This window comes from Tauraco erythrolophus, chromosome 5, assembly GCF_009769465.1.
Source record: "Tauraco erythrolophus isolate bTauEry1 chromosome 5, bTauEry1.pri, whole genome shotgun sequence".
In the NCBI taxonomy this organism is placed as follows: Eukaryota; Metazoa; Chordata; class Aves; order Musophagiformes; family Musophagidae; genus Tauraco; species Tauraco erythrolophus.
Window position 1 is genome coordinate 18,794,380 of NC_141469.1, and position 110,213 is coordinate 18,904,592.

Genomic DNA, 110,213 nt, shown 5'->3' on the forward strand with positions numbered 1-110,213 from the left:
CACGTGCGTCAGGCCCTCGGCATCTCTTTTCTCTCCTCAGGTGTGGACAATTCCTGAAGGACTGTTTTCTCGCCAGGGTGGTAGGAACGCACGACACTGAGCACGAGGGAACAACAGCCTGCTGGAGGCACAGTTCTGCGACACACTCATCTTCCCCAAGTGCCACCACAACCAGCACGCTGGGGCTGGTGCAACCAACAGAGTGGTTAGGTGCAATTTCACCACCATGAGTGGCAGCAGCTCTAGGGACTATTGTGTTCACTGGTAGGAAACAGAGGTCTTAAATATTTCTTAGGTGTGCTAATTTTCAAGTATGCAAAGCTTTGGTCTAAAAATTAAAGTAGAGGCAAGACACTTGTAAGATAAAGGACGGCTGGGCTGCAGAGGAGTACAGCTCTGAGCCTAAATTCAGGAGAAGGGAACACATCAGTGAAACACAGCCCACTCAAAGCAGCAGGGAACCTGCTGGGAAACCTGCCACTCAAGTAAAATGTGTGATATTAACATAGTGGTGTTTTAACCGGTACTTTTCTGGGGCATGGATGAAATAATTTGATGTGTGAATGTAGAGCCTTACAGAGGATAGGTCCATCATGTTATTTTCAGGGCTAATGGGACAAACTGAAGGGACTTCTGAGAGATTTGCACCTGATGCCAAGCTCCAAGTACTGTACCAGTACCATGCCAGCCTGATCCGCAGCTCAGGAGCAATCCCTTGTGAGCATTATATTGAGCAACATTAGATTTGGGCTCCACAGCCTTCATCACTTCAAGTCTTTTAATAGCAATTACTCATACAAAAGGTGTTCTCCTCTCCTCTTCCTAAAAAAAAAAAAATATTATGTTTTTTAAACATTGCCTCCAAGTGGTGGGGTGAAGATGCGGACCATTTCACCTCCGAACAAAGAAGGGGCAGACTCAGGGACCTTGCCATGGCTGGCACGGTGGCTGCACAGTTTCCAGCTTCTGTCTCAGTTAATGGAAAGCTGGGGTGGTGACCTATTGCCAAATTTAACATTAAACAGCACATGCAAATGCATAAAAGCTGTTTCGAAGCATTGTCTGATAAGGCTATACCCCACTCGTGATGTGTATAACATCTCCGGGTTTATGTATTGTGAACTGACCGAAGGTCAGTTGTGTGATATGGGTGTACCACACATATGCAGCACAAAATGCAGGTCTGAAAGGTTGAGCTCCACACTCAAGCAGTTACTAATATAAAGCATTTTTGTGATACAGCCACAGGTTTGTCCAGAGATAGATGAGGAAAGCTTGAGGAACGCTTGTCAGGCATTCTCATCACAAATAAGCAGTCAGGGTAGGCATGGCCTTGAGAACAGTAAGACAAAAAAGAATTTGTCAGGATAGAATTTATTCATGAGTTTTGCACTCACTTCTTTGGGCGCAGGTTTCGAGCCTTGCAGCAGTACATGAGGCCTGGGTTCACCTGATCCCCATGTGAGCCCTGCAGTAACAAAGTGGACGAGATGTCAGAGTCTGCACTGTCTCTCTCTGATGAAATCTGTAGTCTTATCACTGTGGAATCATGTTCCTACACTGTCTTTCTTTTATTACTAATTTCAATGTAAATAGCTCTGTACTATCTTTATACAAGACTATTAAGCATCTCAGCAGCTAGCAGAGTTGATAACACAGTCCCAGCAGCCTCACTAGTACACGTGCTCTAAGAGAGAAAACTTTACAGTGAAAATAAGTAACTCCTGGCCACCTCCTGAAATTGCAGAAAGACAGGCTGAATACCTTTCGCTCAATGTTTCAGACTGTAATGCAAGCATGAGCTGTGGCTTTTCTTTAGATAGCCTACTTCATACCTGAAGACAGGAACAACTGCGTATTGTCCCACTCAGAAATGATCTCAAGGATACCTGTGCCCACAACTGAAAAAAAAATAATCATATTGGGTTTTAACAGTAGTGCAAATATCTGTGAGAACAAAATAACTACCCTTTTTAATCTCTATTTTGTTGCTGGTTTGTTTTGTTTCAGCATGAGTTCCAGCCATGCTGAGAGCAATAGTTGCCTCTGCATCCTGCACAAATGCTCTGTTTTTTCCTGACTCGCCTGAGAATAGCCCAGATCTGATACTACAAATGGTCTGCTGAGGTTTCTGGGCCTGACTGCAGATACGCTCCCTCAATGAGGTAACAGAATTTTTGCATCTGTTTGGTCATATGTGCACCTTGTCAAACGCTACTGGGACTATGCAATGGTCTTCACTAGCTGCTAGGATGTAAGTCTTGTATAAATACAGTACAGGGTTAATTACGATAAAATTAATGATAAAGGAAAGAACAAGATCCCAGGAGTGTGATTCCTGAACTATGAGATACTTACCTATCCCAGGTTACAGTCAGCTAAAAAGTCTGGCCTTGTGATGTTGCAACCTGAACAGCTCTTGCAGGCAGCCTTGGTGTTTACTAATGAGTGATGAGTCTTGCTAGGAAAACAAGAGCATAAAGCTCATGCTTTTAACTGGAAACCATCCGTAATATGTGCTCTTCTGCATCCCTCTGCCAAGCAGAACGATCGTGGCTGCATGGGTTAGTGCTCTTGTCAAAATGCTGGCAGAACCCTCCCGTAGGATGGTGCCTGGCCAAACGTGGGCCGGCTGAACTGAAGGAGTTACTATAGCATCCCCTGGAGCCTGGCTGACCTCATCTTCGGGGTTACTGGATTGAGAAGCTACAACTGTCCTGGCAAGCAAAACCACGCAGGGAGCAAATGGGAGAAGCGGTGTGTCCAGCATCAGTGCCGCTCCAGATGTTAGCACAGCTCCTGGAAAGCTGTGGCCTGTGCTGCCCAGTGGGCCCAGTTGGGCAGTCAGCATACACCAGCAATGCCCCTGCCTCATATAATGAAGGGTGCCTCAGCTTTGGTTCCTTCCATAGCATCAATTACATGTCCACATACTATCCTGTGAAACCCCTGCTCTGATGGGCTCAGTACAGCCTTTACATTTTCACAGGTATTTTGAATGGAAGGAAAACATCCCAAGGTAGTACCTGTCTGCAGGTCACCAGGGCAGAAGACTTCACAACCAGCCGTGCCTCGTCTGACATGCCATACTGGCATTCATCAGTCCCTGTCAGCTCTGCCAGACTCAGCCACCGCTGCAAGCCTCTGGCAAGTGGAGATGCTATACTTCATTCCAGTGTCACTGCTACTGACGCGGTTGGTTTGGGGCTGCTCCCAACGAGGTGCTGTGCTGCAGCTCGCTTACAACTTGTTCAGCTAAAAGAAAAAAAGGTGAAAGTCGTAGCTTGTCCTGGCCCTGCCCTCCTCACGAAGCCCTCTGGCTTCCCCAGCGTGCAGGAGAGGGTGGAGACTCCTCGGGGTGACGGCGCATGGGGAACCCAGCTCCCGGCTCGCCGCCGTTCTGCAGCAGATGCGATGACACGGGTGGGACTGCCCTGCCTTGCAAGCTGAGCGAGCCGTCGGGGCTGCGCTGCTACACACCACGCTCTCCTCTTCCTCGGCTCCTGCTTCCCTTCCACCGCCTCTGCCACCACCTCAGCAGCCCTGCAGCGCTGACCCAGACCTGCTGCTGGTAGGTGAGTTGATAGCAGCAGTTCAGCCCTTCTGTTGAGATAGATTTAATTCGGTGTAGTGGCTTGCTTTTTTGTCCATGAATTGCTTACCCTGCCACCGCTGAGGAATTAGATTCAGCAGCTGTTTTCCTCCAGCAGCCAAGGAAAACACAGCAAAACCCTTGCCTACTTTTCCCACCTTTTCAAGCGATTTTATTGAGAAATTGGGCAAGAAATTAATGAAAATATGTTTGATAAACGGGACAAAAGCTTCAAGGCTTAAAGTAAAACCAGAGAAAGGTGAAAAGTTAGAATATTTTGCAGGAGCTGCCATACTCGGAGTTTGTCCGTGCATGTTAACGCTCTGCGGATAACACGCGTGCAAAAGCCTGCACACTCACACGGCGCTGCTTACTCGCTCGCCATGAAACACACAGGGCTCTTTTCACAGAAGGCAGGTTGCAAATCCCCAGCAAATCGGTTCGCAATTAACTTCCAGATTGCCTGAATCGCATTATCCTTATTTACTCAAATGGTTTTAATTTTCTACGCGTGTTCCTGAGAAAGAGGACGGCACGGTCCTGGGCTGGCAGTGCTAGGCTGTACTGCCCTCTCTGCGTGCCCACGTCCATTCTCTGGCCAGTCTACACCCCTGTAAATGCATGCGACTAAAGAGGGGGAAAAAAAAAAGGTATATTTACAATATTCTGTGAATTCGCATGTATCCAAAATGTAAAATGCACACTTGTGGTACGTATTGTACTGTTTCAGCTTGCTGGTTGCAAGACTAAACTTTGTACCCATTAGAAAGAAGAGAAATAATAGCTCACTTAATTGTGAGTTGTCTAACAGGTTCAAGTATTCAGATAAAAAGAAAATAGCCTATTTTTTTAAAGGGTTTGAGCCAGCTTCCTTGAGAAAGCTCTGCTGAAAGCAGCTTGTGTCTCTAAAATTCTTCCTCCTGAAGTAATTTCAGTGCTTATTTTCTATACAGGTAAAATACTTTGAATAACTGCCTGGATTTTAAAAAATCCATTAAAACGCATTTCTGAATTTTGATATTCAAAATGTTACTACCACTCCTACAGTATTGGTTTTTTCTATTGGAACTGCAGATCCCACTGGTACCAAAACCTTTGTAGGAAAGACTGACAGGAATGAATGTTACTTAGCTTTTTATATAGACAATGTATCTTAAGGCATACATACAGGTTTACTGAAATTGCTTGAAAGACTCCAGGTATGGTATTGCTGTGGTTAAAGTAGGTTTAAGTCAATGGAACTTTGTGGTATATTTTGGTGATGTTTTCTATTTTTGTTTAGTGGCCCTGTGTATGAAAGGAAAATGAGACTTTGTACTTTACGAGTCTCAGAAGAATACATAGGAAAGTAACTGTACCGAGAGTTTCATTTTCTGTGCATCAAAACAGTGTGCAAAGAGATTTCACGATAGTTTTTAAGAAAGTAGTTTCATTTTGCTGTTAATAAAAGGTTAAATTTCAAGATCCAGTACTTTGCCTCCTGACAAAACTTTCTGAGACTAAATATCTCTGAAGAAAAGGGGTTTTATCAGGCTTCAACCAAAGTTGATGTTGAAATCAGTGGCAATAATATTTTTTTAAAGATTTGGGAAACATCAGAAATTTGTTAAATTCCAAAAGAGTTCATAAATTTTATATTTAACTGATGCAAAAATAATGTATTATACCCAGAGTTGCTATGACGAGGATATGAAATGCTTTAGAATATTAATTAATATTTCTGAAAACAGCAGGCAGTACATATTGTCATTCAATCTCCTGCTCATTTCTGATCTAAAGTAGGTATTTGTAAGCCACTGGCAATGAATTCTAGGATACTTCATTTAAAAAATTTCAGTTTGCATAGAAATTGATTTGATTAACATTCATCATGGTTGTTTCTTTGTCCTGCACATGGTCTGACTTAAAATGTTTCATGGCTGTATGTCACATTGAATGCAATAAATAGTTTTTTAAGCAAAGCCTAAAGCAATATTAAAAAACCTCACCATTCCTAAGAAGCAATTGCAAACAGCTGACAATCATATTAGCTGTAAAGGAGCATGCCCCCCCTTACTCCGCAGTGAAAACAAGACCTCCAAAACTGAAAAGCAAATCAAAAGCCTAACTCTAGCATACAGGGGTTATTTCCACTGTTAGCACTTCATCTTCTCTCGGCACACTGTTAGCTGAGATCCAAATCACCGCTCTCGGAGGTTTCCACGAGTGACCCAGGCAAAGCCACTGCTGCCCTGATCTTGTGTTGGCAACAATCCTGCTTGGACAGACAAGCTGGGTTATGGGACTTCCCAAGGCCCCTTCCCACCAGCTTGTCCATTTTGTCATCCCAAGTAGCAGCTGTGACAGAGTCCTTGCCAATGGTTACGCTCCTCTGAGAAGAGAGACAGCTAACACAGATTGCGTAGAGCAACTGATAAAGAACCACTCAAGTTTTAAGCAAATCAATATTCCGCAATTTCTTTCTGCAATAAATTCTAGTAGCTCTGAAAGTGTAAAACGCTATTTCAGTACTAACCTAACATCTGAAACAGGATTTTTTTACTTTGATTAATGGCATATGCCCACAAATACACCTTTCCCTGAAGGGGCGGCCATCAGGAGGAACAGCACATGGATAAACCCGTGTCTCCCACCTACAGCATCCCACCCCGTCACTGCAAGTAGCACAAGCGCACTGCAGCCATCAAGGGCCATGTGTGTTTACACCTGAGGTCCAGCTAGACCTGAATCCAGCCTCTACTCATAGCTGCCAGCAACCAACGTCTTCGCAAGGGACGATATCAAAGAGCACTATTTCTCTCTGACAGATTTGAGCAATCAGTGTGCTCAGGCCTTCCCGAACTGGAGGTTTCCTGCTGACAGCTGTATTAAATGGCCATTGAGGGACTGTCTGCTGTGGATATGTCTAATCCTTCTCATAGCTGATTTATTTATCTAGCTTCTACAATGTTTGCAAAGATATGTACCATCTAATCATAACTCAGTTGGTAACATGTTTACCTCCAACGTACTGTCTGTTTTTAAGAATGACTCTGTGAAAGTAGCATGATCCTGTATTCAGGAAAATAGTTTCTGATCCTGTGCTTACTGTCTGCCAGTCAAGTTCAGTCTGGAAGACTGAATCCATTTCATTTTTAAATGAAAAGTTTGTTTTCTAAAGAGCATTTCTGAAATTTCAGTGCAAGTGCTGAGTTAGGTTTTTATGCTGGTCTTTGGAAAAAAAAATCCAACCAAATCAAATGAAACAAAGAAGAATTCAACTATTCTGCTGATAATGCCTGAGGTCAGACTCCACCTCACTCTCCCCCTTTTGCTTATAACATTACATCAGTCATCCTGAAACATCAAGCTGAGAAAAAAATCTGATCATGTAAAATACTGATCTAGATACCTTATAAATGCAGTGATAGGTCAAGGTCAGAGTCACACTGTCTCCTGAAGAATTCTGCACTCACATCAAGCTGCTTGTTATCCAACAGTTCAGGGGATTTTGTAATGTCTATCTATGGTAGTGACTGTGGTTGAGTGTACGGTGCCTTGCTTGACCTGCTTCGTGTGTGGTGAGACTTTAAGTAAAAGTTCCCACTGTGGTTCTGAATGCACATCTCTACTTTACCAAAGCATCCTTTCAAATGGCAATGATTGCTGTCCAGCCAGACTAGCCCAGAAACTACTATATAAATAGCCTTAAAAAATTAGCAGCCTTAGCATAAGTAGAGAAGAGTGTAGGCAGTTTATCAATAAAAGGCCTCCAGACTTTAAATATTGCACATTTAATTGATGTTCAACTCACTCAAAAGCCATTTTAGCTTAAATTAAAGCTAGTTCCATTATAATTATATTTGGAACACAGTTTCTTTTCATCATAGGAAAACTGGGCCAAGATTACTGATTATGAAAAAATTCAGATCTCTTATTTTTGCCAGCACGGAAGACTGCAGTTTTGTCAGAAGAGGCAACCTGGGGCTAGACTTGGCATAGCATCGTTGCGAGACAGATGAACCAGCCTTTACATGCAGATAGGCTTGTTGCTGAAAGTAGGGCTTCCGGCGGTTTCACTGTGCTGATAGTCACAAAGGAGAGTTCAGCTGGCTGTCAAGCAATCTTAGCAAGTCGACAAGATAAGGGCTTGGGTTTTTTTTATGTGAGCATATGACTGCGTTAGATTAAACGGCTTTTTCTCCTGAGGCTCATTTCATTAACTACTCTCAAATTCATTCAGCGTGTCTGAAACAGCCTCATAATTTGCCTTCTTTGTTGCAAACAGTATAACTACACTAAGGCAGGGGACTGATCGTCCCAGAGCTCCGAGCTGCTCATCTCCCCTCACTGTTCCCATGAACATTACTAACATTTCCCCTGGTGACAATTAAAGTAATTAGACTCTGATCGGTCAACATGATATTTAAAGAGAGCTCAGCTCCTGCCGCGTACCTAAATGACCCTGTGCTACTTTGGAAGCACAAAAGGGACAAAGGTCTACACACACAAGGGACACCTGGGAATGCCCCCATGGTGCAGGTGGATGGCTCACCGGCAGGAGCTTGGTTGACAAGGGAGGCAAGATAACTTTAATTATTCCACAACTACCTTCTTGTTTTTACACGGAAAGTGAATCCAAGGAAGAGAATTACTTGGCAGTGGTGTCAGTTTCCATGTTCCTATGTCTTTGGCAAAATTCTTTTGATTAAAAAAGTAAACCAATGACTTTTAGATTTTGTTACTGTTGCAGAGGAGCACTAGAGGTAGGAGGAGTATCTTTACTTTCAAACTGCCCCTTTTAAAGAGTATCTAATGGGCAAACTCTAAGAACATTCAAAACTAGAAAGAAGTCGAGGTCCCGAACACCGCCCGTGGTGTGAAGCAGTATGGCAAGCTCAGCTCCTCGTCAGCTCCATGTCATCTCAGGGTGTGAGCCCACGGAACCCAAACTTCCTATCGGAAAGAGACAGCCTTAGATGGACATCCACAAGGCCCACAGGAGGTCCGGTGCTGAACACTGGACCCAACAGACACATCGTTCCTCTCCATACCTAATCAAATCTTCCCACTTCCCATTTTTTCTTTTACAGAGGAAAAATGGCAGAAGGCCAGCCACACCTAAGTATTCAGATGTCAGACTCGAATACAAATGGCATCCCCAGGAGAAAGCAGTCCTCTCCAGACTTAGCCAGCAAAGGAGGAAGCGTCCTAACTTTCCACAACATCTGCTACCATGTGAAGATGAAGACCGGGTTCCTGTGTTACCAAAAAACATCCCATAAAGAAGTTTTGAGGGATGTCAAGTATGTGTTTAAGCATCTCTTTAGAGTATGTGTGTGTTTTATTTCTGTCTGGACAGTTGAGTTCACTCATGTCACTGAGCCACTAAGCACAGTATACAGAATTTGATCAAGGTTTAGAAAAATTGTATGTATGTATGGCTGCTTTGTGTTTGCTATCAGCTGTACTTAAGCTTCCTGCAAGGCCTCAGTGGTCCTCAGTGGTTAGAGGACCTGTACAACAGAGAGCTCACGCTGCTGGGTGCTGTCTCCCCCGGTCCCAGCGAGGCACAGCCTTCCTTGGCCACTATCAGCATGGGGGCACACGAGCCAACTGTCATGATTCTACACTGCCTGGCAAGGCTCCCACTGTGCCATGGTGTTTAACTGAGATATCAACAGCCTGTTGTCGATGCTTGCATCACCTTCCCTAAGGTGGCCTTTGGGAAGGTTAATTTTGGGGGGTTTTAACTTAAAATGTTTTAAGACAGTAATATAAATGAGGGTTAAGTTAACTCTGAAGAGATGTAAAGTTTTCTCTTTTTTTTTTCCCCCCAACATTGAGTACTACTGCAGTAAAGGAATCACGTCGTTATGGCCTTTGTTCAATAACCTATCCATAAAGTTTGCCCATTCACAGTTCAGTAGTTAAACTAAGTGGCAAGTACTCATACAACATGCCATTCCAAGTCACCCGTGACTTTCAGCTCCCCCACTCCAATTTCTATTATAAATAGTCACCCTTTTGTGTAGCTCTGTCTGTCCTGCTCTTTGTCCAGGAAATTTCTACACCTCCTAAACATGAGCTCTTCAAATCTTTCCTACTCTCCTCAAGAGTCAAATGTTACGGCAATTTAAATGACTAACATTGGTCATTTGCAACAATGTGAGCAGAAGGCTCCTCTTCTGGCTTATTGTAAAAGATCAACATTTAACACACATTACTCTTTCCCTTTTTAGAAAATGCAGGATCTGCATTTGTTATATATTGGGGTTTTGTGTTAAAATCACATATAACATAACAGGGGCCTACAGGAAAGCTGGAGAGGGACTTTTTACAAGGGCATGTAGTGATAGGACAAGGGGAAATGGCTTTAAACTGAAAAAGAGTAGATTTCAATTAGACATAAGGAAGAAATTTTTTATAATAAGGGTGGTGAAGCACTGGAACAGGTTGCCCAGAGGAGGTGTGGATGCCCCATCCCTGGAGCGATCCAACCTCATCAAGGCCAGGTTGGATGAGGCTTTGAGCAACCTGATCTGGTGGAAGGTGTCCCTGTCTGTGGCAGGTGGGGTGGAACTAGATGATCTTTAAGGTTCCTTCCAACTCAAACCATTCTATGATTCTGTAACATATGTATAATGTGTATGCTTCTTAATCTGTGGAACCATAAATTTCTACAATAAGAAACTGAAGGAAACAAATATGGATCAGGAAGAGCAAAACCTCCTAGGTTGCATGCCATTAGACCCTAAGAACAGTTGTACTGGCCAGACCCACAGCCAAGTACTCAGATTGCTGATAACAACCAGTACCAGAGTGCAGTTCGAGGTAAACCTGGTATCACAACATAAAGACAGGCATTTGCATGTGCAGTGTGATTCTTGTGTATATCAAAGCTTGTTGAGAGCAGATTTTCAGGGCTAGTCAGGAAAAATAGCAGTGACGCCTTCATGTGCTCCAGCAAAAACATAAAAAAAAGGCAGCAGTGTTTCCATATACTGCGTCATTTCTGTAGGGTCTTTTCCTCAAATACTTTCCCAAAACCCTTTTCTATCTGGCTTACGAGTTACATGTGGCTTACAACCAGAGAAACTATCAATTGCAGCTTCTGTAAGTACAGACAAATCTCTAGTATGTTCTGTCTATAGGAAATATTATTCTCTCTGCTAAGAGAATAATACCTTTAAAACTGAATGTGGGAAAAGCAAGTGTGTGCTTCACTTCTTGAGATGCACAGGGGAAAGCACGCACACAGGTTTTGCTACGTTTTACTCAAGTTCCTGTGTGTTCTTCTTGAATTAGGTATAAAAATTAAGGTGGAGTTTGACTGATCACAAATATTGTTTGTGACCAGACAGCTTCATTAATTCCAAAATTAATGGGATGCAGAAGGTAGTTCTACAGATAATTTACACTAGCCTACCAGATGAAACAGTGAGAGAGATGAAAACACCCTATCTATTTTGTAAAAACTGTTTTGTCTTACAGTGGCATCATGAGACCAGGACTGAACGCTCTTTTGGGACCCACTGGCAGTGGTAAATCTTCGTAAGTGCCCCTTTTGCCCTACACAGCAAATTACAGCAAGGAGAAAATGAACCTGCACATATTTAGCAGTAACGGACAATACTTTCACGAAAAGATTTTGGTTTAGTTTAGGTCTGTGCAAATCTCACCGGTTCCTGAATTAAAAGAAGGTAATCAGCTTACATGACAAAGATGTAATTCAATTTTAGTCCACGCTTTCCTGATACACGATCTTTATGTACCGTTCTAGGTTAAGCTCATATTATTGAATGAATGGACACAAACACACTATGACATTGCACAGATCTCATTTCCTCAGGGAACCAGGACAAAAGAAACTCAGCCCTCAAAAGTTGCTGGGGGTTTTCTAAATAGTAAATATTTAACATAGGATGCTTTTATGTAGCTGTTTGTTGCATGCACTGAGTTTGTGATTCAGAGAGTTTACCTCCTGCACACTCATCCAACAAAGTAACCAATGTTTCTCCTAGTCTACTCGACATTTTGGCTGCAAGGAAGGATCCCCATGGGCTTTCTGGTGACATTTTGATCAATGGAGCTCCTCAGCCTGCCAACTTTAAATGTACCTCTGGATATGTAGTACAGGTAAATAATTTTTATCACTCTATGGTTTTTATTGTCCCATTCTGACTGCAGTTGTACGAAGTTGGTGCAGTGTTGCGAGTACCTTGCCTTGATCCAAGAATTGAGCCTGGTGCAGTTGCAACTCTCCTCACGTCCACCCTCGCTGGGAAAGACTCTGCTTTGTATTTGAGTCTCTTTTCTTGATGCTCTACAGTCAACAGGAGCTGACGCATTGGATCCCTCCTTGTTCTTCATTTCGGGGAACAGCCACAGGCTACCAATATGCATGGAGTATTTTCCAAGTGTGATGCTTTCCGGTAATATAACAGCTTGTACCTCCACTTGCCCAGGGACAATGTCACTAAGTCTCATTCTGAGAAAACCTTTGTCCTGCCAGGGTGGGCTGGGGAGAAAGACATGTGAAGGACAAAAGGTAGAAAACAGCATCCCTTTTTTAATTCCTTTCCCCTCCCCATGGCCTGTGCTCAGCAGCATGCTTGCAGTTTGTCAAGACCTGAAGAGGCATCTATGAAAACACTTCATAAAAGCACCCTACCCTACATGAGCCCAACCTCTCCTTTCTTTCCTTCTCTTTTCCCTGCTCTTACCTGTAGTGGGCTAAGGCTACATTGACAAATGCACAGTGACAGTGACCTGAGCCATAGCTGCTCCTCAGGTCCCTTTAGCCCTTCAGTATCTCACTCAACACCTCCAAAAAACTGAATAAGGTAAGAATACATGAGGGAGAGTTTTGATTATGCATTTTGATATCATGCATGATGGAGGGTGTTCCTATATTGCTTTGCTTTATGAATAAAGGCAAATATAATTACGTGCATGAAATCAACTCTCTGCTATGACACAGGCATTGAAGATGCACCTTACCACATGTTCTGGCAGTTGCTACTGTCCCTCTGCACGCAAAGACAACATAAAACACAGGCAGATGCAGCAAAATAGAAATTGCTAAGCAGCCACCATGTATCTACTTTTTTTTTTTTTTAATGAAGGATGATGTGGTGATGGGAACCCTGACTGTAAGAGAAAATCTGAAGTTCTCAGCAGCACTCCGTTTGCCAAAGTCAGTGAAGGAACAGGAAAAAAATGAGCGAGTGAATCAAATCATCAAGGAACTGGGTTTGAGCAAAGTGGCAGATTCCAAGGTAAGATGTGTAAATATGGTGCTTAAATCATGAATGAATATTAAGTGGTTTATTTAATTAACCAAATGGCTCAGTATAGCAGATGAAAAAAAAAAGTAAAATCCAACAGACTATTTCAGTAATACAATAATGAATAACATTTCTGTACGGCTATCTGTACAGACTCTGCACTGATACTGCCACATGCTATTACACTGTGGGGAAGGGGAAAGGTAGTCCTTGGCTGGAAAAAAAGAGAACACCTCAAGTAATGCTAACGTTAAGAAATGGCCTATGTGTGAGGTAACATCTGCATCTGTACCTGAGAGTAGGGTCAAAATTCCTTAAAAATCTTCCCAGATACTGCCGTGTCAGTAGGATGCTGTTCACTCAAGTCTTTGTTAGCACACCAAACAAGACAAGTTTCTTGTTTTCTGGCAGGTTGGCACCGAGTTCACTCGTGGGGTGTCCGGAGGAGAGCGGAAAAGGACCAATATTGGGATGGAGCTCATCACGGATCCTGCCATCTTGTTTTTGGATGAGCCAACTACGGGACTTGATGCCAGCACTGCTAACGCTGTCCTACTGCTACTGAAAAGGTGATGGCTTTGGAAACAGCTTCCTGTTTTCACCACTCAAGTCTGCTACGTTTCAGTTGTATTTGACTTAAATTACTGTTAGAATGAGCAAACAGGGAAATCAGAGACATAATTGTTTACCAGCAAGCCAAGGCTGCGAAGGGGGTAGGAAAAGGCTGCATGAACCCTCTCACTCCAAAGCAGCTGCTCACTGCAGCACACAAAGTGCCTTGTGCAAAGTGTGTGCATGCCAGGACTGCAATTTGTTCGTGATAGCTGTCACGGGCAGCGTCATTTATTTTCATGTCTGCCTGGGCCAGAAAAGTGATAAAAACATCTAAGGTACAGCCTGATAAGATGATAGATTTTAATACATATGGTAGTTATAACACAGCTAGATGTTTCCCCATCACAACATTTCAGGCATCTCTGGGAAAACAAGCACAACACACCCTCTATTTGCAAATTTTACATCATTTTGCATTTACTGCAAGCAAAGAGGACTCAAACAGCTCTGTCTGAAGCTTTTTGTTTGCATCAAAATCTTCCCAGGACCTTCCCCTCAAACAACACGCTCTGCGAGTAGGAACTGTTTTTTCTCACACAGACACTATAAATATGACTCAAATATTTTCTTTCTTTTTTTTTTCCTTTCCCCTCCTCTCTCTGGTATGCCAAGTTAATCAAACTTAACAAAGGCTTAACTAAACTTGCAAATTCTCTCATATAAATGCTGAATCAGCTCGCAAAGCTAACGTCTCTGTTGTTCTTCACTTCACATTCAGGATGGCAAAACAAGGAAAAACAATAATCTTCTCCATCCACCAGCCTCGGTACTCCATATTCCGACTGTTTGACAATCTGACACTGCTGGCTGCAGGCAGAGTGCTGTACCACGGGCCCGCTCAGCACGCCATCGAGTACTTCCAGTCTATCGGTGAGCACAACTCACGGCAGGGCCAACTGCAACAACATCTTTAGTTTGCAATAACTTGAATAAAATGCCAAATAGCGCTGGATCAAAACTGGACATAGTATGTATTAGGCAGCCCAGGATTTTACAGGCTAAGCATTCCTCTTGGTGTTCCACCTCTTGACCCATATATGTGTTTGGATGATAGGGCAACTGTTCCTGGGTGCATCCTAGCTAGATGAAGACCAGGCTAGGGTTGAGAAGGGCACATTGCCAGCTGTCACCTTGCTTTCACTGATAGAGCTGTCTGGCAGTGCCTTGGGTTCATCTCTTGGGTGAACATGGACCTTTTGAAGCTGCAATGCTGCTTCAAAGCAGCATTGAAGCGGTGCCAGCTGCTCAACGGGCAGAATGGCATGGCTGTGTTCATGATGGCCATGCACAGCTTTCCGCCAGTCACACAGCCACTGCTTAGGGCTTGTAATGTTGTCACCGCAGGGTACCAGTGCGAGCCGTACAACAACCCTGCTGACTTTTTCCTGGACATCATTAATGGAGACTCCACTGCGGTGGCAATGAGCAAGACTGATGAAACTAACAAAGGTACGAAACCCAGAGCTGAGTGAAATTATTGTATTTTGCCAGAAGTTGTCTAGCACAACACAGAAAAATCACTTATAGGTGTCAAACAACCAATAACTATGTTGTACAAACACATGGTTATTTGTATGCATGAGAGTATTATGTTCCGCTGATCCATGTTGCTTTAAAGGGAAAAAAAAAAAAGAAACCACACTGTTGCTAAATCCTTTTTGTTTATATGTGGAAAATAATTAGCATAACTTGAAATAAGTACCAAATGCACTTACAGCCCTACTATATAAAATACTCCTGTTTATGCAAGAATAGTTTGCCTCTCATAAATAGGTATTTAGTAATTTGTCATTGCTATCCATCTCTTCATAAACTGACCTGTCTACTTTTGTGTCACACTCAAATTACGAGATGTTAAAGGTGAAAGAATATTTTCCTGTGTTGAAGTTATAATGTCTAGGAGTATAAGAAACTGTTTTGTTAACACAGAGAAAGAGCTTTTTTCATCTTCAAGGCAAACCAACTGAAGCCCTGCAGAAGCAGAGATGATAAACCAGGACAATTGTTCCAGTTAGGGATATAATTTGATGCAGTTATGACTTGTAATTTTTACCTAATAGAATGGTTTATCTGTTATGAAATTACTGTTTTCCTTCCTTTGAGTAGGGTGGGAAGAGGGGGTAGAGACAGGGGACCAGGGTTCTCCTGATGCTTCCTTGAAGTTGTGGTAAGGCAGAAATTATCCCCAAACTTACAAAAAATATCTACCTATGTTCAGTACCATGCTTTTCCATCCTGTCTGTTGCTACTCATTATTAGCACACTCTTTTTTCACATGAATGAAAAGGGAAATGAAGGAATGAATATGCTATGTGCCCAAACAGAGTTTCACTATATATTTACCAAAGAAACAACTAGCATTTTACAATAATGTCGTGTTCAGGTACTGACTAATATTATAGCTGGCAACACACATTGTATTTGTCACTGGAAAAGCACACACTGAACTACAGTTGAGAAACAAAAAAGAAGCTCCAGCTGAAATTTCTTTATGACGAACTCAAAGGTTTGACTGAAGTAGACATGAGCAGGATTACCTGGATCTCAAAGTCTAGTAGGTCTAGGATTATCTCATCAGATCGATGTAACAGATCACTTACAGAAACCTCAGGGGGGTGAATCACTTTTTGATTAAAAGTCAGATTGCTGCCAGTTTGAAACTTCATTGGCACACAAGGGTTTACCTGGTCAGTCTGGTCAGTCTGCTGTGACGCTGCTGCCCGTGTGATAGGTTGCACTGACAAAACCAGAGGTTTGGTCTTATTTGGTCTTATTTATACTGACTCTTTTGAATCACATGCTATGAGACTGAGTGCAATGAATCATTGGAACTAAACGTGCATATTAATTCCTCTGGTTGTTAGTAACTCTCCCACTCCAACATAAATCTCCTGGCTTAACTCCTAAACCATCTTCCCATCTCTTACAGAAACAATCATGCTTTTAATCTTTTCAGCAGAGAGCACTGAAGAACGCATTGAATATGGTAAAACCTTGGCTGAGAAGTTAGCAGAAAAATACTCCAACTCTGCCTACTACCAAGAAACAAAAGCACTATTAGAGAATATTTCTTTGGGAAATAAAAAGAAAACAAAAGCAGTTTTCCGACAAATCACATATGCCAATTCCTTCCTTCATCAGCTGAAATGGGTGTCCAAGCGCACATTTAAAAATCTGATAGGAAACCCGCAAGCTTCCATAGTTCAGGTAATGCTATTTGTATCTATCCTTTTGTGGTATACATTGAATTTATTCTGCTCCTATATTACACAAGTCATTGGGATAGTTTTGCCTCTTGATAGTTTGACTGCAGTAAGCCTCTGAAAAAAGCGTTCAAGGTCTAGAAATCTGATTCACTAGAAGGTGTCCTCAACGCTCCCAAATGAGCAGTATGAGGGACCATTTGCTAATTAATTTTGGACTACTGAAAGACTTTGAAGGGGCAAGATCTCTTCCAGCAGGGTATTTGGCTGCTCCTGGCCAGGAGCAGATTATCTCTCAAGTAGTTTCAAACATTTGCTCAAGAACATTCTTCAGACTCGACTCTAATTGTCCAGGCTTGGCGCTGTGGGGTTTGGCCTTAAATCTCCCCACCAGGGAAAGTTAATGGTCTACACTTGCATACTTAATTAAACTCTTAATTAAACTTCAGCACACAATGATGTGATGGTAGTTGGCTCAAATCTAAAAGTATTTTCACAGTTTCATAATGTTTGTGTTGTTTGGTTGTTTGACTGTTCATAATGGCGATGATGTCTTCTGCAGAAGATGTGATTAAGACCACAATAGGGTTTAACACCTGCCACAGAAGATGAGCATGTTCTACATGACTGACCCTGTTAGTGCTGCTTTTTCAGAAGAATTGACACCAAAAGTGTCGATTTCTTCAAAGGTGCACATTGCCTTCAAAAATAAGGAACGCCTGGCTGACCTCTGGAGAATGACTAATCCTCAGGAATCCCCTAGTTCACGAGCCAAACTCTCCAGTCCCAGTACCAGCAAAATTCCCGCTGCAATTCTCAGCAATTCTAGAGGAACCAATAGAAAAATTGGTCCTCAGCCAGGGGTATAAATTATCTTCATCATGGTTTATATAATGAGTGAACAAATGGCTAGTGTGGAGGGGAAATGAGCCCAAAATCCCCAAGGTTAAAAGGCTTTGAGTATGTGTGTGTGTCTGTATGTTGATACTATGGAGATCCTTAATAATTGCTTTGTAAAAGCTTGACCTTGTGACAAGAATTAGACTCTCAAGGATCTCGTAATACCCCAAGGTTAATGGTCCTGACTTGTTTCTCACAATCTTTTTTATCTCCCCACCCTCATTAGGGATGGATTTTACAAGCATTCTTTGAGAGGTACATGGCTCATTAAGCCTTTTTTCATTAATCTGCTCCAAATTGGTCTTGATATGATCCCTGCTTTCCACTACAATTGGCTTAGGAGCTGAATTATCCCTGACATTTGCTCCTTTCGGCAGGATCTTAGCGATAGGGTACCATGGATCAAGGGGTTTATGGTATTATGATTCATGCATTGCTCACGCTTAAAAATGACAGAACTGCCTGATACCATCAGTTTTGCTGAATTTTTTTGTCATTTGCATTTAGCATTAAAAAAGTGTGATGTACACAATTATATCCTTGAGGCAGCTGGTATCTTTGGTATTTAAATTGTGTTACAGTCTGCAAATATCAGTACACCTACAACCCAATCGTAGTATCTTGTCCCGAATTGAATAAGATGTGTGATAAAGTTCAGCAATTATACACTGTGGAGCATGAAAATAAACTGACATCCCCAACTCAGCAATCAGGAAAGCCTGCTTCCCATTATTGGTTGCCAAGCTCAAAGTAAAGCTTGGCAGAAACCTCCGCAGGAGCACTGCACTCAAAAGCCGTGATCAGCCCTAGAGCTGAAGTTACGCTTGTCACTGACAGCAGAAAGCGAGTCCACCAACCGTCCCAAGAAGGATGAGTGGTGGAGGGTATCAGTAGGGAGAGAGGAGCGATGTTGCAATACAGCACCAATTAGCTTAATCACAACATCCAAGAATGGCTGGAACAGTGGTGTGTCTCACAGACATCTCTCGAAGGATGCCCTGGCGCAAGACTCAAAGTACAGCTGTGCTACAGGTCGCTAACCACCCCATTGATGCCCTCTCCAGCTTGGAGAGCTTTTCTCCTTTCTAAAAACACTTCCTGTCCATCTATCTACATGCACTCACTACATATTTCAAACTCCTGAAGCTTTGAAAGTAATGAGAATAATACTTGCCCTCTTTTCTTTTTTACATTTAGCTGTGTGTTACGGCTTTCCTGGGACTGGTTGTAGGTGCCATTTTCTTTGGACTTAAAGAGGACTCTGCTGGACTACAGAACAGGTTAGTCAGTTTAGGTAATGGATATCCAAAAAAATCTCATAAAGCTCTTTCATTGTTAAGATAGGATAACGACCAGCTTGGAGGCTGAGAAGGAACTTGCGAGCTCTTTATGAAATAGATCTACCTCTTTAAAGCAAAAGCTTCCCTGCACATCAGTAGGTAAGGCCAAGCCTACGTTAGTGACTTCAAAGTGAGCGTGTTCTTCTGCCTCTAGGAAGGCCCCTGCAGAACTGAGAGGGGGATGCAGTTCTGCCCTGCCGTGCTGTAACCTGGACAAGCAGTCCAAATGAAGTGAGTAACGCTGCTTCCGTAGGATGACATTTTTCAGTGCCAGTCAGGTTGCTGAAAACGCTGAACAGCAGATACCATATTAAAAAGGCTTAATTCAGCACGGCAGCAGTTTAACTTCCTTTCTGCAAAGATTTCCCCAAGATAAAAAGATTAAAGATTAAAATGTACAGGCTTGGCTACATAAACCTGGGTAACTAAAGCTTTGATCTTGCAACTGCTTCTATATACACGCTTGAGTTTGCCAGCAGTAAGTCAGAAGGTGTACCTAAAGCTAGATTTTAAAATTATTCTGCTCTGTGCATCATTTTGACAGCTGTACGTACATGACCTGACAAATGGGTTTGCAATTAAGAAAGCTCCGGGTTTTTAGTCTCGAAACACTTCATAGCATTTACTTTAAAATGGCCTAGTTTTAAATTGGATATGAAAATGTGAAAGCAAAGCTTTAAATTTTAGTGGAAAAGCCCAAAACAACTTCTCACATTGCTTATTCAATTCCTCACAGTTTACATCAGACAAGTGCCTCGGACTGAGAATTTTTAACGTGTCAGGAAATTGCATAATAAACAAGGAAAATCAGTTCATTTTCTATCCTTTGACCGCATCAGAGAACACACTATCCTTGCGTGTGAATCACAAATGCTGCCTGTACCATGTCTTCTTCAGGCTTGTTCCTAAACCTTCTCCCGTGGAATTTGGGATGGGAGGTCACATACTGCTGAGCTCCAGGCACTACAGTTAGATTTACGTACGCTTTAGTGGAAACACTACATTTACATCACATTCGTAATAACAGCTTGCTGTTTTGGTTTTTGTAGAGTGGGTGCAATGTTCTTTCTGACCACCAACCAGTGTTTCAGCAGCATCTCAGCTATTGAACTCTTTGTTGCGGAAAAAAAGATATTTATGTAAGTAAAACATACAAAAAGGTTAACAGGGGCTACTATTATAGCATTTGTTTGTTCGCCCTGCTGTAGATAATTGTCATTTGAGTACACCTAGTGCACAGTTTTCAAATCATTTCACTGTTAGTCCTCATTGCAAATGTACTCTTTTAGCCTGTTAGTGAGTTTTCTGCGAATCCCCAAAACGCTACCTATGATTGCAAACAGCTCAGAGTTTAAAATTATTAACATATGTATGAAAAAATAACTGAATACTCGATTTAGGTATTGATTAGTAAGTCTGTTACTTGCTAGTAAGGACAGTAAATACTATCTAACCTGATTCTTTAAAGCTATGCACATGACACTGTACAGAAGAGGAAAATTATTTAAGCTTTACCCTCTCGGCTTTGACAACATGACACATACATTTACTAAAAATTACGTGCACAGTATTCATATTCATTTGCATATGAAAATGCCACCATTACTGTAGTGTGTGGCTTACTGGACCTTTGCATTAAAGCCTAACCATGAAAGAATTCTTTTTTTCCAGTATTGGCTAGAATTCATCTCCAAGTGAAAATAACTTTACTGGGTTTTAGTGATTAAATTTGTAATATGCTGTATACATCTCTGTGTTCCAGACATGAATATATCAGTGGGTACTACAGGACATCTACATATTTCATCTCAAAGCTAATGGCTGATATAATACCCATGAGGACTACACCAAGCATCATCTTCACCTGTATAACTTACTTCATGTTAGGCAAGTATGGTCTCCTACAGTCCCATTACAACCCCCTCTATAAATCAAGAAGTCACTTGCATTTTATATATGTGCATGTATACATATATATTTATATAGGCTAAAGCACTATATCGGCATGGCAGTGGTTACTGCGCTTGCTTTTAGCATATCATATATGCTTTTAGCATATCATTTAGCTTTTCTGTTTACAGAAAAGACATGCTTTTGAAGATTTAAGCATTCAGGACAGAATCTGTGACATGTCTCATCTCCACTGTCCCTAGAAGGAAGCGTGCCATAACCACTACTACATAGGTTTGATTTATTCCCCTTCATTTACAGCCATCTTAGCTTCCGGTAACTTTTACAAGATGTTTTTTTCCATCCTTGCAAGAACACTTATCAAAGGAAAAGCTTTAAGAACTTAATATTGTGTGAATTAATATCAGCATGTTCTTTTTGGCAAAATGCCTTCTGGTTAGTGAGCAGACTTTGAAAACTGCTTGCACCAGCTTTTACAACCCTAGAACACTTTCAAATGTCATCCTTAAAACATGTCCCAAGCTGACCATTTTCCTAGGGTAAGGTTTCAGATAACGACATCCTTTTGGGATGTCCCAAAAGCTTGAAAGTACAAGTCAAATTTTAAAATAATCATAGTTTGCTTTTGTTTCCTATTCCTTTTCCCTAAGGAATAGGAAACAAGGCCACATCAGCAAGAGGCTTTCAGACTGCAAAACTAGAATGAGATAGACCTTGCCACTAGGTCCATTGGGAGAGCTCGCTGCTGGAAACAAGTGAAATACAGTACAACTGCTGCTTATGGAGGTGCTCTAGAAACATCTCCTTGGTAGACAACTTGAAGCCACAGTGAAGCCTTCACCTTGGACTGTGTGGAGTGTAGTACTGTAACTTCTACTCGTTCTGCTGTCTCCAGTGTTACTGCAGTTACAGGCATGATTTTTATTCATCCTGTCCTCCATTGACAGGGCATACACACTGGGCTCCACTGCAAGCTCCACTGCAGTCTTGGGTGTCAGTGACATAGCCTATGCTGTCAGACAAAACGTATTCTGTAGGCAGGATACACTACGTAAGCCAGGGTAGTGATCAGGTTATGGTAGAGCTTTTGGCAGAATCATACTGAAACCCTTCTTGTTCTGATCTTTAAGGTTTGAAACCAACAGTAGAAGCCTTCTTTACAATGATGTTTACCCTTATGATGGTGTCCTACACAGCCACTTCTATGGCACTAGCCATTGCAGCAGGACAGAGTGTGGTCGCTGTAGCAAACCTGCTCATGACTATCACATTTGTTTTTATGATTGTGAGTAGCATTATTCAGTTTTGTAGACAGAAACCTGAAATTGTAGAAATGCTGAAATCTAGAAATCCTACTAGCACAGAGTTCAGCTGAATTCTGCAAAAATACTGTGGGGTTGTGCTTGCCAAATATCCTGATCTGAATATTCTGATACTGTGGGATTGAATATTCTGATTTGTCCTTTCAACTGACAATAACCATGGGGGCGGGGGGCTGAGTGTGAAGGGAAGGGAGAGTGGTTCCTCTGCCCTCTTCTCTGTGGCTCTGGCCGTCAGCGTACTGCCTGGAAAGCAGAAAAGGACTTAGAGCTCCATTTCATTCACTCTCCTTTAGCTTTGCCAAAGAGAAATTTGGCTGGCTGAGAACAAGACCCGCAGCCTCCTGCCCTCTGAGATCACTACCTTAGTTGCCCTCCTCAGCTGCAGTGCCAACCATCGGGCATGTTAGAACCGGACAACACACAAACAGCTACAGTTAGAAGACAGACACCATAAACGATGAGGCAGCGCTGAACCAACAGGCAAAAAAGATGTTTCCTCAGCCTCAGGGCACACAAGCAAAACCGAGGGCACGCCTCCGGCAGCTCCACGTGCCCAAGTAACAGCAGCCAGTTCATGTGAACCCATGTGGGACCCACAGATGGGAAACATCCTGGTTTAGTGCATGGGTGGAAGCATTCCCTGCTACTCATTTTGAGAGAAGAACCACATGGGGTTATGACCCAATGCTGGGTAACAGAAATGATTCCTTCCTTCTCCCATGTTCTCCCACTGGAAGAGTTTCTTCCTCTAGAAATGCCTTCCCACTTGTTTTTAATTGAAGCAGAGTCAAGAGCTAGAGAAGAACACATGGGAACAGCATGTAATTTCTAATTTGTTTTATTTTGTTGTTGTTGTTGTTCTTGGGGCTTTTTGGTAATACTTGCCTCTAGATTTTCTCTGGGTTGCTGGTAAATCTCCCAACCATGATGTCCTGGCTCTCCTGGCTCCAATACTTTAGCATCCCTCGATATGGAATGACAGTAAGTGCTATGTTTTCCTGTATACAGACTTGGAAAAGACTTGCTAGAAAGGGATGTCTTTACTCGTGATAAAGAAAACTCCAAACTTTATGGGCTAATGAGCAAAAGGCAAGCTAATTAAATACAGCAACATCAGAATATAGTGCAGTATCTTGAACCAAGAAAGGCTTCTCATCAAGCAGCACCCACTGCAGTTTAGAAGAGCTCATTCCTGTAACTTGGAAACACCTCATATGAGAGAGATGCTAAACAACTACATCCACTGCGATGCAGTCGGACAAAAACAATACAGAGTAAAGAACAATGTTATCCCTAAAAAACAAGCTTTATCTTTTCTATCAATCAAACAAAAACTTGTCAAGCTTAAAGTAATCTCTTAATTTATGATAATTTAAGCCAGGGTGATGTTTCGCAGAGAAATTTGGGTTTTAATATGCCTATACAGAAATAGTCTAGCCTGGGGGAAGTGTTAAAGCCTGGTGACGCACGTGTGGACTGCATACGTTCCTCTCTTAAAAGAAAAAGAACTATGTTCCTTGGTTAAAAATGGGAATTTGGCCAACATAATAAATAATAGTACCATCATGTTTTTAGAATAATTTTGGATTTAATTATATCTCATCTTGTTAATGTATCATTCCTTTACCCACTAATTTCTGTTGTCATTGTTTCTTTTGTTTTGAAAGGCTTTACAAATCAATGAATTGACTGGTCTGAACTTTTGCAGCAGCAGTAACAACACAAATTCAATCAGCAGCAATAACTATCGACAAATGAGCCAGCCGTAAGTACTTTGGTACCTTAAAATGAATCCCATTACCAGTAACTTGCAAAATCCCAAAGCATTAGTCTGTCTGTGAGAAACTCACTGATGGCCAGCAGAATCTGTGAATTTTAATATGGAAAATGAAGTTTGACTGGGTTTTTGCATTCTGTCTGCAGAGAATATTTTGCTTACTGTCATATTTAGTATGTATAACACTAGAAATATCTGGCATTGTGCTTCTCACTTGACTTTGAACGGCGTTTACTGAAACACATACACACAACAATTATACAGCCTCTCAAAACCCATCTCAGTTTCCTACAGGAAACTGACTGTAGCTACAAGAAAAACATATTTACAAATAAAAAATGAAATAGTAACACATAGCTGCTGTTTACCTGGCCTACCACAGACATGAAATCACACTACAACTTCTAGAGATCTTTCTAGATCCTTCTAAGTGACAAAGTTTATAACTGTGCGTGTATTTGTCTGTAGGTGGTGTACTGGAGATGAATATCTGAAAAATCAAGGCATTGACGCGAGTAGCTGGGGCCTGTGGCAGAACCACCTGGCTCTCGCCTGCATGACCATAATACTCCTTACCATTGCATACCTGAAACTGCACTTCATGAAGAAGTTCTCTTAAAACCAGAATGAAAAATGCAATTCCCACTCTTCAGTACTTTGAAAAACTGACTGTGCGGCCGACTTGAATCTTTTTTAAGATACCTTCCTTTGTACTTTTGTTTATGATTACACAAGTCAACAATGTGAATGCCATCCTTGTATACTGCTTAATATCAATGTACGTTGCTGAAATGTCTAGCATGCCTCAGTTCTCTTTGCCATAAAAAGTATACAACTATTCATTTCTTCAGGAGACTACTCAGTCTTTCTGAGCGCTCTAGCTATGAACTTTATGTTAAACAACAAAACTAATATTTAATGGCTTAACATGGAAAAAATTAATGGTTCCATGCTTTAATTAGCACCTGCCTTCACTGCCAAGCAATTCAGTCCAAAGTGATGCTTATCAGGACACCAGTGCAGTCTTGATTGCTAACGTGGTCACGGCCTATGTGACACAGTAACAAAAACATCCTCTTCATCCCAGTGCACTTCTCATGCTCTTTTCTATTTGGGAATCATTACTGCTCTGGAGTGTACTTGATTGATGCCATCAAATTTTTTCTTACCAAGCTCAAGTGGTAGAAACACTATTTTTTTGAACAAAGGTGACTGTACTTTCTTACTCTGCCAGCGTGCATAACCCTTGTTCTGAAACTTGCGTTTTCTCTGCATAACTGCAAGCATCTTCACTGTCCTGCTACTGCTATTGTGAGCTCTCAGTCTTTTTTACGGCACCCAATTTCAAGTGTGCAGCTAATCAGGCTGGTACCACGTTTGTAAGAGTCCGTAGGTTGCAGCAACCCATTCCTGGCAGCCCAGCTTTTCCCGTCCATACACAACAACGGTAGTTCATCTCCTTCCACTTGCTACAGATGCAGCGGCACTTCCAACAAGTATCTCCGCCCTTATCACTCCTCATTATTATTTCGTGCAATAAAATTTGCTCTGTTTTAAAGACCTGCTGCTTAATTTTGGCTGTGTCCTACGGACTCACCACCAGTCATCCCTCCTCTTGAGTTTATTTAGGAGATGCAGGTAACACTCGGGGGGAACCCCTGCCTAGCTGTAGTGCATCACCAGTGTACCTGCCACCTTCCACACACAATCCCCACACACACGGCTTATCCTCTGTCTTGTCGCCGACCTGGTTTTCTCCTCGTACGCAGCCTGTGCGGTGCTGTACAACTACATCAGCGGCCTTGAAGCCGAAGTTTCGCCATATGAGATGAAGGAGAAGGGAAGAAGGAGGCGAAGCGCGGCGTTCTGCCCCGCCGTGCCCCCTCCTCCACCCGCACCTTCCCCTCACTCCTGGATACAACGTGGTACTCAAGGTAGAGTAGAAGGCAGCAGGTACTGTAGGTGCACTGGGACAAGCTGCTGTCACACACCTGGAATAGCTGAGTTCCTTCTGCCTGTACTTAAGTACTCTTTTTCCTCAAGCAGAGTTTCAAGGAACTTGCAAGATTTTTTTTCTCCAAGAGACTTCTACCAGTCCTTGAAGGATGGTTGTAGTTTTATGTGTGTTTTGAAAATTATTCAAGGCAGAGTGAGAGAACTGGAGAAGCAGTATAAGTGCACGCTCTCCTTTTCTGTCAGAAATACTTGGTTTGGAAGCAGTAGTGCAGGCATGGGGCACTGACATGAGGCAGAGGAGTGAGGGGGAAGGCGAATAGGAAAAAACTTACATTGTTCTCCAGCCTCCCTTTGCAAGCCTTGCAATGAGCACCCTGGAACGAGGCTTTCTACAATGGTAAGCTGTAGCTGTGCTCGGAAATTTTTGACTGTGAGTTTTGAAACAAGTGACATGGGTCCTGTGGAATAACATTTTAATCAAACACTATTATTCACGGTTGAACTGCATGAGAGGAAACAGACGGCTGTAAAACAGCATCCTAAACGTAAGCACAAGTTGAGTTTTATCATCTAGACAAACATACGTCCTTGGAGTGAAGTCCTTGCTCTGAGTGAAGCAGTTAACTCAAACTCTTTTGTCGTAGCCAGCAGTGACTGTCCTCAGCTATGACACAGAAGCAGCTCCACCGCAGCGGCCAGTTGTTGGAACCCGGCACAGATGGCTTTCCCACAAGTCTGTTTCCTGTAGTCAGACATGGGTTTTCTGCAGAAGCCACTGTTACGTTCCACATCTGCTACAGACTTATGGAGTGGCGTTCGATGTTGTCAAGAAATAGTTGATATTTTAATAGGTATCAAGTAGGCATTTCTAAAAGCATTGTGTTTCATAGCCTTTTTCATTCAGCTTTGTCACAACTCTGAGAAAGCATCCAGCAAATGAACTGAAAGGATGAAATAGGGTAATATAGATAAAATTACAGATTTGTAGACACAATAACACACACTAAGTTAGATTTTCAATTTCCAGTTTATCTAGAAGGGAATCTTGTACAGAAAGGTGTTGACATAGACCTGAATTTTAGGGAAAGACACATATGACTTCAAGAACACACACACACTAATAGAATAACACACACGAAAGAGATCCTTGACGTTACAAAGAGCCTTGGAAAACTGAGGAAAGTAAAGAACTTGCTCAATCATTAATATTTCTGTATTTAGTTATTTGCACATACTCAGTTTTCAGAAAATAGGTTATGACCCTGTTGAGTTTTAAAATCCGTCTACCTGGCCCTTGCATTACAAAATAGTTCACTATTAATTTATACTTTGATAAAATAACTTAAGTTTCTGCAAATAAAAATTTCTTCTTCTTAGATTATCAGGAAACAGTCACCTTAAAACTATACTAACAGACGCATTCTCTACATTTACACTGATACGGCCGAACTCCAAGTCTGACCTCATCTATTTCTACACATGTAAATCTAACAATTAGAACCAAATACGAATGAAATCATAGTTTTGCAGCACTCAGGCCTTTTATTAGTTCTTGACAGATTTTCACTTTACAATATATCAAAATGGATAGACATTTAAATTAACAAAATGGATATACAAATAGAATAATTTTGATTTTGTTTTGCAATGGGATTATGAGACTCAGTCTTAACGTGATCTTGGGACGCACTGGTGTGGCAAATATTCCTAAGTGTTCAAGCGAAAGATTTGTTCCATATCAGCTGTGTTTACTGTCTATAGACATGTCAGCACGCAGCATATGACTATAGGGTTTTGCCTTGGGTGAATAGATGTAATAAACCTAACCATTCTACATGGCTCCTGTTCAAGTCCAAAATCTGGGACACGTATATTCCATCTTCACGGCACTTCTTTGCTCAGATTGGGCACTTTGATTTTCAGTGACATGATTTGTAGAGCAGAAATTTTATTCGTGGTATAAATTTAAAGTTCAAGACTTTTGCGAGATGGTACAAAGTTAGAAGGGATCGGCAAAATGAAAACCAGGTTTCTCAAAACAGCTGTTCCAGCTGTATGTAGTGACTGAATAAATTTTTTAATGTGGTGAGAATTACACTTTAAACTCCGCACAGAAGCTGCAACTATCTATGTTCATTAGACAGGCAAGCCAATTTTTACTTCGCTCTTACTTTGTTTCATTTACTTCTTCAGATTCCTTTCAGAATGGTTTTGTGTCTTAGGCTATTAGACATTTTGGCTGCAAGGGAGGATGCACCTGAGCTCTCTGGAACCATTTCGATAAACGTACCTCTGGATAAGCAGTAGAGGTAAAGAATTGCCTTTGCTCTTTGTGTCCCCTAAGGGATATATTCTGCATTAAAAGTTTGGAACTAAGTCATTCCATGCAGACTTGCACCAAGATGTCAGGTATCAAGCTCACTCTGATAAAACCTCTGTGTACTAGTTTCCATATATCGGTATCAATATACAAATCTATATTGAATATATTTCCATATATTGATATATGTACATGGAATTGTTGTCCTATCTTCTATCCCATAATTCCACGGAAAGGATTTGGATAAGGCTTAAATAACACATCCTTTCGGACAGCCTCATTGGGTTAGATATATCTTGAAGTTGTTGCTTATTTGCTTTTTCTTCAAAGTGTCTTTTCTGTTTAAGATTTGGGAGAAGAGTCATAGTATTACCTTGTTCTGTGAGATGCAACCCTATCCAGCTTTCCTTCTGCTTTGTTTTTAGGATTTACCCAATCTCTATTTTTACCTGCTTTGTTTGCATCATTGTATTTTGTAAATAATATATGTGATTTTTTACTTCTGGAAAGGAAAACAACCTGAGACTAGGCAGTATTCTCTGCAAGTTTTTCTTGGAGCAATATTTATAATGTTATTTTAGCAATCGAATCATCAACAGGATCAAATTTTATTTAGTTACTTGCCAGGAGAAGAATTTATCCTCAAGAAATAGCATGTAAGCACTAAATTCTAACCTAGTCTTTTGCTGAGATTTTACATAAGCATTTAAAATCTATGGCAATATATTTCATAAAAGTTATTCAAACATGGAAAAGGTCATCAGGATTTATACTGACATGTTTCACACTACTCAGATTTGCACGCATGCACATTATTAGTTACTCACAGCACAATTTCTGACAGAAGGGAGGGGGGGAAGGATAAATGCACAAGTTGAATGCTAGTTCTGTTTTTTCTTTTACATTCAGGATGTCAAAGCAAGGGAGGAGAATCATCTTTTCCATTCATCCGCCTCACTGTTCCATATTCAGAGTGTTTGATAGCAGACCAGGTATACCATGTCCCCACTCATAATGCTTTATAGTACTTAGATAGATTGGTGAGCTTTCGACAACTGGGAGTTCTGGTCACAGTGACAGGCACTGACTAAAACAAATTTAAACCTTTCACCTTGCACTACGTTGATTGTGTTTGTAAAGAAAAAAGCATAAAATTAAATTTTCGTTAGAGCCTATTTGGTTATACAAGATCAACACTACTTAAATGAGCTGTAGCTCCATCCCATGGTAAGGTCTGAGATGTTACACCGTGGTGTAAAATCCCTGTCCCCAAGACGAGAGCTTCCCATACAGCTTATGAGGAGTCGCTGCTTTCATTAAAACATGACAGTACTCTGGATTTAAATGACAACATACTTCTTGTTACTTTATTTCAGATACTCCAGCTCTATTAGGAAATGGTTTGAAGGAATACAATTTACCTAAATGTTCTGGTACTCGCTCACTGATTCCTGGGGTAGGAAAGGTGAATAGAGCTTTGTAGTCAGTATGTCCTGCCTCCGTCTTCAAGGTTTAGTAGGACCCAAGTTAGAACTAACAGCCAAAGCACCCAATGGAGTTGCAGCTATTGGGAACAGATATATACAGGTATATTGTTCATTGTATTTGTAGTTTCTGAGTCAAGGGCCTATTTCAATGTTATTTTTTGAAATACGTGGGGAGCGTGTCATCTCTGTTCATATCTGCACTTGGTAATGACTGAACTGTCATCTTTCTAACTTTCCATCTTTCTAATGGAATGAACCAACATGCTGAAACTATTTATGAACTTTAGGTCCAATCCTGACCTGAATACTTTGACTCTTTGCTATTTCTGGCAGTGCCAGGGCTTTTTTATTTGTTATCAATAGTACCTGTGTTACTGCTCTTTTAAGACTTTTCATAGCATTAGTCGTAGAGCATTCTGCACCCTTTTATTTAATCTTACCTTGGTCATCTCTGATGCCCAGCATTGTTTCAGTTTTTTGCAGGTTAATGAATGTGAGCCATACAACAATCCTGATTTTTTTCTGGGTATTACTACTGAAGACTCAACTGCTGTGGCACTGAAAAACGTACATGTGTCAGTCCTTCCGATATAACAAGATGGTTCCTTTATGACAAAAGAACATTTCACAACTTGAGGATAAGCAACAATAACGTTATATACAAAATAGTAATCTACTTTCAATAGAGTTATAATAATCAGTATTTTGTTTAAAATTGTTGATGCTAGATTAGTTTTAATGCAAATTTAGAGGATGCTTCTAAAAATCTGTGTAAGATTTATATATATAGCTGTAAACAAACTGTCACAGCAGGCAAGTATCATGCATAAAGTGATGAGACCTGCTACAGAATTCTTTTTGAAGATTACTCCTCCTCTCCTCTATGTTTACAAGTGTTTAATACCTTCCAGCATGTCAGCTTCTGTTTTGCTCATGAAAAAAGAAAAAAAATGCATTTGAGATCTGAAATTTTTAACATTTTATATTTGTATTCTTTTCAAAACCCCAACATTTTTATTAAAAAAAATTGAAAAAAAATTCACCTTACCATTCCAGTATTCCACTGAAAAACTGCACACTATTTCAATATATTAAAACACGATGACTAATTCAAGAATTGAGTCAGTCATTATTAAAAGAATTAAACTGAAGCAGATATTCAAGCTTGTATTTCACAGCTTGCATCCATGACTACTTGTGGATACAATTAAGCTTGGCTCAGAGCTGCTAAGACTGTAGCATAATCCTGTATTTTCACCTCCTAAAGGACTCAGGAGAACTTCTTCACATCCTGAACATAAGAAGTCCTTTGTTAAATTTTTGAAAGCTGTGTTCATCCTGTCAACTATGTCCAACATCTTTAGAGACGATATCAAAGAGAAATACATGCTGTATTACTGAAAAACACTTCGTTTCTTACCTGTGCAGCTTTCTTGGTAGTTGCAATGATCACAAACTGCTGAGGCATAGAGAGAAGGTAAAACGGCTTAATGAATTCCTTATTCTTGCCTCATTTAAGCCTCTGTCTCATGGAATTGCCCCAGTAAAATTTTTTCTTTGATTCCTTCCTTTGTGCAGAATGCTACCGAGATGCCAATCAAGAAAGATAACAGAGCTTTCAGGAGTGCCATCTTCCATCCTGACTCTTTTCTCGAGAATGGAATTAGTTAGAATTTGTGGTTCTATGCTGAAACATGGACCTCCGAGAATGCCCCATCATTCTTGGTGGTAAGATTCTGATCATAAAATATAAATCTGTTTAACTCTTTCAGCTGTTGTTTTGTATTTACGGATTTGATTGATCTTTGATTTCAATTCAGATTTTATCTTTCCAGAACATTCAGAACTGGGATGCTACTTACACATAAATGAAAGGATCTAAGCTTTTGGACAGCTCACAGTACGTTCTAAACTTCACATTTCAATACATATGAATTCAGGATTCTTGCTGACCTAATCACTAATTATTGTATTGCTTTGATGGTAAAATGTAGTGCTGCTGGGGAAAATGAAAACTTCAGGGTACAAAAATCAGCAGAAAGTGTTCTGTACCTTTAGTTTACTTACCCGTTTTTCCTTTTAAAGTGGAAGGAAGCAATGAGAAGGTAACAGTGATGTGGTTGTTGCAAAGAAATCGGCAGAAAAAGTACTCCAGGTCCTCAAACTACACAGAAATTAAAGTGGAATCAGAGAAGCTGCCTTTGGAGAGAAAAAATAAAAATAAAAATCCATAAGCCCAGATTTAGAACTGTAGAACTCTACAGCCAAGGTAGTTGTAGCTGGTCCTTAGCTTTTCGACATTTAAAGAGTTATAAATGTGATCATACAGACTGTGCTCCAATCCGAAAGTAAAATAAATTTCGGTATGCAACAGCGGCTTCTGAGAAAGGAAATAATGAAATTAAGTTAAACTACTCACATTTTGAACAGGCTTTGACGCAGTATTGCACAGATAGTATTTACCAAGAAACTCCTAAACTTTTCTTGCTTTATACTACTCATTTTAGCAGTTGGCCATCTATAAGAATGTATTTACGTGAAACGAATGTTTCTTCCCACACCGTCCAATACTTTACACTGTATTAACATACTGCCTGTATGACTTCATTTCCATTGAAGCGGCCCATGTGACCAGAGCAAATCCCAGAGTTGTTGCCTAGGAAGAATTCCTGTTCATCTCAATCAAATGACACTCTGCTGCTTCTAAGTGAGTTACTTTTTAGCTTATTTGCTTCCAGTGATTTTAACGAGAATGCCCCCACACTAACGAACTGACAGCAGCACGATGTAGCCAAACTGTTAGCTGAGCTGCAACTCTGTCGTGAGATTTATAAAATTCTATACCTTAGTTACATAAGCAGAAATTACAGTAGTAGTCATATCAGACTTTCATTTATAGGCTTTAAATTAAGATTATATTTTTCTCTTTTTATCCAGCACTCTAATTTCCATATATATCTGGATCAGAAGCAGATAGGACTAATAAATTGCTTGAAGTTGATCACTCATGGCAGACTATTTTCTTGTACTTTGGAAAAATTCAAATTGGCAGTGGGTGCTAAAGCCAGCCTGTGCTCATTTGAGAGCCCACAATGGCAGAGAGATGAGAATTTTCCTTCCTTTCTTCATTTCAACGGAGAGGCACACAAATCAACCTGAGAGGCAGATGAGAAATAATAAATAAAACCTTGGTTCTCCCCTTTTGTTTGGGCACTGATGAGTACAATTAGATTGCTTGCACAAGCAACGAGATACATCATCTGTTTAGTTACTACAACATGTACCTTTATGAACAAGGAAAGCAGGGAAAAAAAGTGATTAGTAGGAGAAGGGAAATGAGGCCAGAATCCCTGAGGTTAAAAGTCTTTGAGTATGTGTGTGTGTCTGTATGTTGATACTATGGAGATCCTTAATAATTGCTTTGTAAAAGCTTGACCTTGTGACAAGAATTAGACTCTCAAGGATCTCGTAATACCCCAAGGTTAATGGTCCTGACTTGTTTCTCACAATCGTTTCTATCTCCCCACCCTCATTAGGGATGGATTTTACAAGCATTCTTTGAGAGGTACACGGCTCATTAAGCCTTTTTTTCATTAATCTGCTCCAAATTGGTCTTGATATGATCCCTGCTTTCCACTGCAATTGGCTTAGGAGCTGAATTATCCCTGACATTTGCTCCTTTCGGCAGGATCTTAGCGATAGGGTACCATGGATCAAGTGTTTTATAGTGTTAAGACTTACGCATTGCTTGGGCTTAAAAATGACAGAACTGCCTGATACCATTGTTTTCCTGAGATTTTTGTCATTTGAACTTAGTCTTAAACAATTATGATGCACAGAATTTAATCATTCTGATTATATCACTAACTCAATTGAAAATGTGTTTTTGCGTATGAAAATTCTTGTTTCAGTTTGCTTACCTTTAACAGTGATTTAATCTGGACTCTAGGAAACTTTAAAAGACTTACTTATGTTTAGGTTTATGTGAAATTATTCCGTCTGGTTGAAGACTTTTCTTTTAAATCTTCCCTCTGAATTACTTTAAAAAAATTAAAAATAAATCACAAGCTGAAGGTTGTTACTTTCTAAAGAGGTACTATAATTCATTTGAATTGGTTAGTTTGAAGGAAGCTTTATGATAACGCTAATCCTACAAGCTACTGCTTTTACATTTTATTGCTTTTAGTACAGAAAGTCAGGTTTTTCATTTTCAGTGCCAGTAACTGAAAGTAATTCCTCGTTCCTTGAGTGCTCTATTTGCTAATAGCATAGCACTGCTAAATAGTAAGGGGTTTATGTTTTTACTAACCCTTGTTCCTTCTCAGCAAACCAGGGATCTAGTGCAAAGTATTTCTCCCCCAAATACCTGCATATGTCATGTGAGTTACTCATTTCTGACTTGCTTGGTACGAGTGTTCTCTTCATTCATAAGGGCAGCAAATAATCTCTACTAGTATTGTCAGGCAAGTATTTTGAAGTACAGAGTGTATAGACTACTGTCAAAAGCCAGAAGACAAGAGGAAGAGTCAGATAATAGAAACACACAGATATCTAATCCAGAAGTTACACAGTTTCTGAAAATGACAGATCAATGAAACCTTTTTTTCAATATTCCCTAGAGTCTAAAACATTAAGTCCAAATCACCCTTGTAGAAGAAGATCATCTGTGTCCAGTTCTTCAGAATTCCTTAACCATGACTCTCTTCCAACCCAGACTTTTCTGTGATTCTCCGATTCTGTATCAAAAACTTCTTGGCTTGAAAAAGCAGTTGAAATGACTTATTTTCAAGGCATTCCACAGAAGGTTTCAAAGGAAATTAAAAATCGTAAAAAGACAATGTAGTGCCTCAACAGATGGCTAAAAGAAGCAGGATTGAAAACAAATACACAGTTTAAAAACTGCAAGAGCAACGATAGAATTTGAGGCATGGAAATGGTATGAGACATACTAACAGACTGAACAAACCAGGGTGATTTAGTCCCAATGTATTTATTAAGCAGTACTGGGAATATAAATTAATTTTTATGCTTACCAGGTAGGATCAGCCTGAGCAGTTCTTTTAACAAGTTTTTAACATAATTACTGTAATTTTAAAAAGGTTTTAAGATTCAAATGATTCTTTTTCTTCGAGAATCACTGTCCTTGTGTATATAGTATACTTACTTTGCCACTAAAATATGACCCTAACACATGATTATTTTTGCATTCTAGACATAAGTATATATGTGGATATTACAGAGCGGCCACTTATTTCTTCTCTAAGATACTGGCTGATTTAATTCCCAGTAGAACTTTGCCAAGCATCATCTTCACATAGATAAATTATTTCACAATAGACAAGTATTCTTCAAAAGTAAAATGCATCAATATAATCCTTACTTATCCGTCCAAGAGTTTTGGGCAACCACACACTATTCTAATTCCTGTTCCTTACACAGAAGCAGTCCTCCTCCCATTTTTATCTTGTCTCTCAACAAGCTTCAATTAGAAAGAATTTTTTGAGTGTAAACAACAACAAAAACATGCAACACTTCCAGCCAAACCAGAAAGCTCTGTCCTGGTGAAAGATCAACTCATGTTTTTATTTGAAAGGTTTCAAACCAAAGTTGCAGCCACCTTCACTACATTGATTACTCTCATCCTAGCACCTATACAGCCAGTTTGATGGCTCTAGCAAGGGCAACTGGACAAATTGGTGCAGTGAGTGTTGCTCATCTCCTGATAAACATTTACTTCGCCATTGTGACTGTGAGTGCTAAAAGATTTTTCAGTTTCTTCCCCTATATTTCTCATATGACACATAATTAGATGACTTGAAAAAACAAGTTCTAACATACACTATAAAACAATTCAGTGCAACCCCCTGGAAATTTGCAGCATGTTTACAATATTATTTGGAACAATGTTTGACAATGCTGTCACATTTACTACACTGCAAATCTGATGCCTACAATACTTGAAAAAGAGCATGTCAAAAGGGCAAAGGTGCCTTGTGCAGAAGACGACTATTTGATGCTCAGGCCTAGTTACCGCCTCTGCAGTCTGTTATTTTACACGTAGGTCTTTGATGAAAGCACTTCACAACCACATCACCAAGGCTGCGCAACTTCCGAAGTGCTGCTCTACTTGAAAACCATCCTTATCCAAAAAGATACAAGACATTACGTGGAATTGAAATAATCACAAAACGAGGGTAAAAAGTCATCAAACATACTGATTAACTCATACACTCATGAACCCAAGAACAGGCAGGTCAAAATGTGTTCATAGATCCAGACACTTTCTATCAGCTCTTGCCCCTGTTTTTGACTACATTCCTGCTACAGAAATCCAATCACTAATGCCTAACCTAACCTGGTAAAATAAATAAGTAAATCATGTTTCTCTACGTGTATTTCCTTCATATTTTGAGAGAAATAATCTTTGCCTCCATAGGGGTTTGAGTCTTGCTGTCTAAGCAGACCATTTCATTCTCCAGAAAGCTGCCTTGCCAACATTCTAGGTACCCTTCTTCTTCAAAGAACACAACACTGCACTATTCCCTCACTCCCCAGTGTTACGATATAGCGACCTGCCTCCTTGCAAGGCATTGATTATATTTCCATTGACCTAGTGGGCATAGAGTCAAGCGCTTAGGACACGCTATCCTGCTCTGTAGGACTGCAGACAGGCACCTCGGGTAACATGACGAAAATTGCGGACACGCGCTGGCATCAGTCCAAGGCGAGTCAAACCTCTTCACACGATCTCTGTTATGGATTTGTAGTTACATGTTTTCTGTTTGTAGATGCTATTTTCATAAACATCAACTTGCTGTCCCTTGAACACTCAGTAAAGTGCACTTACTCTGTGTATTTTTACACAAAATATAGCACAGGAGATGGGAGTACAGTCTGATAATGCAAATAGCAGCAACAAAGACTCCTGGAGTTGCTCCACGGGATCTTCCATATAACATACTTCTATTTATGAATTAATCTGTGTCTGTGTGGTTATGGTTCTTATAGGCATCAACAACTTCTTTCAATCGAAATATTTCTCTCCTTTTTTTAATGAGTAGTTCTTCTGTCAGATAGAGCGTACATTCATCTCACTGCTATCAAAATAGGAAAAAAGTCTCCTCAACATAACATAAATGCTTTTTCTCTCCTAGCCTGAGTCTCCTTTTTATTGCTTGCTGTCCATAAATTAACAATCAGTTAGACAGTTAAAACCCTTGTCAAACCTGTTTCCTCACTTAATTGTTTTAAATGACTAAGCCAGGAAACCCAAGCGGCTCTAACATCGTAAGAACATTGAGAGAAATGGAAATTTCTTACCAGGAGAAATGCGTGACCCATGCAAGGATTTCTTTCCTGCTTTCTGGGGGTCGCAATAACAAAGTAATCATTTTTCCAGAATGGAAGCTGGAGGTTCTTGCAATGGGACTTGCTGTCTGTTTAGAAGAAGGGGGAGCAGTGTGACAAATTTCAGGCAAATTATCTGTGCTCAAGTTTCTAAAGTCACGCCTCAGTAAATCCACTTCAGTCCCTGATAAATGTTATTATGATGAAACAGGTAATATTGGGAAAGATATATTATTGGGATATAATATTGGGAAAGACTGCTTAAGCCAAGAGCTTTTCAGATCTGGAGCTGTCTCTCCTCCTGTGCTGGGAGATGGTTGGGAGGGAGCGAAGAGGCTGGGTGCTGCCAGCTGGGAGGATGCTGCCCAGGAAGCCCCAGCCCTGGCTTGCTGGACTCAGCTGTTCCTTTGGGTCTGCAGCAGTGGTCACTGGTGGCTCATGGATCAATGCTCAACGCTGAGCATCTCCAAAGCTCACCAGCTCTGCCTTCCTGCAGCTTAAGGTTTCTTACAACTGCATCTCTCAGCATATAGCCATCTGTAACTGGGGAGTCAGGGAACTTGGTCCTGCAGTGTCCATCTCTCAGGGAAAGCTGACAGCAGTACAAAAGCGTGCTTACCTCAGATGCTGAAATGAACTGGAAATTGCAAGTTTAGCCTGCAGAGTGTTTTTTTGTTTTGAGTGTTTCTCAGAGTTTTCATCATACCACTCTCCATACAACAGTGAAAAGCAGCAGCCTGTGCAGGCACACACAAGCACTTCTGGCAGTCAAGGCACTGTTTAGAGTATTTAAAAATATCTCAATTGCGACGTACCTGAAAACAAAGCTCAACTCTTCTGAGTGAAAGGGTTTTTTTTCAAAAGTAGAAGTCTCAATCTAGACAGCAGTTAAACAAACTCTAGCTCTATAAGTTTAATATTGTTGATTTGTTTTGTGTGAATCTTTCGATGAGCATTTAGTCCCTGTGAACACCTACTAATATTTTTTACTCCTTTCAAGGCTTTGCAAATTAATTAATTTACTGGTCTATACTTTTAATAAAATGTCACCAGCAAAACCATGGCTGATGCAAATTGTCACCATCAGTCCTTTGGCAATCAAAGTATTGCATTTATTACTAATAATTTCTTGAGGGCCACACAAATGCAGTACACTCACCGAGTCTCAAAAGACTTCTTCCTCTCTTCCTAGCATCCCACTGCTGGTAGGCCTGCTCCAAAGTATCTGAACACCTGGCTGCAGGAAAGCTGCGCTCCCGCCAAGTTCAAATTCAGGTCTGTTACAAAAGGCACATGTTTGCTGCCTTCAGGCCCGCTCTCTGCTTCCTGGGATGCCGTTTCAGTCTCCCCAGGTATTCCTTGGAGTAGAAGCAAAGCAGAAGAGCTGCCAGAAATCTCCAGTCCGAGGAAAGCTCGCTTGTGATCCCACTGCTGCTTCAGCAGTACTGATGCTTAAGCACTAGCATGTTTCTAACTGTCCTTGGAACCATGCTGGGACCAGCTGAATTTGTGCGTTAACGCGTCAGGGTGAGGTGACACATATAAAAGAGAGACAACTCTTGCATGTCAGTCTACCAGCCAAACCATTAAGCTGTCCCTCTGCCTTTCTGTACCTATTTTGCATGATCAGTGCTTAAAACCTGGGAGGACCATTACAGCACAGGAGGTACACAGACTTACTGTGAAATCAGAAATCTTCTAATGCACTCCTACGTTCCTGAAAATAAGTCAGAACACAAGTTGCTTTTTTTTTTGTTAAGATTGTACAAAGAGAAAAAAGTTTCCGACAGCTTTCTGCATTTCTCCATTGTAGGAGACTGGTTTGTTTTGCAAACTATTTATTTTTATTTTGAAATATAATGTTCTAGCTTTTCTGGAAGACGCAGAGCATAGTTTTAGCATGAACTAAACTTTTTCCGAAGGAGTCTATAGCAGTAATGTTTTCTTCTATTTAGCATGCTTTAGTAAATAATGCTTCATCACTTGTTTGCTAGCAATTACCACTTTTAGTTCTAGCCACCTACAGCATCTTTCAGGTAAAAAGAGGGCATAATCCGAGTTACTACTAAAAAACGTTTTTAGCAAAACAGAAGACAACTGTCCTTCTAAATTAATACAGTTTGTGTGCAGAAAGGGAAGAACGGTTCACAAGTGTCAGAATTTCAGCAATTCAGTTTGGAAAAGAGACGGTCGCAATTTAAGTGTCTCTGAAATGTTAGGCTCTGCCTTCCCTCTTGAAAGCAGTGCTGCTTATGTGTCTTCCTGCCACCAATTACTCGTGTTTCCAAGGGGGGCTCGTCGCTGCCCTGCAGACCGCAGCAGGGCCAGAGGTGTTCTATGAGGAGGTGCCAGGGACACAAACAGCATAAGCCTTGTCCTGATGGAGTACTTGCGGAACAGGCTCTGGAGAAGGGTGACTCCACTCCCAATAGCTATTCTCTTCGCTCACACTGCACGTTCTATATAAGTGGGGAACCAAAAAAGCCCTATTGGTGCCTAAATATACAAGTTACAATTGCTTGTGGACATTTTACCATAGCTTTAACTTTTTTTTAACTTTTTTCTCTTTTTTTTTCCTTGTGTAGATTTACTGGAGAAGAGTATTTGAATACACAAGGCAACCAAGTGATGCCTGTGGGATATGGAAGAATTATGTGGCTCTTATTCCAAACATGCATCTCAAACTGCACTTCCTGAATAAATTTTCAAAAGTCAGCAACACTTGGCATATACTCAGTATTAAATAAGAAAAGGTTCCCACTTTCCACACACTGTACCTTTTATAGCACACTAACTAAAGGCTTAATATACTTAATAAACTCAGTATGTATGCATTTCATTAAAGACTGAGATGGATTTACATTAAGCATTCAATTTTCATTATTATGGTGAGATAGCTGCCCAGACAGAACTATGGGGCTTATATGCGAGCCTGGGATTTCCAAGGACCATTCAACCCTCCAGATACTGTAGGCTTCCCTGAAACAAAGGGAAAAAAATAAAGGAGAATAGAGAAAGAGAGTAGACAAGTAATTACTTCACAGTTGCTGTGTAAGTTAAAGGGTCAGAGTTACTAGCAGTTGGAGCTGCTACCTCAAATAGCAGAAAACAGACCTCTGTATTTGCACAAACACAAATGTGAAACAAAGCATTAGAAAAAAAAAAAAGTACTGTTTGGGCAATGAAGCAGTAGGATCAGCCCAGTCCTCTCTGTTCATTTACACCCTGTACTCCCTTTTTACGTTATTAGGTAATCTGAAAATAGGATATGAGATAGAAGCGACACACACAAATAAATTGTAGGATTCCTAATGTTCTGTTATAAACAAACCAAGTGTATGGCACAATGTTTGCTTTATAGATTATATAAAACGTTTATTAGGAAGTAAAGTGCTCAGTTTTACAGATCAATACATTCTTGATCATTGTAGAAGACTTGCATAATTAACAGCTTCCTAATAAGACCAAACACTGTACATTACTATGCAAAAATCTTACCTTTGCAGTAAGTGACAAAGGATATTATAATCTAAAGTTGAAAAATGAAATAATAAAATGTTTGTAACATCTGTCAAGTGGCCATGCACTTACTGCAAGGCCCACTGTCAACACACGGGTACCCCATGAAAACTTACTGCACTTCAAGATGAAGTTTGTTATTAAGTAACGACACGTTACAGAAATACACCTCAAATATAGCTATGAATGCAAACTTCTTCATAATAAACATACACTACAAATAAAAGATGAACTGTGCGACTGAATTTACATTTTGAAAGATACATTTTTACAGGAAACTGATTTTAAACCATATTGACAGGCTGAGTTTTGCCTTCTTTCCCCGAGGAAGGCCTTGCCTCACCAACAGATGACCACTGGATTACTCCTGCACACTCCCCAGTCCCTGCCACCATAAGCCTCAGCATGCCACGTACTTTAAAGGCCACAGGCACAAACCTTAGCACAAGGTATTCTTAATAAGGTTCCAGCTGATTGCTGGACAACTCGAGTTGGGTCATTTGGCCAAAGTCATTGATTTTGAGTACATAATTACTTAAATACAATCTTAGCATTTAGGTAACCCTTTACCCTAGAAACCCAACACCAATTACACGTTATACACATGTGATTAGTTAGCATACCTCAAAGTTTAAGCTGCAAATCATGTCACATACCAACACACTACACATTTTGGATACGAGTATAAAGACAAGACTATGTATATTTAAATTGTTTTGTATTGTATTTTCTATTTTCCTTGCACACCAGCTGGCCATGTGTACAGCTAGTGTGTTTTTTGGTTTGTTTGTTTATTTAAAGTCAGAAATGCCAGTTCAACATGGAAAAGCTTTCCTCAGGAAGGTTTCTAAGGTCCAAAAACTTTCAATCAAGGCAAGCCAGACCTTAGTCTGACTGCCTCTCGTTTCACATCAATGCCCTAACCACAGTGCTGTGCGCTGTTTTGGGAAGATGACAGGGTCTCTTGTGAAAGAGTACGAATTTCTTCCTAGTACAGGACAAAATAACCCACAGAAAGAGAAAAATCACAAGAATCACAACCTGTTTTCCCACATTCTGTTCTCGAGCCAAAGCTACTAAGAAATTCCAATCTCCACACTGAACTTCCTCCGGCTCCACCTTACATTAACTTTCTGTGCATGCGGTTTCTCATAAACTTAAAAATAGGGAAAGGCATGAAGTCTATTTAGTTTTAGCAACTTCTCCGGTTAGAGGAATGGCATTCTGAGTTACTGCACATCCAGGTGATGCAGCTGTAAGAATGTATGCAAGATGTAAGCTTTGGCTAAGCAGTACTACCCCAAGAACAAGGTGCTAACCCCTGGCAATGGCTGCTTTTTGAAACAAAAAGCACCCACATAACGTATATATGCTCCTTAAGCTTTGTTAAATAGGCATTTTTTTCTTCTATATACCCTACTAATAACTAAGATGTGTTTGATTACGTAGCTTTCCATTTTCCTTTACACCAACTCTAAGTATTTGAAGACAAGACAACTGTCACCTTCCGGAAAAAAAAAAGCACAGTTGACAATCTCCCTCTTAAACCAGCATTCCACATACGGAAACATGTTGCTAGGCAATACTACAAACACTATGCCTCAATGCTTTCTATAGGAAACCAACATAAACTGTGTTGCATGTCCTTTCAAAAACAAATCTTCTGCGACACAGAAAGCAGAGGAAATGAAATACTAAAAACAGTGATTATAGTACAAACACCTTTCCAAAGGAATCATGTGTTGCACCTCAGCAGAAAAGCATACGTAGAAATATACTTAATAATTTTACAAGCAGTTCTGTTAAATGTAAATACAGACTACATAGTCGAGACACGATTAGAACCTGATAGAGCATGAGATCGGATTTTCCGAACTGTCAGCAACTTCTCTGTCCCCTTCCCAGTCACACCAAAGGAAGAGTTTGTGTTTTCTCAATTTTGTGTGCTTTAAAATAATACATTCTGCAAAGTAATCATATTTACTTAACAACCCATGGAATGTTTATCCCAGGAACACCTAGATCATGAAAACATAGCATTAAAAAATGGGCACTTTGCAACAAAGCTAAAAATGATTGTTAGTTGGGTGTTCTCAAATACTGCTTTTGAAATGTGAATGAAATGTAAAAACATGTAATGCATACAGTTTCTATTATGGAATAATGTGCTTTACAGTTGTACAAGCTAAGTGCACTTTCTTCTGTTTACAGAAACATAATATTTCTCAAGAACAGTAAAAAATGAAAATTATAAGTTCATCAAAATGTTAGTACACCAAGAACAACTCAGAAAAATAGGTAGAAACTCAAAGTAAAAAAAAAAAGTGCTGCTTTATCTAAATTATCAAATATTTTATATTTGAAAAGTGTCAGCTGTTATAATGAATGAGACCATAAACTGATGCCATCTTTTAAAAATTGCTTTTAAAAGCATTTAAAAAAATCTTATTTTCCAATAGAAAGCAGAAAACACACAGCCTTTCATCTGAGTGTTTTAGCCACAGCACATTATTTCCTCTGAAACTTGCTGCCCTCACAAAAGTGTTCCCCATAATACATGTATGGAACCAAAATTCTGTCCAGGTAGATTTTGTCATACCTGGTTTCCATCCCATCTCCTGCATTTTCGTTTCCAAGGCTGACAGCCTCACTGTTGGTAACTTGAATGTGACACATGGCTTACATATGTCTGAAAACGCCTTATGAAGAGAATATTTGCTTTTGCCCACCAGTGAAAATTGTCCTTAGTGGTCTGATCAGGATGATCACCTCATGCTGGGAAACAATGGAGTAGTGTATTTGCTGGCTTAATACTGACCTGAAACATTCAGCATCGCCTACAAAGTTAAGCCTACATGTGGATGTTATTCCCCCCATTTCCTCCTCCCCCATCAATACCATCCGACTGGGAGGAAGATGGCCGAGAGTTCCTCGAACGAGGCTGGCCATTCAGTCCCAGTGGTGTTCCCAACCGATGGCTCATTTGAGACGCTGTATCATCCGATTCCCAGCGCTCCAGCTCCTCTCGCACAAGTCGCTCCATTTGTTCCCTGTGGATTTCATTGTCACGACCCAGTCTTTCATCCTGCACAGATTAAAAGACACAAGCTGGAAGCACAGCTTCCAAACTGCGATCTAAGCAAAACCCTATACAAACATGGGAAAAGCTTATTGTTCTTATTTTATTATTTATTTATTTATTATTAATTAATTCTTATTATTATCCTCAAGTATTTCCATAGTCTAGTGGAGAAACACAGCTAGTGCAGTTAGTTGTTTTCTTTCCAGGGACGTAATGTCCTGGTTGTCACCTTCACTTACGAAAGCACGATTACAGTTTCTAATATTTAAATCCATCTCCAGAAATGTAAACTATATTGAGGAGAGCACATCCACAAGGAAGTCCCATCTCAATAATCAAGCAGAATTATAGGCTGGAACAACAGTAACAGCCAGGAACACCGCATCTCAAAGCCTGACCTACATAACCCACCAAGACAGTGCATCTCATCCACCCCTTAGCAGCCCTCTTATGGCTGTTCTTGCCCCATTCGGAAGCTGACAAGTTTCAGCGTCCATAGAAATAACACATTTGTCTCACTGGCCACTTCCAAACGGCCCTCAAGAAAAAGACGGTGGGAAGGGAGGCAAGAGAAGCTAGATAACCCTGGTGACAGAAGTGACCTGCTTCTACCTGCCACACGCAATCGCAGAAGCAGCACGGGAGAAGAAGAGCAGGCTGCACAGGCATGCTGGGGTGGGTCCCCCAGACTCTAACAGCCTAGTCCATAAAAAGCTTTGTAGTAATCCCAACGGACACCAAGGGATGAATGAGCTGCTTCAGCAACTACTGAACGTCACTGCTGTCCAGTTCAGGCGTTTAAATGGTGCTCTGTTGCCTCAGCATGACACAGGCCTGCTATAAGATGCGCTGTCATATCTGAAACTTGCACCACATCCCTAACATTTCACGTTTTGAATTTAATGTATCCCTAACTTAAAACTGAAGTCACTTGGCCACTGCCAAAGCACCCGCCTTGTCTTTACCACCACTCCCTCAACCCTCCCAAGCCAAGCAGTAGGAAGAACAGCTAGCAGTAAGCAAGCCATGCAGGTTGTGACCAGACAGGACAGAGTGGGTTTCTTACCTCTGTCACTCCATCTAACAGTCTTCCCAACACATCTCTCCTTTTTAGTTTGGCTCTCTCCATTGCTTCGAGCTTCACAATAACCGCATCGATTTTGGAGACAATACTGCCAATAGAATGCTCCATGCGATCCACTCGCCTCATGAGTCTGAGGGCAACAAGTGTGAGCTTCAGTGACTCTGACATTTCCAAGTCAGCATGGTTCTAGCACATCAACACACAGAGCAGGTACGGATGAGACAGCACCTTAATTCAAGCACGCATCTGACTTTCCACAACTGAGACCTACTGTCCAGGAAAGGACAAGGTACACAAGAACAAGGAGATAACACAGGGGTAAAGCAGATGGCAAAAAAGTACATATTACACTCTGTTTTCCTTGCTTTTAGGGCATCCTTATCAAAATTTGTTGCTTCTAGTCACTCAAATTCTTCATTCAGCTAGTGTTGCTATAATTAATACAGAGATCTATCATTTTAGGTAAAATACATGCTCACAAGTAACTTAATCTTATTAAAAACAACAGCTGAAGTTCTCACTAAAGCTAAAACCACCTCCAGGTTTTACTACTAAAAAAACCACAGAAGTTTCCTGATGTTAGTGCAGCATGACCATTTTCTCTGTCTTTTCCATGGCCAGGTGTTAAGGACAAGGGTTTTTTTGTTTGTTTGATTTGTTTTTTGTTTTCTGATTCCCATGAGCCTCTCTAAAGTACTTTCAGTTCAGATATTGGTTGAAAGCTACTAGAAGGAGTGACTTAAGCACCTTAAAAACATACCACTTACTTTTTTGAATAATTTGATTAATATGCAGTTATAGGAGACACTGCTATATAACTGAAAGAAGAAAATCCACAAGGAAAAAAACACAACCAACCACCAGGCAGATTTATTCTCCTCAGAAGGAAAAACTTACACTTGGAACTCTTCATAGGAAACCCCACTAGAGCTGCTGCCTCTCCTCCTGGAGCTGTGTCCACTGTCTTCATCCTCATCCTCCTCAGAGTCATCCAAGCTCCGGGGGAAGCTGCGGCTGCTCAGAGGACGTGGCAGAGAACTCCTATCCAGGTCCAGATCCTCCTTTGAGAAAATACAAGTCACAGGCAGAGAAGATGTCAAGACTTTCACCTGTACACAGCGGATGGGAGCGTCAAGGTCAAAGACCTCCTGCCCTCCATCAGCTGCCCCTTGCCTTTATACAGTTCTGCTCAGACAGTCAGGGATGAGAGCAAATGTGAAGGGAAACAAGAGGATTCTTCTGGGGCAGCAAACCAGCAGGGGCAGAAGACTGGCAGACGGTGCTAGTGGCGTACTACTCCTAAACGCTGAGCTCACCCTCTCTTTCTCCAGGTCATCTCTCATCTGCTGATGTTCATGCTCTGTCAATTCCTGGTCCCCATCCTGGTCATATTTGGTAAATATTGCTTCAATCTCTGCATCCGTGTGCCCCTTTCTGAAAAGGTAGTAAAAACAGTTCCTTTTCAATTTTTCAGATGCTTAACGAACTTCAAGTATTAGAAAAAACACTTCACTCCAAACAGACTTTCATCTCCAAGCCAAAGACATGACTGATCCCAGCGCTTCCTATAAATTCAAAACACTGACAACAAAAAGCTCAGCCCTCACCTTTCATTAATTAATAGCACAAATCTCCCCTAGACTGCATCTTGCTCCTTCACAACCATCCCTTTCATACCTCCTTGACTTGTTCCCTTTCCTTGGACTCCTGCCTTTTCACAAACTCCTGCAGTGGCTTTGACAGAAACATTACTGTTTCCTCTAGGGCCTTAAATCTCTGCTTCCTCAGATCCCTTCTCCCCCACAACACAGCAACTCAAGGAGGTTGGGCCCCAGAGCACCAAATTCTTCCATTGGTGCGGGATGCTGCCCCGCTGCAGCAACACCAGCCGTAGTGCAGACTCCAAGGGCCAGAGCTCAGCAGACCTCCTTAGTTAAGACTTCTCTTCCACCTCAAATTGACCATTCTTTTCCCACTCCTCTTCTCTCTTCTTCCACGGTTCCATGCCACGGTTTGAATTTTCCTTTGTGCAATGCCTGCAGACCTCGGGTGCAACGACTGTTTACTTGTACACGTCTGTTTGTTTACATAAATCTCCCACTAGATACAGGAGAAGCACATGCTTTGTTACCCACTAACCAAAAGAAAAGTACTTTGCTCTGTTGTCTTTATTCACAATAGCATACTCTTACATCAAAGACAACATCAAGTGCCTCTGGGGATACTATTTGAGATAAAAAATAACAGTTTCTTTACCCTTTTAGATCTTGCCGGAGTTCATCAAAATTTAGTTTTCCCCCACCTTGTCTCAGACTTTCTGAAATGTCATCAACAGCAGTTTTCTTCAACTTAAGTTTGATCATGGCTTTGTTGTAGCCCTAAAAGAAAAAGTGAAATTTCATGTTTTACATATCATGAAGTGTTACACTTGATTTCTAATAACTTTTTTGATTAGAAAAATCACCTAGTGTACATTATAATTCAGTGAGTTCCAAAAGCCCTGCAAGAACCTGTCTTTTCCTCCAGTTTATCCATCTTTTATTTCAGAGTTTAAATGGGCGGCATACAAATACCTTCGCAGTTACAGGTAAGGCGTTCATCATTCAGTTTGCACTGCAGGTCTATAGGGATGGAGCATTTTTCCCAGTTAGACACCTTCGGCAGTAACTGACAGCTAAGTGACAGTTTTAAATAACGCTGACAAAACAGGTACAACTTTCTGCCGTTATTTTGCTTATCTCTCATTCTTTGGTTGTAGGAACGGCTGTTTTTTAGAAGTCCTCAGGCCAACAATGTAGCACTTTTCATTTTTCTCTGCTCTGTTTTAATAACCAGTTTCCAAGTTTTAAACTGAGTTACTGGTCATGCCGAGTATGCATTCAGACATTTCTGACAACGGGACAGCACCCCATCCATGCCAAAGCGCACAAACATGCACATGTTTTTCCGAAACTGAGGTTCAGGTCAAGCTCAACTTGGTGTTCAACAACCTTACTGGCAACTGCCCCTAGGAGCTCCCAACACATTATCCAAGACTTGCTTCGTCTTATTGCCTGAAACGAGGTTATTCTGAATTCTGTGACCAAACCAAACAGCTCTTCAGCTTTATCAGTTCAGTATTTCTTCTGTATGTACCTAGTCAGACAAATCCTATGTCATATTCAGTAAGCTGATCAGTCAATGCAAAGTCTCAGACAACTAAAATATTTGTTATGGAAAATTTTCATTCCTTTAATTTACACTCACCTCAGATTCATTTATTTTAACTAAGAGATGTGTATTTTCAGCAGCTGCTGTCAGCTTTACTTTGTATGGTTTATGGATTAAGTTCAGATGTGACGAATGAGATGTCAAACAAACAAAACATTACTTTTACCTTTCTGATAAGGTCCGACAGTTCCATTTCTGCCTTCTGTTGGGCCATATCTGATTTGACTTCAGAGTATGTATCATTGATAATGGCCAAAAACATGTTCTGTTCGTGAGAGAAATGAAAAAGACCACTTAAATTTCAACAAGTCTGAGCCCTACTACTCCTATGGCCTTCATGTGCAGACCTATATATTAATTTTTTTAAACAGGACCAGAAGAAAATGATGGGCTGTTTAAAAAGCACTAACATCTAGAGTTTGAGATACTGAAATCTGATGCACTGCAGTATAACAACTTTTAATCAAGACTACTGGTTATTAACATAACTGGAGAACTACTTTCCAGAGAGGGTTCCTGCCTACACACAGCAGTGGCAATAAACCATACCTGTTTAACGTTATATGTAGTAAGTTTGGCCTTCTACCTGCAAGACCAAACTTACACAGATAACAACTGTGAATTAATCTAGGCAACACAGCTGGCAACAAAAACGCCTGAGGAATCAAGTTAACTATTCATCCCGTAAGAACCAGCACAAACAGAAGGTTCTTACCTAGTTACAGCTCTGCTTGCACGTCAGACTAAAGATAAAAATAAAAAAGCTTAAAATCAGATACTTGGCACATATGCCACCAACTCTGAAAAGAGTTTGGTCCCTTTTTCAGACAAACGAGAAAAAATTGGTCTCACTAACCCTATGCCAAACACATAATTTACTTGAGTCATGCTGTCATTACTGAAAGGGTCCTGCTGAACATGACTGAACTGCAAGCTGGACATTCAAGTTCAAAAAGTAATTGACTGGCACGTTCAATGTGCCACTCACGCAAAAAGGCAGCATTAACCTCTATTTCCTCATGGACTTAAATGCTTTAGGAGAACAATCTTCCAATGCTGTGTCTTTATGCATTCTTGCCCAACACCAGAGAAATAAGAGGTAAATTAATTACTATTTTGCTTTCAGCTGGCCAACAATAAGAGTTGGTGCTTTCTGTCCATCTTCCCTAGCTTAGTTTCCACGTCTTAGACTGGTCTCAAGGAGCTTACAGCAACATTTCACTCCAGCCAAATGACAGGGTGTGCATATATTAATAAGCACATAAATTATGGTGAGTATTTTGGAAAACCCGCTGTGCCTTCACACTCCAGCGTTTTTCTGCTACCCCTTAGAAAAAAAGATTTCTTTTCCTTGCTGGACACTAGCCTCTGCTCCTCTGGATTTTGTGAGATGCTTCAAAGCAAACACAAAACCTGCTTCATGTGCTTCTTTGGCCAGAGTGCCCCGTATGTTATCTTCCAATTGACTACTGGTCCATCTCACTGAATGCTTTAAGATCCTCCGCTTCCTTACTAGTGAATAGCCAAGATGAAGTCTTCTCCCACAAGTAACATCTGAGTGCCATTTCTCCTCATCTCAAATAATAAAAAGCCTCATTAAGTACAAGGGTCATTAAATAAGTTTAAAAGTTATGATGACACAGGACTGCTCTACCATTTTAAGGTTAGTAAAGTGCTGCTTTAATGCTGTCACCTTATCAAATCACCAAAAGACATACAGTTTGGGGAATAATTTGAGGATTTCTTGCTCAGCAGCTTCCATCTGGCGATATAATCAGAAACGAAATTACTATATATTAATCTTAGTACCAAACTAACTGAAAACTACATCCAAGAAGATACTGGGGCTCTTCACTTATATAGACATTTAAAAAAGAAAAAAGAAAAATTTACTTGGTTTCCTAGGCTTCTAAGAGAGAGGTCTACTCCCTCCACTTATATAATAAAGTTATTAGTAAGACTGCAATATGGATTCAATACTAGTATTAACAGAGTGTACAAAAGATGAATACTCACTCACAACATACTGCTTGAATTTATTTGTCAAACAATCATGTCTACATACAGTCTCTCAGATAAGTTGAGCTTCTTAGAGTGCTGTTTGTCAAAAAGTGGCACTGGGAAGGCGAGAAAGACAGTGCCCAAGTTTGCCCTGAAGAAGGGAGAGGATAGAAAAGAGGCCTTTGCAAGCAAACCTGCTGCACTGCTGATGAATTAGGCTCTTCTAGCAGACAAGTTGTGTGTTGCACAAATAAACTAGGCTACTGCAAACACAGCCAGCCACACATTAGAGCACTTTATAAACTAAGAGTCTGAATAGACGTTACAGCTACTTTTCACCAAAAGATACAGGCTTGCTGTGTATGCCAACCAGACACTAGTCAGATTTTAAAAATAAAAAGACCCAAACAACACAACATGGAGCACTATATGGGAATGACAACAAACATACAATGCAAATCTATTTTAAATTAAGAAAAAAACAAAAGATTGTAGTGACCAGCCATGTAACAGTCAGGCCTCTACACGGGCTGCACACTCACCATTATCAAAAGAAGCCCAAGCAGCAGTAGGAATCAAAGAACAAGAGAGGCAAAAACGGCCACCTACCCACCCCGCATAAACAAAGGCATACATACCAAAAGAATGAAGAACATAAAGAACACAAATGTAGTGAAATAAATTGGTCCCAAAACACGATTAGCTTCTTCAACCTCTGTGAAGTTGAAGTCTCCCAAAATGATGCGGAACTGAGTAAATCTTAAAAAACAAAACACATCCAGAAGTTGAAAAAAAAAAAAAACCACACCACTTTTGGAGCTGTGCAAGAATTCTCAAGCTATTTTATCCTAACAGTCTGACTGATGGGCAGCAGAAAGGTCTGCACTACTGCAAAACTTTATCAGGCACTGCAACAGTCAGTTCCTCAAGCCCATCTCTAGGCATAACCAAACCCACAGTCGGGTGCCACATACACATAACAAAACTAAGGTGGTTAATTCTGGCTTTCGATCACAACTGGTAATGTGGGAAGGGAGAAATGGATAACTGAACAATCCAGTAATTACCTCAGTTACAATTGGGTATGCTGTACCAAATCAATAAAGGAAAAAAAATGATTAACAATCCTATATTTAGTCCTATCTCTCTTCTGGGTTCCAGCAGACACTTACACATTTACTAGTTGGCTGTCAAAGATGGAGTCACCCAACTACACATACTATCAGGAACATGGCATTACTATGCATACAACATTTCAGTAAGCATTACAAAGATAAGTAGGCATATAATCATCCAACTGCTGAAGACAGAGTTATTGCTTTGTCTAGAAACGTGACTGTTACGAAAGCCATGTCACTTCCACCAACCAAAACCCATCATTTTTAGCTCACTGATCTAACTATAGTGTATATCTTTAATCTCACAGCAGAGATAGTTTTTGAACTAAAAACGTTACAAAAAAATGCATCTGCTACTGAGCTACATCAACAGTGATATGTCTGCACCTTATCTGTCTAGATAGATGTCATAGGATTTGCTTGGTCTCTCATGAGGCAACCAAATCCATTTACCAAGACACTGAGAAATTCTTTGCATTTTTTATTCTGGTACTTACATGCAGTCCTGGAAAGTGCTGAAGTCATCGATTTGAGTGCCAAAGACAAGATAGGCCAACTGAGCATATGCTAAGAAAATAATAAAAAACATAATAGCAAAGCCAATGACATCTTTGACGCAGCGAGACATGGTAGTGGATAACTGACTCATTGTTCTGTTGAAGTTGACAAATTTGAAAAGCTGTTAAAAGAAAAAAAAAAAACAACTGTAAAGACAAGGAAGATAACAATTTCTTAACACAATCGCTCTCCAGCCTTTTACACAAGATGTCTTACTGAATTTGACTGGAGACAAAGTCAGTTAATTTACGTTTAGAAACACATCACTTCCTAAAAACACTGAGGCTTGAAATGCGAAGAAAGTTCTGTGAGAACACCAGCTTCTTGTTTGGGTGTGGGGTTTGGTTTGTTTTCCACTCCTCTATTTGGCACCTTAGCTTCAGAGCAGTGTTACTGCGATGCTTCCAAGCACCTATTTATTTATCTTCAATGAGGATGTTTGCTATGAAGTAGTAAAATGCAAGAAAGGAAGATCTCACAGCTGACTTTGCTCTGAGCAGGTGCTTGGACTAGAGACTTCTCCAAGTCCCCTCCAACTTACATTATTCTGCTACTCTGCAGTTCACTGTTATTTCTTATAATAAGCCTTTTTTTTTTTTTTTAAACCACGATGCAAAAATTAGATGCAGCTTTGTCTTACAAAACAGTAAGAGATTAGCTAACTTGCTTGATAAACCTAAGTATCAGTTTGGAGTATCAAAGTGGAAATTCACTTACCATTGGTCTTACATTTTCCCCTGTTAGACAGTTTATTAATTAAATGTTCCTCTGCAACTTTATACATACAGAAGATAGGAAAATGAGTATGAATATGAAAAGAAGTATCACTAGAAAGGAGGCATTAAGTCAGGGAAATTAAGTTTAACTCAAGTATTCTATCTAGTTTTCAAATGAATTGGACTGGCTTTACCAACCCTTCTAACGATTCAGAAGTTTTGAACAGACAAACAGGCCACAGTTAAATCAGACTAGGAAAAAGCAGTACCCATACCCAGTAAGAATTACTGACTTACCAATTCACGGATAATAAAAACATTTCTTTATGTGTCTGCTGTGACAAAGCACTAGCACTGGTATGGCATCCAGTCATTATTGCCCAGCTGGATTGAGTTGAATATAATGACTAATTAACTAATCAACTCAAGGTACCGACCCTGCCTACAAGAGGCAGGCCATTTCCTCCTGGCTGCGGAAGATGCAACAGCGTCCTTGGTGCTGCAGCCCAGGCTGGTGGGCAACACACTGGCTATGTCTTCTAGACTTAAACTTAAAAACAAAGGCTGACTAAACCTATGGCAAATTACAATCTTGCTTTTAATGTGCAAGAAGTCACCCCTGTGCTCTGACTTTCTTGCATGGCCAATTGTAGGAGAAACATGACTAAACCTCAAGTAATATATCACGTGAAACTCAGAATACTGCTTACATTCTAATGTTAGAATAAGGATGTGTGTCTTGGAGTTACCTTAATCCAGACAAAAAACACAGTGACTGCAGCAATGTTGTTGAATTGCATTTGCCAATATGCCAAAGGCTCAAAATTGGGGAACGAGTTCTGATCTTCCAGTAGCTTCTTCAGGAGTGTATCAACAGTTGATGTCCGATAGATGCCAATTCCTATACCTACCACAGAAAGCTGAGTACAAAAGAAACATACAAGTTTACGTAAGGTGATTAGGGTTTCAAAACGACTTGTTTTAGCCACATACATCAGATAAAGTTAAGCTATGAGGAACTTCATGTTATTTGTATCACTAACATAATGTGAGCTTTAAGTAAAAGCAAATATATTGTTTCAAGGTGTCTTGACTACAGAGTGGAAGTTTTACACAGGAAACTAAGCGAGAGATTGCAAAGAGCCGGGGGGGTGGAAATAAAAACAAAATCATCACTGATACAAGCTTCTCGCAGTCTTGCGGGCTCAACCCCACTGGTCACTGATCACATTAGTGCTTAGGGCCAGGCACTTTTAGGGGCTGGAGGTGGCCAGGTTTCACCACCTTTCACTCAGGAGCAATTTAACAGCCCAGTGACTGCTGTTTAAGATAGGATCCAAACTAGAAATTCTGGACATATCAGGAAATGCTTTTCACAACAGAACCATTACAGTCCTAGACTACAGACAAATAGCCTGGGAGTTTTAGAAATGTTTTCCTTGCCATAGTTAAAGAACAGGATGACAGTGAAGCCTAGCCAACTCAGAAAAACAAAGCTGTCACAGAGAAGGAAATAAAAGGAAAGAAAGATGACAACTCAAAAAGACAAAGGTGAAAAAGAGTAAAGAGCAGAAAGACAGCAGTAGGCAAAAAGGTACTAGAGTTTCTCCGGAGTGCAGACTGACTGGTATTGCCCAGAACAAACAACAGCAGAGAAGCTGTAGTTTTACCATACAGGTAAAGTTCTTGCTTTGACCTCTGCAAATGTGCTTTTTATTAGTGGAAGTGAACACTTCACCAGGTATACAGAGTCATAAAGTAAATAATCCTAAATTTAAGTAATTTCTCTCAGACAAGGTATAAACATGGAATTTTGACCCTTCGGTATGAATTGAGTTTTACACTCCCACTTGAATACACTTCACTGACTGTAACAGCAAAGCATCTTATTCCCACCCCCACTGTTCAGTCTAACATACAGCACACAGTTTACATTGTCCTAAATGGTCTTTCATGTACAAAGCACAATGATGCAAGTATGATTTCTCTAGGTTACAGGCACTAACTTCAAGACTTAAACCTTTGATCTGTCCAAGCCTGAAGATATAAAAAGCGTGTGGGACTGGAACTGTTTCAGCACTGCTAGCTTTGTATTCTTTGTTAAGCACAACTTGATATAAGTCTAGAGAGAATTATATTATGTAGCTTTAAATCCAAAGCTCAGATTTTCTGTTACATCGAGATTGCTGATGTGCAACACTGTTCACTTAACCAAGAAAGCAGCCCTGACAGCTGTTAGCACTCTACATTTTTGAGACACTTCTTCAAACTTGGTATTAGCTGGTATTTTAATACCACATTAAATCTCTTTGTGGTTCTTCACAAATATATTCAAATCCCAGTCCCACTCCTCCAAATGCAAATCACTACTTTAAAGCAGATGACTTTCGTCACTTGAAAGGCTCTTCAATAGTCTGTATCAGATATGTAGAGGGGAAATGAGGGTGGATTTGTTACCTCCCATCACAGTTGTGCCTTTATAAACAAAAACTGTGAAAAAGAATACTGGATAAATACTCTAGCTTTTCACCAGGACACAAAGGTTGAAACCACCAAAGGCGGAACAAGTAAGTTTGCAAAACACACCAACAATACAACACAGAGTAAAATGGTCTTATTCAGTCTGAATAGCCCAATAGTCTGTATCATTCCTAATGACGGCCCTATCCCATAAACCAGCAATAAGAACACTGAGCCATTAATGTCTCCCACAAAGCACATTTCAGAAAGCAATTTTAGCCTGATTACTTACCATAATGATAAGGACGTCAAGGCAATTCCAGAGACTTCTGAAGTAATGCAGCCTATGAATGTGAATTTCTAAGATTTCTTCCACCATATAATAAAGAACAAAAAGACAAAATGCCATTTCACATGCTGCCAGGAAAAAGTCAAAAGTGGAGATGTAGTGAATCAGCCTCACCGGCTGAAACTGCCAAGACGTAACAAGGCCTCCAGTGGCTGGAAACTCCACTAACAATCTGCATTTACAAAAAGGCAAAGAAAATATTTCATTTACACAGCGTTGATGAAAAGCACTCCTAAAAGTACATGGACACAATTATTTAAATAATGGAAACAGGCAAAAGCCCACATATGAATCAAAGAAGACACTACAGAGAACTGAAGGTGTAAACTTGACCACACTCAGTTTTGACTAAAACCCAAAGCATTCCAGGAACTGTGAGAAAACAGACAGAAAGGCCTGTCTTCATTTGCATCTGTTTCATGCTGTCTAAACTAAAGACTGATATGGTATATCCATGTATTTAACAAGTCAACTCACTAGCGAAGTTGCCTGCAAACTGCAGCCAAGCCGTTGCAGCATCAGGAAAGTCAGAACTGCCTCCAGATGGTGAGTGCAGCCACCCTGCAGAGTCTCACCTCTTTGACAGAGAGGCATGCCACTTCAGTCTGTCTCCTTTACACAAAACATATACTCACCCATGCCCTCAAAACAAAGCAATCACAAGAAAACCCCAAGCCTACAACCTACACTGTGCAATTTGAACACTGTCATAGCTCTGTTCATACCTGACAACGCAGAATAGGTTGATGTTTGCATTGTATACAGAGAAATCAATGAAAGCTGCTCTGGTCCCTCTGTCCAGCCACAGGTTCTTCTTAAGGCTAGCAATCTGCACAGCTGTCACTTCTCTGGTCCTTGAGAGGTCTTGGTAATAACCAGCCCCACTATATGTGGCAATCAAGCCCCAGTGGCTGCTCCCATTCAAATCCTTCTCAGTGGTGTATGTCCAACTAGTTCAGAAGTAAGTGAAACAGAGCACGTTAGTCTTTTCACTTCCAACTTAACAATTAACAAAACAGACACCAACAAAATCTGACCAAAATAATATATCAGTTACTTAAAGCTGCTTTTGTTTAAGAGGTACTTGTAGAAAGTTTTGATGTACCTTGGAGAAAGAGCTTACGAAGTTCCTTTGACTAACACAATAAAATGAAGATAGAAAGATGAGTCACTAATGAAGATAGAAAGAATGAGTCATTAATTATGAAAAGAGAACACATCAATCCACTCACACAGAATTTCTACCCTTAGGGAAAGAAAGGAAATTGGCATTTACATTGCTACATTCCACCTCCAAAACCTTTTACAGTTCGACTCACACATCATCCTCTAAAAGAGGCAGTGCTATTCCCATTTTTAGCCTGGGAAGACAACTCAGTGAGACCCACTGCAGCAATACAACCCGGAATTACAGAACAGGTGCTCCTGAGTTGCAGTGCTGCACTCAGACCACAGCGTGTCTCCCATGCATAACAGCTACCAAGGGCACGACGACTGCACCCTACATTCCAGCGGATTGAGAGGACAGTCCACTCCAAGTTCAGTAAGGTTTCTCCATGAGCAGAACGGGCAGCTGCTTTGGATTTACCTGGCTTTACAGACAGAATGTACAGCAAATGCAGAGCTGCCTCTGCCAAGTGACTTACTGTGTAATTCAGCATAACCCAGGGCAAGAGAAAAACAAAAACAAAATGTGTCTACAGGAATACTACGTACGCTGTTCCATTTTGAAGTCCAAAAGGAGCAGTATCTTCATTAGCTACAGAATAGACATCATAGCAGTCTTTGATTTCATCTTTTAAATCTTCAGGTATTGAGCATGAACCATTTCTCACTTTCAACTGTCGAATGCGAGGTACTCCTAGCAGCAGGTTCTCATAATAAATGAAGCTTTTGTTTTCTGCCATGGTTTTGTTGTTGTACCACATCTCCCAGTAAAGACCATCCAGCAAAGGGCCTTCTGTGAACTGAGGAGGAAGACAGAATTTTAGTTTGCGTGTTGCCAGTGCTGTTTTTACAGATCTTCATTCCTCGGATGTGTTAGAATTGCAGTTGATAATTCTTCTGACATAAGGTCTTACTGTTACTTGTCCTCCAAAGACATTCCACAACCTTGCCCTACCCTGCACCATTAGCATTACCTTATTTCTAAACTTTCATATATTAAAGGCCTGCTTTGTTCCATAGCTTTCATATTGTATGCCCAGATGTTCACCCGCAACCCCTACCGCATTAGGAAAAAGATCCTGCAGGTTAAATTTACAGGCCATGACAGGACAAGCAAATCGCAGCAACAGAGAGATAAAAAATTGGTTTAGATTACCTTCCAGAAGTCGTCCATTGTGGACAAAGTTTTGAAATCAGTTTTTTCTGTTTTTGATACAGGTGTTTCCAGGAAGAGCTGCGACATAACCCTTGTGTAGTAGTACATACTGGAACTCACTGTCCCGTAAGTCACTGCAAAAGATTTGGTAAGAAGTGAGAGATAAAGGGGTGGGGGAAAGAGAAGAGAAAAAAAGAAGGAGAAAAAAAAGAAAAAAAAAGAGTACTTTGCTTGTTTTGTTTTGAATACATCAGGTTGTATTTGTATAGATTTTGAGCTGAAAAGTTCAAGCTTCAGAACAAAACAAAATCCACTCCAAGCAGCACTTGTCTGTCAACTGTGATTAAAACACAAAAAGCAGTGAAGAACAGACTGATTAATCAGTTTAAAACACTCAGTTCTCCTTCCCACACCTCATTCTATTATCAATGCTTCTACAAAACCTAACTTCAAGAAAATCAAAGGCACAATTCAGCTGCCTGAAGAGAGGCAACTAGTGCCTTTTAGGCGATTTGTGCAGTCCAAGGCATCGATAGAATGCTGGCACAGATGGCACAAGACCTCAGAACCATGCCCTGCTTGAGCAGATAATGACAGCCAACCAGTATAACACAGGACACCGTGACTCACATTAGCTGCCTACGGTTAGACAACAGAACTTCACCCGGGACGTGCAGTGCTTCTAAGAGAATCTCCTCGCAGAAAATAAATGACTGTGTGCTACTTTTTTTTCCCCCTCACACTGGGCTAAGCATTTGGCTGAGGACCACAGACCATAAATTATAAAATGATGTGCAAAGCCAAGATGGCTTGAGAGAACAGTCTCTGGCACCGATACTGTTACTGACTATAAATACTTAGAACCATTTTATGGCTAAAACTCAGAGAAGCCTGAAAGATTAAGTCTACACTGAACAGTCTCCATCAGTTTTGACAATTTGGTAAAAATATTTTATCACGGGGAAGAAAATGTGTTTTCTCTAGTCACTGCAGATCAAGAACTACTTTTAATAGACTTCTGCTGTGGCGCATGGAACGTATCACACGACTGAGCAATACCTGGATTCTCTCTAAATATGTACTCTCCAAAACACAAGTGGACAAGAAACGCCCATAGCATTTAGCCTGCTCTGGCAAGCTCTCTCCTAGGGCATGCCAAGCCACAGAGCAGTCTGTCACATAGTTTTTGCTTATGTGTAAAATTAAAAAGGATAGTCCTTAAAAAAAAATACTAATGAGTTTGCAATATCTGTAGATTTTTAAACACACTATACTTTTCCTTTATTCTGTTACCAAAAATCTTTTTCTATAGCAAAACAAATTGTTAACAGCCTGCACTCAAACTTCTCCCACTGAAGCCAATTTCACTTTATTTTAATTCAGGTCCCTCACCGCTGCACCTCTTCTGGCAGTACAGCAGAGCAGCTACAAACAGTCTCACACTACTTTGTCCATAAACCTGCACTAAGCATTCTTAAAGGACTCAGGAAAGAAAAATCCATAATATTTAGTATATAACCATGCTTGCAGTAAAACATCAAAACACTCATGACAACAGTATAAAGTTTGAGGGGTTGGGGTTTTTTAGTAATTCTACTCCAGACAAGCAAGGCAGACTTGCTCTCAGAGCCAATCTATCAATATAGTTTTGCATTTTCTTCTCCACTCCAAGATTATCTTTCATAAAAAAAAAAATCACCTTGTTCTATTACAATGGAATATAAACAACAGCTTGTCACTGACATTTCAGACCTTAGAATAGGACTGCTCACACTAAAAATTAGAGGCTTGAAACATACTGGCTTTCCAAAGATAAACTAACTTAATGCACACGGATTTTGTTGTTATTCTCTCTAGTAACCAAATAAAACATTTATTTCACGATTCCACAGTAGGTTCTATTTTGCATTGTCTTGCTAATTTTTATGCAAATAGATGAACAGGCCTTGTTTTGACTATTAACCTAAAAAGCCCTAGAAATCTTGAAATAGAATTGCATAAGAGATTCAAATTGCCAAGGCCAGAAAAGATGACCGCTGTCAGAACTATAACATTACAGCCACAACTGTTCATGGTGCTGTGCCAGGCCTGTGACAAACATCCTGTACTATCTGTGCTCCAGCATCACTAAGGTTCTTTACCCTGAGAAAAGAATAGCAAACTCAGTTCAGGTTGCTTTCTTAAACTCTGCTTGGGTCCAGGAATATTGTCAAGCTCCATCAAGCTCCTCACTTCTGTACTAACCATGTATTTAGAAGAATTTGCTAATATTATCTTCAGTGTTGATTCTGGAACACCCACCTCAAAGCAGTCATCTGCTTAAAAGCCAAATAAAATAATTAAAAAAAAAACAGTAAAAGAGTAGGTTGAATGTTACTCTGTTCTGTGTTCTATACTGTTACAATACTTCACATGATATCCTAGGCAAAACAAATGACACACTTAAATCATGGAAGTCTCCAGCTGTGATCCATATACACTTGCATATATATAGGCTGCAGATACATTTAAAACATCCAGCATTACGCAAACACAGATTATCAAGTATTTCTACGTAGTTAGCATTATCTCTGCCTTTCCAACTACTTTCAAGAACTTTTATTCTTAGAACGATCTGTACGTAGCTTGGTGATAAATTTGAAACTCAATGATTTAATTTAATTTTTTGTCCTAGATGACTAACTCCTACTCTTCACATTGGACAGTTCTGTTCCATGATTTCAAACGCACAACAGAAGCATTACACTGCAATGTGGTACTACGTTGAAAAATGCTCCCTGAAAAAAATAAGTACAGGAATATTTTCATCCTGCTTAAAGGTTCAAAACTTATTAAGGCACAGAAAATTGCAGTACCTTCTACCTCAAGCAACAGCTCATGTGCAGAAATGAGAGAAAGATTTCATTCCAAATATGTGGCTACACACCTGCTCATTAATTCTTCTCCCACATCAGTGAAAACAACCGCCATTCTGGAATCACAGATAGCAAGCAGATTGCACAGAACTGGGTGCATTAATGCTGAACAGTACTTACAGACACACAAGACCACGAGGAAAATCATGTACGTAACCAACTCCCGCAGAACACTTTTCAGATACCGCTCTCTGCTGGTGTTGCTTTCTTCCATGAGTCTTGTCCCCCATAGACCTTAAAAGGAAAACACATATAATGATGTACACAGATGTCTGATAATAGATACACAAGTGACATAACAAATTAAGTGATTTTGAAAGCTTAACCTATGTCACGTCTGCTGCAGGTTCTTCTTATAGAATCATAGAATTGTTAGGGTTGGAAGGGACCTTAAAGATCATCTAGTTCCAACCCCCCTGCCATGGGCAGGGAAACCCTCCACTACACCAGGTTGCCCAAAGCCTCATCCAACCTGGCCTTGAACACTTCCAGCGATGGGGCAGCCACAACTTCTCTGGGCAACCTGTTCCACTGCCTCACCACCCCCTGAGTGAAAAATTTCTTCCTTATATCTAATCGAAATCTCCCCTCTTTCAGTTTAAAGCCATTGCCCCTTGTCCTATCACTACACACCCTTGTAAAAAGTCCCTCTCCAGCTTTGCTGTAGGCCCCCTTTAGGTATTGGAAAACTGCTATAAGATCACCCCAGAGCCTTCTCTTCTTCAGGCCGAACAGCCCCAACTCTCTCAGCCTGTCTTCATAGCAGAGGTGCTCCAGCCCTTGGATCATCTTCGTGGCCCTCCTCTGGAGTCGCTCCAGTAGCTCCATGTCCTCCTTATGTTGGGCGCTCCAGAGCTGAACACAGTATTCCAGGTGGGGTCTCACGAGAGCTGAGTAGAGGGGCAGAATCACCTCCCTCGACCTGCTGGTCATGCTCCTTTTGGTACAGCCCAGGATATGATTTGCTTTTTGGGCTGCCAGTGCACATTGCCGGCTCATGTTGAGCTTCTCATCAACCAGCACTCCCAAGTCCTTCTCCTCAGGGCTGCTCTCAATCCATTCTCCGCCCAGCCTGTACTTGTGCTTGGGGTTGCCCCAACTCACGTGCAGGACCTTGCACTTGGCCTTATTGAACTTAATGAGATTCTCACAGGCCCACCTCTCCAGCCTATCAAGGTCCCTCTGGATGGCATCCCTTCCCTCCAGCGTGTCCACACCACCACACAACTTGGTGTCATCTGCAAACTTGCTGAGGGTGCACTCGATCCCACTGTCCATGTCTCCAACAAAGATGTTAAATAGCACTGGTCCCAGTACTGACCCCTGAGGAACACCTCTCGTCACAGGCCTCCATGTGGACATTGAACCGTTGACCACAACTCTTTGAGTGCGACCATCCACCCAATTTCTTATCCACCGAGTGGTCCATTCATCAAAACCATGATAAGAAGACAGACTTAAGAGAAGCTATTAAACTTTGGTGATCCCTTCCAAAAGGGTAACAGAAAAGCAAAAGGATCTTTTACATGGAGTCACTAAAAGAAACACCATCCGAGAACAGAAAGCGCTTAGTAGCCACCACACTTATTTCCTGTGCCTAATACAGAACAGAAAAAAAGCTGGGAACAGCTGCTGATGCTCAGACCAGAACTGCTACTTTCAAGGAACTTCTCTTCATTTAAGCCTAAATAAAGCAAGGTGATTTGACCTTGGTTTATGGTGAGAGAGAAAGCATACAAAAATAAAAATTCGGTCTTACAGAAGCACGCCTAACTTCCACCCCTTTCTTTTCAGGTATTTTAAATGGCCAACCTCCCGAAAGATCTGTTATGTTCTCAGTCGATGGAAATGAAGTGACCTCAAACTCCCTAGGAGAACATCTTGGATCCATTAAACACACCACAGTGATTTGAAGTCAAATGGAAGAGCAACAAGGGATAGCCAAAACATGTTACAAAGCTGACAATGAAGCGAGAGTTCAGTTGCTTTGCAACCACAGCTGTAAGACTAAAGCAGACAAAGGGCTGATCTGTCTGCCGCAGAACTTAAGAGATGGGAACAAAGAGATGGGAATAAGGAAGTTCTTCCCTCTACCTGCAAATATGAGGTGTATTCAGAAAAAAAAAAAAGTTTTAGATGCCTTTCAGCGCCCACATTTTTAAGTTGTGACCTAACTACTAAGTCAACCAGGAAACTTCTCTTGCATAGGCACAGCAAGCGCTAACAGTCTTAGCACTAACCTCTGTTCACACTCCTTTATCAGTAACTTATAACCTTCACTAGTGTCGGCCCCCAAAACAAGAGAGCTTTTTCAAAGCTGTTCTTTAAGGCTAAGTCTGAAAATTTACAGATAAAGACTGCAGCTTTACTACACAGAATGCCAAATCTTCACCATTAGGTCATTCTTGAAGACAGAAACACAAAACCAAGAACATTTACAGAGTCACTAATAATAAAGAACTCAACAAATTCAGCCCCTAACACAGCACTACGTTGCACTAGCAACCCTCATAATAAAGGCAGGAAAACATTACGGAAGAGAGGAAGAAAAGCCTGGAACAGCCAGTGAGCTAAGCTGGCCAGAGAGCCAAGTCCCTGCTGTCAGCACATTACTCACCAATAAGAAATGTGGTGAGCAGAAAGCTTGCAAGCTCAAATTTTGTCATATTAGAATGTTGTTAGGAGTCAGCAAGGAACAGAAAGTTACATGTGGAAAAATAAAAAACAAAAAAAACCCACCAACAAACCAGTACCAGAGATCATACAATGATCTTTGTATTAAATGAACTCTGGATTTGCCCGTCAGCTAACTTAAAGCTTTCACTAGTTGCCATGATTTTAGAAGGTATGTACATTATTCCCCTTTTCACCTTGTTAGAATATTGGTTTAGAGGCATCAAGAATGGTGGCGGTAAGCAGTGCTGGACTTAAGTTGACATCTACTGCAAGCACCAAAACCATTTTGTTTCTAGCCTCAATCAATCATTTTCAGTTCATTCCCTACACAAATTTGCTATTCGTCAGCTTTTTTGACACAATCTCTGCACTCTTTCATTTATCAAACAAATCTGCAACTAACAATTCTCTCATACTCGTTCTATAGCCCAAACAGCTTACCCAAAGAGTATATAAACTGAGAAGAGTTGTCAAAAAATAATGATCAAATGCAAATTTAAAAAAATAGATGAAAATTCATCTTACAATAAAAAGTCTAGCTTGTTAGGTAACATGGAAAATTAAAAACTTTCTGTTTACACATCTATAAAATGTTATACATTATATAAATCACATGTATACATGTACTTTACATGTGCACATATACCTACATAATCATAAAGCCAAGTTTATAAGGTACAGAACGTATATAAAGTAATTCAGATTTATGTAAAAGTCTTAAGTTCCGAAAGCAGCTCAAGCCAAGATACATATCACTAACTAATCTGCCTACACAGAAATTCAGATGCTGGGGAAAGAACGGGGCTGGAGGAAAGAAAGGAAAGCGACCCTCAGGCAACGATGCTTTGTCCCAAAACAATAACAAAACACAGTTTCGCTAATCTACAGTGAATAATATTGGAATAATAATAGTGAAAAATAATATCAGAATAATAATAGTGAATAATAATCGGAGCCTGCACTAGTTCAACTCAGTGAAAATGCCATGCAGCATTCTTTGGGAATGTAAGAATTAATGAGTGATTGGAAATGGTATTTGGTACTTCCACTTAACAACAACCAAGAAAACCTTTCCAGAAATACCCCACACGCACTCCTTAGTATTGATGCACACGAGGACACAGCAGCACTAGGTGACCAAGTACAGCTCTGAGGGATAGACTACCTTTCCAGTCTGGCTCTGGAAACAGACTTTGCTCTTGCCCATCAAAACTTTTGATGACTTTCTCCTTAACAGAGTTCACCCCTGCGAACCTTATGAAGTTCAACAAGGCCAAGTGCAAGGTCCTGCACGTGGGTCAGGGCAATCTCAAGCACAAGTACAGACTGGGCGGAGAATGGATTGAGAGCAGCCCTGAGGAGAAGGACTTGGGAGCGCTGGTTGATGAGAAGCTCAAAGTGAGCTGGGAATGTGCCCTTGCAGCCCAGAAAGCCAACCGTATCCTGGGCTGCACTAAAAAGGAGAGTGGCCAGCAGGTCGAGGGAGGTGATTCTGCCCCTCTACTCTGCTCTTGTGAGACCCCACCTGGAATACTGTGTTCCGCTCTGGAGTCCCCAACACAAGAAGGACATGGAGCTGCTGGAGTGAGTTCAGAGGAGGGCCACAAAGATGATCCAAGGCTGGAGCACCTCTCCTATTCAAAGGACAGGCTCAGAGAGTTGGGGCTGTTCAGCCTGGAGAAGAGAAGGCTCCGGAGTGATCTTATTGCAGCCTTCCAGTACCTGAAGGGGGCCTACAGGAAAGCTGGAGAGGGTATATGGTGAAAAGACAAGGGGCAATGTATTTAAACTGAAAGAGGGTAGATTTAGATTAGATCTAAGGAAGAAATTCTTCAACTCCGAGGGTGGTGAAGCACTGGAACACGTTGCCCAGAGATGTTGTGGATGCCCCATCGCTGGAAGTATTCAAGGTCAAGTCGGATGAGGCTTTGATCAACCTGATTTAGTGGCAGGTGTCCACGGCAGGGAGGGTGGAACTAGATGATCTTTAAGGTCCCTTTCAAACCATTCTATGATTCTATGAACAGTCATCCCCTCCTCTCCCCTCAGCACGTGCGATGTTTGGTGAAGAGATCTGCAAAACTAGAGGGACTAAAGATAGCTCACAGAGACTCCCATTAGAATCTGAAAAGAATCCACAAAGAGAGAAACCTAAAATACAGATAATCTGAAGTAGTTTACTTGCTGTTCACTCAGTAACTCCTGTTACACTCCCCCCAATAGTCGCAACTACCAAAATTCCATTACCTTAAATCCTCTCTACACTTTTATTTCACAACCGACAGCAAGAAAATGTAAGCTGTCATTCAGTATCCCTCAGTTGATGAGTGGCAACTTGTTTAGCCACAGTAACACTATCACTTTAGGTATCCAAAGGACTAATCCCTCTTGTTGAATTCTGTCTAGTGGAAGGGAATTTCATTAAATAAATCTATGCTAACTTTCCTCTAGTCATCTTGAAATAAAACACAGTATCGAGTATGCCACTTTCCAGTCTTCAAAGATCCTCATGGTTATCCATGACATGTCAAAAGAACTACTGAGTGCTCTTTTCAGTATTAAAACCTCAGTTATCCTTCAAGTGCCCTACATTAATTTCAGGCTTGAAATCAGCCCTTTTGTTGCGTAGCCTGCAGCAATCACATTCTTCAGAGCAGGTTAGTTACCTCCGCAACAGGCAAGTACAGCACCCTGCAGTACCTCCGCAGCACAAAAGTCACACCTAGCCATTTACTGTGCCTAAGAACTAATGGCAACATTCTCATGAAAGAGTCAGAAAAGGATCTGCCTACTACAGTAACTTTAGCTACACTTGCCTATAAACACAACACGCGGGCAGGTCAGAAATCAACAGAAGCTGTGGATAGTAACCGCAGGGATAAATCCACTCCGAACATTCCTAGAACATGAAACCAAGTCTTTTCATTTTACAGCTAAAAATAGAATACTACCAGTGTACACTGACTGTCTCAAACAGCAAGAGGTAGTTTGGTCCACGGCCATTATCAAAACCACTTATTTTTGTTTTCTTGCACTGCAAGAACGCGTAACTTTGCACCATTCTCCATACAGCACATGTTTGACTAATAGGCTGACACCCAGTAGTGACACCCAAAGAGAACCACACCAGTCGAAAGGATGCATAATGTTACCATGTCAAAGGTGGTCTTCATCTTTCAGCCTGAAAGTAGAAACTAAAAGTTCAAGCTGCAGATGTGCATCAGCTCCCAAACTGGTTATTCTAGCCCAAGATACGTTGCTTTTAGGCAGCACGACAGGCGAAGGGATCCATCTGTCAGAGCAGGGCCAAAACATCACCTCTGGCAACATCTGCCTGATGCTGATGCCGCTGAAGGCTCAGCTGCACTCATTCTGCCCAGCACAGCATGCAGCTTCACCAAAAGCTGATTCCTCTTAGTTCTGCTGCTCGCTCAGCTGAACAAGATGAAAATACATGTATAGGCTTAAACAAACAAAAAAGAACTATTAGAAAAAAGCATAATAAAAATAAGCAACCTTCCAAAGCGACCTTCCTCTACCCAAAACCAACCCTAAGCTGTAGACACAGATGAACTACATATGATTCAACAAAGCATTTTACCAAGCCTACATTAGAATGGTATCTCATGAGATGAGAGGTGTGGAGAAAAAAGTCTGTCTGATGAACTCTCTTTCCATCTGCGAATTCTCTGACCTTGCACAAAACCCATATTATTAAGCTCTGCCTTCAGGTCAAAATGGCTCAGAAACCAGCACCAAAATCAGTCCTAGTGTGGATAACCTGTCTCCAGTATTACTGCAGAAATCACGATGGAGATGAAACAGTAGCAACTTACGCCAGGTCATTACGAAGTCACTCTTACCTCCTGTTCAAATACCACTATTTTTCACCACAGTTAAAAGCACATACAGGAGGTTCCTTTTCGGCAACAAGTAGTACGAAGGGAGCATCTGAACAGTCTGCTTAGGTAAGAATTTTTATAAAAGGACTTCACTTTCTCCACGTGAAGCGGGTCCTTTCCTAGGCATTACATATCTCAGGGACAAACTAAACTAAACACACCATTGCATACTCCAAGCAGAGCAGTGCCAGTTCATGCATAACGCGTAATTATCATTGATATTTTTTCCTGGCCATTCTGGTCTCTTGTTAGGAAGTGACTTAGTTCATCGAACGCTCTCTCAATAAAAACTGCTGAAAAGAAAACATGCTGTATTCCATAACCTCTGCAAGTCTGACTTGCATTCAAGTAAAACACTGCAATGATCAAGAGGGATTTATTTTAGTGCAAGGCAGCTGAAGTCAGAGAAATCATTATAACAAATGATTTTTGAATGCAGATGAAAATCAAAGTGAAGGCATAGAGTACATACAATAGCTTAATTTGCAAGTCCCTGCTTAAAATCAAGTTTGTTTTGACACCTCTGCTGATGGTGTCGAGCCAGTAACGGCACTATCTATCACTTCAGAAAATTCACATTTTAATATCATAGAATCATTTTGGTTGGAAAAGACCTTTAAGATCAAGCCCGACTGTAAATCTAACACTGCCAAGTCCATTGCTATGTTTCTTCTTCTAAAAGAAGAATATTTTCTAATATTTTCTAAGTATGTGGCTGACACTTAAACAAATCCTACATTTAAAATCCTCATGATATGATGCTCACATTTTAAGCTTCTCTGAAAAGGAAGTGGGGTTTCTCACATGTGCTCTCACAATCTTGAATCCAAAGAACTCCCCATCCACCATTTTCTATGCGGTGTCAAATGAACCCTGTACAGAGCCAGTTCAGCACAGAGTTAATGTAGTAAGGTTAGAAGGATACTCCAAATGCTCGTTTGATGTGCTCCCACTTGTACGTCAAACTATGTCCTGGTTGCCAGCTGAGCATCAACAGGCAGCCCTCAACAACTGACAGCAGCTCCAAGGCACTGCACAATAGTGCAGAAAAGCAAAAATGAACAAAACACTCTCCCAACAATGTCACTCTAAACACAAATGCCATCCTAACCCCTTTTTTTATAGGGCAGAGGATGCTGAAAAAGAGAGAAAGACAAGTATTCTGCTCCAACTCTTCAAAGACTTGCTGCTGGGTAAAAAAAGCCACACGCATCCAAAAACTACTCAGGAGACTCTCTTACACTGAAAGCAGCCAGGACTAAGACCCGGGCGCAGAGAGCTCTATGCTCCCGAGGAAAAGAAGGCGAGAGGTGTGCGTGCATTCCTGTGTGCTGGGGCCATAGCCAGGACAGAGACCAGAATAGGGATGCGGGCAAAGAGATGGGAACACAGACGGGGCAAGCAGGGATGGACACAGGGGAGACAGGAAAAGAACACGAGTAGAGGAAAAAGAGGACAGGTAGCAAAGGGGTGGCTGGAAGAAAAGGCAAAAGGGACTACAAACAACTCATAAACGTTCCTCTCGGCGGCAGCCTGCAGGAAAAGGCAGCCGAGCTACAGGAGCCCAGAGAGACTCACCTCGCAGCCGCCGCGCCAGGCGCTTGGCCCAGGCCGCCCGGCGGGGCGCGGCGCCGTCGGGGGGCACCTGGAGGCGGCTCCGCACCTCCGCCCCGCCGCGCCCCGCGGGCAGCCGCCGCTGCCGCCGCCCGCCGCCGCCCGGACCCGCCGCGCCGCTGCCCAACGACGACGAAGCGCCGGCCGCGGGGCTGCCCCACTCCACGTCCATCTCCAGCACCGGCCCTGCCGCCGCCGCCGCCCCTTCCTCCTCGGGCTCGAAGCCCGGGTTGTCCCGGCTCCAGGCCTGCCGCGAGCAGGCGGAGAGCGGCGGCGACGGCGGGCAGGAGCCGGCCTGCGCCGCCTCGCCCAGCCGCTCCAGCTCCAGCTGCTCCCGCCCGCGCCGGCCGTCCCCGCGGCCCGCCATCAGCCCGCCGCCGCCGCCCGAGGCGGGCCGCCGCCGCCTCCGCCCCTTCCCCGCCCTCCGCCGGCGGCCCGGCCAGCCCGCGGTACGGCGGGAGATGTAGTTGCCGTGCCCCTTAGCGGGAGCGGCGGCCGGGGGAAAAGCAGGAGGAGGCCCCGCGGAGGGGTCTTGCCCACCTAATAAGTTCCAGGGGAACAGCTGTTTCACGTAATTTTGAGAAGGAGAGGTCTTAATGCTCCCGAAGCAGCCAGACAGCTCCCCCCCGCCCCAACCCAGCAAACAGTAATGCAGCCCGCAGGTACAGGGTTTTGTGGTTTTATTTAAATCCGGTTACAGCAAAACACAGGCTGGCAGTACAGACAGCAGCATCCGAGAGAGGTAACGCTCGCTCCGTGCGCCCGACGGTGCTCGTCTCGCGTCCCCGCGCCTCTGCCGACTGCATCCCGCGAGGCCGGCGCGGCACGCAGCGCGGAGGGCTGGAGCTGCTGGCGGCAGAGGGGAGGCCGCGGGGTAAAGAAGCTGCCCCAAACCTGAAAAGTCACCACGCGCTCTACATTTACAAACAGTTACCCAAAATGAAGCTACTCCCCCCGCCCCTTAGGTAGGAATTGGAAAGAGAAGGGAAACATGACATTTGTCTCCCTTTAAAGGGTGACTTCATTATTTTCGATGCTGTGACGATCTCGAGCATCCTCAGCGCTCTCCAACGTTTGATTGCTGTTTTCGTCAGGGATCTCAGCTGAAATGCGGACCTGGCTCTCCCTGCTTTCCACGCTCTGGTGCCTCTCCCTTCTGACGACAGCCTTGCTATCATCTCCTTCGGCCTCATGGCTATCGAACTTCTGCCGGCTGTCGTTTTCCGTGCTCCGGTCACGCTGCTTGCTGTCCAGCTCGCTGCTGTCCTGCCTGTGGCTCTTGTCAGCCCATTCCCCACTGACGGCATGCTTCCTCAGGGAGTGCAGGGCAGCAGGATCCTCCTGGGAGAGCCCTGCTTGCTGGCTGTCTGTATCCAAGGTGCTCTCATCCTCCTCAGTGGCATCATACACAATGAGCTGTGTCAGAGAGCAAAACATGAAAGCGCCACTGTCACTCCTGAGGAACTGATCTGTCAATAGGTGCTGCTGCACCACACCAAAGCAAGCTGTGTTGGCTGTGGAGACGCTCAAAGCCTGCATGGTACCTGTCTGCCTGGAGACACTGGTCTTTTATGGAGTTACACGAACCTTTCACATAACAAGAAACTCAGCTTTGATCACGGCCTCAGATTTCATGTGTGCAAGTGCATTAGGATAGTGCGAATGGCAGTATTGCATAGCCTGCTGCAACAGGCCATGCTCCTGCCTCAGCACATCAACAGCCCTCTGGCCATCCATACCCCCTGATTTGGGGTGCCCAGAGAAAGGAAATACATTCCTTCACTTACGCCTACTTTCCCCCCACCAATCCTTTTCAAAACTGACTCCCATAAAATAACATGTCCATTTTCAAGTTCACTACCCTTTTCCAAAAACCTGGGTATCACTGCTCGTGCTATTTACCTTTTTTGCAGCTTTGCGGAGTTTGCTAGACTTCACCGCTACGGCTTTTGCCCTCGCCCTGTAGGCCACGCTGTCGCCTCTGCCAGCATTGTCTCCCCGGGTGAAAGGGAAAGGAGGGAAGGGTACAGTTACTGGAATGTCTGTGGGAAAACCTGTGACATCCTCATCGGATTCATCCGTGTCATTGGAATCATTATCATCGTCATCATCATCCACATCTTCGTGGCTCTTGCTTGACACATCAGGAAAGTGCTGGAAAACATTTATTATGCATCAGGCAAATGAACATGTATGTGAGATATGCAGACTGGTATCTGTCCTGCTCACCCAGGGCTTATGCACTGATGAGGAGCTATGTGCACGAATTGCTCTGAATTTGCCTCACCAGGCCTGAAGCTTTGTTTTGTTTAGGGAGAGATGTTACCTCAAGAACTGTATTTGATTGAGGGAAATGAGTGCTGCTACACAGTTAACTGCCCTGCAGCACTCAACTGACATTTTGCTGTTCATAACGCTTACCGGTTGTACTGGGACATCCACGCTTTCTTCAGAAGAGTAAAGAGTCTGAAAACAAAATAAAACTCACTATTAGCACACAAAGGTATATACAGTAGAGCTGATCAGCATGCTGACTATTCTTTGAGCACTTAATCCTATTTTTCAAATCTTGGCAGTGAAAGATGTTCTGCTTTCTGTTCCAGTGAGTTGCCCATACCTGCTGAGGTGATGCCAGGTCATTCTGTGGGTGCTGCAGACTCTCCCAAGATTGAGAATTCACATGGTGGTGATATCTGTGTGAGTGATGGCCCCTGGGGTCCTTCAAGAGAAAAAAAAAAAGAGGGTTTCAATCCACAAAAGAGCATACAGGAGCAGGCAAAGCTGCCTGCATCACAAACCCTGTTTTCAGGCAGATGTGGCATCTGCAATATATACTCCTTTTGTACAGGATGAGTCCTCAGCAATTCATTGCAGTAGGAAGAGGACTCAGAACAAGCCGTGACCCCAGATGAACATTGTAACCAAACAATACAATAACAGAAGATGTGCTTCTCCCATCAGCAGAGCCTGAGGAATTTCAGATCAGTCTCTCCAGCTTGTTTTTAGTGAGTGAAATTTGGAGTTATATCTAACGACCATTATTTCTGCTAATTCTCAGGTCCTTTTTCCAACAGTGATTTATCTCCCACATCATGAAGTCTCTAAACTAAACACAAAAGCTGATTCTCAGAGCAAAGAATTGATTTTACATGGGTAATAGCTGCCGATGGAGTGTAAATCAAATAGCTATATACAAGACTACAGTTCACTTGCACCACTCCAAACTCATGGGAAATGGATTAAAGTGCTCTTCCAACATCAAATATTGTCATCTGAGCCACGCTAATGAATGGGGTTTCTGCCATGTTACAGTTCTTTTTTCTTTTTAACTGACAGCTTACATATTTTTCATTAAGAAAAAAGTTTTCCAGTGCTGGTCCAGAGGTACAACTACTGAAAGCCCACAACCAGGATGCCTAACATGGCAAAAGTCTACTGATGTCAGTGACTCTCTGCTTCGGCTCCCTGAGAAACTGGCTCATAACAGCCAGGTGAGGACATGTTCTACAATCATAAAACAAGTATCAGACAATGTTTATTAGAAAAAAATCAAAAAGGATTTATTAAAGAAAATGAACAGAAAGACAAAAGGAGCTTACATATTTTTCTTCGGAGCTGGCAGAAATGGCATGCTGCTTGGATTTACTCACCTTGAAGGGAGAAAAAAGAAAAAGCATTTGTCAGTATTGATTTCTTGCTAATATGCAAAGAAAACATGCAAATGATTGCTGATATGCATTTGTGATTTACTCACTGGCCATGCGACGGTGATGCTGGTAAGGCATAAACACAGAACTACCACCTTCATTGTGATGTTTTACCTAGAAAATAGTTTGGAACAGTGAGTCAACAAAGTACAATACCACAAAAACGCTACAGGCTTTTTCTTTCTCCTGGTGTACTTCACCGTGCCTAGACTAGCTCTCTATTAGGGATTCAACCTGCCCATGCTAATCTTTTTCCTCTGTCCTCCATCACCACCCCACAGCCATCTGGTTTTGTAATGACTTATCAACTCAAAAGCTACAAGAATTCTAAAACCAGGTACTGAGAAGTGCTGAGCAGTGGTGAGAGTATCTGCACTGAGAAGGCAAGCGGACTCCTTCTGTCATCTACTGACTTGCACTGGCAAAGGGAAAGCTTTGTTGAAAACAAAGTTCTATAAAGATCAGCTTTGGTTTATCTTATTAATTTAACATCATTTTGCCAGAAGAGACAGCTTGGATTCTCTTTTCAGTTATTTTAAAATTAATTTTTAGGGTTATGAACTGGAGTTGCTGTGAGTAAACTCAGTTTATATGAATGTAAACTCAGTTTATATGAACATAAACTGCTTTTACTGATAGACCTTTATTTCCCCCTCCAGAAGTTTGAACAGAAAAACCTGTGTTTCCAAGCAAGAAATGAAGTTAAATATCTGCTCATGCTGCAGTTTTAGCAATTTAATAAATGAGTGATTCCTGCTGAAATTAGGAGAATGCAGAGCTACAGTAAATTTTTGTGCTGACAGATCAATACCCAGGATGAAGAACATCCCTGTGAAATTAAACTGATTAACTGATGAACAAGAGGCATTTAAAACTTTAGTAAGCCATAGGAGGAAAGGCAGGCTCCTAAGGGCACATTTAAAATACAGTAGTAAGGCTGGCCCTGAGACAGGACACTCTATGAGAGGTATTGCCATTTCAAGAGTTCCCAGAGAAGAGCGCGTGTCCCATCCGCTCAGCAGCGTGCAGCATGAACTGCAAGCCTGCCAGCAGAAACAGGGACACTGCCAGGCAGTGGTTACACGAGGGAGGAACTTTCTGTGTTCAAGCACCAGCTTTGAGTTTCCGGCACTTGATTCAGAGGCAGGGTTTTCAGTAACCTTCTCCCGACATCTATCAGCACACAGGTTTAAAATTGTGATTATGTATAATACCTTGCATGGCTAAAGCAACCTTGCTCCTATAAAAGCACACCTTTTTCCACAGAGAAACATCAAACATCCCTGTCTAGTGAAGCAGTTTTCAAAGATCTGCCCACGCCTCCTTGACTAAACCTGCAGACAGAATGGCACATGTCAGGTAAGAAATCAAAAAAATTACCTTTTCTGGTGCTGGAGGAGTCAGCTGTGACCAGAACACTCTTAGTGATCTCAGCAGCAGCTCTGGCTTTCTCCCCTTGTCCCCTGACTGCCTGACATCTCCAACCTCGGAGAATTTAAACCCTGTCCCAGGCACGGCCACCAATCCCCGTGTGGCGGAAAAAGATGAGGTCATGAGGCTCCTGGCCACCGTCCTGCCCACGTTCTCCTACACTTCCTCTTTGGCTTTGTGGCTTTTGAAGCAAACAAAAGCTACTCTATGGTTAAAACATTACTTATGGGCAAGATCATTAACCAGCAGGTCTGTTGAATGCAGAGCATTTGGTATCGTGTAGGAGGACTCCAGGGCATGTCTGTCCTCCTTTTGTGGAAAGGCAGAGCCCAGTTTCCCAGAAACCTTTCATGCTCTGTTCTGTAAGGGGTAAGAATATGTAATGTGTGTAGGAAGAAAGAGATCTGAACATAAAACTCCCCAAAAAGGGAGTTAATGCTTCCACAAAGTTGTAGATTTGCTCTCCATGGTATACATGTTGCAACGGGAATCGCAAAGACAGGGTGCAGAATAGGGCCTTTTGCCTTTTTGGTCTGAACTGGGTCAAAAAAAAAAAATTATTAGTGTGTCTCCGTAGGCATTCTGCATCCAGAAACAACTTTGTAAAGGTATATAAGAGCCACTGATAGTCTAATTAAAAAGGGGTTGTGCACCATTATCAGAAATTCTCACTCCTTTTCTATTCATTTGTATCCCTTCTGGGTCCTTTCTAGTTTCATTCACTCTCTCAGGTGGTTCAGTTGAGTCACATCTGTCTGCTGCACCAAACCTGCTCCAGAAACCTTTTCAGGGACCAGACACCAGGTATTTGTCAAGCTAAAGAAATTAAAAGGAGAAAAAAAAAAAAAGCAGCTATAGCTCCAGTATGAGGAGTGCCATGACTAGCACTAGGAAGCAAGGGACACTATGGGATGAAATTCCGTGTCTGTTACGGAGCAATGTATCAGCCCAGCTGATGGGCAACAGACCTATTCTGGCAGTGCCTCACTTGGACAGCCATGGCTTTGGAGAGATTCTGCCTCATCTGTGATCTGCTGTAAGACTCTCAGACCCTGTTCCATTCCGTTTTTCTTTAACATGACAATGAGGTGTCATTCAAACATAGGAAAACATTCCAAACAGCCCTTTTAGGAGGCAGAATATTTATAACTGTTTCTAAGTGGTTATCTTTCTCCTCATTTCTGATACTCAGCTGAAGTTTGATGTGTCTTTAGTCACCCATCGATGGAACAGCCATCTTGTTGTCCCAGCCCATGTCACCAATTATCCTGTGCTTACTAATACTTCTGTGGCATGTTTAGAAACACCATGAGAAACATACCCAAGTTAGCTCAGCAACTGCCCATCACATCATCACACAGACCTGTCTAATTATATTTTTGAGCTGAGATCAGCAACAGCTAGAATTTTAACTTAGTCTGCTTAATAGAGTATTCTAATATCCTAGGAGGAGTATTGGATAAAAAAATAGTATATCATTAATAGTTCTGCGTGTCCAGAAACCCATGTATGCATCCACCTGAATAAGGACTATCCTAGATTTTTGTTTTGGAGCTATGTGACCATTATTATTTACTAACTCAGGAAATACTTCTGAAGCAGAAAAGCCTTCAGTAATTAGGATTTCAGCAGCATGATCTTCTGCAGATTTAGATAGCTTATATCATCTCCCGTCACATCTGTGGCTCAGTGCTTGTGGAAATCAGTTTACTGAAGCCCTTGAATGCAGATGCAGGACTCAAGCTGTAAGTGGGTGCTGTTCAGAAGTTTCGGCTTGAGCATTATGTAGTAGCTGATACACCGGGTTATAATACATCACTATTACTTAGTAACTAGGACTGCTTCAAAAGGCCACTGTTGTTGACTCCAGGGGAAACCTAAACCAGGCCCTTAGGTAGCTGAGTACCTTTGATCTCAAACACCGATACAGCAGCTGTCCTGACCAGTACGAAAAAACTACTTCCATCTGACAGAGTGAGAAACTTAGACAGACAGAAGCTCCGTGGCTCACACCACTGAATGTAGGACTGGATGTGCTGGGTCCTGCTCTCCTGTCCACAGGAGATGATTGATCCACATTGGATCAAATTTTAAGCCTGCAAAAACCTGCTTTCTCTACAAACCACGCATCAAGAGACATGGAACTGAAAAACAACATTATGCTGAAAGATCCCCTAGAGCTGCTGTCTGGCCAAAACAAGAACCTTCCAGCTGCTTCAATTTGCATAATGACATGTTACTGTCTATCACACTTTCATTCAGGAAAATACATATTAGGTCAGGACTTGTAAACAACCTGTTTCACCAAGTTCAGCAGCAGTTATCAGTCATGCTGATGGAGATGCCCAGAGCCATTAGAAACAGGGTCTTCCTGCAGTCTGTTAAAGACCTTCCTATGCAGGTCCGTTACCACTGTTGCTTTTCAAGGTAAATGTTTTGTGAGTACCTAGAACACTTGTCTCCCAGTGGAGGTGCTATGCGACCCTCAGGGAGTTGTTTCTGGCAAACAACTGATATTTCCAGTGTGCTGGGAGACGGCAGCATTTCTGAGTACTGTTGCCAAAGCTATATGGTTACTTTTGTAAGAACTAAGGATCAACAGTGATGTTTTGCAGTAATCCAGAAGCAGGACGTGAAGCGACAGTTATTACTAAATGGCTTCATTTTATGCAAGATCAGCCAGTACGGAGCTGTAGTAAATTTAGCACTTGTCTCATGCCCGTCATTATGTGGTTATTCATCCTGTAAATCATTTCATCTAGCTGAGAAATTCTTTGCCCTGGTAGGAGGTGATGCTTCTCGTCCTCTCAAAGATAAGGAACCAGCAGGGCAGAAAGGGGGTAACTTTCACCATTTTCAGTTCCTGCATTGAAATGCCCACTTCTGGAGAGAGCACTTGGCTGGCGGTGGCACAGCAGAAGCAACTTGCTCAAATTTGTATGAGTGGGAGGGTACACGATTTCAGATTTCAAGAGCTGTCAGGGTCTGTGTAGAGCATGACCATGACAGGCTGTAATTTGCTCCATATAGGTGACATTTACTACTTGGCTATCCTGTCAAACAAAGCTTCTGGCCACAATTTCTTCCATCTTGGGCTGCATTAGGAACATGTGGTTAGGCTGCCGTTTCGTGTTGTCGAGAAGGGCCTCCCTGTGAAACCTCCAACACGTACCTAAGATCTTGAGCTGAGACATCTACACGATGCCTGGCGATATCTCTGGCCAGCATGGGAAATCCCAGCCTGCCTGCAGTGATCTGTAATCCACAGTCTTTCAGGAGAGCTGGGTTTTGTTTAGATTTGGTCACTAAAGAACAGGTCTCGGGGGGGACCAGATCAGCATCTTCTAGAGTGGCAAAGACTAAAACTGGGAGAGAGATTAATTTGATTTAAGAATGCTATCAAGTAAAAGTCCCAAGAAACTCCAGCTTGGCAGTGTTCTTAGAAACAACTGTTTTGCAACTAGAGTGTCCCAAAGAAAATCAGACTTAGTAAACTGTGGTTTCTGTGAAAAACTGATGAAAACCAAAACTTTCTTGCATTGCTACCATAAAATACTCCTGAAAAGTACCTTGGAAACTCAGCATGCCAGCCAATACGATATATTCCCAAAAGCCCTTAAGTTTTCCCTATCAAAGCTTTGAAAGTAGGGAAAGGCTTACATTCAGCAGTTGGTAGGCTTCAAAAAACCTTCTGCCTCTTAAACAGACTACATAGACCACCATGGTGTTTGCGTCCAGCCCTAGGAGATGGTATGCAGAAGGGATACAGGTGTCGGATCTGTTCAATAAAGAAATTACAACAGAGATTTGCTCCTTACATGTGTGAGCAGGGCACCCTGATAATGCATGCTGTGCAGGTACAACCGTGTATCTTTTGCTTTGCATCACCTGGAGCATTTCCAAAACAGAGTAGGGATCAGCAAGTTTCTCCCAAGCAAAACCTCTCATGGAGTGACATGGCAGTTCAGAACAACAGTCTTTTGGTCTGTCCTTATCTCCCCCTGCATAAAGACAGCCCATTTGCTTGTCTGACTTCGGAGCCTAGTTGCTACCTGTTCACAATTTCAAATGCCTTTTTAGGAACAGTTTTGGAAACTGAAGAAAAAAATAAATATTTGAGAAACTGCCATACGGCTGTGGCCCACAAATCCTGGAGGCTGAACAGCCTCAGTCAGATCCCAGCTTTCACAGAGCTGAGTGGCTGCTCCTACTACTGCATAAATGGACTCCAGCTGTCTGTAGCTTACTAAAATGAAGCCTTACTGATGTTTCCTCCCTTGACTTTTACAGCCAGCTAGAAAAAAACCCCCAAATTTTCCAGATCTTCTTTTCCTGTTGAAATTAATGTATTTTAATACTAATACTGTATGTATCAGTATTAATATGTATTAAATAATGTATTTAATACATGGGGCAGCAGCTGCAGGAACTAAACCAGGACAGAAACATTATGTTATCTTCAGTTCATTATAGTTACTAGTGTGAAGAGAAAACACCACATATTCCAGTGCTGGTTTTGTGGCTGTGTTTCATCTCTGAATTGACAGAAGAAGAATTGCATTTGTTTCAATTGGAAAATTTAATAAACACAATAAGAGTCTGTACTACTATTAGAAACTTTATATGGTCATGTTTTCATGACTATGCCATTTTGTGATGTATGTAACCCTCAAAAAGCAATTGTTTGAGAACAGGAGGATGAGACTTTCAGCATCTCAATGGGAGCTGAGCTCAATCTGCTCTCTTAAGGTGCTGGCTCTGAAGCCAGAACACTGCTGCAGCGATAACGCTCTAGGATGAAGGAAACCACGCATGGTGCGTGTGCTTAAATCCTCTCTATGCTCGTAAGAAAATAACTGTCAGTTTGCCAGCTCAGGGCTCGCAGTCTGAGTACTGGGGGGAATCTGATGGTAAGAAACAGCTTCACAGACGATTGCTTTTCACACATGCGTTGCAAAAACTTGGTGACAAGTTGTTTCCCTCTCTCTCCCCTCTGCTATATCAGTTCCCTGTTTCCTATCCTGCTGCAAAATTTTCTTCTCCCAGTGAGAAAGGACACTAATGGAAACATCTGAATATGCAGAATGGCTGTGGAAAGAACAGCATCTTCTTGCTCCGCATTGTGAAACTGTTGGAAAGTCACAAGATGCCTGTTCCACCTAGTGCATGGATTTTTGGCAGGGCACTGCAGGGACAACTCTGTGCACCCAACGCCCCTCTGCTTGCATCTTCACTACACTCTGCTGGCGAAGCATGAAGAGCCACCCCCTCACTGCAAGAAACAGAACAGATTACAGCACAGCACGACAGAGAAGAGGTGGACAGGGAAGATGATGGGCCAGCTCCTCCTCCACAGGCACCTGGACGCTGCTGCTGTTCATAACTGAGATGAGGACTGCAACCCTATACTCCATGACAGAGGGAGAGTCATAACTGTGCCCTGGTAATCCTTATCACACAGCAGCCTTAATTTTGCATTCTACATATACCATGTTGAGCTCATGTCATGTTTCCACACACAACCGCACAAGGCTCACAGCATGAGGAGCAGAGAGTCCAAAGAAGGTTGCTACCAATCCCAGAGACAAACTTTTTACAAGGCACAGTTGCTGAGTGTCTCCTGGAATGGGCCAGTGCGAAACAGACAGTTTGGAGAGGTGCCGGGCGTTACGCAATGCAGGATCCTAGCCTGCATATCTGTGGTTATCTGTACACAAGGCATCTTTTCTGCAGCCTGCCCTCGCTTTTCTATCTCCAGAACGTCTGCGGAAGGTGAAGCATGTGCTGTACGAGCAGTGCAGGACTGCTAGGATGGGTTGTGACCCTGTTAGTAAACCTGATCTCAGACCTAGGCTGGGCTACACGCCAGACACCCTTCTGTTTTCACGTGGCTTCAGGTTTGGTTGTGAGCAGTTTTCTTAACTCTCAGTCCAGGACTGCTGTGGTCTGAGGTGGGACAGACGCAGAACTGAGTCAGTGTGAAAGCAAACATCTCCGCTGTGCACAGGGGTGTGGAGCCCCTGCCGGTGGAGTGGGAGGAAAAACCCATCTGTGGGCCTGAGGAAGGGAAATTAAAGAGTTGGGGATGGGATTTGAGGAGGATGTTGTTTGGCTGAGAAGCTGATTTGATTTTGTGAGGGAACCAAAACCTAGTAGGCTGGGGTCAAGGCTTCTGTTGTCCTGACTGAGTCATGGAGAGATTCCCAGAGGTTGCTCAAGCTCGGAGGTGATGAAGTTTGTTTTCCCTCGAAGCCCATCCAGGCAGGAGCTCTGCAGGAATGATGCTTCGCTGCAGCAATAGATCATTTTTGTTCTGGCTTGGAAAGCCAGGACATCTCCTGCATGTCAGGATACTTCATCTTAATTGGTATTGGGGTAGCCACCTCTTGTTGGGAAACAAGCAATCAGTGTGCCAACAGAGAATATCACTCAGACCCAGCAATTTCTCCTTGTGTTTTACATGTTAAATTTGTAATAAGTATTTATATTTTTAAAAATTGGGGGTTTTTTTATGGAATGGGAAGTAGTAACTCACACCTGACAGGTATTACTATCAGCAAGTCAAAGACGATGTTAATTTTCCTAATTGTATAATTTAAGTAAATAGGATAAATTGATATGCCGAATAGTTCAGATGATAGATAATACAAGTGTCTGGGAAAAAAAATAATTTTTTTTTTCATTAGAAATGTATCTTCCCCTCTTTCCCCACCCCTCGCTCCTCTCTTGTTCAGTCAGTTTTCTTTCCTTCTCTCATTTTTAGCACGACTGTAATGCAAAAACATTTCAGTTTGGGAAGTATCTGTGTGCTACCTGCTGAACTGGCAGCTCATGTATGCCGGGCAGGTGCCCTTACTCCCCAGATTTGTCACCTCCTGGACAGGCCAATCCCTGATCGTGCCCAGCACCAAGGACCAGGAGTGCAGCAGCCAGCGATCCTTGGCTGGCCAGGAGGACAGACAGCCTGCTAGGTACAGGAACACAGCAGCACAAACACTTTTGGCAAGCCCCTGCTCTCCTTCCTTGCTTACCAGATCTCTTTGGAAGGGAGGTGTTTTTTTAGAAATACACAGTTGAAAGATAATCACATCCAGATTTAGGAAATAACATTTTGCACATAATTCATACTGGCTGCCTAGACAGATTATTGGTTGAGCGTGTAGCTATAAATTTGGCAGAATAAATGGCTAACTGTGGTTGGCATATGGATGCAAAGCAGGAAGCAAACTACAGCTATACATTACCTAAGAAAAGCCTAAGAAACTAGGTTAAACAGCAGGCTCTGAAACAATAAGAAGAGGCAGCTGATGGGGCAACTCACTCTTGAGGAGTGTGTGCAGCGTCAGGGCTCTTTGCATTAGTAAGAAGGTTACCAGTCAATAAATAACACGACAGAGCTGCTGTTTTGCTCACTGAGTCTTGTTTATCACAAAGTAGTCAAATGACTTCTCCTCACCCATGGAAAATGTGAACACAAAGGATGACAAGCAATTTTGGGAAGCAACATCCGTTCTGTATGGAGAAACTTGATCTGCTATACCCAAAATAACTAATGTTGAAACACAGGTTGAAACACAGACTAAATCTCATCTAAGCAATTGATTAGACAAAATGGGGAAGCACAAGTGCTTGTTGGAACTGTGTTGGTCGGACCTCAGGCAAGCAGGGCAGTAACAGGGCAGAGAAACATGGGCTGAGCCGGACTGGAAAATGCAAATCTAAGGAGGCAGGTTGTCGACAGATAACTGCTCTCAGCAGGGTGCTGGAAAGCATTTATTATGGCACCCAGTCCCTGAAGGAAGCAATATAGATACCCTGGCACTTCTATCTTCATTGGCATCAACGCAGTCACAGCCCACAGGAATCTGTTTTAGCCCTGCGGGACTGTGCCACTGCCCACACCCATGACACTTCCCACTCTGCACTACACTAATAGTGCAGGCAAATGCGTATCGACTCAACTGTGCTACCTGGGCTCCCTGGGTGTGCTGAACAGAGGAAAAGAGGTAGTTGGTGACTACAGCAAAAAACAGAGCTGGCTGCAGGTCAGCATTCAGCTAGCAAAGTGCTTAGATAAGTAACTTCTTGCAGAATGAGTTCTTATAGTTACCTTCACCTTTTGCAAAAAGAAGTTAACTTCCCCTGGGACAGGCTTTGGTACAGAGAGACATCCCAGTGTTTGCCTCCATGCACATGGTGGCTAGAATTTTACTCATTGAAAATTGGAGGCATAATTATATGCCAGGCTGTAAGTCCGATCAGAGCAGGCTTCCTGCAGCCTTGGCTCAGCCACGGCAATACACACACACAGATGCATGTATATATTAACATACACACATATAATTAATATTTTAAATCCCAGTTTCTGTACCAAATGGAATTCTAGAGTTCTGAGTCACGTGGAATTAGCAAACAAAACCAAAAAACAACAGCAAAAGAGAGCGCTGGACCATGACAAGTCCCAGTGAGACGAGTCCAAGCTCCCTGTTTCAGACTTGAGTAAAGATGGAAAGAGGAGGGCTTGACTTCAACAAATATTCACGGCCATGGATGTCTCCTTTGCCTCTGCCCCAGGCCAAAAAGCCAGGCTGACGCACTGAACATTTTTAGATGTACCTTCCAGTCTTTCAGATCAGTTGATTCATTCATCCCACCTCTTTGCTAGATGGCTGCTATCATGAGAAGGAGCAGAGTAACACAGCAGTAGTCCCATTTGACACAGATTCTTACAAGAGAAAATGCAGGACCAAGTGTCAGAGCAAAGGCAAGTGGAGGTGGACTGTCCAGGGAACTCTCACCATGGCTTTTGTTTGGCCAGTGCCATGGGTGTCATCGCCAGGATATAACACTGTTGCTTCTACAGGCAAGTTACAAGGTATGCTCGTTGGCTTGTCTGGGGTCTTAAGAAGACAGGTATAATGCAGATTTTCCAACAATAACTAAAAAAAACCCTGGTAGCATCAAAATAATAAGAAATGCAAACAACCACGGCAAGATTTTTTGAAGTTGCCTTTCATCTAACGTAATGTCTACCATACCTGCCCTTCCCACACTGATGTTATAGCATGTGGCTTAAATAATATTCAGCAAAAATAATGTTCATTATGGCTCTGATCTTGCAAAGCTACTGTATGGGCACAAGCCTTCTCTTATTGATCATACAGTTATCGGGTCCACTTATCAGGTAAAGACTATTAAATATATTTTAAAAACGAGGCAACTTGATGCAGTAATAATTTACTCATTTTGTTTATCAGATCCTGGCTCAATACTGCCCACACATCAGACAAGGCATAGGTGCCTGAGAGATACTAAAAATCTCCATCTGAACTCACATATATTCTGACATTTCTCTTAACACATTGATTTCCCATCATCATCATCATGGAAAGCAAGGAACAACACAGATAAAATAGAAAAACAACAACAACAACAAATTAACCTGACCAAGTAATTGCATTCTCTGGCTGTAGGTTTTAAATATCTTTCTTTAACAGGAAGTCTTCCCTATAGACTTCAGTGGAAAACAGCTGTGTTCACACATACACAAGCTGCACACTGGAGGCAGGGAAAGAGGGCAGCTTTTCTTACTACGTGGGCTATGCAGACACTGCAAATTGAAGCTTAAGGCAGCAGGGTGCTCCTGTTTCACCACGATATGGCCTGCCAACAATTAGCCTGTCTGCTTGGGCTGCTCTTTTTCCCTGTCCCATTCCTCCGTAGCATTTAATGGGGGAGAAAGCAAGCCTGTGCACTCCCTCGTTACAGGTTGGAACAGCTGCTTGGGCTATCCAGGGGGTCCAGGTCAATACCCAGATCTTTCTGGGAAAGCTAACAACCCTACCAGGCCTGAGTTTGCAATATAGACAGACTAAAAGCAGCGAGCAGACGATACATACCAGAGGGTGAGGATTTGTGGATTTTTAAAGCTAAACCAGACCATCTTCTACTTTGACCCTCTGCAGAAATCAGACTGAAGAACTGACTCCAGATGCTACTGATCTGAACAGCTTGCATTTGGCCAAATGCTGTTATTCCTCCTGAATTGGAGTTATTCTGTGTTTAAGCTGTTTTCTGTAAAGTCACATTGATAAGCACACTAACTATGCTGCTCATCCGCAACTCTAAGAATTAAATCGTGCACAGGCTTTCCCATTGTTTTTTGTGAGCAAGAGATTATTCATGCCATTTACACAATTCCGCCGCGCATAAACACAGCAGCCTGGCTCACAATTGTCAGTTGTATTCCAGCCCCTCCAGTACTGGTATTAACAAGTTATATTCTGGTTTAAACAGAGATAACCCTGATGGCAATGCTGGGGAGGTTTTTCCAGCACCCTTCCACTCACAGCTGAGAAAGCCTTCCCAGACCACCGGCTTCTTGCCCTGCTCCAACTTCAGACTTTGCTGCCCAAGAAGTCTTTGCTTCCTGACTTTCTGGAAACAAGATTTTTCCTCCCAGTAATCAACTCTGAAAGACAGCAAGATGGTCAAAGTAGCTGAGCCACTGATGGAAAAGGGATTAGAAACACACAGGTATTAAAACTCCTAGAAATTAGTTCTGGAGGTGACCAGTGACAGTATCTCTCTATTCCTCTCTCAACGCAATGCAAAATCCCTGTTGTCCACTGTCTTTTTATCTCACTCCAAGTTTTTGTCTTAGAAATTCAGAGGAATAACTTCTCTAGATTCAATGGAATTAAGCAGAAGGGTGAGGGAAATCACCAAGTGGAGGATCCTTCCTGCCTGGCACCTGTTCAGCATCGCTGTACGTAGGAAGCAATGTCACAGCTTTTCAGGTTACTCAATGTGGTGTAACCCAACCACTCTGTGCAAGGTGCCCACCTCAGTGGGGTCTCATCCATGTACACGCTTGCCTCTCGATAAGGGCCTGGTAGGGTCGGCATCTGTCCTGCTGGGTCTACCAACACTTCTGTACGTTGTCATCACGCAGAGCCTGTGCCCAGCAGGAGCAATTCTTTGTGCCAGTTATTCAGCTATTACTCTCCAGGAAATCTCTGCATCAGCGTAGGCCCTAGTCTAATCAGTGGCCAGGCAGAAATTAGGCTCTCCAATGAAAACAGCTATTGGTTTATTTGTTTGGGTTTTTATTTCAACATAGTAATGTCCCTAGGTCTAGGGTCTAGGAAAACACCAGAGAAACGTTTCTTCTGTGAAATGTAATTAACATGGTTTTCTTCCTGTTGCAAAGTATACTTGCAAATATAAACTGAAGCACAAGAATAGGGTTATTTTGAGTGATGGTTTGTGCATTTCAAAATACTGTGACGAGTTTGGTTTGTCAAACTGAAGACAGGGCAGACGTCTCTCTCGCTTCCTGTTTAAGCCAGTGGTCTGGGAAGGGCTGCTGTAACCTATAATGACGGTTAGCTCGCCGAAAGCAACTTGTTTCCCCCGATCTATAAATGCAGTTTTCCAAAGATTGAACATATGCCACAACATGCACATGCTTTGTGATCCTGTTTGACATGGCAAACCCCGTGCTGATCTCAAATAATATTAAAACTTACGTAGAAATAGTCAGATTTGACAAACTTGATGCATATACTTCCTCATACACAGCTCGCACAAAGATATGGAACATTCCTTCAAAGTCAGAGAAATGAGTCAAACTTTCCTCTGCAAAAGCATTTCCTAACTGTGGAAGAACTTGAGCAAACATGGGACCATTTTCACATTTCACTGTGTATTTGCAATTCCTCCTGAGGTGGTAAAGCATTTAAACACGTGTACAGCTGAGCCCCAGGAGCTGTTGAGAGCAGTGAAGTGGAGCACAGCACAACGTGGCTGCGCAGTCACAGCCTAGGAGGGCAGTGGTAAGGCATCTCCTGGCCAGAGGTCATTTTACCCAGCTGGGTAATTCCCTGCAATATGTCCCCACATGCAAAACGTATAATCCAAGACGGAAACGAGGACTGAAATAACCAACGGTTTACTTTCTCCTGCTCTCCAAACAAGGTCAATCATTAAACAAAAACGAAAATTTACATTCTGCCAGTGGAAAGCCTCACCAGTGTAAGTAGGTATAACACACTTACTGAACTTGTTCGTATCTGGGCCCAGCAGTCATTACTGTAAACCTTTCTGAGCCAATATACCTTAAAAAAAACCCATCATCTGCTTCCTATCTTATTTTCTTAAGTCACTGCAGGAATTTACAAGTCAATATTCTGGCCTCCATCCATAAGGGAAGACTGTAGCACAAGCGGCATGGCTGAATAAATCACTGAGCAAAAGCAGGCAACAACATCACACAAGCAGACTCTGCGTTCTGCATAGCTCAGGTGCAGTGAAACGAGGCTGGTCTGGCAGGGACCACATAGGAGCAACACCTGTTTGTTCCTCTTCCCTGACACTTCAAGACAGGAGTGCGCTGCCGTGATCCTCTCCTCTCTCTGCGGAGCTTGTTTGTCCATCCCTCTGTGCTGTCAGGGCCTGGACACTCCGGGTAGACTTGCACATCTTGGCGAGAAATGTGCTGAGCCTTCAGCAGCAGCACTGTTGCCACTGCCCAGGGAGGTGGCAAAGAGACCTAAGGACATCAAGGGGGGCTTCTCCCAACGTCAAGTCATGTCTTAGAAGGCTGTAGGAGTGCACATGACTAAGCAGAAGTGGTATATGCACATAGCATATCTTTTTTTAATTAATTTTCTAGGTATCAGAAGATATCTAGATATTTATCAGAAAGCATTCCCATGCTACCTGTAAGGTGTTTGTTAAGATCTAAACCACATTTTCCGAAACAAGAGCAGCAACACAGGAAAAAAGAAAAGGGGAGGTGGAAAGAAGACTACATATTTTGATTTCCAGGTAGTTGCACAAAGGCCACTGGACAAAACCTGAAGAGCTTCTTGAATCAAATTCCTGCTAAAAGCCAGGAACCTGAAAGGTGTCCTCTCACCTGTGTTTTACAATGTTTTGGCCCATTTAGTCTTGTGACTTACTCTGTCACGACACAACATCGATGGCTATGGCCCAGCAAGAGTTTTCCCAGAGACCTGACACTTCCAGCGAGCGTTTAGTACTGGATTACTCTTCTACCTCTGTTTGTGGAGCCTGTGACAGGTCTAGCCTTGCATCAGGAGCAGATGCCAAGGACAGAGATGCTGAGACTGTGTCTCTCTGCAGCCAATGCACACCCTGACCCTCCTGAAACACCATCAGGGTGCTGCTGTGAGCAGATGCCCTCCTGTCCATTCCAGTTCTGGCCATCTACAGCAAGGCAAGCGAACCTGAAGTATCAGGCACATTTCACTCTTGCCCACTAGCAGAAACCTGCAAGGGTTGTCCAATCGCAAGCACATAAGTCATTTCCTTCCTCAGCCATGCGAGTGAGGCACCAAATCCTAAACCAGCTCCATTACTTAAGCAGGGCTTCAAGGTCCTGCTGTGTTTTGCACTCCCTCAAGGACGCTGCTGACAGCAGAGAATGATTCTGAAACACCCAGGGCCACAGTGGCCCAGGTGATCCTTGCCTGGCCAAGGGGGTAACACAGGCAAACAGGTTTGAGGAGGGGGGGGATGCCAGGCACAGGATGGATTTAGCATTCATCTGACACTGATGGCAAGCACTGGGATTGCCCCAGGGTCACAATCACAAGCACGTCCTCCGTTGCCTGTCATGGTGTATGGAAAGGCTTGGAGGTTTCTTAAGGAAAAACAAGCAGGGAAAGGCATAGAAAATTTGTCAGGCAAATGACGGAGCCAGCCAGCCCCTGGGGAAGTGATTTAAGCCAGCCATTGCCAGCGTAAGGGTTCTGCCTCATGAGGAGCTCTGCTTGCTCGTGACCCCCATCCGCAGGCTCTGTTTGCTTGAAGCCTCTTGCAGATACACATCTCTCAAACACCTGGCACACCTGCAGGCTTTGGACAAACAACCTGGCTGTCGGGAGGAGCTGAGGTCCAAATCACTCCTTTGTATATCAAACACAAAGAAACACAAATCAATTCCGAGCAACTCCAGAGGTGTGTCAGACCGCTTTGTTTCAGTAACATATAAAACTTTTAAACGGATTTTCCAGCAGCCTTCCAGTGCCAGGCTGGGGGCTTATGAATCATGTTTTGTCTGTTACATCAGCAAGGTGTGTCAATTCCTGCAACAAAGGGGATTAAAGCTGCCTGTTTCTCAGCTTAATGAGAGCAGGCTCCAGGCTGAGCAGTGCTTTGCTCTCTTTAAAGAAAGAGGAAGACACTCACACCAGCCACAGAACATCTCTCCAGTACAAGCTTTGCTTTCCTGGGGGTCTTTAATGACAGCACTCCATTACAAGACAAGAACAACCCCAAGTAAAAGTCTCTCTCAAGCACACAAACACTGACTAGCCAGCAGCGTTAACAAAACACAAGTAGCTATCAGTAGGTAATTGTATATGAACTGAATTGAATTATACCAAGACTTCGCTACCTACACCACAAAATTCCTACATGATTTCTGCAAGAAGGGGAGGTAAAAAGAGCGTGGCATGCCACATACCTGGAGCAAAACCTTCACCTCATGCCTGGCTTGCTGACTGGTCACCAGCCCTTGCCAAGGGTCAGAGCCTGCGCCAGGCTCTGGAAATACAGATTCCACATGCAGAAAGGGTCAGAAACATGCAACATCATCACTCCTCTTGTGATACAAGTCACACTAAGGGATTGGTTAGCGACAGGGGAGGATCAAAGAGAAAGAAAACAAGTAAAATACCTTTTTTATTTTTCACTTCTTTCTCGTCTCTTGGAAAAGCATATCACGGTAACTGCTCTAGGTACTTGGGTTGTCACCTGCACACAGACCCAGCTGTCCCACACTGAGCCGGTTACAACCTCAGGGCTTTATCTCCCCTTGAAGAGGTTAGCTTTTGACCTGTGCCCTTGCACCTCCTGTGTATCTGAGCACTTAAAAAACCTTTTCCAAGGTCCTCATGCCTGTTGGAAATCTTCTGCAAACTCCGAGAAGCAGAATAGCTGTTTTGAAAACAACCTGAAAGAGCAAGTCCATGCCAGAGTCCTGCACAGCTCTGCCCCCTGAGCTCAGCATCCCTGGGAAGAGGTCTCTTTGCTTTCCCCTTTACAGTGCCCTGGATAAGGCCCTGACATGAAGGTGTGCACTAGTCACTTTGTCCCTGGCAGCGTGCTCTGTGGTCAAGAGAGAAACCAAGGATAACATCAGCTACTGATGAGGCTTTTGTACCATGAAGCAGAAGCACTTATTTGCTGTTTTAAAAATCCAGAGATTTAATCTCACTGGTGTCCTAACGCACACCTGGTTAACTTAATCCCATTTTCTAGTCAGTCATGAGTTCTCGAAACGCATTCATGCCTTTAAACAAACAGGACTTTCAGGGATGAAGTGTGGTACATAGCTTACTGCTGCCAAACCCAGCTGGTACCTTCCCTTCCCTTTAGGTGTGCCCGAGCAGACTGCCCAGACAGCACAACCCAGGACAGTGCCTGGCCACAGAGCCCAGTCCCTGTGGCATCAGCGTCTCGGTTTCCCCACCCCAGAAGCGGATGCAGTGGCCGTGGGTTGCAGCAGAGAGGATGAAAGCTTCCCCCTTGCCACAAAACTCTGCTGGATGACACTGACGCCCCCAGTTCCCCTCCACATCCCCGAGTGGAGAAACACAAGCCCCCACCCCAACAAATGCCTCCACCTGCCAACTCAGGGCAGGTTTCTCTAGCTCCGAAACCCCAGGCCTGGGCAGTGTTTGAGCCATATGGAGAAAGGGCCCAGTTTTGTTTTTCCAGTGACTGTAGTGATGTTCTGCTCTTTTCTGGGGTCTGGCCTTTCATTTTAAGTGGCCCAGAGCCAGGCAGCACGAGTTGAGCAATAACAAAACAGCTCCGGTCTAGCACAGTCCCTGTTAAGATCTTACTCCTGGCTCAGTGAAAAGGAAGCTAAAAATTAACTACCTCCCTCCAGCACACCTCACAAAAGCCCCTTTTGTAGGGCACACCGGGCTGGAGAACACAGGGCTGGGCGAGGCAGGAAGCAGCCAGGGCTTCCAGAGAAGGGCTGTGCAGGGCAGCAACAGGGTGTGGAGATATCCTCCTGAGCAGGGAGCTGGGAGAGGGCAAGACCATGTTAGACCTCGTGTATTACAGCATCTCACCTTAAACACGTTTGGTACCCACCACAGCCATGGCTGGTGACAAGGGAGAGGTCACCCAGGGGAAACAGAGATAACTTTTTCCCCTGGAGAAGGTCAGAGTTTCCTGCCACCCGTTTCCAGGATGTCTTACTCATGGCTGGGAAGTGCTGAGAGCAGCAGCTGTTCCCCAGCTCTTGCACAGCAAATCCCATCTTGTCCCCAGGTGTGTGTCAGAGCTGGTTTCCAACAACCAAAGGAAGCCCACATAAGCCAGGAGGCAGCAGGGCAGTCACTGGGTCCAAACGAGGTGACAAAATCATCAGCTGCTTGTGACCCACCTCAAGCAACTTTGCTTCGGGCAGTTAGCATGGAGACCAACATACCTGCCTGTTAGTGATTCACATTCAGGGGAGCCCGTCCAGGGAAATTCAGCCTGAGGTCTCTCCTTATCTGCAGCACAAGCCTCCTCCTGCTAAGTGGAGATGGGACCCGTGCAAGCTAATCTAGAGGTCTTCAATATCCATTTCTCTCATCACCAGTATAACAGTCATTTACTTTTTCACAGGTGGCCATTTCACAACAAGAGCCATTCCTCTGCACTAATGATCTTGATTCAGATGCATTAATAATAAACAGGAATAAAGGCAAAGATTTTCCAGGCAGCAAACGAGACTCTGAGGAGGTCCGCCAGGCTACAGCAGCGCTGGGTCTCTTGAGTGCCCCCTGCAACCTTTACCACAGCATCTTCCTTTCACTCCTGTTTTGGCTCATTTCAAAAAGCAGAAAATGAAGCTTGGATGTATAGAAGAATCAGATACACTGAATAAGCAGAAGACTATTCCACAAAACTGATATCTAAAGAATTTAATTAAGGAATTCCCTGACCTCTGTTTGGCTGGAGATTTTGGACAGCTGGAGCAAGAAGCCAGCACCAGTTTACTTAGGATGCAGCAGAGGGGGCGAGCACTAATGGAGGGCAGGGCAGGAAGAAATGAAACACTAGCATGGAAATGCATAGCAGAAAAGGCAAGGCTGGAGAAACAGGAGTGGAAAAAAGGCCTAAGGGAAAAAATGCAAGTAGAGGAGAAAAGTCAGAAGACTGGCAGGGCAGAAGGCTTGAAGCACAGGTAGGTAAGCAAACTGAGCTGGGAAGGGGGGAGGGAAAGCAAAACAAGAAAGAGGAATCCACTCCAAGAGGCAAACCTGGTTAGTCAGAGGCAGAGCTGAAGCAGAGGAAAAGAGCACAGCCCTGAGCCACCCTGTCCCCACCAGCACTACGCAGCCTTCTGGCCAAGTCTGTGGCACTGGTCCCTGTGGGGCAGGTCTGCCAGCGTCTGTAGTCCTGCATCAGCTCTGCTTTCATGAGACTGGTCAATTAATATATTATCTTCAGGGAATCAACTTGCAAGCTCTGCTTCAGAGCTTGGTGTGATCTGCATAAAAAATTTAGAGTGTAAACTTAACTGCCATTTGTGCCACAAGTCTCGGTGCTCCCACAGCGCTCTGAATTTCTATAGGTTACCTACAGGTGTCCCCACTGTCACTGGCACGTACAGCGTACACCATCAGCAGGACTCCACTGAAATATGCTGCCAACAACAACTATTCTATCCAATTTCTCCCAAGGCATTTTCCGCACACACCAGCACCTGCCATCCTGCTCCTCTGCCATACGCCAGCAAACTCCATGCTGGAGCATCACCTCATTTCTGAGCAGGCTCCTGGGGACGTGCCACCTCCTGCCAGCCCTCCTGGGTGCCCTCAGCTGCCCATGCCTGCCTGCAGGGAGGCACCTGGCCCCGCTTTGCTCAGACACAGCAGTGATCAGCACTTTGCTGCCGCTAATGTATGCATTCAGCGGCTCTAATAGAAAATAAACAGGAAAAAGTCAGAAGCCACTGTGTTCCTCAGCTACGTGACTGATCCTGCCCGAGCATAAGCATCCCCTTTCCAGACAAGTTTCTATTTCCAGCCCTACAGATTCAACCCCCTCTTTACTTTCAGTTGAGCGAGATGCTTTTTACAGTGCTGCTTTGCACTGCAAAATCTTTGGCCTTCAAGAGTTAACGCTTCAACTAAAAACCATGTATATATGTAATATAAATTCCCAAAGCATGCTCTACAGCTCAGACAGAAGTCAGGTGTTTAATGCAGGAATTAGTGGCTGCTGGCATGTCAATGCAGTATGTTGCAGTCAGCGACACTAACACCTCTGCCCATAACTTTTGGCTACGGGTGGGGTAAGGCAGGCGACCGAAGGAGGAAGAGATGCTCCTCAGCAAGGATGTGGGATCATGACCTGACCAAAACATACTGTGTTTGATATGTGATGGCTGATCCACATCATCACTTCCCACAGCAGCATCCCCCGGTCCCTGCCAGACAATCATTACATGCTTTTGTTAGATTTCTATATATGCTCTTTTCTGTAAATTTAAAGAGGACCTTCCCTTCCAGTAAATTACAGCCTGCTTTTGGCTTTTGGGCCAGTCTGCAGCTCATGTTTTTGTACAGTCTAAGTTGCCCGCGTTTGGCTTTTCTGAGGCTCTGACTGCGGAGAAGGTTAAGCAGTTCAGCGGTTGAGTCGTTGGTACAAAAACAAACCTACAGATTTGTGATCCAGAACACACCAAACCAACGTGCTATAGAGAAACAGCCCAGCTGGAGCCAAGTATACGTGCTATCGCATTACACACCCCTGATGTTTATTTACAAAGCAAGCCAAGTGGGACTGCCATCCTTCCAGATTTCCTTAAACATGCACTTTTTTTTTGCCCAGAAATTGTCCTTGGATCAGGTTTTTGGTGATGGGGGTGTAAAGCAGCTGTGCCTGCAGGACCTGAGGGCAGTAGGCTTCTCCAACACATCTACCAAGAGGTGAACACAGGTGTGCATGGGAGGGCTTGTCCACAGCTGCTGTGGGCTCTGAGATAACAGCGGATTTTCTGTGCCTGCGCCATGGCTTTCCTCTCAGAGAGCACACCCATGGTCTCACCTGGGTGACCTCAGTTGTCTCCACAGAAGAAAACACCTTTCCAGGGACTCTGCAGCTTCACACAGCCACCCTGCATGCTACAGTCCACAAGCCACAGCACTGCACTGAGCTGGGCCAGTGGCCCCCACCCAAATCTACGGGAGCATTTCCAAGTTTTGCACTGGACCGGTCCAAGGATTGTGAGCACTAGCAAGGGGAGGAAACTGGGGGCAAAAATGCTGCAAAGAGGTGAATTTCCCTAAAGGATGGGGAACTTGATATCAGTACCCAGAGATACCGAAGCCTCTACTAGCTTTTTACAGTTTCACAAAAGCCTGAATTTTTCTGCCCTCCACAGCCACCTTATTAGGGGAAAAGTACTTTTTTCCCCCCAGGAGAAGAGATGGTTTAATTCTCACTTCAGCAGGGCTATGCAAGTCATAATGCAAGGCAGGTGAAAGCCCTTCACTTTATGAAAATGCCTCTGTATCCTCTAAGAGCCGAGACAGGCTGAATGTTAATAACCCTTTTTCAAAACCTCACTGACATTCATTTGCACTGTTTGTCCAAGGGCTCAAAGTCCTCTAGAACTGTGGCTCCAGGGCAACATGTTCCTAATAACTTAGGTTACAGCATCATCACCATCAGATTGACAAGGCATTGGGAGGTGGCTGAGGCCACATTACAGACCACGATGCCCAAGAGAGGTGATAACTCACCTGGCATGCCCAGGGACCTGAGGATGTTTGCGAGGTGCCCGCAAGCCCACAGCCACACGAGGTCCGGCTGCAGCATACTGAACACAAGCCTGGCAGGGCAGCTCACTTCGTCACGTAAGCAGCCACAAGGCATAAAGCCACAAAGAGTAATTACAAACAGAACTATTTTTAAGACATGTAGCAAAGGTTTAATTTTTTTTTGTTGCCCACCCTTCTTGTCTTTACAGCAAAGGTGCTGGGGAGTCAGCCAAGTCCCCAGTCCCCGACTGCCCAGGTAAAAGCCTGCCCTAGGCAGGAGAACTCAGGAAAGGTAGGGCAGGGCAGGCTGGCCCTTGCTTCATCCCTGCCCAGCAAACCTGGGGAGACACAACTCCACTCATACTCTGCTGGTGTTGGTACCTGCAGGGCTGCCATCCCACAGCATAAAAAGCTGCTCCAATGTCCTCAGGCACCCACAGCTCCCTGGGCAGGGTGAGGGGTGGGTTTGGAAAGGGGCTGATACCAGCACCTAGGACAAGCAGCAGCTCACAGTCAGCTGTTGCCATCCTGGAAAAAATAAACTTCCTTATTTCCCCAAGGGGCTAAATACCCCAAAGCTGAGTTCAGCAGGTTTCCTTAGTGAGGATGCTGCTGCAAGATACATCACTGGAAAACCTTTGCAGCTGTGTGTGCTTTAGGGAAAGGACATGACCTGAGCCTTGTCCAGCTGGCCTGCGGTGGCAGTCCCCAGTTAGGGGTCACGGCTCGCCCTCCCCTCATCTGACTTGTCTGACTCATGGGGAGCTGACCCACTTCTCACCCAGTGCCTGCTTTTTCCAGTCCTGCTGCACGTGCCGACCCACATGCAAAAGCAATGTTTAACAGAAATCCACTTTTGCCAAAATCTGAGGGGTCTCCACTGCCACAGCTGCTGCAGAAGCCCTCTGTGCCTCATGTGTGAGGCTTTTAGGCACTAGAAATAAGTGACAGCCCATGATAGCAGATGTTTCTCCTCTGAGTATATTTACCTCAATAAACAACCACTCATACTCGCCTGGCCACATCCCCACAATCAGTATATGTAAGGGAAGCTGGGATTTTTCGGGACAATTTCTTTCCACTTTTGTACCCCTAGAAAATACTTTAGTGTGCACATCACTCTTCACTTGGGTTTACTCACTTACAGGGTGGGATGAGACACCCTAAAGCACTTCAGCAACAGCCTCTGCTGTCCCCACATGAAGAAACACCTGTTGATAAATCACTGCTGCCCTGCAGTAAAAAAAAAAAGAAAAAACCACAACAAAAACAGCACATGGGAACAGGAAGTAAATGCATACATATTAAAGGTCCAAATTAAAGTTTTCACCCAAAATACACAGCTCAGCATAGCCAAAGACCAAAGAGCCACAGAGAAACACCTCCCAGACATGGTGGCCACATCTAGCCTAGCTGTAAGCTTGCTGCAGGTGTCGGGGCAGGAGGGGTGGCAGCGAGTTGCCCTGCCAGTTCCCACCCTGCCAGCACTCATCAGCCCAGCCTTCACTGCAAGGAAAACTACCTCTCCACTTTAATACTCCAGGAAAACCCTTTCCTTGGGCAACTTGCAGTTTGTCCATCCAGTGGATGCTTGTGCTATTTGGCAAGCGAGTTTTGGAAAAGCAGAACCATGCACCTCAGTGGTGGTGAGGAGGGGGCTCGGGGTGAGCATCCCCAAATGCCGAATGCCCCAGGATTTAGAGCCAGAGTTACCACACAAAAATTCCAGGTGCTTTAACAACATCTGTGCAAGTAGGTAGTGCTGGTTTATAAAATAATGTTTTCTACCTGAACTAGACAGTTTTATACCTGACCTCGCTGTTCAGGCAGGGTTCCCCGGGAGCTCGGGGAAGCAGAGGGGCAAGAGGGCAGCAGTGCCTGTCCCGGCACAAGGCAGAACTGGGCATGGTTCAACAGGCACAAAACGTTCCCCGCGAAAGGCTTTTTATTCCACTAGATGGTGCCCAAGACTTGCTTATGGATGTTGCTTCATGGCATGGACACTGGTGCGGTCAAGACTGGGGGTGGAGGTGGCTGGGCATCACGCCGAGGCCCCATGGGGCTGCAAACCCACCAGTCCCAGCCCCGTCAGCAGCGAGACGCTTAAACCAACTCCTCCATTTGCCAGGCAATGGCATACACTGAGCCTAAGCATCGCATCAGACTTGGGCTGTGACGTGCCATGGCAATTCTGGGGATGAGTCACCCAGTCTGCAGCCCCTTTCGCTCTGAGCCAGGCAGGCTGGCACAGGAGATTCCTGAGCCTTTGGGAGTCTCGTGGATGCTGCCCCATGCCTGGGAAGCTGGAGGCAAACCCTGGGCCCAGGCTGCTTAAACCTCCCTGTCCCCTCAGCACTGGCACCAAGCTGCCTGGTGCAGCTCCCCTAGAGGCACCGAGGCCTGATGCCCTGGTGCAGAGTATATTTTTAATCCTTTCTGTTGGACAGCAGGAGCTCTAGCAAGGCACAGCCCCAAGAGCTGGTGCTACTGATAGCACCAGAGAGATACGCAGTGTTATCCTTGACCTGGGGGTCCCAGCATCAATTGCCCATGCATGACCCCTAAAAACCAAGTCTATAGCCTGAAACGGAACATACCCCTTCCCTGCACACGGCTGCACAGAGGGCAGGTGGATACACCACTGTCATCGTAGCTGCTCCCACTCCCTTTCCCCACATGGGCACAGCACCAATGGGGAGTTCCCACCCGCAGCGCCTCTCCCCGCGAGGCTCAATGCCACTCCTGCTGTGCCATTCACTCCGGTGCGCTGCCAAGCACACCCATTTTAGCAGCTTCTTGGATAGAAAAAGCAACCTGCAATTGCATAAACAGTGATTAACTTTGGGCATCACCGGCAGCATGGCTCCAGTGTGCCGAAGCCCAGCCTGGCTTGCGTGTGGAAGCCAGTGGTGGGAATGGCAGCGGCAGAGCCAAGGTGTCATGGTGCTGCTGGAAGGGTGGTGGGGCCGGCCAGTGCCTTGGCAGCATGCTGGAGGGCACAATGGGGATTTCTTGCTGCAGGAGACGGACAAACTGAGGCAGGAGATGCTCTGTGGGGCTCCCCAGCAAGCACAAAGTGCCCTGAGCAGGAGCCCGTGGGGTCTGATACCCCAAGGGAGGGATGTGAGAGGTCAGTTGGCCAAATTGCAGCCCTTGAGGTGATGCGCTGGGGCCAGAAACCTCCCCGTGCCCGAGTGCCAGCCCCCCCCAGCATGCTGCTCGCGGCCTGAAGTCCTGCTGCAAACACCAAAGTCAGCAGAGCCTTAGATACAGAAATGCCTTTATTTCTCCATGAGGCTGGAAGTGAAACCGCAAGGACAGAGGCTTTTCCTCACCGTTTCTTTACTCGCTTCGCACCAGTGCCCGAACGATGCTACCCTACACTGTGTAGCACGACTGCCGTTACGTGGCTGTCCAGCACAGCAAACCCGTGCATCGCTGTCGCAGCGCCGGATACGGCCCCCCTCAAATTAACAGCAGGATTGCGTGAACCGCTGATTTTTGGCTCCTGGGCTGCGAAGAACCATGCGACCCCCAGCGATGCGCAGGGTGCCCCTCACCCAGCCAAGAGCAGTGCCCGCAGCGAGGATGCCGGGGGGGGACACGCCATGTGGGACCCCCCGACCCCACCGCTGGAGCCCGCCGGGGCGGACACCGGCAGCCCCTCAGAGGGTCCCGCGGCTCCACCGGCCGTGGGGGTGCCCCGGGGGCCGCAGAACCGCCTGCCGGCTGTCGCTGTGGCTGCCCTGCTCCCCCTCGGAGGACTGGCTGCTGTCGGCACTCCCGAGGCCGGCGTAGGGGCCGCGGGGGCTGCCGCCCGCCCCGCCGAGGGCGTAAAACGCGCGCTCGCGGACGTGGAGCTCGTCGGCGCGCTTCACCTGGTCCACCCGCCTGCTGCTGCCCAGCTCCGCGAACGGCCCCGGCGCCCCGGCCCCCAGCCGCCTGCCACGGCGGCCCGCCCCGACCCCGAGCCCGGCCCCGGCCCCGGCCCCCGGCACCGCCGCCCCGGCCTCGCCGCCCCGTCCCCGCTCCCGGCCTACGCCCGCCGCCGCCGCGCTGCCGCCGGCCCGGCCCGCCTGCGCAGGGAGGCTGCGCTCCGCCGCGGCGGCGGCGCCCGGCCCGCCGCCGGCATCGCTGCCGTGGCTGCCGGCCCTCGCCCGGGTCCCGCTCGACGCCCGGCCGCCGGCTTTCCTGTGCGAGGACGGCGCTTGGTCCGTCCCGACCGGCCCGCCCAGCCTCGCTGCCCCCGGCCGAACCCGCGCCCCCGCCCGGGGCCGTCCGTCCCCGCGGGGCTGGGTGGTGGGCGACCCCACTTCCCCGCTGCCCACCGCGGGGCTCTCGCCCACCCCGCGACTGCCGGCCGTGCCCAGGGCGGTGGTGCAGTCCCCCTCGCTCACCCCGGGGGAGGCCGCGGTGGTGCCGAGGTGGGTGCTGGCTCCCTGGGCTGGGGCAGCCGCGGTGGCCTCTTCGTCACCCTCCTTTCGGGGGGTGATGTCAGCCAGGTGGCCCGGACCTCCCTCCAACCTCTGCCCCGCTCCTCTCGCCTCATCATCACCCTTCCCGTGGATCCTAGACCCTTCAGGGACAGTAACATCACCATCAGTGACCCGCCAGGGGCCGGGGACTGTCTGTCCTTCTCCATCATCAACCGTGGCGGCGCCATCCTGGTCATCTCCCGTGGGACGGCCATCCCCAGGGCTTCTGGTGATGCTGTCTCCATGGCTTGGGGTGGTTGTGGTGGCTGGTCCTTCAGGCTCTCCACCGGCAGGGATGCCGTCATCGCCATTGCCATCGTATGCCACAGTGACATCCAGCCCAGGCAGGGGGCTGCTGGTTCCCACAGAGGGGATGCTGTCATCCTTGCTGCCAACAGTGGTACCAGCCTGGGTGGTTTCTTGCTCCCCTACATGGATGTTGGCCCTCCTAATGAAGATGTTGACCTCGTCATCCTTGTCTGGAGATATCTGAGCAAAGCTGGTGGCCTTCACTGTGCTGCCCACCTTCCCGTGGGTGACGGTGACGCTGCCTGAGTCGGGGATGTAAGGGTATTCATCCACACCTTCACCATCAACTTGAACATCCTCCATCTTCTCGGTGACAGAGGTCAGTGCTGTGACTCCTGTCCCTGTGCCCCAAATGACATTCTCCTGCCCTTGGCCAGGGACGGTGGCCTCACCGCTGCCCTCCTCTCCAGCCCCTCCAGTGGCAGGTTCCCTCTCCCTCTCGACTGTTGTCGCCCCCTTCTCTGGAACCCCCTCAGGAGCACCACTGTCCCTGTCCTCACTCCTCACACCAGACCTGTTCCTCATCACGGACTCACTGGGATGTTTGCCCTGGGGGAGAATGGAAACACCACCATTGACTTCAGCCACCAAATCCAAGTCACCACTGCCCTCCAAGCTGGCCGGGGTGGAACCCATGATGCCAACACCACCACGTGCTTGCGTCCTGGTGCCTGGGCGAGGACTGTGAGCATCCCCGCCAGCACCTGGAGTGCTGCGGTTTTTGGGCTGGAGGCTCATCCCGATCTCCATCGCATCGGTGCTGCCATTGTCACCTCGCTCCAGGGCTGGCCTGTCCTCCGTCGGCCTCCACCTGGCATTGTCCTCACCCAGACGTTGACTAGGGATGGTGGTCCGGCGCTCAGCTTCCTCCTTCTGTGCAGCACACACAAGGCAGAGGTCAGGGCCAGCCCTGCATGGGGTTCCGCAGCCAAGCCGGGGCCCTGCCATGTCACCTGGCCATCTCCTCACCTTTATCTGCGTCTGGTTCCTCTGTGTCGAAAGTGAGAAGACATATTCAAAAACGTAGAAGCCACGCTTGGCATTGCAGCCTTTCAGCAGTATCTGGTGGGAAAGAAAATAACCAAACCCCACAATTTTCTTATTAAATGCAACGGCAGTAGCTTCCCTTGCTGTGGCTGGCACCACAGCAGGCTCCCACCAGCACCCGCTGGGGCCCCAGGGCACCCAGTAGCTCCCCTCCTCGTGGCCACCAGCACTGGCAGGGACCTGGGCAGGACACGTGTGTTCGCCTCCTGGGCTCCGCGGTTTGTTTTCCCCTTGGGCTCTTTTTCTGCCTTTGCTTCCATTCAGGAGCTGCGGATTGGGTTTTTTTTGCAAGGTAGCTTATGGCTTGAATAAACAACCTGGTTGATGGTCCCATCAGACATGAGTGATGGGACCGATGGTCACTGAAGCACTGGAAGGACAGCAGCTGTCTTCCAATAGGCAAACCCAGGCATTTTCTTCTGTGCTACTCATCTGAACTTTGCTACTGACGCATTTTATATTGATAATACCTTGAAAAAAAAACCATAGCAGCTTGGCCTGAGACTTTTACAACCTCACCTGTGGGAACACCAAGCATTTGTGCTCTGGGGCTGGGCAGGGGCAGAGGAGCAGCTGTGAGGTGAAGCCCTTCTCTCTCGTCTGAGCACATCACAGCTTTGCCCTCCGCTGATCTTTGTGAGGGCTGCCTGAATGCAAGAGGAAACTGGACTATTTTTCCATGGCTAGCTGAGATTCTCTCCAAAAGAGACTTTTTCTCCCTGTGCCCCCAGTGCAGGGCACTCCATGGGATCCGCATGGGACCAGGAGGAACATACCCGGTGCTGTCCCCCGCAGTTCCCTGCAGCTCTCCCAGGCAGCGGCGGTGGCACCTGTGGCAGCAAAACATACGTGAGAGCCAAGGCTTCAGATGCTGCCCCGGCATCCAGGCAGCTGCCAATGCCTGCTGCCAGATGCCTGCCCTGCTCAGCGTGATGCGCATGCCATGGCGTCCAGGGAACGGTGGGAAAACTGTGTTGACAAGTCGATAAATTCCCAGGCATTACCTGGCATGCCACCTTAAAGCCAGCAATAGGAAAGGTCAAAAACCCATTTCCAAGGTCTGAAAAGTATTGCAAATCCTGCTACAGCATGTTTGCATTGCATGCTGCTTTTGCTAGGATATTGTTGGTCCACACATACCGTTTTACTGGATTCTGCTGCAGAGTATTCTTATTGCAGAGCAGTTTTAATACCTGGCACCACTGCTCACACCACAATGCTCCAACTTAACGGCTGAGATCTGACTGCGATGGGAGCCTGGAGCTGGTTAACTTGTGGTGACTCCCAGTGTTTACTGGGCAACTGAGCAGCAATGCCTGTGCCCTCACAGCCAGGTTTCTGTATGTGTTTGCAAGGTTCTGGCTTCCCCTGATTATCCCGGCATCTTTTGGGATGTGTTGGCAAGTGCATCCCTCAGGGATGAGGGACCTGGATGTGGGACCATCTTGTGAGCCCCACCAAACCATTTTGGGGCATTCCTTACATGCCAGAGGAATAGATGGGCCCATGGAGGGGAACCTCCTCCAATCTCAGAAAAATCAGCCACTGAAACGCCCCAAGCTCAGCTGAAACAGGCAGAAATGCATCCCAGAGTATTAAATATTCCCATCTTATTCCATTGTTTGTGAACAATGCCAAAGGCTGGATTACAGCCCCAGTTATGCAGCAGAGTTATTAACCAGCTCTCTTCTCTGCCCCTATCTGAAAAGCAAATCTACGCTGATTTATTGCCTTCCCCTGTGCTGCCTTGTGACAGACCCGGTTGTGCAAGCTTGCCCTGGGGGGCTAAAGGACACATGGCCAGGTCCCAGCCCTCAGGGAAGATGTGGTTTTCCTCCTCCTTACCCTGCTGGAAAAGCAAGTCTTCACTGGGAGAAGATTTTTCATTCTAGCTGTGTATTTCGTATGTCGGGCAACAGTTACTCAGGACAAAAATGGCTGCTATTGTATTTATCCCAGTTTGCCCCTTGTTTCAGTTATATCCTATTTCACATTTTGAGAGCTGGAATATAATTGCAGGTGTACCTCCGACCCCTGTTACCCACGTGGGTAAGGCAAGCATCCTCCCCGAGCCTCCCTTCCTGTGGCTCCACTCGGGCTGTTCCCAGGCCCAAAGCTCTGGGCAGATCCCAAATCCGCAGAAATCAAGGGCAAGAGTTACAGGGACTCAGAGCGGCCTTTGTGCAATGCCCTAACTTCTAAATTAAAGGGACATGCTCAGGCACCTCAGTACTAATATATATTTTTCCTGCTGGCTTCACCTCTGTGCCAGCACCAAAACCCCCCCCCCTCCATGCTCCAGAGGTGCCATATGCAAGTAAAACGCATATTTTTGTGCTGCTGAGATCATGCTGGGGTGCACAGGGTGGTACACCCCATGATTTCAGTGGCACACTGGGAACTGGGGCGCCATACTCACCGGTGTCGAGAGGGCCGTGCCGAGCAGGCACAGGCACAGGCACAGGCACAGGAGGGCTGTTTGCATTTTGGGCAGCTCCTGGGGGCACAAAGTGAAGCGTCACTGGAGTTTATCTTCCTGGGGCTTACGGTCTCCAACAGTCCCTGGGTCAGCAGCAACCCAAAAGCTCCTGCTGTCCCAAAGCCCCATGGCAGTGGGGTTATCCAGCGATCCTAGCTTTCCTCCGCCTTTGCGGTGGCCCTCTGCATCGCTTTGCCTCTCTGCGCTCCTTGCAGCAAAAGCGATACTCTTGCCATGTGTGTACAGCAGCAAGGACACGTGTACAGCAGCAAGGACACGTGCACAGCCAGCAGCACTGAGTGGACGCTCTGACACCGGGTGTTAAAGCTTCTTGACTCGCTCTATCAAAGCAGCTTGGGTGGGTATTTGTGATAAATGACCACCAAAACCGCTGCAGGCTAAGCCATATAGTCGTTGAGTCTGAATTAAGAAACTTGCATGCTGTTTTCAGCAGCACCGATAAACGGCAGGAGGCAATAGCTCTGCTAGCTAATAATTCTCTTTTCACTCATCCACCCCGATTTGGGCTTGCAGGTCCGCCTTGGAGACTACGTTCAGCCATGCAAGCGTTGCTACAGAAAACATTGGAAGGAAATTCATGCACAGGGATCAGCAGCACGAAGCAACATAGGCTCAAGAGAGTGCCACGCAGAGATGCATGCAGCCGAGGCTCAGGCCGTCTCCCTGTCCCCACCATGGCTTGCCCAGAGCGAAAGCAGGAGATGCCCTGCTCAGCGAGGGAGAGCCAAAGGGCTGAGGAGAGACAGGGCAGGCAAACTAGGTAAGAAGATTACCTTTCGCTGTCAGAGGCAGGTCCCAGTGGCAAACCGTGGAGGCTGTGCCCACTTTGCTGAAATTTAAAGTTGGCCCCGGGTGCGTGTGGCCAATCAGCTCCTGCCCAGGGACATTTGTCAGGGCTGGCAGCGCCCGCAGATAACCAGGGGGAGTAATTTCCAGCTAAAAATGTGTTTGTGGTGGAAGACAGCTATCAAATGTTCCACCTGGCTGGATAAACAGAAAGCACGGTTTATAAATATCTGTTCTGAAGGCGAAATTGCTCGATGATTAGCGCAGATCTTAGCGTGGCACGCATCCAGTCCGGTCATTGATAAGAGGGGGTGCAATGGGTCGTAGTGTGCTCACCGTGACTGGCATGGGAAAGCTGGCAGGGCTGCAGAAAGAAAAGGGCGATACACAGAGCCTGGCCCGGCCATGGCCACAACCAGCACTGCGGGGCAGCACTGGCCAAGCCGAGAGCCACCGCTGTGCCGTAGCCTCCGATACTCGCTTTCTGGGTTTCGACCTCAACCCCCCTGATCCGAGCCCAGTGCAAGTGTAAGATACAAGAGTGGTAAAAAAGAGAAAAATAAAAAGAGGATTTTTTTCATGCACTGCTTGTACTGGTCACTTCGAGCCCAACTTTGCTGCGGGAAGGTGCTATGAGGATGTGCACAATGTATGTACTCTCCTCCTGCCCCCCTCTAGCTTGGGTGGTGTTGCTGGTCGCCTACGCAGATGCCAAGGGGGGTTCCCCCTGCTGTGGCCAGCCTGGCTCACTGCAGTGATGGTGACAACAGCTCCCATCCCACCTGCCACCCTGCCCCAACCCAAACCCTGGGAGCAGGCACGACCACCACATTAGGCATTTCTGGTGTTAAACCATCAGCATCCAGCCTCAGGCAGGAGCAGATCTTAAAGCCAGGAGGAAACTTGTCCTTTCCCCTCAGCCAGGGAGCTGCGGAGCAGCTGGCCAACACACCTTGGCTCAGGGAGGCAGAGCTTTGGCTGGGTGCCCAGGGGGGCTGACGCACACGAGACCAGGCAGGGTGCCCCATGGGAGTGGGATCTGGCCCCCAGCAGTGCCAGGGCACTTTATGGTGGTTCCCTGACGTCTTTGGGCACCCCCTGGGGATGTAGACAATGAGGCTCTCGTGTGTCCCCCCCCACCAGCACGTGCAGGGCTCCCCAGGGCCACCATAGGGATTTGGCCCCAGCGGCACCCACCCTGCAGGCAGCACCCGCTGCCACCCCAGCAGCTGCAGCCTTGGCTTTGGCACATGGAGGAGGTTTTGTAGAGCAGCCAGCAGCTTGCTGCCGCGAGAATAGAAACTTGTTTTACAGTTGGACCTATATCAGGAGCTGAACACAGGGTTCCTTTCAAGGGGTGCGAAGGCAGTGCAGTGCCACTGTAACCCATGCATGAAGGCCGTCACTTTTCCTAAACGGGGGCACTTGCCTGGAACCCAGTGGGATTTGGTCCTTCCCCACCCCTGGTGCTGATCCCCAGTTGGCTGGGGCCATGCTCCTGTGGAGAGGTGACTCTGGGCAGCGATGCTGGGAAGTGCAAGCTGGGCATCCCATCCCTGATGCAGGAGGCGAGTGGATGCACTGCTGTCACTGTGACAGCCTTATCTTCCCCTGGGGACAAGGCTGCGTGGTGGGGAGACACATGGACCATTTTGGGCTGCAGCACCAGTGCCCAAAATACATGTCCAAGGTGCCTCAGCCTGGCACCGGGATGGAGAAGCAAAGCTTTCATTAGATGGGTGTGCACCTACAGCTAGTGACACAGAGAAAGAGAAATTAATATCTTTACCTTTATTAATATTGCCTGGTGTGTGGTCAGGCCATGGGAGGCATGCTACCGAGGAGTGGAAAATGGTGAAGTTATTGTCGCCCACGTATTGCAAATTCACGTCAACTCTACATAAGACGTGGCAGTAAATCCCACAGCAGTGACCCTAAAAACACCCTTCCATTTTTTGGAGGGGACTCCACAGAGGCTTTTCTACTTAGCTTTTCTGATCCTCCCTCGTTTTGTGTGCATCTGAGCTGGAATAAAGAGATTTAACCCTGCGCAGCATGAGCACTTGTAGCCCCTCAGCCCACCGAGCACCGTGCCACCCTGCTGACCCTGGCAAATTCGGCAGCAAACCCTTCGTCACCAACAAGCTCAGTTCTGTTGCTTTATTTCATTTCGCTTTGTGAGATACAAAAAAAAAGCCTGGGACGGAGCCGGTGCGCAGCGCAAGCCGCGCGGTGTCCCCTCTGGCGTGCGGCGGCTGCAGCGAGCCTTTGGATGCACATTCCTGAGTGGGATGAGGCAGGCGAGGGGCAGCAGTGGGGCCACCCCCCCACCCGCTCACTGGCTGTAGTAGTAATCCTGGCCATACACGTCGTAGCCGTGTCCCTTGTAGTAGCTGTACTCGTCCTCGTAGGCCCGGTAGCTGTCCCCACGGGCATACTCGTCCTGCTCCCCATAGCTGCCATCGGTGGTGCCTTCATCGCCGTGGCCCCTGGCTGTCACCTCATACTCCCACTGCTCCGCAGCTGTGGTGGCGTCCGTGGGACCTCCATCTCCTATGGTGGTCGCCTGGGACAGACCCTCTTCACCAGTGGTGCTGGCGACAGTGGTCGCTTCAGTTTCCTCCTCCTCTTCCTCCTCCTCCTCCTCCTCTTCTTCTTCTTCTTCCTCTTCCTCCTCCTCCTCAGCTGCACCGGTGCCCTCCTCAGCTGCCACAGTGCCATTGCCGTGAGGTCCGTCTGCCCCCTCGGTGGTGTTGGTGCTTGTGCCGTTGACGCCATTCTCGTTCTCGGCTACCTCTTCTTCCTCCTCCTCTTCCTCTTCCTCATTCTCATCACTGTCTTCATTTTCAGAGTCACCCCCTTTGCCGGCAGCACCGTTTCTGTCACCCTTCAGGGGCCCTTGGCAGCCCTTGCCCTGGCAGGGGGAACATAACGCAGCATTAGTTGGGTGTCGGGAGGTTGCAGCTTTTTGGCATCGCGTGGCGTGATGTTGGTGTGGGTACAGCTGAGAATCCCCCTCATGCCTTGCATGGCAAGGCTGCCTTTTTGGGGTGTCCCTTCCAACCCTCCTACTGGGTTAATGCCCAGAGGCTTGGCCCAGCTGCGTACATCTTGTGCAGCAGACCCCCAAGTAGAAACAGGGTGGAGGGCGTTCCGTGGGTGCAAGGGAGCATGCACTGAACATACCCTCCCTGCCCTGCATTAGTGCTCCACTCCAGCCCCTCAAAACACACCTGCTGGGGGGATGCGATGTCTCCTCCCAGTCCGCCCTGGCTGTCTCCAGGAGCTGTTCCAGCAGGGTGGCCAACTGCCTGGGTGCCAGCATGGGATGGCTCCTGCAGGGACAGGCAGAGGAGGGGGCTGGTGGTCAGCAGCATGGGTGGAGCACAGCCCTGCCAGCAGTGAGAGGGGCAGGCAGCATCCCCGCGTGGCATTTGGGCACTGCTCCGAGTTTCCTACTTTCCCACGGGTCTCGCCCCAGGCTGAAGTCTGCAGCAGGGCAGCCCAAGCCATGCAATTAAGTGGTGGTGGCTGGAGTCGGGTGTTCTCGTTCTGACTACACATTTTGCTTTACAAAGCATCTAAAGGTTTGCTTTTGAAGTTTCCTCTCCCAGTTTCCAATAAACAAAGCCAGTCACAGGTTCACTCTATGTGGACACACTGCACATCAGGTGTAGATAGCTGGAGAGAGTGAGATGGCTCACAGGGTCACTGCCATCCCTGCCCTGGGCAATCCCAAGAGCAACTTGGGATTTTTTGGGCCAATTCAGACACTTAATATATGGGTGCATCTCATGCCAGAGAAAACCCAGGCTGTTTTCCTCTCCACTGGAGGAGTCACCAAATTGCACGGTGCAGGTGGCTGTGCCGATGGGAGCGATATCCCTGATCTAGCGGATGATATAGTGGTGCTCCTTACATATCTACAACTGACCTTGGGGCCTTTCAGCACACTGTCTTGCTGACCACCCCCTGCCAGTGAAGGCAGGCAGCATCCCTGCCCCAGAATGGCCGCTGCTCCGGTGCCTTTAAAATGAAAGGAGGAGCCCCCAACAGCAGCTGCATTCCTGCATATCAATTTCTTCCTCGGGAATGAAATTCCCCCTTTTGGCTGTCTCATTCCACTACTCAAAGTTATCCCCAGTGATCACAGTGGTAGGGGAGAGCAACAGGCAGAAAGAGGCAAATGGCAGGGGGTGCCTGCCTGGCAGAGGCACCTGGGAGATGGGGGCCACCCCGTGCTGCGCCCCAGCCCCTTAAACTCCAAAGGGAGTTTTAAGACTAGATGTCCAGGCTTACATTCCTGCTAAAAAGACCCTTGAAATTAGCATTCAAATCATTAAATTAAAAAAAAAAAAGAAAGAAAAGATGTGATTAGACTTGACGCATATGTTTCCAAGCATGCTGGATCCCTGCCTCAGAGCACCTGTGTGCCTGAGACGACTGGATTATTTTTGAGCATTTGCAGCCCGGTGAGGCACAAGAGACCTTTGTAATCCCTGACGTTTAATTTTGGACCTGGGTGACTCTCGCAAACGCAGCGGTGCCCCAGCAGACAGGAGCAGCGTTACTGGCTGGGCTGGTACAAATGTGCATTTCCCAGTATAGCATCAGTTTGTGTCCCTCCACACACACGCATGCGAAGCGTAACTGTATTTTCCATAGTGATTTTATCAGGACTATTATCAGCACCCAGCCCTGCCAGCAAGCTGAGCCCCTTCATGCCCCCTGAAAGGGGAAGGTAAGAGGAGACCCTAACAGCGCCCTGTGCCTTGCGGGGAAGCCTCCCTGCTTCTGCCCTTTGGCCCGTCCTGCTCTTTTCTGAGCCACTGAAGATAGAAACATGGAAAGTTTGTCTTGGGATTGTTTGGTGCATCCCCTGCCTGTCCTCTTTAAAAAGAAAAAAAAAAGGAAAAAGGAAAAAAACATACAAAAAGTAATAAAATAAAGCCCAGAGTAGAAAATCCGGTTGCATCCAGAGTGCAAGGCTGTGGGCAGTCAGCGGCCACAAATGCTGATGAGAAGAGACTACAAAACCAAAGAAAGTTCCCAAATTCCCGTATTTGTTTTGTAGGCTGCTGGTTTGCCGTACTCACCCCCCCTTCCTCCTCCTCCTCAGAGCCGTCCCCTTCTTCCTCTGATGAGTCACTGCCCTAAGCAGAGGGAAAACCAAGCTGTAGCTGGACTGGTAGGTCTCCATTGGCGTCATGAGCATGACGGTCTCAGCCCAGCCCTGCAGGCCAGTGGCAGAAGGGGTGAAGACTGTGCCCCCGTCTCATTTGGGCTGATATCTCCCCATTTGGTGGGACAGCGAAGTATCAGCAACCCTTCCGAAGCACCCACCTGGTACCGTCTCTGCGGGGGATGCACGTAGACATATCTGTACAGGTAATACCGGTGCCTGTTCTTGAACACCTACCGGGAGAAGAAAGGGGTAAATCCCATCAGTCTGGGGGCTTGGGTACAGGAGCGACCGAAACGTCCTTGTCCTCAAGGCCAGCACCACGCGGGGCTGGGCACGCAGGGTGGGGGGAGACCCTACCGCGTTTTCTTCTGAGTCATCTGATTTGGCTCGCCGCAGCCAGCTCTTGACCTGAGGGAAAGGCTGGGTTGGCACGTGCCCCCCACCAGCCCCGGTAAGGCCAGGGGGTCCCCGTACTGCCCGGCACTCACCGAGAAGGCGCAGGCCATCCCCAGCAGGCAGGCGAAGAGCAGGGCACTCCTCATGGCTACGTTCTCTGGGAACAGCGAAACACGGCGAGGCCTGGCTTTTCAGCTAGAAAGCACCATCACTACCTCAAACCATGCAGGTGTTGGTGTCCACATGGGGGAGTGGCGACAAGACATGCTAACCTCCTGCCACCTCTTGATGGGGTCACCCAACCCCTCCGGAGACCTGAGTCCTTTTTTTTTTTTTTGACAGATCTGCCTCTATTTCCATGAATACATTTTGGTTTTGCAAGAAAACACCAGAAGAGCGAGTTTCACCCAGCAGCGGATGTTTTGCGTTCCCTGAGCAGGACTACTCGCTCCTGCATTCCCGTCGCCTGCGAGCGAGTAGGGAGATCCAACCCCTGCCAGGGACGCGAGAGGCGCAGCCGGCGGGAGCACTGCCCGCTGCGGCCGCCCTCCCACCACTCTGCAACCTGCTCAAGCTCTGTCCAGGGAGCAACGCCCCGGGAATCACACCGCTGAGGGTTTAACCTCATCGAGGGAGATGAAAGAAGCAAACAAATGAATGACTATAATTGGCTTCTACAGTCTGCCATTGACAAAAATAGCAGTGCCAAGGTATCAGTGCGAGGACCTCCCCCCCTCACCCGAGTATGGATGCTCCTGGCATCCCCCAAGCTCAGGCAAGCTCACTGACCTTCCCTTTTCCTACCCTTCCTTCCACTAAACCCACCATCAGCCGTGTTGAGGTTTTGGGAGAGAGTTGTTATTATATTTCTCTGCACTTGAAGTTTCTCCATCTTCATTTAAGTCGGGCTAGAAAACAAGTGGCCACAAGCTGTCTGCCCTGGCCATGCAGCGAGGCTCTGGAAGCTCATCCCCTCCACCCAAGTGCTTCATGAAGCTACAGACCCAAGAAAGGGCCAAAACCAGCACCCAGTCCCACCAGCAAGCTGAGCCTTCCCATTCCCTCGCAAAAAGCAGCCGGCAATGCATAACTGCCTGGGAAAAGCAGCAGCAAACTTACCCCACCACCACACCGATGGCTACCCGCGGAGTCAGCCGGCACAGATTTTCTCCTCCCGATGCCTCGCCGGGATATAAGGTCTATTTTTGCCCCCCCCACACCCCGAGCCAGTCGCCGCCCTGCCCAGAGTGACGCCAGCCTGCCGGCGTGTGCCAGAAAACCCCCAAACTTCAAGGCCGGCAGAATTGGTACACAAACATAGCACCCCGCGCCGCTGCCAAACCCGGGGAGGTTTGCTCCACGCCGCTTAATTGAGGGTCTGGCCTTAGAGGAATGGCCAGGAGGCCAGAGGGTATAATAACACTCTGGGTTTAAATTAAAATAAATATTGGGAAATCTGTTCTCAGGGGGTGTCTACCTCCCCTTTTGGGAAATTCTGTCACTGTTTTTTCAAGAAGACAAAAAAGACCAACCTCAAAGGCCTGGCTCCACGGTCACTTGGGTACAGCTATTAAACAAAAAAAGGCTAAATCCAAGCAAATCCCTCTCCAGGCTGCCTGCAGAGGTGAAACAGGCCTTGGGAAGGACAGGGGAAGAAAAGGGGACTCGGATACAGGTGTCAGCAGTGCCCCTTTGAGAACCATTTCTGCCACAATGATGCTACAAAGTGCACCTCTGCTTCGTTTCTCGTGCCTCCTGAACCACACAGACCCATGCAGGGGCCAGCCCAGCCCACCGCTCTCTAAAATCAGGTACCCCCCAGGTGAAATCTGACAGCTCTGTACACATCCCCAGCGAAGCAGAACAACTGTCTGGGGCAAAAAAAAAAAAGACAAAAACCCACCCTGATGGCCACCCAAAGCTCAGCGGGGACCTTGGTGGCAGGATACGGCCAGTGGTGGGAGCCCACCCTCGCTTCCCTGCGCCTGATGGCAGGGGATGGGGGC

At 44.5% G+C, this 110,213-nt stretch overlaps 5 protein-coding genes across 10 annotated transcripts; 1 reads left to right on the top strand and 4 right to left on the bottom strand.

Annotated features, from left to right (window-relative positions):
- The first annotated feature begins 3,403 nt into the window (after positions 1-3,403).
- On the top strand, positions 3,404-25,458 carry ABCG2 (ATP binding cassette subfamily G member 2 (JR blood group)). 4 transcript variants are annotated; one of them, XM_086612576.1, is made up of 16 exons: positions 3,404-3,575; positions 8,665-8,877; positions 11,066-11,125; positions 11,596-11,710; positions 12,700-12,852; positions 13,273-13,430; positions 14,195-14,346; positions 14,821-14,925; positions 16,433-16,683; positions 18,777-18,859; positions 19,969-20,058; positions 20,682-20,806; positions 21,961-22,115; positions 23,044-23,133; positions 23,820-23,917; positions 24,398-25,458. In XM_086612576.1, the coding sequence occupies exons 2-16, from the start codon at positions 8,672-8,674 to the stop codon at positions 24,546-24,548; spliced, it is 1,992 nt and encodes a 663-aa protein (XP_086468702.1). In that variant the 5' UTR covers positions 3,404-3,575; positions 8,665-8,671; the 3' UTR covers positions 24,549-25,458. The 4 variants fall into 4 exon arrangements, 3 of the variants coding, with proteins under 3 accessions (XP_086468702.1, XP_009989426.2, XP_086468703.1); XM_009991124.2 differs by having other exon boundaries at positions 16,436-16,683; XM_086612577.1 differs by having other exon boundaries at positions 3,404-3,571.
- A 17,951-nt stretch (positions 25,459-43,409) lies between these two features.
- Positions 43,410-68,933, bottom strand: PKD2 (polycystin 2, transient receptor potential cation channel). Its single transcript, XM_086611857.1, has 15 exons — positions 68,531-68,933; positions 60,495-60,608; positions 57,460-57,593; positions 56,853-57,103; positions 55,862-56,086; positions 55,080-55,308; positions 53,077-53,247; positions 51,551-51,732; positions 50,574-50,694; positions 48,101-48,199; positions 46,981-47,102; positions 46,041-46,158; positions 45,622-45,785; positions 44,707-44,854; positions 43,410-43,643 (listed from the first exon to the last, which is right to left on the bottom strand). The coding sequence occupies exons 1-15, from the start codon at positions 68,931-68,933 to the stop codon at positions 43,410-43,412; spliced, it is 2,715 nt and encodes a 904-aa protein (XP_086467983.1).
- Positions 68,934-69,574: 641 nt separating this feature from the next.
- On the bottom strand, positions 69,575-72,374 carry SPP1 (secreted phosphoprotein 1). The gene is made up of 6 exons (XM_009978083.1): positions 72,321-72,374; positions 72,166-72,216; positions 71,184-71,285; positions 70,988-71,032; positions 70,469-70,720; positions 69,575-69,982 (listed from the first exon to the last, which is right to left on the bottom strand). The coding sequence occupies exons 1-6, from the start codon at positions 72,372-72,374 to the stop codon at positions 69,575-69,577; spliced, it is 912 nt and encodes a 303-aa protein (XP_009976385.1).
- Positions 72,375-97,174: 24,800 nt separating this feature from the next.
- LOC104375014 (ovocleidin-116) lies at positions 97,175-101,825 on the bottom strand. The gene is made up of 4 exons (XM_086612378.1): positions 101,760-101,825; positions 100,117-100,170; positions 99,263-99,355; positions 97,175-99,166 (listed from the first exon to the last, which is right to left on the bottom strand). The coding sequence occupies exons 1-4, from the start codon at positions 101,823-101,825 to the stop codon at positions 97,175-97,177; spliced, it is 2,205 nt and encodes a 734-aa protein (XP_086468504.1).
- Positions 101,826-104,961: 3,136 nt separating this feature from the next.
- On the bottom strand, positions 104,962-108,353 carry IBSP (integrin binding sialoprotein). Of its 3 annotated transcripts, none has more exons than XM_086612263.1 (6): positions 108,300-108,353; positions 108,169-108,219; positions 107,970-108,041; positions 107,723-107,779; positions 105,860-105,958; positions 104,962-105,540 (listed from the first exon to the last, which is right to left on the bottom strand). In XM_086612263.1, exons 1-6 carry the CDS (start codon positions 108,351-108,353, stop codon positions 104,962-104,964), a joined length of 912 nt encoding a protein of 303 aa, XP_086468389.1. The 3 variants fall into 3 exon arrangements, with proteins under 3 accessions (XP_086468389.1, XP_086468390.1, XP_009979560.2); XM_086612264.1 differs by having other exon boundaries at positions 104,962-105,534; positions 105,860-105,961; XM_009981258.2 differs by having other exon boundaries at positions 105,860-105,961.
- Positions 108,354-110,213: the final 1,860 nt, after the last annotated feature.

Coding starts and splice junctions, on each gene's coding strand:
- IBSP (XM_009981258.2), bottom strand. CDS start 108,353: ATGAGGAGTGCCCTGCTCTTCGCCTGCCTGCTGGGGATGGCCTGCGCC. Junction 108,220..108,299: donor GGATGGCCTGCGCCTTCTCG/GTGAGTGCCGGG, acceptor CCTTTCCCTCAG/GTCAAGAGCTGGCTGCGGCG. Junction 105,962..107,722: donor AGGAGGAGGAGGAAGGGGGG/GTGAGTACGGCA, acceptor CTGTCCCTGCAG/GAGCCATCCCATGCTGGCAC.
- SPP1 (XM_009978083.1), bottom strand. CDS start 72,374: ATGAAGGTGGTAGTTCTGTGTTTATGCCTTACCAGCATCACCGTCGCA. Junction 72,217..72,320: donor GCATCACCGTCGCATGGCCA/GTGAGTAAATCA, acceptor TCTCCCTTCAAG/GTGAGTAAATCCAAGCAGCA. Junction 71,286..72,165: donor CCAGCTCCGAAGAAAAATAT/GTAAGCTCCTTT, acceptor TTTCTCTTGAAG/GACCCCAGGGGCCATCACTC.
- LOC104375014 (XM_086612378.1), bottom strand. CDS start 101,825: ATGCAAACAGCCCTCCTGTGCCTGTGCCTGTGCCTGTGCCTGCTCGGC. Junction 99,356..100,116: donor ACTGCGGGGGACAGCACCGG/GTATGTTCCTCC, acceptor CTTTCCCACCAG/ATACTGCTGAAAGGCTGCAA. Junction 99,167..99,262: donor GGAACCAGACGCAGATAAAG/GTGAGGAGATGG, acceptor TGTGCTGCACAG/AAGGAGGAAGCTGAGCGCCG.
- PKD2 (XM_086611857.1), bottom strand. CDS start 68,933: ATGGCGGGCCGCGGGGACGGCCGGCGCGGGCGGGAGCAGCTGGAGCTG. Junction 57,104..57,459: donor CAATGGACGACTTCTGGAAG/GTAATCTAAACC, acceptor CTTCCTCCTCAG/TTCACAGAAGGCCCTTTGCT. Junction 44,855..45,621: donor TCCTATGAAGAGTTCCAAGT/GTAAGTTTTTCC, acceptor TGTTGCCCTCAG/ACTCATGAGGCGAGTGGATC.
- ABCG2 (XM_086612576.1), top strand. CDS start 8,672: ATGGCAGAAGGCCAGCCACACCTAAGTATTCAGATGTCAGACTCGAAT. Junction 8,878..11,065: donor GAAGTTTTGAGGGATGTCAA/GTATGTGTTTAA, acceptor TTTGTCTTACAG/TGGCATCATGAGACCAGGAC. Junction 16,684..18,776: donor CGCAAGCTTCCATAGTTCAG/GTAATGCTATTT, acceptor TTTTACATTTAG/CTGTGTGTTACGGCTTTCCT.